Source organism: Plectropomus leopardus, chromosome 7 (assembly GCF_008729295.1).
Source record: "Plectropomus leopardus isolate mb chromosome 7, YSFRI_Pleo_2.0, whole genome shotgun sequence".
Taxonomy (NCBI): Eukaryota; Metazoa; Chordata; class Actinopteri; order Perciformes; family Serranidae; genus Plectropomus; species Plectropomus leopardus.
The window spans coordinates 20,273,369-20,384,233 of NC_056469.1; the positions used below are offsets into that span (position 1 = coordinate 20,273,369).

Below are 110,865 nucleotides of genomic sequence, written 5' to 3' on the forward strand. Positions count from 1 at the left end.
ATAGGAAAATAGTGCCCCATGCCTTATCTCACCCGCTAAAATCTAAATGGTCAACAGTTTCTTCACCAACGGCCATCAATTAGAACAAGACAATGCTACTTGAATCCCTAAACAAATCTAATGAGTGATGACTCAGAGGGAGGAACCAGGCTACTGTCTAATAAAAGCTTCATTTAGCATCATTTATCTGTTCCTGTCATACCACTGAAGTGATGCTGCATATAAATTGGCTCTTGGAACACTGATGACAGGAAATGTAAAGTTTATGAGCATCCATCGGACAACTTCATTGTACTTTTCCACTTTGACGTGACATAAGTGAATCACGTCAAACAGCCTCTTTCCTGCCATCCCCACTGAAAAGACACCTACCTCTCTCCCAGACCAAATCACTTGATGAATTGAAGTCTGTATGTAATTGGATGCAATCACATCGCCCCCTCCCTCTCCCCTCTTGCATTCTAATGAGGTCTTAATGGGTCCTTGATTAGAAAAAGGCATGAAAACAGCTGTCAAGGCTGGCCAGGAAATGATGGATCATCCACGAGACTTTGGTGTCCATTAAGGTCTATTCTGGGCCCAATCACAGGTAGGTGAGAAGATGAAACTAAAGTTTTGTAATATTAGTTTCCATCGAGACAATTCCCAGTGGAACTATGATCACCTCAGTCTTGAAACTGACAGATGGCTGATAAAAACTGAGAAGAGGGTCCAGTCTGGGCATGCCAATATTTTGTGGATATCTCACTTTATTTTTGGTAAACCAAAAAAGACATACTGCATAAAAACGCAGCATATCTGGACAATTTATGACTTTCATATCTGCCAATTTATTTGCTCAAATGCACAACAGGTGAGGGCAATGTCAAAAGAATTCAAAGCTGCCATGAGTATCTGAAGGAGGATATGCTTAATAGAAATGGCAGATTCATTATATCAAAAAATAGTGATATTATTATAGCATGGCTTGTCAAAACACAAAGAAGAACCCCACATCAAAGAAAGCCATGCCATGTCTACAATATTAAAACGACTGATACCCCTCTACATCCTGGCCTCTGGCACATGTCATGCCACATTTACTGTAAACATGAGCTGCAAACTGAGGAAAAAGAAAAAAAAACATTAACACTAGCCTCCAAGTCATTATTACAAATGGGATGTGGGGATTTTCTGTGCAGTGAGAGCTCAGACTTTATATCAATTTTCACTCATCAAGCTGACAGTTTTGGCTGTCAATATTAAAGCTGTTAGTAGCGTTTAAAAATCATTTATAGATTTTCATACCCACACCAAATAGCCAACAGTTTTCAAGGCTGGTTAAGGAATGCATGCTCAAAAGAAGAGCCAACATTTCTGGTCAAAAGGAGAAACACACCTGCTTTTAAACATTGTAACACTGCATAAATATCTCAACACCAACCTTTTCAAAAAGGTGGTTGAAAGAATAAAAGAGGGATGCTGTGTTTGCAAGATCCAAAAAGTTGGCCACCAGTAGGAACCTTTTTTTAAAATCCTATTTTTAAAAAAAGCAAAGTAACAAGTGGCTCCAGCCAATCCACTTTTACATAATTTGGCATGATAAAAAACATATTAGGGCACGCTAATTAGAGTATGCATAGCTGCATGTAGATGGGAGTATCAGTGGAAATATTCACTCAAATATTTCAACAAACATGTTTTAGTGTATTCTTTAGCTGTAAAATGAGAAAGTTCAGTGCTTGGGGTTTTTTTTGGTCACAGACTTCTTATTTTACAGCTAAACAGCACAAAAAAAAATATTTCTGAAAACATTTGTGGCAAGTAATGCAATCTTGATCTTAATCTTGATTCATATTTGCTGAGGTCTGCCTAGTTTAACCACACAAGAGCAGCAACTGACAGGATTCACATCTGCGTTCTGAGACCCGTCGGGTCTGACTGCTTACTTTTGGTGCACCACAGTAGATTCTTGCGAATGCCACGGGAAGCAGTAGGAAGAGGAGAAACAGGCTTTTTTTCAGAGATTATCTGACTCATGCTTTTTCAGAATAAAGTGACAATTTCATTAAATATGACAGTTATTTTCATAAAAGTTACCAGCTGTAGCTTTAAACTGAGAGAAATCAGCGGTTCAAAGTAATAAAAATCTTAATCAAATTTAAATTAAACCATAAAATGATACAGTTCTTTCTGGGGGTTTTTTCAACCATTAATAAATTATATCAGATTTCATGTCAACCCCTCCATGCTGTTCCACCATCCTCCACTGCTTTCACTTGTTTTCCTCAAAGTGACCTGTCAGGCTGGCATATCACAGCCTGTTCTCTCCATAGTGACCCATACATTAAGGGTATGATATCCTTGCATCCATGATGTGCAGATAAAATGCAAGAAAATCCAACAGGGAATAAATGTTTGCCACATAGTCCCTCTGACTCAGGCTTTTATTTATAATTTATGCAAGTAAAAGCACAGAGCTCGCATGAATTGTGAATAAGCATTAATGATTAATAAAACACGATAAGTAGTTCTGAGTTTGCAGCAAATATTTATTCCTTGTTGGCTTGCCATACATGTCTCACCTGGTACATGTACAAATTCATTACATATTTTCTGCCTCAGGTGCACTGGGAAAGTGCAACCAAATTGATTTGCATTAAGCGTTCTAAATAAATCAGGCACTAAGCAGGCAGAAGCTGCACTGGTTGAGTTTTAAAGCATGACAGTACTTCAGAAACTTCTGAGTGAAAGTGTTTAAAATGTTCTAATGTCTGAGAGCTTTCAATAAAACAGCAGCACCCTCACTTTCTACTATAAGCACTGTAAGAAGTAGAAGACAACACTGACATGAGATGCTCCTGGTGGACCTGCAAGCTGAGGAGTCTTACAAAAGAACTAATGAACGGTGGCCCTCAGCTGCTTTATCCCTATAGTTATTCTTAGTCTCGCAGTCACTGATGCCCTATGATGAGAAGAGAAGGCCTGGCAACCGTGGCTTGTATTGTGTGCTGATATTTCAGAGGCAGGTGTAGCCTCTAAAAGCTTATAAATAACCCCCCATCCTTCCATACAATGCTGTGTCCTTGAGTGAGGCCTTCTCTTCTTGTAGTCTCTTTGTGCTTTTAGTCTTTGTCAGTCAGTGCCGCTGGACACACAAATACACACAAAACCATACAACCATGACAACACAGATAATTCTTATAAAAAGGGGGCTTCCTTCAAATTATTTCTAGAGACAAAACAAAATTAAAAAAGACTTTTCAGTACACACACACACAATCATACGGACAGAATGAAACTGATTTTTTTTTTTAAATAAAAAACTGGGCTTTATTCAAGTTCTTGTTATAGCAAATAAGAGAAAACTTTTTAGAGGCACTTAATATCATCCAAACACACACTGCTCTAATGAACTCTGCCAGACAAAGTACCCTGTTTAATGAGACAGAACAGTGGACAAGTTCCAGGATCTAATCAAAGATCATTGTAAATGGAGGCAAGGAGCAAGAACAAGAAGAATACAAAAGGGGGATAGTGCAAGGACCAGTTCGAATCTAATCACGTAGGACGAGAACAGCAACAACTACTAATAGAGATACTGGTCCTGTAAACAACTTGAGCCAATGTACAGTAATTAAGCAGTAATGTATGGCACGGTGAAGAAAAAATATATATTAGGGGTGTAACAATATAATAATCTGGATCAATTTATCAACTCAGTGGTCAACAATTCAATGTCATCTATGCCAAGTGGAAAAATTGAAATTGTCATCTTCAGGATACGCCTATATTTTGAAATTTCTGAAATGGTACATATCTGTAACCACTTCTGTCCAAGCACACCTCCTTCTTAAACATTCAAAGAGTGCTAGGGCCCTGGCACCGAGCAGACAACGGCAAGCTGCCAAAACAAAGACAAAGAGTATATTTACTAATCATATTATATTGTTTGTAGAGCCCCTGAATTGTTTCTAATCATATCACAGCAGACTTTGTGATATTTGCAGTTAGGTATTGCTTTCTGAGGAATCGATCTAATATTGTATTGCAATAAAAGTATTATATAGTATATATAATCTCTAAGCATTTGGTACTCAGTAGTGTTGTAATGGTACTAGAATTGATAACTTTGATACAATGCCTTGAAAAATATCAATATTACATATAATTTTCAATACCACAGGGAAAAATTGATATTGAGGACATAAAATACATTTCTTTCATTTAAAGATTAATATAACAATGCTATAACTTGATAATAATGAATTTTCGTATTTTTTGGTTAGTAGCAGAGAACAGCAGAATGGAAAAAAGTATTAACAATAAGAGAGAGCCAGAAAACTGGTACAAGTGTATCAAATATGAGTATTGTAGCTGTTTCAAATAGAATCTGTATCAATTTACTCAGTACTTCAAACAAAGCACAGCTGGAGCTGATGGGAATGTCATTACTTTAGTCATGCAGTATTGGACAAATTAAAATGATGACCGAATGATGGCACTTTATAAAAAGTCACAATGATCACAAAAGTAAGAAAAATGTATTCTCTGGGAACCACAAATATCTGTAATAGGGATGGACGATAATATCAGCACGTCATATTGGCAGATAACGGCTTAAAATGAAATACTGGCATTTCTGCCAGTGTGAATTGTCTTACTTTCATTGGTAAAAAAAGGTCAATTTTGCTTTGGTTTTGGCCATTGTCAGGGTTGTGTTAGGCAAAGCATCATCCAAGATCTGTTAAAGTAGGACGAATTCTACAGCTTTGTGTTAAAGGTTTTACATATGAATAAATATTTTACATGTAACCTAATAGTTTTATTGTTTTGCCCAAAGAATGTGTACATTTTGAAAAGCATTGTATTTTATGTCTGCATCTACCACCAGTGAGCCGTCATGATAAGAGTAGGTGTAATATGTTAATTCCACTAAAGGAGAGACTCAACGCTCTCAGTAATTAGGTGGAAAAACATATGTGCATATATCATTTTCAACATCAGCAATCGGCCAAAAGGAGTCCGAAAATAACGGCATATCAATATCACCAAAAATTCAATATCATGGATCCCTACTTGGCACCCAATTTCATGTAATCCATCCAATACATGCTGAAATAAAACTGCCATCCCTAGATATACTACAACAGCATCATTACATACAAGTTATATTCAAAATGTGTTCATACCAAAAAATGAGGGAACATTAAGAACAGATTATATGTAGGAGAAATACAAGAAAGATGGGAGGGGTAGCGGAGCAGTGAAGAGGAGTTAGAGTAATAAAGTAAAAGATAACAGCAGGATCAGGTGATAGTCTCAGGTGTTACCTCTACTATTATTAACCTCTTGCTTTTTACAGTCTGTGGTCAGATTTTTAATAAGGAGGAATCAAATGGTCCGAGTCTCCCTCTCAGACTCATCTCCTACTTAACAGCTGACTTGTTCCTTCCCTTTCATTTTTCATTCAGATTTTCCTCTCCTTTTCTCTCTGACTTCTTCCCTCTCTCCCCAAAGCCCTCAGTCCCTTCTCCTGTCACGCTTGTCATTTCCTAGCATTTAATTTTTTCATTCTTTGTGCCCAGGTGGGATGGTGCTGAGAGGGCTGACATAAATATATATTTCTTTTAGTGACATTTATTGAGCAGCGTAGTTTCACCGCAGCCTGTTGTTCTCCTGAGGCCGTTCCAGCTGTTCCTTTCAGCTGCTCGGGTCATTTGGTCCGGCCTCTCTTATTCTACAGTCTTAGCTGCTTGTCCTCTGAGCTGTCTGTAAATCGATCTGGCGAATGGAAATGATCTGCGTCTGTGTGTGTGCGCCAGTGGTGGGTTTGTGTGTCCTTTTAGGACTGAGTGCGGTGTGTGTTTGAGTGTGTGTGTACACATGGGAGGTGTCATCGGTCTATATTTACCAACTTAAAAATGAGAGAGCATTGTGCTGTCCACATTCTTGGCACTGAAGGACACTTTTTGTCCAGGGTCACACTCACCACTTCATCATAGAGACAGAAGTAAGGTAGAGGCAGACAGATACACAGGGAGAGGTGAGACAGAAAGACTGAAGAAGCTTTTAAAGGAGAGAGACAGACAGGCCGACAGAAAAGGAAGTGGGATATATCCGTCCTACACATCTTTGTCACCCAGAGGACTTCACCTGTTCCTTTAAAGAAAGCGTGAGTGAGATTCCCTTTTACTCAGCCTTCATCTAGATCTAACCCAAATGACATACAGCTTTTTTTTGCCTTTCATCGGTTCAGACAGGTTGCTGACGCATTAGTGTGTGATAACCCCCACTGACATTAAAAAAATCACAACACATAGCCTGAATAAAACGCACACACTGTGCCTCCACAGTACGTCTGCATAATGCTGTTAATTATTATTCTTTATTTGAATTGTCAAAAAGGCTTCTTTTCTCTTGTTGTTTCTCCAGCTAGTTTAACTTCTTAATGGTCTTGTCTTTTGATGGCCTCAGTGGATGTATCTTTTAATTGCTCACTGGGGATGGCATAAAGCAAGCTCCTGACATGTTCAGACAACGGTTTCCCCTTCAACGAATAGAATAGTAAATCATTTGTCTCCTTGTTCCTCTGTTGATACAGTTTGGGGTTTTGTCCGTTATTATCACAAACCTGGAAACCGAGCTCTCAATTCACTCCGAAAACTGCACTGTGTAGAAAAGAGCACAGCTTTGCTTTGGTCCCTCCAGGGGCCCGGGTTCCAGACCTACCCATGGAGACTGATCAATTTTAATGTGCCAGAGGTCGACCTTCCATTAACAGCGTTCAAACAAACCTCTCTCCTTGCAATACAGTGAACTGCAACAAAAGAAACAGGGGAATCAGTTGGCCCACTAGCCTATTAGCCTGTAAGCTAACATTCTGCTGTTTTCCACAATGTAATTGAAGGAGATGAGAAGAAATCACAAATCGCACTTGTTCATAGTGCTAAAACAGGTGGTTGCTATTGGGATTGGGTGAATGAAGCTATCGCTCAGGCGCGACCCAATTCTGTTTGTTGTGCACATTCTGCATTCACTTCCCCAGAGCAGCCGCGTGATTAATGATGGTCAGGGTGAGGGCAGCAGCAAGGCGGACCTCAACTGATGAATTATTAGTGGCTCAACAGCCCACAAAGGGGTGATTCATGTGACGTGGGACGAAAACACACCTTTTCTTTACACCTACAACTAAAACCACACTGGACTCAAATGAAAAAAAAAACAAAAAAACTGCACCGTGTTTGGTACATAATGACTAACTGAGTAAAGGCAGATAATACAACAGCTAGAATAGTCCTGTGAGTTTGGAAAATGACTTCACTTTACTGTAATGCAGCCATTAAAATAAAAAATACAACACTTGAGATGTTACACAAGCCAAAATCAAAGACAATATCTAGTCTCATGTTGTGTCTCTAAAGCTTTTGTCTGCAGCTTGCAAGCCATCTTGCCTAGGTGTCAAGTAGAGCTGGGTGATAAATAACAAAACGGCAAGAACAGTCTGGTAAGTTCAGAAAATTAAATCACTTAACTGAAAAGCAGCCTTAAAAACCAAGAAAAGACAACACTTACAATATTACAATATCCAAAATCCGAGACAATTTCTGGTCTCATATCATGATATTGATATAATATCGATATACTGTCAAGGCCTGAATAGCATGTCTGTTGACATTATAGGCCATCACATTATGGGTTATTTTAAAGCTGAGCTGGTAGGTCAATTCATCCCCCCAAAAAACATAAAAATGCCAATATATTACTGATGCACCTTCTCAGATGTGAATCAGGGTTGGAAATTAGCACCAGCCACCAGCCAAATACTGGTAATATTTGCAACTGACTGCTAGATTTGCTTCACTCAGCAGCCAACCAAAACAATGGTAATCTTTTGAGTGGCTGATAGATTTTAGGATCCACCTGTCACAGTGGCAGATGGCCAAAAATTCTCATTTCCAACCCTGATGTGAATATTCAACTCAATCACCAGAATAAATATTGGCATTGTATATTTCTGCAAATAAAGGATATATGACATTTGTACTTTATTACTCAGTGCATATGTTGAAACTTACATTACTTTTCAACAACACTGTGGTTAACTTGTACTGTAGTTAGGTTTACACACAGAAACACACCGTCTTGGTGGCACAATTACAGCAGCAAATGCTGCCAATGTATCCCTAAACAGCCGGTTTTGTGGCCTGTAGTGGTCTGCAGCTTGTCAGCCGTCTCACCCAAGGTGTCACACCAGCCATCTAACACCTGGTGACAAACTCAGCTCATCTATATGTAATCAGAACTACATTACTTTTGATACCTTGATATGATACATATGAAACATGCAAACGTAACCTATCAATGGTTTGGAGAGACATACAATGCCAACATTTTCTTCTGGCGACTGGACTGTAATATTTGCTGTTTTCTGTGGTCTTCTTGAAAGGGTTGTTGTTGTTGTTGTTGTTGTTGTTGTTGTTGTCTTTGAGTTTTGGACTGCAGTTTGGACAAAAAGGCATGGAAAACAGGTCTGCATTTTTCTGAGATTTATGCACCAACCCATTTATCGAGGATATAATCTTCAGAATAACTAATTATGAAAATAATCATAAATTGAAGCCCTAGTTATTTAAAAGTTCAGTATTTTTCTAAAATGTTTCGAAAAATAACTACATATCCAAAGAATGGGTCTGTTTTTTCTATTTGAGTATTGAATATCAGACACCAATTTTCCTTTTCAAAGTGCATTAATGATCGAAACCCACTTATGGTGAGTGTGTTTGGCGCTCCTTTGCAAATGAGAGTCAGGAGGCTGACATGAGTTTGATGAATGATTCTGTTGATCCAAGATGTAATTGCAGCAGATATTGATTCAGAAGCATTATGTTATTAGCGGCACCCTGCTCTGTCTTTGGGTTGCTCGTCCCAAAACATTTCAAGATATCAGACGACTTGCACTTGTTTTGATAGCACTAATCTGTCAGGGGGATAAATAGTGCAGTATGAGGTCCCATCTGAATACAAAGCACAATATAAATAGTTGTGTCTCTTGCCATGGTTGAAGTGTCTACAGTGTAAAGTGGTCATTAATTTGGCAGCTCAGTTGCACTCAATATGAAGCATACAGCTTTGAGCTGGCTACAACGCCTTTAGTGTCTGATTTGACTCCCATTGACTCTGTATCACACTGCCTCCTACACATCTCTGCATCCTCACTCCAAGCCTCCCCTCTCTCCACAGGTGCCAGTTGAGAGGTTACCATGGAAACCAGGACAGTGATGCAGCGAGAGCAGGAGGAGCAGTCGTCCCAGATGTCTCACAGCATGCAACTGTCCTCCCAGATCAAAAAGAAGACCTTCTCTTCCAGGTGCAAACATGCTCTACTGACATCAGTGGTGGAAGAGGTTTTCAGATCATTTAGTTTAAGCTACAGTCTGTAACTTTTATGAAAACAACATTTTGTCATATTTGATGAAACTGTCACTATATCCAGAAAGTGCTGCATAGTCTGTTAAAAAGAAGTCTGTTAAAAAAAAAAAAGGTTCTTCCTCCTCCTCCTGCCTCTAAAGGTGTTTGCAACAACCTATCAGAGCTAAGGAGTCTTTGAAGTAGCTGTCAATCTATCATGTCAATCACTGCTTGAGTATTGCAGTGACATTTGACAGCGCAGATTAAATATGAATCAAGATTCTGTTACTACATTGTGTTTTTCTCCCCTAAAAATGTTTTCAGAAACAAGTTTTAGTGTACTGTTTAGCTGTAAATTAGAATGTTTGCTCCAGTCTCTTAATGTTTCTGAAACAAAAATGTTTCTGTAACAACTGCGTTGTGGTCAAACTGTTAAATGCACTACAAGGAGGCAGAGGAACACCTTTTTTTAAAACTGGTTTTCTGTCCCATTCTCCACTGTGTGGATATAGTTACATTAATAGCAAATCTGACAAAAAGTTATTTTGATAAAGGTTAGGTTATAAAGGCTAGTACAGCTTTAAATTCAAGTATCAGTAGAACAAAGTACTTCACAACCACATACTACACCACACCACCTCACAGTAAAAGCCCTGTAAATGTTTGTTTATAAAGATTTACATCTTCAAGGAACAAATGGGCTTGGAGCTCAGTGTCACAGATAACTCGGAAAGTATTAAGGGACAGACAAGTGCATTACTGGTTTTGGCCATTTCATGAGATTTGTTACCAATAACTGAAATGTAAAAGATCTCCAACCTAATCCTTTAAGTAACACTCTGCATAACTTTAATAAAGTAATTAAGGATAAAATCTCTGAGTTTCCAACTACAACAGTTTAGGGGAGTGACTGTAAATGGATTTACAGCGACCAAGGCTACATTCACAAAGTGACAGATGTTTGATGATTGTACTTCTGTCCTGAAACATCTCACACTGCAACCAATAACATCACACACAGAACAACAACAAAAAACACTGCATCTGCACTACAGGCATTTGGGGTAGTTGGTAGGTCAGATTGCCTCATTCTGCATATTAATTAGCCATGTGCTTCTTTTTGGGAGTGTGTATTGTATTTTCAGAAAAATACTGAGAAATTTGTTTTCAGGATAACAGGCTGCTGTACAAAAGGGGTCTCAGTCCACTAGCTCTATAAGCAGCTACTGCTGGTAGTTCCTGTGGAGAGAGAGCTGTGACTTTGACCAGGAGAGGAGTCAGGAGAGGTGGGCTGCGATGTGAAGGGTTTCACTGAGGAACATTTCCTCCAAACTTAAGTAAGGGCGACATTCCAATATCTCTGTCTGCGCCTCACGACAATACTGTCTCACATGTATCCAAGCTGTCACAATCAGAAAGTGTCTGGCAATTGGGCTTTGTTGGCCAGTGACTAGGCCTGTATTTGAGGCCAGCACAGATCGTGACGTATGACATGGAAAAAGCATGGATGTATGGGAAAAACACACATAAATTCTGATATGACCGCACAAAGGTCACATGGTGATCAGCTATGTAAAAAAAAAATGGAAATCTGTATTCACACTGCTTTGCATTTGTTTGTAATGAAAACATACCCTAAGCACAATAGTCAATGATGCATAAAAGGTGGCTGTTGGGGGAGGACAAGAAACATTTGGCTCATTTATTTTTACCACCTGTATCATAGTTTTCTTGGTCTGCAAAACTGATCTGCATTCCCCTCACCTTTGGGACAACACTGCTCCTGTATTTCCTGCCTGAAAGGAAGCTGTATAATTGCGGGTATTATTCAGTAGTGGCTTGAAAAGTTCATCTTGTAACACTTCAACACTGAAAAACATAATGTTTATCTTTAAAACTCATCAAGTCTCATGTTCAGTCCTTAACCCTGAATGTAATTAAAACAAGAGGAAAATTCTGCCAACAAGTTAAGATAATTCAGTTTTATTTCCAGTGTAGCATCTCTTGTTTCAGGCATTTTTCAGAAATTACTTAAATATCGGATAAATGGCACTTGAGGCTACAAAATTCGTGAAAAAAAGCTATTAATACCAAAACCAAGTGAATTATCTCACCCTCACAAGCTAATTTATTCATTTGTTTAAAAAACTTATGCTGGATTAATGGATTAAGTTGCATATTAAGACTAAGATTGTTTTGCAATAAACCTACATCTCACCAATAGCAGAGAACATTTCCAGTATCAGAAAAAAAGATTGTTCTGTGATGTTTAAAGTTTCTGCCTTAAATGTTTGTTTTTAGAAACACTAAAGTAGTTCATTTGATTTGTGTTGTGTTGTATAAACTGTCATGGTTGATCACACAGTTGGAGGATGGCAAAGTATTTATTAAACAGAAACATATGGCAGGCTGGTTATTCTGAGCTCAGTGAGACATTACATCCACCCAAGTATACCCTGCGGGCCACTGGTGGTAGCTGCTTGCACAACACATTCACATACAGTATTCACAAACAGTCTGTGTCTGGTATTAAGATGCCTCTGGTTGGAGATGAATTCACTGCCTCAAGATTACACTTCAACACAGTGTTTCTAAATATGTTAATAATGTTATATTTCAGTGTTTTTCTGCAAAACCTTAATCTGATGGTATTACAGGAGTTTTCAGCATGCTTCAGTAGTGAAGATACACACACACACACACAGTATCACTGCAGCATCAAGTGTCAAGCCTAGAAAAAGGGACGTGTTCCAGTCAACCAGTGGCTTGAAAGACAAACACAAACAGCAGCAGATGGGATTGCAATAATGCAAACAATTTGAGACAGAACAGCCCTCAAAATAAGCAGTGAAACAGTGACCCGTCAGATTAAAAAAGGAAACAGGCAGCAGCTTACTTTTAATGTCAGTGTGATACATGAACTGTCTCCACTTTTTCCTGGAGGGAGGTCTGAGATATGATGGTATGGTCAAAGTTAATCCCTGACCTTGGAAACAGCAGCTGACAAAACAATCCAAGATCAAGATTAAACTTTGAACTTCAACTTTTACGCAAACACAGACAAGAAAAATATTAAAGGGAATTCTTCAGCCTGGCTGCTATTTCCTCGTTTTGTTTTACTCAGCAACTAGTGATAACAATGATTTTTGAAACTGGTCTAGTATTGAGGAAGAGCTGCAGCTGTGAAGCAGGCTGCAATGTGATCCATCATGGCAATAGTGCACCATCAATGTCCACTAAAAATGCTTGTTTTTGCCACTGACAGGCATGAAATGTTTCTCTTTAACTTCAGCTTGACGTGTTCTGTTTGGTATTGTGTCTTACCAAGTCTTGCTCAAGGAGAAGTCTCATGAGAGTTGACTTGTAGCAGGAGGACAGTAACAAACAGACTACAAAAATGTTTTATTTCTCTGTAGGGTCCTTGTCAGACACTGATAACAAGTTGAACCTGTCAGAGGCAAATACTAGCACTTTTAGATAAAGTGCAAAGTGCATGATTGCCCTGAAGGATTACAATGCAAACTGTTTCACAGTTGTTGACTGCAATGCTCTTGCTCAATACTACATCAGTGTTTAAAAGTGTTGTACCCATTAGTCACTGAGGGCATTTTCATTTTCGGTACGACTCATTCGTTCCACACCCCTCTTGCTCAGCTGTCACATGAGTTATGTTGTTTCATACCTGGGTACACTTGTGTCATCATTTAAAGTGAAAAGGGCACCACAGACAGACATTGAAACCGTTTAGACTGTCATCAGTGAGGATCACCTTTTCAAGTGGATTCAGGCAAGGATCATTGTACTGTACCACAGTACTGTACTCAGTGTTCACATTAATCAAATAAACTAGACTTTGGGGTCAAGCGTACCAGATCCGGGCCCAGGTTACTGATGTGACAGTGCCCTTAGACACAACAACATTGGAAAATAGGGTTTAGGTGAAAGAAACACCAAAGTCTTCTTATAGGTGCTCAGAAAAAAATGGAAATCTGAGCTTCTAAAATTCCATGACAGCTGGGCTGTTGATGAAGATTACGTGGCATGAATAAAAGCTACAGGAAAGCTACTCTGTGGAGTGTGAGATAAGTTTCACCCAACACATATTCTGTTTCTTGTGATGTTACATTCTTGCTTAAAATGTTTCTGTAAGTCAGCCTATTTGCTGCTGTTCAAGCCACTGACTTTATAGCTTAAGATGATTTGGTACTATTACTCAAATACAATATCAGCAATGTAACAGCCTCTTCCATCATCAAGGAGGATAGTGGTGTCTCTTTCTACACCTGCACACACTGAGTCACTGTAGCAGAAGACATGTAGAAAAAGAAGAAAGAAAAATCACACGGCAAGCACACCAGTGTTCCCAGATGGTTCCAGTGAAATCTAATAGAAATCAATTCTAGACCTGCCCTAATAGTCTCAAGTCAAATTTGCCTCCATTTTCACAGCCCCCTGCTGCAGTGCATTATTAAATTAGGCTTACATGGGGGTCTGCAATCTCTATTGCAGTATAAAGGGAATTGGACCCATTTTTCTCCTTAGGGTTGATGGAGATAAGCAATTATTCTATCAGGGATAGTTCAGTCCAACTTAAGGTTCATCTCGCTCTTTGTTAGAAACAAACGAGAAAGAGAGGGCGGGTGCATTGTGAAATTTATACTTAGAGCATCCTCAGTGGGAGGACACTCAAATTTATCTTCATGTTAGACTCAACAAAGTGGTCCCTGGGTTTGTTTAGCAAAGAAATCACCAAAAAAGAACAGTACTGTTCATAGAGCTGAGTTTTAGGTATTGAACTATTCTAGTACTAGTACTAGTTGTTGACACACACACAACACTGAGGGCAGACCATCCAGTGCATCTTAGTTTACATCAAGTTAATATTTTGAGGAAGCATGTTTTTTATGAACACATAAATGCTCAACTTCCATTCTCCAGCACACCGCAGCAGTTTCAGCACCCTCATTAGTGTCTGTTTGCTTTTGTGGGTGCACGTGTGCATGTTCCTGTTTATATGCATGTTGTGAGTGTTTGAGTCCCTGTGTGTATATATCTGTGGGCTGTATTTGAGCGATACTGGCCAGCCGTAGGCTCTGCACTGCATTATTCAACGGCCCGAGCCTCTCAACACACACTCAAAGGGAACCTAAACAAAGGAAAAGAGAAAAATAAGACGGCAAAAGCAGAAGTTGTCCTCTGAATGGGGAAATTTCCCAGCTTAGAAAACAAAAGAAAATGAGAAGTCATGTCAATTTGCATTGTTATTTGTCATGTGGCATGTTGAAAGCAATGCCTGAGGCTGGATGTTAGCGGCAACGGTAGTTGGGGGTGGTGTAGTACACACCTGGGTAAATAAACAGTTCTGGCACACAAACTATGAATCTTCTGTTGCATTTATCCGTTTCAAAAGATCTGTGCTGTACTTTAATATACTTTACTTTAACGTCAGGCAAAGCATGCTAAAAATATAAATTACACATGAAAAACAAGGGAAGCATTCAAGTTAAAATATCCTCTGACTGTGTTTGTAATTACTCTTGTTAAAAGGGCAACAGTCATCTCTGGATTAAGGAGGAGCAAAAATTAATGCATCTCTTATTACAAAAATGCCTTTCATTCCCTCAAGTGACCTTGTTGCTAACAACAAATGCCCCTCTCCTGTTTATGGGGGTGCACATAGATAAGGTCAGCTCAGTTTATAGTTGGTGCTTTAAATTGAGAGCTTGTGCTTTAGTGTAGACTTACTCGTGTGTGCCTGTTGTCTGTATGTGTGTCTGCATGACTATGATGAAGAGACTAATTTAAAAGGTCCTGCAGAAAGAGACAGCAGCTGTCAGCGCTTGTGATTTAGAATCACTTTACCGTATGTGTCCAGTGACTGCTTTGTATGTTAAGTTCATCATGTTCAGTTTGTGTTCCAGTTCATCAACTGGAACACACACAGCCAACAGTTGACACAGACACATTGTGCATTAAAAACTAAACACTGCAGATAATTACATGCTATGATGCCACAACAATAACAATTGCCACTGTACCATGAACAACCTATTGGTTCAGATCCAAAACCCTTTGGCTCATAAACACCCCACTGTCATTGTTTGCTTACACCCGCACGTCAGCAGCCCCTGTTCCTCCTGATTATATAAGCTCCCTGTAGACAATAGCATGTGTATTTGTACACCAGTGAGTAAAAGGGGAACACTGACAGAGCAGAAGCAGCTGATGAAGGTCATAACATTTCTCAAACTTAAAGAGAACAGGTCACACACTAGGTTGGTGGTGGAGGAGGTATTTTTTTTTACTCAAGTAAACATACAAATACCACAAAGTAAAATAAAGTATCAAAAGTAGAAAAACATACCCTGTGACTGGTATACTATAACTGACCATTGGGTTATTATCACCGACTCATTAATGTAAAAGTCGTTGTAGATGGTTGAGTAGGAGCTCATATTAACTAATTATATTTTATCATCTATTTTATCTGCTGATTATTTACTTCATTGATGAATCATTTATTTATTTGTAAAAATTGTGAAAAGAGTCAGTCAAATGAAGTCAGAATTAAAGACATGAAATGTTTTTACGTAAAAAAATTATACACTCATTCTGAGTTTGATGCCTACAACACATTGCAAAATATTGGGACAGGGGCAACAAAACAATGAAAAAGTTGTGGATTGCCCAAAAACACCTGTTTGAAACACGAATAGTGCAAGGTTCACCACTTTGTGAAAAACTGCATGGGCAAGTAGTCCAACAGCAGAAAAACAATGTTTCTCACAGCACAATTGCAAGGGATTTAGGGATTTCACCATTTACAATCCATAATATCATCAAAGGATTCAGAGAATCCAGAGAAATTACTGCAAATAAGGGGTAAAGCTGGAAATCAACACTGAATGCGCATGACCTTTGATTCCTCAGGCTGCACTAAAAACCGACATGATTGTAATAAAGGATATTACTACAAGTGCTCAAGAAAACTATAGGAAAACATTGTTGGTAAACACAGTTCATCACTACAAATGCAAATTAAGACTCTATCTTGCTAAGTGAAAGCCATTTATGAACAACATTCAGAAACGACAACGGTTTCTCTGGACCCAAGCTCATCTGAGATGAACCTGTACAAAGTGGAAAAGTGTACTGTGATCTGATGAATCCACATTTTACATTGTTTTTGGAAATCATGGACGTTGCACTGCTTATTTCAGCAAGATGATGCCAAACCACATTCTGCACGAGTTACAACAGCATGGTTTCACAATATGAGTGCAGGTATTAGATTATGATTAGTGTCCAGACTGTCTCCCATTGCATATGTGTGGTACATTATGAAATGCAAATCACGACAAAGGAGACCCAGACTGTTGAGCAACTGAAGTTGTATATCAAGGAAGAGTGGGAAAGAATTTCACTTTCAAAACCTCAACAATCCATTTCCTCATTTCCCAAATGCTCACTGAGTGTTGTTAAAAGAGAATTTGGTATAACACAGTGGTAAACATGCCCCTGTCCCAACTTTTTTGGAACTAGTTGCAGGCATCCAACTCAGAATGAGTGTGTATTTACAAAAAACAATAAAGTTTATTAGTTAAATACAGCAAAGAACAAATACATGAAATATCTTGTTGAAAAGGATTTGCAAATCGTTGCATTCTGTTTTTGTTTATGTTTTACGCAGCGTCTCATTTTTGGGGGAGTTGGGGGTTGTACTGAATTGCAGTACTTGAGTAATTGTTCGTGGTGACATTCCACCACCGAGTTAGGCTTTTTACCACACGCATGAGAGGTAACTAGTAGACAGATCAGATAAAATACCTTAAAAACATTGCCCCATGGGTTCCTGTTAGAAAACAAACTGAAGAGAGTACACATACAGTTTATGCCCAACAGCAGCTGTGCAACACAAAACCGCAGCCAGCACTGACAGTGCTACCATTGTAGATGACTTAACTCTCATCTCTTGCTTGTCAAGAAAAGATGGTTGAAATTACAATACATTCACATCTGAATCTGCAAATCCCATTGTTATACTTCAGAAAACACTGTAGTGCATGTTTATACTGTGCAGTGACAAATCTGCTGTGCCACACAATGAACCACATTTTGTGGCTTACCCTGAGCTGCACAGATTGACAGAGGGTATTAGTGTGATACTGAAAGCGTATTTTAAAGAGGATCTGTCTTTCACGGAATCTCTCCTCTTTGTGGTTTATGTTGTTCTGTTTGATTTTGGTTTGTCAATGTTTACCTTGCTAGTTCTTCACAACAGAAAGAGAGCAGATACAAAATATCCATTAAAGTTGTTCTCAGTCTGGGGATAAGAGTTGTCAGTTTTAAACAGAATCCCTGGAGTGCTTGAATAAATGAAACCTCATGCATATAATGTTTGCCCACATTAACCGGAGCGCTCTCTGATGTATGGCCACTTCTGCTGTTCAGACAGAGAATGGGAGAACCACTGCTGCTTTCTAGTGGCAGAGGAGAGTACTGGTCTGATGAACTTGAGATTGGTAATGTGCCAAGGACCATGACAAAACAAATAGGCATGCTAATGTGAACACTCAATCCTTCCATCAACAAATAAATAACTGTGAAGGATGACAAGGAAAAATGTCTATTTTTCAATCTTTCACCTGTGTCATCTGATTATATGCAAGCTATCTTGTGTTAATCAGGCTTTGTTTTATTTTCCAACCTTCTCTGATTGTGATAGTGATGAGGAAGCCTCCTACTCTGATTACTATCCCATCATCCCTGCTGACCTGATGTCTGTCAAGGAGATCCTGGACATGGAGAACTTCCCCCGTCACAGGACATGGTGAGTTATAAGATCTGGCAAAATATGGCAGATGTTTGTGAGGGGTGTATTACATGGAGACAAGCCTCTACTGGGGTGTACATAAATATTACAATATTAATATATATAGATTTTCCAAGAAAATCATTTAAAAATCGTTTATGGGCAAAATAATCAGACCCAGATATGTCTGTGTTTCACATCACATTCATTCACAAATCAAATGTTATATCGCCATAATGCATTGCCCTACATTGCCCACAATGGCCTCATATACCATGAGGAGTTAAAGGGATACGGCAAAAATCTCTTACAGGCTGACAAAAATATACACACACACACACACACACACACACACACACACACTGTTCGGTTATTTAAAGCACACTTGTGGCTACCACCACACATACACATACACGGTCATCCCATGGAAAACGATGGGATATATTGGCAAAAATGGTATATAATATTCATGTGAGTGATTTCTTTAGGGTAGAATCACTTGCAAGTAAGAATCATGTTTTCATAACCTTAGAATGAGACATCTACTTATGGAATGGCTCCTCTTGCATTGAGTTCACTATGTATTAATCAAGAACGGACAAATCACACACTGGCTTTAGGTCGGGCCATTCGCATTTCTGCATTTTTCACGTAGGCAGTTCAGATTAATTGATAATCATTAGTTGCAGCCCTACTTTTAATAGCCTCCATCTGCAGCTCTCAGTTACAGCACATTATGCCTTTACTCATTTTGGATTTGAATCTTTAAAGTGTACAAAATGGGCAACACCTGCAGATGAGCCTTTTCGACTCATGCTAAAGTAAAGGACAGTTAGCGAGCCTCCACTTTTTTCCAGAGGACTTCCTTCTTGGATGATGCATGCTTGTCATGAAACTCTGCCTCTACATCAGAAGTCACCACCACATCCTCTCTCTCCACCTTCTCAAATAAAGCAGAGTGGGTCAAGTTTCACTGGTGCTTTGCCCTGCAAGCAATTGACAGCACATGAGCTCTTATGCCAACAGAGAGTCTCAATAAACATCGGAAATCAGAGCTATTTCTTTGCTCTCATCTGTCTGTAAAAGGCCAGCTGGGGACTTGTCCCATCATTTGCTGTCTTACGGATGTCTTGAAGTCAATAAGCCATAACCATTCAACTGAGCTATGCAGTGGGATCCTTTGTGTTTGTATTGAAGGGGAAGAGGAAAGAGACTTACATCCTATTGGAATTAAGCAGAGCTAAAACGATTACTCAATTAATTGATAGAGAAAAAGAAGCCACACATTTTCTTCACGTTCCTTCTACTTTCTCAAATGTAAGACTCTTTTCACAGATTTTTTTTGTAATATATTACAGTAAACTGAATATCTTTGGGTCTTGGACTGCTGGTCACACAAAAACAGTTTTTTACAGTACAATAACGGTTTCAGAAAATATCACGGTTTCACAATAACACATTATTAAAGAATATTATTAATATTTGTTACAATGACCTTAAATGAGTGAAAACAAGGATTTTTTTTTTGTTTTGGTTTAACAAACATTTTACCGCTATAACTGAAACTAGAAACCATTTTTTAAAATGAAAGTACAAATCGAATAAAAAAAAAAAAGAGTGTAAACAGACTCCCTTTTGAAAATGGCTGAAATAACGGTGAAATTCTCTGTCTGTCTGAGTTGATGTTTTTTAATGCAGTAGATAAGTAAATGTACATGGTATGATAACCCTCAATTTTCATACCACGGTATAACTTAAAACCAGGACACTGCTGCAAACCTAGGCTCCAATTAATTGTGATAGTTTTTCATTCAAGAAAATGATTGGCAGATTAATCATCAATGAAATAATAATTGGTTGCAGAGTCTTAGACGGAAGTTGTAGAGACCAGATAACATATAACAGTAAGTTATTATCCACATGAGTAACAGGTCAACTACATAATTTAAAAAGAAGTCAGCATGCGGCTGGAGGCTTAATTTCCTTCCACAACAGAATGTATTTAAGTTATTAGTGAATCAGAATCTGAGAGGATTTTGTTGATGACATGTATGAGCCATCTTTTACTTTTTAAGTGTCTTATGATCATGTTGCGAGGACAGGATTACTGCTCAGCTGTCATGGAGAGGATGTAACAAATCTAAAAATAAGTCCCAAAATAGGGAGGTTTAGGTCACCAGGAACAGGAAGTGAGGGAATTGTTGCCTCTTGTCACAGGATTTGCTTTACCGAAATCCCTTTTCTACTGTAGGGGCACCTTGTCCTGTCTGGGTCATGCAGTCTGTGTTGGGGCTCAACAGCACTTTTACAGTCGAAGGCTTAGTGGCAGCCTCTCTAATCCGTCCAGAAATTGATTAGACTCTTGTGTCAGAAAAGGATTTGACATCTCTAATGTATGTAGACTTCTTCATCAGTACTAAAAATAACTTTGAAAAGAAGCATTGGCTACAACAGCAAATAGATGGATGGACAGAGGTCACTATGAGTACTGAAGGAGAAGATGGGTAATACTAGAAGATAGAGTTGCCAAGGAGGGAGAGTGAAAATGGGGGAAGTCATTGAGGGTGCAATCACATCCTCTTGAAAGATAAAACACATCTGACAGCGAGGAGCTGCAGTGATGTGGCCCTGCCAACTTGGCATCTTCTGAAATGCTCTCTCCCATGCCACGACCAGAGTCTCAATCCATTCTGCTAACATGCTTAGTAGGGCTGGGCCATATGGCTAAAAATGTTACCACGACACAAAATATTCATATTGGTCGATATCAATAATAATATCTACCAAAAAATTCAAATACTCTCTCTTTGAAGTTTAAAGGCTGATTTTTACTCCTGAGTGAAAGTTGAAGAAATTATTTTGTTAATTACTGTCTTCACTGTCATTTATTGTCAGAGCACGACAAACAGTTGCCTAACAGCAGAACATTTCACAAATCTGAGGTAGATTCAAAACAATAATTGATGAAGAGATGTTAATTCTGGTTAGCAGCATGTCAAAAGCATTTAAAACATTCTGTAAGTGTTTTAGTGACATTGGAAACTGAGTAAACAGACAAAACAAAGATCTCAACTGTGGTTACACCCACAATTTATAATTTCTGCTGTTTCTTTTTAGATTGTTTTTAGGGCATTTCCCCTTTATTTGAGAGGACAGATATTAGCGTGAAAGGGGCAGAGATAGGGGATGACATGCAGCAAAGGGTTGAGGCTGGAATTGAACTCATGGCCGCTGTGGCAAGGACGGAGCCTCTGCACATCGGGCGCCTGCTCTACCAACTGAGCTACTGGGCACCATATGATTTCAGCTGTTAAACAAAACACTAACAAAAGACAGACGACGATGTTGTGAAGTAGTGATGAAAGCCTATCTGACAAGACAGAGGCATGAAACATCAGGTTAGTCAGTCATGTTAACTTGCTCATATACCATTAGCATTAGATGAATAGTCTTTACACCTACTGTAGCCAAAATTATGTGGCAAATTCAATAACGCTGCAACATTATCCATGGTCAAAACAATCATTTTAAAAATGTCTTTATGCTCATTTAATGTAGTTCAGTCTTCTTCTCCTGATTAATGGTGGGTGGTATCTGATGTTAGGTGCATTACCACCTCCCTCAGCTCGCATATGGCTGGTTTAATTATATGAACGATTTATCAAACATTTATTATATCACTATCGAGGAAAATTATACTGAGATAATTATCATTTTAAAGGTGTAACAATACATCCTTTTATTAGTGCACTGATTTATATTCCTGGGATCATACTACATTGTTAGGTAAAGAGAAAGTCGTCCTTCTAGTGTGACGTGTATCGATCTAAAATCATTTTTCAAGGCATTAGGCACTAAGAATTTGTGCCTTGTATTTAGCATGTCAAATGTTATGAATGTGAATGTATTTTTTATACTTACAATGGTAAATAATTGTAAACATAACTCTGTTTCACGTATCGTAACACGCATCGTGTTAATGTTAAAACATATCGTTACATCCCTATATCATTTTATCGCCCAGCCCTAACGCTTAGTTCTAATTCAACGGTGCTGATCACTTTCAGATTTTTCCACCTATTAAAGCTTTCTACCTTTTCATCTAGCGAGTTTGATTACCTCCTGCAATTTTTACATCGAACCTTGATTCTTCGTAAATCTTATTGCCCTGAGAAGCACTGAGACGAACCCGGTATGGATTGATATTTTGAGGTGGAGGCTGGAAATCTAGCAACGCTGAAGATGACTGACTCCTCCCAGGATGAGAGTGAGGAAGGAAGGATGAAGTTGAAAGCTCTCAAGGATTGGCACACTATTTCTGGAAAGGCCTGAGTGCTGCAGGATGCCAGAGCATGACATTTGTTTTGATTTGTGTGGAAATGAATGCACTCCATCTTTGTGCGTTGGCAAGTGTGGCTGCAATTGCGCATTACTATGTGACTCACATAATGGTTTCTCAACTATCTCCTCCCCATGCTAAGAAGGTAACATGTAAGTTGTTCAGCTGACTCATGTATGCCTGGCTTGTCTTGGCAGAAGGGGCTCGCTGTTGTTTGCGCCAATGAGCAATATTAAAATTTCCATTTAGAGCAATAATTAAGCCATAAACCCCCTCATACCCACTGACTTGATGTGTTCCAGTGGTTCATTCCCTCAAGGCTTAAAATCTCTGAGCCTACAGAGATTAAAAATACTGACAGACACACACTTTACTAAACGAGCCCGTGGCAGAAAAGTAAAAATCATGTTTCTGAGTGCCTGGGAGTCTGAGTGTATGTGGGTACGCATTTGTCTGCACATGCATCTACACATGCATGTATTTATTTGCATATTTATCCGTGCTGTTTGTGAATTTCACAAAATTACCACAAGCATTTGTAGGGCCATTCATGTTCTAGTGTCTATCAAAGCTCAGAGAAGTGTTTGTGAATATTTAAGATTCTGTCTTTCTGATTGTTGTGGCTGTGTGTGTATGTGTGTGTGTGTGTGTTTGAGTGAATTTGTGTTCAAATAATTAAGCCTTGGGGACTGTCAATCAACTGATGGTTCAGGATACACACCCCTCTGGCGAAGAGAGAGAGGAGTATTAAAACACATTCATAAGGAAGGCAAAATTCATGATTGTGTGCGTTGGAGTGCATATACCTCCATGCATATGGATGAACTGCATTTACACAAGAGAATGTACAATGTCATGTACTTTGATATATTCACAGCTACAGCATAGCGTGCGTGTATATATAATAGACTACCAGAGGGCCTTCTGGTTTTGTGTACAGCCTTTATAATGCACTCAGAGTGCAAGTACAGCAGCCATAGAGCTGGCGGAGGTTCACTGTGTTGCAAAACGACCTCCAACAAGGACGTATATCATGAACTCACTGAACCCATTACGACCATTGCGCTACTTGCTATGAATCATGCTGCCTTGACAAAGAAAGATAAAAATTGGTTTCTTCTGAGAGAAAAGACGATCACAACCACCTGCCTTCTCCATGACAACCAACTTGATGACAGGGAATTCAAGGATGTCACACAGCAACAATTTGAACTGTCAACACCTGAAGGAGTCTTGGAGAGGCGCATATCATCATGTGAGAGTGTACCGGCAGCACCGCATCTCTTCACAGTGATGTGAATCAGCAGTGGCAGCGGGGCTTGATATTCCACTCATAAAAACACCAACTTCTACAAAACCTTTGAACGTGTGTGACAATGGTGCTCATGTGAAATGACACGTAGGTTTAAATGGAGCGGCAAACCGCCCTACCTCATCACTGAGCCTTTTAAACGACAAACTGCCAAATATCATTAAAGTAGCAATTGTCTGCAAATGGACTGGGACCGAAAGAAACGTTTATGTGCCGAAAGAAATCAATGTAAAATTGTTGTTTTGTTTCACTCAGAGGTCGACCAGTGCTGTTACAGCCGTATTCAAACCTTTGTCTGAATTGCTGTATCTACTTGTAACCTCCTCTGATTAAGGTCTGAATTGTTCTGAGAGCCTACTCAAAATATTAAAATAAAGCACAGTACTTCCTGTCTACTCTTGGTTGGAAATAAAATAAACACTTCAAATGTGTGTTTACTACAGCTTATAACAGTATCACAAATGGTGCATGGTGAATAAATTGGTAATTTGGTCATTACTGTGTTGGTATTAAGTTTTGTAACATATTCGCTAACTAATTACACAAATAACAGTAAAAGCAATCATTCAAAATATATCAATCATGTTGCGCTGTGTCCCACCAGGGAAATCCTGAGGGAAACTCTGGCTGCTGAGGGAGAGTATCACAGAGACAAGTGGACCCTGTTTGGGAACGAGGCTGAGAAGGTGGAGCTGGATGTGATCAGGAACCAGCGTATTCTACGCACACGAGTTGACAAAATGACTCTTCGCAAGCAGGTAAAATTCAGTTTTGGTCTTGGGAATGATCTAGGACTAACTTGTGGTCAGCTTCGTCAACACAATACTACTACTCATATTCCCAACCATATTCATCATGTTCTTAACTAGAGATACTCTGATATCATTTTTTCCTTCTCAATACCTTTTCCGATAGCTGAACTTGCATATCAGCCAAAACCAAGAATTGTCTCGATACAAATTAAAAAAAAAACAAAACACTTTTGTATATTACTAACTCTGTATGGATTTGAAATGATTGCTTTTATTGTTGTATGGCATGGCTAAGATTAAACCCTTGTAAAACACAAACTAGTATACAAAAAAAGAATGCCATAACTGCTAAACTGCAGACATTTTGCTAAGAACTAATGTTACACTGTTCACCAGGTATCAGTTCTTCTTCACCGCTATACAAAAATAGTTGCCACTGGCTGCACTACGCAAACTGCTGTGTAGGCTACTGTTTTAGAGCAACAGACAAGAACTGATTTATGGGAAAACAGTTGTTTTACCGTATATGAGACTAGTTGGAGGTTTGTTAATAAGTTATGTGGGATATAAATAATTGCAAAACCTTAAAACCTAGTGATATGCAGTTGAGAACCACTGATTTAGAGCAACAGACAACATGCTGTTTCAGTATAAGAACTTAAGACCAGACTCTTACAGTGTTATGTCATGCCCTACCCACTAAACTACTCATGATGTCCATACAATCAAATTATATTGGTTTTGTTTTGCCTAATTATTGTGTCTGGTTTATCATATTTGAGCTAACCAGCACTTTATGGTAAATACCATCCTGTTTTAAAGACTTGCTTGCAAACATGTGATGAGGACTTGGCTTGAATTCACATCTTCCACGTTTGTTTTTTCCTATCTTAAATAAACTAGAAAACAATGCTGTTATATTTCCCCTGCACTGAATGAAATACAAGCAAAGCAAATGTCTGCAATGTCTTTAAGATGGGCTGCAGAGTGGATGTTAAAGACAAAAAAAACAGCACTGTGCAAAACAAGGTCACATCAATGACCTAGTTTAATCAACTTTGATATACCAGAGATAAAAATATCAATGTTTTTAGTGGTTAGTTGCTAAATTTATGCATTTTTTCTTTTCTTGTTTGCGAAGATGTTTCTCCAGCGCACAACCACCATCACTATTCACAGTTCCATTTTTGTATTTCCTTAGTTCATCTGTTTCTCTCATTCAGTTTAAATGACTTGTGAAGCACTTGGATGCTTGCTGTAGGAAAAAAAGTTTACTTAAGAGAGACTAAGAATATATTTATCATAACATTGCTTTTTCATTTATCTGCAAAATCTATTTATTCTACATTTTCATTTTCTTGGATCTGTCTGAGCTACAGGCTGAAAAAAGGGCATCTGCCCACATGAAGTACCTGGAGCGTCTGAGTCAGAAGGCCCCTGACTTTCCAATCCCCCTGAGAGCTCACACTGTCTGGGAGGGCATGACGGTCACACTCTGCTGTACCGTCCAGGGCTGTCCACCCCCAAAGGTCACATGGTAAGAACTTCCATTTCTGCTGCACTCAATTCTGTTGGCCTCCACTGGCCTATGGTGATTTGTTCTCCAGCAGTTTCTGTTAAAGTCTTGGGTCATACTGCAAACTGATGTCATTCTAATTTAGTTTCTCGCTTGGTTAGAGCAGAAAAAGTGTCATGGCCCAAAGTTCCAACTTTCACAGAACAACTACATAATGTGTACAAAGATGTGCACTCCTGATATCTTACTTCAGGCATTTCCAAAGTCCATAGCCCCTGAGCACAAAAACCATAGCCCCTAAACTCAGTTTAAATGGCCCTGATAGTACACCTGGCTTGCCACACAATATTGGTTTATCAAGCAAGATCATTTTGCATTTCTCCTTTCACCTCATAATGGCAGTACTATTATATAATGTGTAGACATGCATCAAGTACAAACTAATGTGTTTCCCTAATCAGACGATAAACAACAAGGCCACGGCAAAGAAGCGTCAGCAGTAAGAACTTTTAGGAGCAGTGAAAAGTTGAAGACGAAACAGTTGAGTTTGTAAGGGAAAAAAAAGTAATAACCCATTTGATGCTACAATCAGCTGTCTCCCAGGTGTTTTCACATTAATGTGGCCCCTACTACAAAGGTTTAGACACCCAGTCTTACTTTAACTGAGCTGAAACTATCGGTCGATTAATCAACTGGTCAATAAGCAAAAATCTATCTGACAACAAATATGATAAATAACCATTTATGTCAGTTATTTTTTTATTTTGGCTGTTTTCTTCTGTTTTCAGACGACTGTTTTCAGAGGATTTTCAGACAAATAAAACAAACAGCTGAAAGATGCCACTATTTCACTGACTATTGAAAAAAGTACGAAAGAAGAGTGATGAAAATAGTCCTTACACCTGGGCCACACTGCCTGTTTGAGCAGCATGTGCATGCTGCAGAACCTGTTTTTTTTATTTTGGCACCCCTGTTAAGCCAGAATGCCTGTATGAGCAGCACATCTGGAGATTCTGAGTCTCACAGTTTTTTTTTTTTTACATGTGAGCCTCTAAAAATGTAGGGCTGCAATCAATGCTGGACTGCACAGCATTGTTACTGCAGTGCTGTTGCAGAGCACCCTGCTGCTAAAACTACTATATTTCCACAACTAAAAGCTACTACTCCACTATTTTATGGTTTTAATTGTGACATATTTGCACTTGTGTTTCATCTAAATGAAAAAGGACTTTTGATACTAATACTGATTTCACATTATACAACTTTACACTACAGATTCAATGTCTATTGGTCACAGAAGGAATATGAATATATCTGTTTTACTCAACCTGTCCTGTTTCAATTTCAAAATAAAATCCCTCTGACAATGTTTCAGTCACCAGAATCCTCTCAGTTGTTAACACAAGACTTTTTATTGTGACATATTTGCATTACCATGTTGTTGACAATGCAGTGGCTTGCACGGCTCCTTAAAGTAGTGGAGTATTAGTTTTTAATTGTTGAAATATAGTAGTTTTAGCAGCAGGCAGCTCTGCAACAGCACTGCAGCGACAATGCTGTCTGCGTGGACACCGCAAGTGTGTGAGCCACAGCAATCCAGGTAGTTGTCACATGCTGCTCACGCATGAAGTGTGGCCCTTGCGTTGGTTGCAGCCCTACATTCTATCATTAATTTATGGCTCATCCATAATACAGTGAAATACTGTTGAATTTGTCATGAGATCATTAGAAGTATATCATTAGAGGTGTGAGAGGTAAGGTGCTAGGTTAGGTGATACACCTGTACATGCAAATGATTGAATACAGAGATGAGACTATTAGTCCATGAGTTGCTTGCAAGAAAAAAACAAAAGTCATGACACTACAGTTCTGAACCCTGACTTGAATATCGTCATCTGAATTAATATGAAATTACCTGAGTTAATTCAGGCAACGTGCCAAACTGTCGGCCTTGATACTTAAGCTGCTGTGAGAGCAGCTGATGGATAGCCTGATGGTACTCAGTATTCATGAACATAAGCCGTGATCCAGAATAACTTGAAGCTCATGGGCTTCACCATCCCATATGGGACCCATCGAGCCCAATGAGCTGCAAAAGGCTGCCCTCAACAGTGCCCAGCACAAGAAGGAATGAGAGATCAAAGTGCCCCTCTGGTTGTTATAGATTCAGCCAAACTAACATTTGAATAGTGAAAGACGAGCATAAGTAATAAGCAGGCAGGATCATGAACCATAAGTGAAGCCCATTGTTCACTTTTCTTTTGATATTCAAAAAAGCCTTAACTTTTGCATACTCTGATCTATTTCTAACTTCCTGCCGCAGGTATAAGGACGGTGTGCGTCTGAGAATGTCTGACCAACCATGGAATTACCATCTTGAACAAAAATTTGGTCTTAACACACTGGAGATCAGAAGGTAGGTCATTTGCCCAAATCCCTAATTAAGGCAGAAAATCTCTGTGCAGAAAACTGTTTGAGTATGAGGCAGGGGAAAGTAGGATGGGGCATGTGTGGATAGCACGACCTTGCCGTCGATTAATTTAGAATAAAATCAATTATTTAAGAAACTTTGGGGTAACGTAGGAAATTGTGGTGTCATGAGATAAAATGTGGCTTTCCACCTTTGAAATAAATGCTGATGCTGTTTTGTAAGTCTGCTCCATTACCTAAGTTCAAAGAATGAAGAAAGTCAACTAAGTTGAGTGGTCTGACGGTACAGCACCACATATCCTTCTTTCTTTATGTTGTACTAGGGATTAATTTAACAGCAAGAACAACAGAGTAAAGTATGTTACCAGTAAAAAAGTGCAATAAAAGCAGATATTTGTCTCACTACTGCTGCATAAAATTTCTTTAGGTGCTCTCCTGATGATGCGGGCGAGTATAAAGTGGTAGCCAAGAGTCCCCCGGGTGAAGCTACGACCTTTGCAACACTTGTGGTGAACTGTGAGTAGTTTCTTGTTTCATATCAGATCCACCTTGCTGGAAAACTATTATGGATAGCACAAAGATGGGTAATAATACAATGACTGAAATACATAAGTTCTATTACGGCCGTAAACTGATTATGGCTTACTGAGACACTAACAAAAGCTGTAAGATTTAAGGCCATACAAGCAGTCCAAAGATCATTGAAAGTGCAGGATTTAAACTATACAAATGCTTTTAAAACCTGTGCACACATTTACCCCTGCATAGCATCAGCAACTGTATTTGGCACATGTGATCCATTTAAACTACGCAGACACTGCACAGAATCTGCTCAAAGTAAATCAGTGACAATGCTCCTCAGTGTATTTGGCTTAATAAACATTCAAACACAAACAGACAACAAAGCTTACTTTTTCATTTTGTACACAATTAATAATATAAATAATAAGATTCTGTTGTATTTGAAGCAATACAAATCTTCCTACTCATAAAATCATTCATCTTAGATTTTTAAGACTTTTAAAGACTTTTTTAAAGCCACTTGGACAAAATTTAGGACACATTTTAAAGAAGACAAAATTGGCATCAATTACTTAAGGTTAGAGGGGAATTTACTTTATTTTTTAAATATTTATTGTAACATAAAACATAACTCTTTGGTGATGTTAATACAAGAGGCGTTCCATAAATTATTATCTGTTTTTAAGTTCCATATTATTTCGAGTGTTTGAAATGCAATGCCACAAAAAAAATGTTCATAAAATGTTGAAGTATTTTAAGACATTTCAAAGATTGAGTTAAGATATTTCAATGCCAAACCAGGCCTTATTTTTTCAAAGATAGATTCAATGCCTTTAAGACTTTTTAAGGATCCACAAGAACCCTGGGGAAGCAAAACCTGATTTACTCTCAACTATAAGGTGTTAGCTGTAGATTGAATTTTATAGACAATGCAGCCTTTGGGACGAGTAATAGCCATATTTTATATGTGTATAATGGTCATCTTTTAGGGTCTAACGCACCTGAATCACACAGAATAGTGCAGCTTGCATATAAGTGGACACTGTTCCTCAATATCAACACTTACTGATATTTTGTAGATCTGAAGAAAATAATCTAGAAATCGTGTTTAAGTGGTGTCTTGCACTGCCTTAAATATGATAAATATCAGTGAGAAGTCTGTGGAGTCACAGTGATAAGGATAAAAGGAGGATAAAAAAGACATAAAAGAACTGCAAGATCAACAAGGTTTACACACAAGCTCAAAGGCTGCTGGACATGAAGAAATAACCCAACAGCAAGATGATCAAGAGTACTGACCAAAGCAGACACCAAATCACTGAATTCACAATAACAAGCCCAGTAACATCACAGCACAGAGCAAAACACACGTCTCGTGTCTGTAGCCACCACTGTCATCCACATTTCAACACCACCGACAGCAAAGATGAGAGATGCATGTTACAAACAGCAGAGTGTTAAACAAATAAAACTACTCACCATTTGCTGAAGTCAGCCAGTGTTAAAGCGTCTCGGGATGTCCGTCCATCATTTGGGATCTTGCAGGTAGCAGCTGGTCGGGCCAACTGTTTGTGAAGCGTGGTTCTTGATGTTCAGTCAAAACATCGAAACAATGCACCGCATGTCTTGGTATAGTCAGTATTTTTCCTTATACCACCACAAGTGAGCTGTTTCAAGTGTTTAAACAGTCTGAAAAATAATTTAAAAAAATATCCACTCGGCTTAAACGGAGGGTTGGAGTCACGCGCAGCACCTGTACAACATTAGCTGGTTAGCCGCTAACGTGTTAGCATCAGTGAGGAGCGACTCCACTGATTTTCCTCGCTGTTTCCGCTCCACACTGGCCAAAATGCTCCCACAGGTTTTTCAACACCCGACCACCGTACTTTAATACTTTGAGTAAGAGCAAAATGTATTTTAATTAAATTTGAAGCTAGTTATTTAGCCACCTCTACTCAATTAGCCGTGTGACGCAGCTCTATGACCCACATAACGGAAGCCCCGCCCCCTGGTTTGACGTTTGAGCAGTGGTTTAGCTGTTGCTAGGCAACTGATAGACGCCGGATGTCGCCCACGTGGCCTTGCTTGATCCCTTTACAAAATCAGAGAACGATTTTTAGTTTTCTGTGTTTCAGTAACATGAACAAAAAAAAGGTTAGACCGTCTTTTTTTTAGGCACATTACAGCTCCTGATCTCCGAATCATAGCCGGTGAATATTCATCATTCTTTTTAAAAAAGCTGAATAACCTCACTTACATCATAGAAATAATTTGACCTAACAAATAGATAATAAGTTGATTGTGATATTGATTTTTGTTTTGTATATTGGCCAGTGAGTAACAAGAAATTGCAGTAGGCTACACATAAAGGTCAAGCGTATAGCCTACAATACATGGGGATACAATTGCAGTAATTTAATACAATATTAATAACTGTGTTTTCATCCGAATATAAACACCTGAAACTACGAACTGTTGTGTTTTCTTTACAGGAGTAAATAAAACAATGGATATTTTTACCTTCGGCAAGATATGACACTGCAGTCAACCTATATTTGATAGAAAACTGTTCGCTTTTTTTGCCAGTACAAGTTGTTAAGTTAAGCTTGGTAAACTTGGTACTTTCTTTTGTCTTTTGATGGCTGTTTTGAAATATAATCTATTTTTCTGGGATAGTCTAGATGGACATCAAGTTTGATTACAGTGTAATATCTTGCCTACAGTAAAAATGAAACCACAGTTATATTGTTCAGTGTTTTATCTCCACTTTAAAGAGCAAGTCGTCTTCCACAGAGTCCGCCTTATTGTTTCCACAGTAGAATGGTCTAACCAAACATCTACTGTCATTGCTCTTCATGCTTGGCAAACAAGAGACGTTTCTTTAGGTTACAGTCTTCAGTCTTACCACTAGATGTCACTAAATTCTACACTCTAGACCTTTTATACAATATGAGGTCATTTATAAATGGTGTTGGCATTAGTTTGTCCACCTCAAGAAACCTCAGCTTCACTGCCATATCTCACAGTCAAATATAATTATCAAGAATGTTTGATGTTATGCATTTGAGTTTGAAACTAGGATATCAGCTGATATATTGTTATCAGACTTTTTAACTTTCAACTATTACTACTAAATTGTTTTGGTCTCAGGAATCCAATATCAGTCTGGCTATAAAATGAGCATTTCAGTTTTTCATTTATTTTGCAGGGGCACAGACATTCATTGATCCCCCCAGGGCACTGACACTGTTGTGGCCAAATTCTACCACATATCCATATTTCTATCCTCCTAATACCTCCAATCTTGTCACTGCTCAAGTCAGATATATTTTCTTATTTTTTAATAAAGCCCAAAGGGAATGATTTCTACTTTGCTACTTTGCTTTGTGATGCTATTCTCACTTGCAGTGTTTTCCATCCCTGTTATCCAAGTTTCTATATAAATTTTATATTTGGATGAAAATCCGCACCAGATTAAAACAGATCTCATTGCAGCGCTCTTGCATTTTCAATTATAATGAGGACAGCGATGACTAATAGGCAAACATCCTCAGTGAGCACCATGGCCTTATATCACTGTGACAGAAACCTTCATAATAAAGATGTTGTTTTTTTTCTTTGCACCTTTTATATGACCCACCCTGTCTTTAAAGGGCTCTGTGCCCAGCAGTAAAGTTCCCTAATGTTGTAGATTAATTAGATGGTCACGGATTTTAATGATGCACTTCAAGGCTTCTCCCTCTCATTTAAATTTCACATGCTTTCTTCGGTTGTTAAAAATAGGTTAAAGGGAATATTAGATGTGACTTGCATAAATGTGGCATTGCCAGGTTTGATTTGTCTGTCGTGCCTCTCTATCTCACGCTTGTTCAGTTTCACAACATCTGCCTCTGTTTCTGTCTCCATCTCTGACCCTCGCTGCCTTTCTCCAATCTGTCCTGCTCTGCTGCTCTGCCATCCTGCAATTCAGCATATCAAGGAGCCGTGGCTGGTTCAGAGCACTCGAAGACCCCCGGTAAGTTTCACACCAGGGTCTAATGAAAAGTGTCCCCTTTCATTTTCTGTGCTGCCCTTTGAAGTTCTTCCCCTCCACCAGCGAACGAGGGAGGGCTGAGTTAGCTTTGAAGACTGTGACACGACACTCGGCTCTGCTGTCCGTGCTGCACCTCATAAAGAAAGATATGGATGCACTGAAAGCGAGCAGTACATTGATGGTGTTTGTTTATCATGGTAGTTAATGTTTCTATGTGGGTGGGTGTGCGTGTCCGTGGGTGTAAGTAAGACTATTTGTGGGGTAGTTGCTGTGGGGATAGAAATACTCGCTTCCAATTGAGTAAAACCGAGAGTCATGTATATTTCATTCCAGGGACAGCGGGGGATTTATTCCATTTTGCTCCAAGCTGTGGAGCATCTCATATCGGCTGTGGCACTCTTTGGCCTAGATTAGGCTCCACCATGTATGGAGATCATGACATTTTCAGCCTCTACCCACATGTATGCTCAGAATCTGATCAGGCTAGCTGTACATGAGAGATATGATGGTATTTTGCCTTGAATGGATAGACTATCACCTGGAAAACAACAGCCTTAGCCTAAAATTTCAAAAATGAGCCTGCTCAAACTAACCTAAAAGAGACCCTTTTGTTGTAAAAGAAGCTACACCACAATGGCATGATTATGTTTTTGTGTCAACCTCATTCTTAAAGTCAATTATTAACCCAAAATCCCAAATTACCATCTTTACCTAACCACAGTAAGGACCTCAAATTAACATCACCTTACTAGTGCAGTAGTAGATAAGAAAATAGACTTATGAATCAGTTTAGTAAATGTCATATCCATTTTTGGAAGGTATTAAGTGATGTTGCCTGCTGAAACTGCCTATATGCATTGTTTTTGAAAGCAATGTTGAATGACACAATGGAGGACGAGCCTGGTCTCGTAGAAATATGTGAAATGGATACAAAGTCTTACCAACACATTACATTTGTTAAAAATGGGGATCTTTTTGTCTCGTTGGACACACATTTTAAGTAAATATCAACATTTAATGAAACTGAGGGGACTGTATGTGTCATGTGTGGGACTAAAAGTCAAGTGCTTAACGTAACTACGCAAAACATCTTTGACTAAATTACATCCTGTATATAGTTATTTCTACAAAGCCATATTTTTTTACTAATCTTAACCAAGCATTTTTTTCCTTCTAAACCTAGCTTTGAAACTGTTTCACAACAAACCTGCAGCCATTTGTATTCAACTTTGCATTGACATTATTTTCATGGTGCCAGTGCGTAATTTTAAGAAGCTTTGTGAGGTTGTATCCATTCCACATATTTCTGTGAAATTTTGTTATGAGGGCTTGTTGAGAATAAGACACAGTTCTTATAATTACCTTTCCACTCCCGTCATACTATACACATCTGTGAGACTTTCCAGGTCCTGAGAAAGCAATACAAATAAACAAATCCTGTCAGTTACAATTATAATTTTGAAAATTGTACAAAAACTGAATTTCTCGGATGTGGGGAAGCAGAGACCCAGTTAGAGACTTTAAAACTTTGGAAAAAAACACAAGCAATCAGATAATATTTTAAAGTTCACTGTTGAGCCATTTAAACTACTCATTATGTGGAAGTAAAATAAAGTTATAGTCTAATCTTGCATAGATTTATTCTGGTTCATTTTGGATCTTAAACTCTTAACTGTCAGCCTGGCTATGCAAACATGCAGCTTTACAGGGAAATAAACATTTTTTAATGGGCATTTTGGATGCATCGTCCCATTTTCACATCCAGTTGTGGGTTACATAACTAGATTAAAGTAGGGATATGTTTAACTGTTGTCTGCTTCTTTGAGTGCTTGTGTTGCTCGCCCTTCTGGAGTTAGTTATAAGGCTGTGTCGTCCAGTGTCACATTTAAATCCCCACATCTTTGCAGTGACAGTAAATCTCCTAAAAGACCCAAGAAACTGACATCAAAGAACTAGATATGAGAGAGTACATCATTACATAACGTACACCTGTATCTGTGTCTGTATCTGTTCAATGAAATGAAATGTATCCTTGTCTGTGCTTGGAATGGGTGGAGGAAGTGGGTGGGACTTAAACTGGAAATGGGTGGGGCTTATTTCTAGTATGAGATAGGAATCAGCAATTAAAAATATTGAAACATTTTACCTGGATAATATTTGTGGTATCTCTACCACATACTTCTGGATCACCCAAGTACTCAGCTCAACCCTACAAAAAACTAGCAGCAACCAAGGCTGCGTTGCCCTAGGTCACCTGCATTTCTGCCAAAAAGTTGCACTTGAACACACCACAAAGACTATAGCTAGCGGACAAACTAGTACATACATGCTGCACCTGCATGAAAGGAGGTGGTGGTATTTACTGTGCACTAGCACGCAATAACACAACCAATTACAAAATGTTTTGAAGAGCTCAAGGGCTAAATTATTTTTAATTTTTTACCTAATATTATTTATATTACCAGTTTTCCTTTAAAATAAAGTTGATACTCTTAGATTTGGCCGTAAGTCACAAGTAGATTGTAAAATGCTTTTTAAAATGTAAATCATGGACTGATTTAAGAGTACGAGAATGACTGTATGTACCGTTTTTTATTTTACTTTATTTCTAAATTATTTTAAAGAAGCGTCAAAACTACCAAAGTAAAGTCAAATTACACACATCTAATTCAGCCATCTTACAAACACACTGTTGCTTCAGCAGAGGTAACATGTGCTGTAGGTGCAATACGATGCAATACATTCTCCACACACTCAGAAATAAAGTGGCAATCATTTTGAATGAAGCTTCATCAGCGTGTAATGGCTGTGGGGCCTGTTTGCTGCATGAATATGCTGAAGAATTGCATGCTGCTGTTTTTATGTAACTGATACTTGATTATCTCATACAGAGCAGATCATATTTTCCATCTTGAATCACTCAAGACACAAAAGCGAAACTGCGGTGAATTTATCATAATCATCATTGCCGCTGAGGGAAGGTTTGAATGATGGGAAACAAAGATCCAAGCGTTGTGTTTTTAATGAAGCTAGACACACGTTCCTGTGGTTGCCTGGACTGCTAAGCAGAACAAGATCATTATAAGAAACATGTCACAGGCTCTCGCATTCATCCCTGAGAATAGGCTTTGACAAGACCTTGTGGCACATATATATCTCACACTTCCAGATTGTATTGCTTCGATGCTTTGACAAGTGAGAGAATGGCAGCTGAAGGAATAACTTGTCAGGAAATTGTTCACTTTAAAAAAAAAGTGTCACATCTTCAGCCTTTTCTGCTGTCTTCTGTTGTTTCCTCCAGGGGACACCTCTTCTGGCTATCCTTTGTCTCTTTGCACTCTTGGATTAAGCAGAGGGTCTTTGTCTATTGTGACGATGCAAGACAGCATAAGATGGTCATTTTAGTTAATTAAGACCCTCCGGGTTGCTTTGTTCAATTCATTCCCTGCCACTGGTGAGAGACATGGAGGACAGAAGAGCTTGTTACTGCTGGCTTTGCAGAGGAAAAACTGATGTCATAGCACAAACCTGATGGTATAGAGACATCAGAGCTTTTTTTGACCAGGTTTGGTGACACAGCTGGGGAGATGAGCGCTCATTTCTTATCAGGAATCAGCATACTTCTCTGTGTCTGCCACTTATGCTCTGCACATCCTCTTCTTCCTTATTCCTCTCCTCTTTACCCGTCATGCTTTTCTACTTTGTAGCAATCCAAAGGTCCACCCAAATTATTAGTCTAGAATTTTTTTTCTACACTAATGCCACATCTGTAGTGGACTACCTTTAATTATCAATTTTATCTTTGCCCTGCACCAGTGAGGAAAAGCAAATGAAAAATTCTTCTCTCCTTTTCATTTTTATCCCTCAATGCCGCCGATAACCATGGCCTGAGGCATTATGTTCTCAGGTCGTCCATTTGTCCGTCTGTCGCACACAATATCTCAAGAAAGCTTTGAGGGAATTTCTTCAAATGTCCACTTGGCCTCAGTGATGACCTGATTAGAATTTGGTGGGCAAAGTTCAAGGTCACTGCAACCTTGAATCCACCTCATTCTCGTTGATGTAATATCTCAAGACTTTTAGGGAATTACTTTAAATTTGGCACAAACATTGACTTGGCCTCAATGATGAACCAATTAGAATTTGGCTGTCAGAGGTCAAGGTCAATGTGACCTTGCATCCATCTCATTCTCATAATTATCTCAAGAAGACCTTGAAGGAGCACTCAGTAGCTCTACCTGGTACAGCAGGCACCCTGACAGACGCAAATCTCATATCTGCAAAAAACACACAGAAATTTGAGAACCATTTAAATGACACCCAAAATGTACAAATTATAATACAAATGTTAAAAAAAAAAAAAAGTTTGACATCAAAATTTACGAGAAAACAGTCCTCGTCACAGTGGCAACACTTTCACTCTGAAGCTGTCCTATTTAATAAAGGCAAAGAGCCAAAAATTATCTTAAAAACGAAGAGGGTCTTTAGGAAGTTTCCTAAAAAAAACTGGTACAAGTGTTTAATTGGACTCAAGGTTGAAGTGATTAGATTTTGGTGGTCAAAGTTTAAGGTCACTGTGACCTTGTGGCCGACTCAATCTTGTGACTGCAATATCTCAAGTAGATCTTGAGGGATTTTCCCCAAATTTGGCACAACTGTCTGTCTTGACTCTAGACTGAGCCAATTTTAATTTGGTGGTCAAAGGTCACTGTGACCTCACAAAACAACATTTTTAAATTCATGCACTATGACAAAATTTCACGGTGGGTGAAGCTATGTCTTTTCACAGACATAGATGTCAAATGTCACTTGAGTGGTTTGCAGGTATACAACTGTGAGACAGTAATTATAGATATTTTTTTACCCTTATTTTCACTTTACTTATGTCTTACTGATTCAACGGGTTTCCTCCTCTTTACCTCTCTCCCTTATCCTTTATCTCTCACCTACCCTTTTACCGCATCACCTCCTTCACCATCTTTGCCCACCCCCTCTCCCCTACAGGCTGGGGGCAAGAAGTCCAGTTTGATACCATGTTCCCCCCAACATGGGTAAAGGAGGGTGACAGCCTCACCCTGCAATGTACCTTCACCTCAGCTCTGCTGCCACAGGACGTCAGCTGGTTCAGAGACGGTGAGTGCTGTTAAGATAAGCCAGACGTTTGACAGTTAAGATATGTGCTTGAGGTTTGTGAGTTGTCATTGTCTAGGTGTCCAGCTGCATCCCTCTAATAATGTGGACATTAAGACGGCTGACAATAAGGCCGCCATCACTCTAAAGGCTGCACACAAGGAGCATGAAGGCATTTACACTGCTCAGCTGAGGACCTGGGACGACATCAAGGAACACAGTGCTTTTGTCTACGTCACAGGTGAGGGGAAACATAAAGGTTTTGATGTGAATGCTGCACTTATGTTTGGTCCTTACTAATTATGTTATATTTTCAAAACGTGTAGTTATTTAACTGTTTCTCATAGTTTAACAGAGTTAGCACCACCACCTTCCCTGCATTGGAGCAAGACATTGACTTTGGTTTTGCCTCTTATTTTGTTGCTTCGCATGTCTTTGAAATTATATTGCATCTTTTTGTGGGTTTCTGTCTCTATGTAAATTTTGTGTCTCTTTTTAGTCATTTTGTATATTTTTTGCCTTTTTAGTTTTTTTTTGCAGTTCCTGGGCATCTTTGTGGTCTTTCTTTAATCTCTTCCTGGTCTGTATGTAGATAGATAGATAGATAGATAGATAGATATACTTTATTGATCTCAAAACTGAGAAATTGGGGTGTAGCAGCGCCATACAGTAAGAACAAAGAGAATAAAGAGCAAACAACATTAATAGAATATAAAAGGAATACGCTTAAAAAACTAAAAACTAAGAGACGATACATATATACATATATACACAAGTGTAAAGTGCGGAACAGTATCTGAATAAATAAAAATAAAGTCAGCAGTGTAGAGTGACCTGGAGACATGTGTTACTATGAATTACATTTTGCAGGTTAAAGCCACCCTGGCGCTTTGGGCTCATTCAGTAATCTATCTATGCTTATATGTGTAATAGTTTGTGCCCCAGAGGAAGAAGAATTAAATTAATAAAAACTTCTAAACAGTTAATGTCCCCTCAGTGCTGCATAAAAAAGGAAGAATATTGTTGTGATCACTGTTTTATCCCAAAATACCTTCTGATTTTGAATTTGTTTTCCAGTCCAGACAATTGTAAATGACCCTCGAGCATTATTGAACCACAAAGGTAAAGTCAGGCGCTAAATATTTTGGGATATTTTTTTTTTCTCTCTGGGCCCTCTGCAGACTACTCAGTGTTTAGATTGAACATATTTAAACTGATTTCTTAGTCCATAATATGTTCATCTGATATTCCCTGATCCAGTTCCATCAGTGCTGTAACGGGGTGTGGTAGGACCCAATTGCAGCACAACAGAGCAGATGAGCAGTTAGTAATGACCTTTATTTAATCTATTTGGCAGGCTGAATGGAGCAAAGATGAGCATAATCAGGTTGCAGGTAAGCAGGGACAGTTATCAGTTCTGGGGTGGAGCAGAGTTCCTGGGTTGATCACAGTTCGTACAGAGACTGGGGTGAGCTCACGTTCACAGGTGATAACTCACAGTTCGAGTGGGGAAATTGTGAACATGGAGCGGACTGGCAGGTGAATGTATCAGGTAAGTTGCATATATACTTACAGCAGGGAGCTTTCGGGATAAGCGGGTACTCCTGAGAAGGGCGGGCAGGACTTGTGGTCAAGGAGGAGGCAGACTTGGCAACAGGTAGGCAGGTAGCGGAACAGACGAATCCAGTAGGAGCAGGAAACGGGATCAACGAGGACAGGTGGTGAATCGATGTACCATCAGAACAATAAACCCCAGTGGCACTCACACGGAGGAGATGTTTCGCTCGGCAGGAGGCTCTGAAGATGGACGGAAGAATGGCAATCTCTTTGGATGGAGCCGAAGCAGTAGAACACCTCACAACCACAAGCAGATGAGAATCAGGAATTGCAAAACTCGTGGTCGGAGACAGAAGGCTACTGAGGCAGATACGAGAAGAGGTGTTCAGAGGCAAGCTGAGTCGAAACCAGGAAAACAGTCCGAGTGTAAGTGCTAGAAGGTCAGGCATGGAAGTGAAGACAATCTGAAAAACAGTGAGTGAGGCTGCTTTAATACTAGCTTGATTGGAGATGAAGAGTAGCAGGGAGCACCAGGTGGAGGTGATGAGGCTGATGAGGGGTAGTGGCCGGGTGGAGAGGTGGGGGTGGAGTAAGTGGAAAAAAATCCCACAGCAGCAGGAGATAGGCAGAGCAGACTGTGACAAGTGCTAACCCGAGACTAACCTATTAGTCTGCACATTTAAACAGTTTTGCTAAAGCAACATTTCTTGTCAGTTCCAGCTTATTGTGCATTTGACACTGAAATAAGAACCTGTTTATATTAAATATGCACACATTTTGATGCTAACCTTCTCTTTCCATTTCTGATGATTGGTGGTTTCTTCTATTCTTACTGAACTGATGCTCAGAGGTCTCTCTGTCTCTCTGAATCGCTGTACAGCATTTTGTTCTCCACATACAAAACAAAACCTTCATACGAAATAACATATATTTGTAAAGAGGACTTTCAACAACTATGGATGGATTACTGAATGGGCTTACCAGGCAAGACTGAGAGGCTTTAAGTGTCAGGGACTCTTGTGGCCTACCCTCGCAATATCTCACCAGAAAGAGTCTCAAAATTACCAAAGAGGTACAAAGGAACTGCAATGAGACATAAAATAACTACAAAAATGAGCAAAAGTACCAGAGAGAGGGAGAAAATGACCAAAAAGACACAAAATAACCTCAAAGAAACACAAAACCAGAAAAGATGCACAGTGACAACAGACACGAAACAACCATGAGAAACAAAATGACTACAGAAACAAAACATCCAAGAAAGAAAATGACCTCAAAGAGACACAAAACCATAAAAAGATGCACAAGGACTACAAAGAGATGCAAAACAACAGCAACAGCAAAAAAGGTCAAACCATCTCAAACTCTGTGTGTCTTGCTCCTGTGTAGGGGGGTCTTTTGCAAATCTCTGCCCAGGGCATCACTGTCTCATAATCTGCTTATGTCTACAACCTAAATGCATGAAAGATCATTCAAAAATGTGAAGTTTTTCTCTTCAGCATCTGATTAAATCTTTTGAGGCAGGTGACTTTAAACAGTGGAATTATAGTGTATCTAATGTTTTTATGTGATTATTCTTGACCCAACACTTTGACCGTCTAGAGAGATGTCATTCCAGACTTCCCAAAATGTCAAATTACTCCATTTAAGATGTTCTTTTTAAAGTCTACATCTGCTCTGGGGCACTATGGCAGGCATGTAAATAGCTGTCACATCAGAAAATCCTTCGGATACTGAATGGTGTCTCTAAACAGTCTGCATTTCAAATGATATGCTTCATTCTGATATGATCCATTTAGCATGAAAAACACCTGAAAAATGGTTCGCAGTGACCTCGAGAACTTTGCATACAAAAATACCCACGTTTTTTGGACAGTGGAATCATCATTTGTTGTCCCAAGCTGGATAAATGGTGTTTTGACTGAAACCTTCACTCAAAACATTATTTGTATTCACTAGATTTTGGTGCTACTTTCATTTCCTGTCAGCAAACTAGCCTGATTCATATGAGGAAATTGCACCATCAATCAAGCTGTTCTGCCGTAGAGGGCTTGTTAACTTTGCTCAATGAAACTCTACATCCTTCACAGACTGCTATTTTCTCTCCTACATTGTTTGCCATATGCATATAAACCAGAGAACACCTCCCACTTGACTCATCAAACATTTGAAATGTGTCCCGGCAGCTCTAGTGAGGAGCCTCGGCATCTTTCAATATAATACCAGTGCTTACTCATGTATGTGTTGCACTTTAACTGCCACAGTCACAGTATAACGTGCACTGAATCATTCATGAACCTGGTGGTGTGCACATGCATCAAAGATTAACACGTACTGGTCCAAATGCATACACATATGCAAAGACTTTAATGCAAGATTAATCTGCCCACAAAGTTCCCCTTTAAAATCTTGGCTCGGGTCTTTCTCTCCTATTGAGGATCTTTTTTTATTTTTTACCAGAGCTGGAGGTACTAATTAATGAATCAGTGAACTTGCCTGCTTGTGGGTTTTCTCCTTCATTCAGCTGTCATATTTGCATTACAAATACAGGAGAACAAAAACAATTGAGAGAGGAGGAGGAAGAGGGAGGGAGAGGATGCAAATTTAAAACAGGAAAGAGGTGTGCTTGATGTTGGCTTGAGTCTAATGTTGAAAAAAAAACAAAACAAACATATTCTGAGCCTGAAGAAAAGGTTTGGGAATGCGTCCGATCACTTCAATCCGCTTAGCATAATTTCCTCATTTCTTATCCTCCCTTCTCTCTGTCTCAACACATCTAGTGGTTATATTACTGCATGTTGAGAAGCATGTGTTAATATGTCCTCCAGTCATCACTGTTCACTCTGTGGCCCAAATAATATGTGGAAGCCATGAGCTAGAATACCTTAACTTCTTCCACAGAGACATTTTCCTCAAATCATCCGCTCTCGTTTTTCTATCCCATCTTCTTCCCTTCCATGTTTCTCATCGTTTTTCTCTCTGACACTATTTCTTTTTGTTCCCCATCAATCCAGTTCTTCGGCCTGCTGATTATGTCCAGTTCTATTTCCTGTTAAAAAACAAATAGTAAGGATCATATACAGCTTTAAACTTTCTTAATCTTAATGAAAACAAGACAGATTGGTATGTGTGGACAACCAGACCAATTAGATGCCTCTGCTGGTTCTCTTGGCCCGTTAGTATCACAGTCGAACTTTCATTAAAAACCTTGATGTCATTTTTGACAACTCTTTCCAATTTGACAATTCAGTCAACAAACAAATAATTAAGACTCTTAGCCTATGTTAATCCCTCCAAAAACATCTCAATAGAATAATTCATGCTTTTGTAGACTGCTCCAGGGCTGACGTTTTACTGTAGGCCAATCTGGGAGCTAATGTTGGCCTGATTTCCTCCTCAAAAAGCCTGAGGGATTTTTCCATTGGATTTTAGATCATTTCAGAAAATACGCTCTGTGGTAAACTAATGTTTATGTTACATACGTGTTTATTTCAGCAAGATAATCTTCACAATTAAAGACCACTTTTAGGATTTTTGAAGCCTAAAATATCTGCTCCAGTCTCTACAATTCCTTCCTCAGCATTTTCTCCTCTAACTGATTCTCTTCTTCATGCTGTTGTAGATGGATCAGCTGCAGTGGTGGGAGGCCCCGCCTCTCCTCTGGCTGTCCAGGTATCTGACGTCAACAAGGACTACGTCTTCCTGACCTGGCAGCCACCCAGTGCTGATGGAGCTTCACCTGTGGAGGGTTATTACATAGAAAAGTGAGAAGTGACCTGAATCACCACACACAAATATTCAAATTCAATTCAAATATTTCATTAAATTCAAGTGAATGGAGTGAAACAAAGTGGCAGTGAGAACAGAAACAATCTCACCACAGGGTCATTTTAGTAGCTGTTAGATTATCAAATTCGTTGAGGATAAGAGTATATATCAAATTCCATTATATCCACAAGTGTGAATACAGACTTTCAATTACATTAAACGTCTTTTATCCAATGACGGCTTCTGTAGCGTCTGGATAATGTTTGACAGGAGTTTAGATGAGCAGCAGAATTATTATTTAAAAAGAGGCAGAAAAACAGGAATGCTCAAAGTTTTGAGGACTGAGTGCTAGTTTAGGGCGCCAGCGTATGACTGAAGGCAGCACAGGAGGAGTGCAGGTGTGAGTTGTCCACCGAAATTACTACCTTTAGCAAACAGTACTAGCACTGATGACAAGTAATCCCTGCAGCTATCCTGAGGTGCCACCAGATGTAATTCAACCAGTAACCTTTGACCAGTTCTTATAACCCGTTGATGTACTATAGTAGTTACCCATCGCATACAAAAATGCAACGACCTGGAGTGTCTCATACCGCTGATAAAGAGTGCCTTGCTGCATAGGTGTCTGACCCTGATGGCCAATGACCAACTTTGGGTATTTGTTGAGTTGGGAGTGAGGCTGTGTCGGTGCTCGTTAAGGGGGCACTGTTTGATGTAATCGCCCAGTAGTGTATTTAATGTTAGCTGTTAAAAGTAAAAGTATTGAAAAAGACAGCAAATGATTAAAATATAATGCATGTACTCTATGTCAAGTTAATTTCTAATGCACCAATTTGTACATTTTGTTCATTAATTTTTGGTTCTGCTATTTTCAAGTTCTATTGAGGGACACTTGTCCACTGTGTCTCCCCCTTGAAATCTATGCCTACACATATGGCTTATTGAAGTGTTTTGAGGTGATGAACCAGGGGTTTTAAATGTATCTAGAATTTGTGCTTCAGTGAATATTTAGAGGTCAGTTACGTAGAATAAGAGTATTGATGAAAAGTTATTTGACTGCATTTTATTTCCCATTGCAAGGAATACCGAGATCTCTTTAACTGAACTCACAGTGATTAAAATTCTATTAAAAGTCTTATTTTTAGACTGTCTTTACAGCCATCACCTGTGTTGCAAGTAAACAATAGACCTACAGTAAGGCTATACAGCTGAACCTCATCTTGCTCCGCATGCTGCTGGTGAGGAAATTGGATTGTAGCAGATAAAGATGGCGGTGGTGACGGCCAGCAGTGGTGTTGTTGTACCCATTTGGCAGAGTTCACATGAGATGGATGGTATACATGGTAATTATCAGCCCTCGACACAGAGTCAAAGACTCCTGCAGGAGAACAGGTGCTGCACTTATCACCTACACCAATCAATCAGGATCGTCCATGTGTGTGCACACGTGTGCTTGTGCGTTTAGAGAGAGAAAGAGAGACCCCGTTCATTAGAGCATTTTTGTGCGCATCCTGTGTGTGCTTTTGTTAAATTGAATTAATGTACTTTTGTGTTTCTGTTCTTGCTAACCTTCTTTATTCATTGTAAAAGAAGCATCTCCTAAATGTTATTGGTTTTTTGTGAGAAGGGGAAAATGTAAGATACCTCCTAGTTCCCTAGCAACCTCCTTATTGTTAGAAAACTGCACTATTTTCTCACTTTGTTTATTGCAAGTGGCAGCAGTTTGTTATCGATGTTGTATAATCTGAGCTTGTGTTCGACTTTAAAATCTGTTTTTACTGTGTGTGGAGACCCATTATTTTCACATGATGGTCTCTGGTCACAATTATGGGTCTTGGTGGGATATTTACTGACTGATTTACTGGCTAAAATGCTTTAAAATATTTTTTTTTATATAATGATACACCATGCAGACTGCACATAAAGTTGTTGACACATTATGCATTTTGTTCTTTGTTTACCTCTTATTCACATATTTTCCTCTATTTCTTTCTCTCCTCACTCTCAGATATGACCTTAGCCAGGGTGAGTGGGTACGCTGCAATGTGCACATTCAGAAAATGTGCTATTACCCGGTGTTTGGGCTAAAGGAAGGAGCTCTCTACCAGTTCAGAGTTCGTGCTGTTAACCAGGCTGGAGCAGGACGCCCCTCCAAAGCTACTAAGCCCATCCGCACTGCAGACCCCCTGGAACCCACCAGGAATATGGGTAACACATCAAACACCCTGACAGTCGAATAGCCACATAAAAAGCTGTGAAATGTTACATCACCACAGAGGGGGAAACACAAATGGGTGACAAATTTGAGTTGAGATAAAATGAAAAATGCCCATTTTAAGGCTTTTAGATCAAATCCCAGCCATATTGTGCACCCATTTAACAAAATATGCCAAAAAAACAGACAAAAATTTTCTATGTATTCTTATCTCAACATCCAATCATGTTTTCTTTCACTAAATCAAAATATGATGTGTGCTTATGTAAGCTAGTCCTAGCCAATTTCAAGCAATATGACATCCACTCATTAATCAATCTGAAACTTTTCGCCACACAAAGCTATAATTCATTGTACTCGGAAGGTGGAAAAAAGCAACCTGTAACCAGTTGGAATTTCAAGTTGGAAACTCGGTCAAGATCCATCGAGCCTGAGTTTGCAAACATGAACACAGCAACAAGGCAGTGCACTGCACAATTATATTTTAATTATTTCTTTTACTTTACTTTTAAATGTCATAAGCATGTTTTTCATACGTAAAAATTGGACAAGATTTCTCCATTGTAACTTAATTTAGGATTCAAAAGCAAACAGACAAACCACAGCAGTAAGTGACTAATATGTGATTTTAACGTGAGGTCAGAAACTAAACCACTTTTAAATCAATACGCCAATCATGAACTTTTGAGAAATGTTTGTAAAACAGCATCTAGTAAGCTCTTCATTCAGAGAAGCTATTACAAACAGGGTTGTGCTGAGCTTTTGGCCCACACTGTGTACTCTACCACAGCGGTTACTGCTGGGTCGCAGGTCCATTCTAGATGGACCGTAAGGGACTCTTGACCGTGTCAAGTTTGCAAAAAACAAAAAGTTCTAGTGAAAAAAAGTTCAGTAATTTTATCAGCATCCATTTCTATTTGTTTTTGCAATATGTTTTATTTCTTTGTGTTCTAAAGCCGATGCGTTTTTCACATTATGTGAAATCAAATTAAATATTTCGTCATTTATGATGTGTGGACCTTAAACTAATGACTAAAGAGAAATACTGACCCCGTGAGTAGACCAGTTGGGAAACACTGCTCTACCAGTTCCTTAATAATAAAAAAAAAGTAAGTGAAATAAGTAGCGGTCACACAACTATCCCAGATGTACATTAACACGCCTCTTTTTTGTCGTACTTCTACCTGTACACGATTCTCATCATTTTCACACTCTTTAAATCATTCAGTGACCCCTGGTGCCCTTCGTGAAGCATCTGCAGTCGTTATGTTTCTCATATATTCAGGTTTTTCCTTTAGCTTGTCACCCATTAGCATCTGCTACTCCAAAGAGCATCAGCAATGTGTCAGCGACTCATTTGTGCTGTTAATTCACCTCATCTGCCTCGGCTGCTGTGTTTAACACCTGCAAAGATATCAGCGCTACCAGAGAAAACAGATGTGTGTATATGTGGTGTCTCATTTTAGGAAGCCGGAAGGTTCTTGCAGCCATTAACTGCGACAGCACCTTAATAGCATCCATTTTGTTTCTTAAAAGATTACTTCTAAGGTGTTTAAGGTTTTGTTAAATACTTTATACAGAGGATGGGTGAGAACAATCGAATGAGAAGACTTAACGTGGGTCGTTGAGTGTGTATGTGTTTGTGTGTGACTGTGTGTGTGCGTTACAGGGAGGACAGATGGGCTCTGGTCAGATGCTGTGGATCATTAAACACAGATGAAGGACAGACAGGACTTGCCTCCAGCCTGCTCTCCATACCTCCATGTCGCTCTCTCGCTCACCTCTTTGTGTCTCTCAGTCTCTGGCGCACTTATCAGTGGATGCTCCTCTAACATTAACACTAATAGTGTTATCATGAGCGCCCATATAACTTCATTACCCTGGTATGACTTCCCTCTTTATTCCCTCTGCCGTCAACCAATAACTCTCTCTGTGTCTCCATGTTTCTCAGTGGTCAAAGTACACAGGGGGAGGACAATCACCATTACAAAAGATGAACTCGAAGGTGAGAATGCCGCATTTTTGTTCCACCATGTATAATTTTGTCATAAAATGATGTCATTTAAACATTTTCACCCCTGATTTCAAACAGCATCTATGTTTTACGGGCACACGGGGTGCCGCCTCCTCGCCTCTGGGCTGCCGCAGGCTCATGGCTTAATGCATCTTCATATTATATTTAACAACGAGCTGCAGTAATTGTATGGCTGAGGCAACGAGCATTTCTCCCATTTGCAGAAGTGAAAAGAATGAACAGTCCCCCGGTGGTGTCCTGGCAAATGCACATAATGGCCGGAGGTAGTGTGGATGCCTGAGAGGGGGGCTGATAACCTTGGCAATGTAACTCACAGGCAGAGATGAAGGGGGAGGAGGAGGAAGATGCGTTTAAGGAGACAACCAGAAAAGACTTCATACCCCCTTTATCCTTTTCCTTAATAGAGCAAAAAGTGTGTCTCTGTACGTGGGAAGAAAGCATGCATGCGTGTTTGTGTGCAGGCTTTTTTTTAAGTTACATTCAAGCAAACTGATGCTGCAGTATACTGAAGTGCAAAAACATATTTCAACACTTTAGTCATCAAAGATTCAGATTTTTATAGCGGTAATGTATGTGCTTCTTTGTCATTGTCACAGCTGAGGTAGAGCTACATTTTGCTGTCTTTCAGGTCTGTTTAAAGGCTGATCGCTGTCTATATAAAAGGCACACATACACCCACACTGTCCTCACATACACTGTGGTCGGAAATTAAGATGACAGTGACACGTTTGTTCATTATTTTACTGTGTACTCAGCACATTGGATTTGAAATTAAACAAAGACTATGACTGCTACCATTAATCTGAGATGTTTACATGAACATTAGACCAACAGGGAAAAAAATGTGGTACTTTTTGTAAATAAACCCCCAATTACAGGAAATATATGTAATTAGCATATTTAGAGAACCATAATTTATAAGACAAATTACAATACGTTTAAACAATGCCATATATTTCATATATGCTTGAAAATTGTTTGCCCTCAATTACATCTACGACTCATAAACATCAGCAGACACTTGTTGTTTTCTCTGGTTATGCTATGCTTGTTTATTTGTTTACTGTCTTAAAGGGACAGTTTCCCCAAAAATGTAAAATTACATATTTTGACTCAAATCAATCTAGATTAAATTGGTGTGAGTTGTCCAGTGTTAACGCCTATCCTGGCTCCATTTTAAGTTAAAAAATATGCCCACCTGAAGCTAACACTTTGTTTATCTTGTTTCCGTTAATATATTAACAGGAATGCAAATATACCAAGTTATGGTTTTATGGGGAATTAGTTGCTGGAATCGTTTATTTATGTAAAGCTAAGCTAATCGACCCCAGAGTCCATCTAATGTACAAACATGTATTTCCCAAATATGTCATAACATTATCGAAAAATATGACTTTAAGTGGTCAAAAAGAAACATTAGCTTGAAGCAATGTGTCAATATTATTTGCTTCAAGGATTTATATTTACCTCCTGCATGTTTCAAAAACATTTTTAGTCTTTTATTTCAGGTATTTTGTCCTCACTCTCTTCAGCATGTGAAAGACATGGTGTGTTTAATTGAGATCAGGCAACTAACTTGACCTTTCATGAAAAATTGCCCCTCTTTGAACCTAAATCCCTCCTTGGTTTGGTGTCTTCAGCTGCATGTTTAGGATCACTGTCCTGCTGGCTATGAGTCCTCCGCTGTGCACCCAACCAACTCACCCTTAAAATGAAGCATCTAACCTCACAGTCATGCTTTCATTTCAACTCCAATGTGCTTGGATGCAGAGCTAATACAATGAAAAAATACTTACAGACTGCACTGTATATATATATATATACCTGAACCCAGAGGCAGGGAGCCGCTCAGCTTCTATGTGGAGCGGGTCAGTATCTTTACGCACACACGCACACACACACACACACACACACACACACACACACACACACACACACACACACACACACACACAGGCTTGCTCGTTCTTACCAGATCAGCATCTCGCTCTGGAGCTCCTCTCTGATCCACACTGCAGCTCTGCGACTCTACAAACAAAGAGACAAGACTTACACAAGACTTTTGACGAAATCTCAACACTCCCATCGTCCTTGAGTGACTTGGAGAGTCACTGAAAGTGTGCTGACTCAAGCCATTTCAATGTATGATATCAAGTATGCTTATGAATTAGGAAAGGAGGTGAAATTTGGGGCAGCGAGGTAAATCTTATCCATTGTGTGAGTGACTCAAATCTGCCAGACAAAGCATTAAATTTCCTGATGCAAATATTTTAACAAAAGGATAGTAAAGAAAAGCTTCAGCAAGCACTTTTTGGACTCGACATTGCCATTTTTACTGACCTTGTTCTAACTTTTTTCTTCTTGCTCCTCCTCCTCCTCCTCCTCCTCTTCCTCCTCTTCTTCCTCTCTTTGCTCTGCAGGTGAGGTGAAAGCTCCTTTCCCTCCCACAAATGTCCACGCCTGCGAGGTGAGCGACACCTTCGTAGTGCTAAGCTGGACCGAGCCTGAACCCAGAGGCAGGGAGCCGCTCAGCTTCTACGTGGAGCGGGTCAGTATCTTTACGCACACACGCACACACAAATGTCCATATTGCATTGTCACTAATCTTGTTGCCCATTTACCTAAACAGAACCTCTTTCCTCTTAAAGGACAACTTGCAAAAACTTGGAACTTGCTTAGGTAATCCAGTTTTTGGATCAAACTTTATTATATTATTATTTTGTAAAGGTAATAAAGTTTGGGACTGCATATGAGGTTTTGAAAATCATTGTATTCAAGGAAGCACAGCAATGACTCTGTAATGACAACCGGTTTTGTTGTCTGTTGGTCTCAGTAGTTGGCCGCTATTCTGTCTCATCTAGGTGACACACCATCCACCATCTCCTCCAACAAAGTCCACTCATACATCACGTTACTTTAGAAACGCTGAAATGATACTTATAAAAAATGTGTGAATGTAGCATAGGGAAGAATTTAGCTGCTTAAGGACCACATATTGCCCTCGGAGTGGGTGGATAGAAAAAAAGAGCTAAAAGGAGAGTGAATATTGGACTATATACTAGATTGCTGGATGACAAATAACAGTATGCCCCTAGTAGTCCTTTAAGGAAATAATGAGCAAGAACTGGAGGAGCAGCACTGTGGAGCTTCTTCATTAGCTTAAAAATCAAGAAAACATACAACCACATACACATGCCTACAAGGAAGTATTCACTACTACTCTCACACACAAATACACTTAAACACAAGTATAAATATATTAAAACACTGAGCCTTGTTGTAATAAGTAATACCTTCACATCCACTGAACTCCAGGAGCAATGTTTTTGCATCATCAGTTCCTCCAGTCGCTCGCTGGGTTCGGGCAGTCAGGTGTTGGAGTTTGAGCCAAATTAACAGCCGGCTCCTGACCACAGCACTAATTAAGGAGACAGAGGAGGAAACACACACACACACACTTCCTACACTGTGGTATAAGTTTAAGTGGGAATTTGTGGACTCATTAAAAGTGAACAGACCTTGATGTTGCTCTTTTGTGCCGGGCGCTTCGGCTTTGGGGTTTGATTTTCTTGCTTGCATACCTGAGTTTTTTATTTTTTAACTGGTGATTCAAAGCCACCTGGATGTAAGATAGAATGGTTTTGTTTGATTTAAGACAAGTCAAAAGTTAATTCTAGTTTTAATAACTTATGAAGCAGTGTTTTAATGATACACCCAGGGTAATAGAAAAGAAAATTCAGGTTTGAGCTTCTTTCTCCAGCAGATGATTCAAAGGATTCCAAAATAACATTTTCCTCCAACACATCAGAGTGAGGAGACTGACCTGTTCTTCACAACAATAAAGGGCCCTCAGCTCTCCAATATCAACTTAGACGCCCAACAGCTTCTGGCTCCAATAATCAGAAAACTGCCGCAGGAAATAGATTTTCATTGGACTTTTATAAGTTGCCGGGGTAATAAAACTGTCAAATCTGTCAGAGGCATTTGAAATTACTAAAGTCTGCAGCCTCACTTCCGCTTATATAATGAAGGGAACATTCAAATATCCCTTTTGCCCTTAAGCAATCACTTTATAATCACAGGTCTCCAATTTTCTTTTGTTAGGTTTTCCTTCTCAAACAGGGGAAATAGAGATAATTCAGAGGAGAAGAATAGAAATTTAAACGTAGACATACCATAGAGAAAGCTCTGCATTAGTAGCCAAACAATGAACTGATAAAGATGAAGAAAATATTTAGGGCTGCATGATTATACCCAGAAAGGTTACCTACAAATATTTTAATCGATGCTGTTTTCATGATTATTTTTTCTTAATTATTAATTGATTTTTGGGGCAAAAAAGTCTTTTTTTGTAGTATCGCTACTAAACAGAGCACTACTATTTCCATGTTGTGCTACATTCCTGCTAATCCTTGCATCAAAATACAACTGGTCCTTATTCAAATTGCATGTCCTTGAAACAAAAGTAAATAAAAGTTTTAACTTAAAATTATCTGTGGACTGCAAGCACAACATTAAGGAAAGTCTTTGACACGCTGCCGCTGCAGGAGGGGCATGAAAGCTGCCATGGCTTTTAGTTTGGAATTGCTTTATTTGATATGCAGTGCAGTTCTCTATGAGCAGAACACACCCTTTAAATATCAGTATTACAGTCAATCATGTTTATTTGATTGTAGGAAGCCATGATTAATATTCACAATATATAAGACTGTCAAGTTGAGTCACTGGTTGTTTACCTGCATATTCACCTGTCTTTCTCTCTACCTGCACATTTTTTGCCTCAATCTGAAAATGTATTTTTACTTCTGTCTGGAAGTTTCTTTCCCTTTCACATTAAAGTACCAATCTTTATTCCTCGTTGCCTTTGTCTTCATGTTAAGTGATTTGCTCCAAAACTCTACAACTGCCAGCTCAACTACAGGGTGATTGTACAAAATTTGAAAGTGTTGTGGGACTTTTTAAAAAGTATTTGGCAGTCTTGGCACGCTAAATCCGCCATCCTGCATATTTGAAGGATACTGAATAATGAACATGTCCTTGAGATAGATGTAGACAGATGCTTTTAAAATTAGCTGTGTGTGTGTGTGTGTGTGTGTGTGTGTGTGTGTGTGTGTGTGTGTTCTCAGTCTCTGGCAGGGACGAGCAGCTGGGAGATGGCCAGTCTGGACATGGAGGTAAACTCTCCCAGGTTCCCCGTGTTTGACCTGGTGAAGGGTAAGCAGTACTGCTTCAGAGTGCGCTCTGTCAACAAGTATGGTGTTAGCGACCCTTCCGAGCCGAGCGAACCGATCTCCTTAGGAAAGCCACAAGGTGAGAAATGTGCTACCTACTGTACTGTAACTATTCATTACTCTGCCTGTTGTAAAGGTCAGCTGAATTTTTTAGAGTTGTGCCTGCCGCTGTTGTGCACACATAGATGATCAGAGCAGGTAATGTTGAGCTTGATCTTCTGGAAATGTATTTACATGCTACAATATCATCTGTTTGCTTGTGCTGCGGCACACTGCATTACATTTGTACAGTTACACATCAAGGACAAAAAGAGTAGATATCTGTGCAGTGATAAGAAGACCTGTGGTATGTTTAATGTATGTTTCATTGCCTGGTACTCAGCTGAGGCAGGAAGAAAGATTAAAATACTGTATTTAATTGAAAGAAGCAACACGACAGTGTTCGGATACTCCTTTACCGGTTAAATCCCGCATCATTTTAGTGAAGTCCAAGAACATAAGTATTAACATTAGAAGTATGAAAAGAAAAAGTGCTCAATATGGTGCATGGCAGCATTTTAAAGTGTTGCATTTTTATATATTATATTATAATGACTGACTTACTAACTTGTTAGTGGCATTTTTATTTTGCAGCCTTTTAGGTGGAGTAATTTTATTGATAATAATGTATCATTTTTTGTTTGTGGATTATATGTTTGTATGTAGAAGAGAGATTTCAGCCTAAAATCTAAATTATATATTTTTCTGTTTACCAGTAGTACTATTTTTTTTAGTTTTTCAACTTTTTTCAATTTTTTTTTGCACTTTGAGCACCACAGTTTGAGTGCCATCTAGTTCCGTTATATTAGAAATAAGTCATACATCTCTACCGCTGATATGTCCAACACTTGGCAACTCTGTAACTACTATATAGCTGTCAGATAAATGTAGACTGGATGCAGAGCAATATTCATCTCTAAAATTTAGTGGAGTATAAAGTAGCTTACTGTAAAATGAAAATAGTCAAGTAAAGTCAATTGTATTCATAAAGCCCATATTCACAAAACAGGGTTTGCCTCAGAGGGCTTTAGAGCGTATAACATCCCTCTGCCCTTAGACCCTCGCATCACCTAAGAACTCCCGAAAAAGAACCCTAGTAACGGGGGGAAAAAAGGAAGAAACCTGAGGAAGAGCGGCAAAGGATGATGAGAGATCCCACTTTCAGGACAGACAGACGAGCAATAGATGTTGTAAATAACAGTTGAAATACAATCATCACGATCTTGACAAACAGGAACGAGAAAGAGAGAGGGGAAGAGAGTGGGGGAGAAGCACAGCAGTAATGGAAACAGATGCAAGTCATATTACATTAACAATAGGTGTGAAATTACTAAAAGCACTCTATGATAATATTGTGGGTGTTGATATGAGTCTCATGCGTGTATTGATAGTGGAGGCGTGGCTCATAATAAAGGCAGTAGAGGGCTGCGTCAAGCACGATTATGACATCCGCACAACCAGGACCCACAGCAGTATAAGCACCTCAAAGTTAAGTGCCGTACTTGAGTAAATTTCCAAGGCTGGCTCTTTTCCAAACTTAAAAGAAGAGATGATTGAATTCTATCTTATAGTTAATTTCCATCTGATGATTTAAGCTAAAGTTTCACTAAATGGCTTTACATCTGATTGCTATCAGTGGTGCCAGCTCCACCTCACTCAGTCATGGCCACCAGAGACACAGACACTTCAGTGCTGCTCCAGTGGCATGAGCCCAAAGACAAAGAAGACATCCTTGGCTACTACCTGTACTGCTGCGAAAAGGGAAAACAAGACTGGAAGACCATCAACAACAAGCCTGTTACCAAAAACAGGTAAGGGGGGAGAACAACATTAATAAAATAGTTTTAGCTAAAAAAACACCTCTGTTAATACAGCCACACTAAGCTGAAGATGGAGTAGTTAACCTGGAATCAACTCACAGTCACTCTGCCTGAACTTCTTCTCTCCTCCTCAGATTTACAGTCCATGGCCTCAAGAATCGAAAGGAATATGTGTTCAGGGTGAAGTCCGTGAGCCGAGCAGGAAACAGCAACTACTCAGATGAATCTCCCCCCATCCTCGTCAAAGCGGCCATTTGTAAGTGCACCCATGAGCCAGGTCCTAAAATTAATGGACACAAGATTTCTTTCAGGACCAAACTCTAGGACCCTCTGAGTGCTTTCTGATGCTTTAATCAAGAAACTCTTGCAGAGGTTGTTTTTCAAGCAGGAAATATTAATTAGTACATTTTAAAAGTGTTTTGTTATCCTTTGTGCTACCCAACATTAACACAGCAAAGAATACAGACTGATGTCTTTTACATCAGTCATTTTCTGGTAATTAGATTTAGACCAAAACACATCTTTTCTTGGCTTGCGAGATCAGATACTTTTGCTTGTGTGCACTGAATGCCTTGGCCAATATCTGAGCCATCTGTATTGACTGGATCTTATCTTATAAGTATAATTTATAATAACTCTCTGAAGAGACTTTTCCTGTTTGTAGTTTTCTTTTCAAAACCTCGGGAGCTTTTTCTGAGAAAGTATGTTTATTCTCTGAAGTTGGAAAATACATTATATTAATATACTTTTAGCATTCAACCTTTGCCATAGTTTGTCCTTCGCATGTTTGCAGCTTTTCAGGCAACAGAGAAGCTCTAAAGAATGTTTTTCTTTGCAAAGTATTTCTCTCTAGGAAAGGTTGTTTTTTTTTTTTAATACAACTGAGCTGTCTGTGCAGTAGAAAGATGCAAATACTTTGTAGCTATATAGCCAGAGAAAACAGAGGGAAAGGATGGTGGCATTCTCTTTTGCTCAAGAGGTAGAAAACCTAAAACTACCAGAATGCACTGCACCACACTGGACCAAAAAAAGGGACATTTGGCCAAAGTGACATTCTGATTGAAGCCTGCACAACATGGGATCTACAAACTGAGGCCACTATAGGTCCAGGACAAACAGAAGCAGTATTCAACCAATATGAATTAGTTGAATTCTGCTAGAACATAACTTTTAGTGACTAAAATTGAGGCAAAGTGTAGCAATAGTCAACTTTATCCATTTGCTTTATTCATTGTATATGAGGACGTGATTTCCGTTATGAGTATAGAGATGTGACCCTTACACTGTATCCGAACTATGAGCGACACAGCAACAGGCTACAAGTATTTTCAATGGAAGCCGGTGAAGCAAAGCTACAAACCAACGCCAGAAATTGTCCGTTGTTGACGTGCTTAACGCACCACAAATCAAAGTTGAGCTGACTAACTTTCAGCACTCTAATGATACGTGGAAGCATCAGCCAGTCATCTGTTGTTGTTTCCAGCTGTGGTACTTGGTTACTTAGCAGGTTATCTGATGCTATGCCATCTTTATGCCTGTTGCAATGCAATGGGGCAGCAAATTGTGATGTTAAAATTGGGCCCAGACATTGGCAAGCAAATGGGAATGATCATGTAGGTATGCTGGTCATGTAGCTGCTTGCACCAGAGCCATACCAACACACCAAAAAATGCTCCTTCTGGTGGGTGATGTAATGGGAGATTGTTTTTTACAGGAAACAAAATGTAGACCAGCTGGTATCAAACAATCTCAAATTACAGTTTAACGGTAAGCTAAAATATGTTTCTGAAAACATTTAAGGTGAGAGATAGACAATACAGTAGCAGGATATTGTTTTTTATTTGATCAGCGTTGCTTAGTTTGATTGTTTGATCTGTCTTTGAGAGAGAGAGAGGGGATGGGTTTTTCTCCCGATCTGCTTCGATACTCTTTGTGTCCGTGGTGGCAAGCATACGAAAATGCTGAAGTGCAATGTGTAGCTCAAGCAAAAGCCCCAGATCCAGCAAATATCCGCTGGAAGACATGTCTTGAGTTTACCACTGTTCATACACACATAGAGTACTACCCACATTGTTATGATACAACGCTGGTTGAAATCATAAAAAAAAAATCATATTCATCTGTGCTCCTTCAACATATCAGTCTTTGCATGTTTTGTTCTGTAGCCTTCGTCTGATAACTGTACATCAAATGAATGCTTTCTCTTATTGTGGCTGGTTTATAGCTGTGTGGAGATGCACCTGTTGAAGAGCCCGACCCTTCATACTTCCTGTGTTGCAGCCTCAGATGATGTGCTCTCTGCAGCCTGCACTACATTACAATGATGACTCATTTTGCTTGCCACTCACTCACCAGAATATTCTCACATCTACTCTGCCACTCAGCCATTACCTGAGGATAAATGGCTGCAGCCCAATTCTTTGTGAGGAATACATTTTTATCAGAGTATGAGCTGAATATTTCTTTCATTCTCATTCAGGATTCCTCAATATAGAGTTATGAATTTGCAACTCTAGCCCAGGGAGTTATTGGCATTTCTCGGTCTATTTAGCAAAAACAGTTTCCTGCTATGATTCTCTCCTCTCTCACCTATATTTTTTTCCTGTTTTTAATTCCTTCTGGTTCCTCCAGCTGTTCCCTCTGCTCCCTCTGCCATCGCCCTGCTGCTGTGCACTGAATCAGAGATGGTGGTAGGCTGGAGGGCCCCCGCCAAGAACGGGGGAGACCCTGTACGTGGATACTACCTGGACCAGAGGGAAAAGGACATGGAGACATGGAGAGAGGTCAATGTCAAGCCTGTCGAAGAGAGGCAGCTTAAGGTCAGTAATGCTCCAGCATGATGCAATTATGATGTGAAGTGATGTCAGCGGCATGCACGTCAGTCAGTCCACCACTTTGGTCCAAACTGGAATATCCCAACAACTGTTGGGTGGATTGCTGTGAAATTTTGATTTATCATACTGACCGTAAAAATCCTCTCACTTTTTCCTCTAGTTTCATCAACAGCTTGATATTTTGGGCTTTGTTATGAGATATGTAGATGGGCTGGCCCAAATTTTGTTCACACAGTCATAGTTCCCAGGTGATGTTTTGTTTGTAATGTAATTATGTATATGTTGTTATTTTACTTTTGTACAGTGTCTTTGAGTTCCTTTAAAAGTGCTTAATAAATAAAATGTATTATTATTGTCATTATAATTATGTATCTAGATGAATGTAGTGATCTGCTCAGACCACATCAAAAGTTTGATTTGTCCAATAATTATTACACCTGCAAAACTACTGACAGTCCCATCAGCCTCATCTGTACTTTGTTTTTTGCACCAAATAGCAAATGCTACTGCAGTATGCACACATGCTAAACTAAGACTGTGAACAGGACAAAACCTGGTGCATGTCACCATACTGACTTAAAAGGTCCAGTGTGTAGGACTTAGGGTGATATATAACAACAGAAATTGAATATAATGTAAAAAGTATGTTTTCTTTAGAGTATTATCATCTTAAAATTAGAATCGTGTTTTCGTTAACTTACAACGAACTGTTTATATCTACACAGGAAGTGGGTCATTGTCTATACAGATCATTGCATCTCCTTAAAAGACAAACCAAACACTGGCTCTAAATAGGGCCATTAAAACTTTCACGATGGCAATCATAGTTTCTGCAATCCTTACAACTTAATCCACCCAAATATTCCTTTAAATAATAAAAAATAAAAAATACATTAAAACAAAGACAAACAGACAAAAACTATAAGTAGTTAATAAAATATATACGTGAAAGTGGAAAATAGACCAATAGGAAAAATAATTTTTTTAAAATTAGTTTTAAAAAAAAGGAAGATTGACATTAATTAAAGGTTAAATTAATATGTTTTCTGCAGTCATTTTATAGTAATAATAATAATAAGCAACAAGTAATAACTTGGTGAAACAAGGTGATGAAATCAAATAGATATACATTAATATGTATAAATATAAACATGCATCTACGTTCACGTTTCAAAGAATTTTTTCTAACTTTTGATGAGAACAAGGAGAAAAGAGTCATTAAAAGTTCCTTAGTAAGCACAAAAAAGAGATATCTATTCACTAGCACCCATAAGGGCTTACTTTTAATAATTTACCTCTCCATTTAGCCTCAAAATAACTGAAATATTGGCTAAAGCTCCCTCATCCACATTGGCTGTGTCACTAGGCAACAAGCAGTGTCCATGGAGACCTGGAGGAAAGTTAAATCTTTAACCTGTCTCAGGGAGATTACAGGTGCTTCCTAATTAGCCATTGTGCAAGGGCGTTATATATGAGTGGTTGTTTTTAGCTCTCGGGAGAAAAGAAGACAAAGCAAATAAGAGAGAAAATGAGCGTATACGAAGATTAGCCCGACACGTTGTGAAGTGCAGAGTATCGAGAACCAAAGAAGTCCTTCTCAGGAGGAACCCTCTGATGAAAACATGCAGCTCCCCAATTTGGGGTAAATGAGCAAATCCAATAACCTCAAGCCGCATAAAGTCCAATCTCCTTACATAGAGCTGCTTTATGATGTTATTCAAATCAGGTTTGTGACTGTCTGGATGTAAAGTAGGGTAATTTGAAGATTGATTTTTGTGCTGCTTTTCTTTAACAAGTTGGAGTTGTGAAGAAAATGTTGTGAATCTTCCACAACTTCAGCTGTAAGGATGTCACTGATTCTGCTTTCTTAGAACAAAAATAAAAGCGAACCTCTTGTATTTTTCCTTGGATTAAAATTCTATCATTTTAGTAAAGTAAAAATAACATTATAATACTGACATGAATACTGAATACTGATAATACTTATAACAAATCCAAGTGAAAGATCTCCATATAAAATCCTACTTAAAGCACAGAAGTATTATAAGCAAAATAACCCAATATCAGATTTTCACTGCAATTTTCATGGCCAAAATAGCTCACTACAATAACATTATTGCGATTGCTATTAAATAATTTGAAAATAATATAAATGATAATAATGCTAAATTCATCTTTAACTTTATTTATTGTGTATTTTATCTTTTTATTTTTTGCAAATGAAACACACTCAAAATATGAGTGTAATGAGATGAGGTTTGTAGCCAGAATAAACCATAATCACAAAATCATATAAAAAGAGCAATTACCTTAAACAGATCTTGAAAAGGCAACTAGAATGGCATTGGGGGAGGAGACACAGTGAGAGAGAAAGTAAGAAAGAAAGAAAGAAAAGAAACAAAGACACAAAGAAAAAGAAAGAAATACAATTGGTTTACAAGGTGTCTATTGACACGATTACACAGATTTTCTATTCACAATTATCATCAGTACCAGTAACACCTGGATATAAAAAGTATAAACTAGTCATTCAACAGAAAATAAAAATAAATAATAAAATATTATTTATCACAATGTTCATCATATCATATTGTTAATACGAATGCATTGATGTGTAAGCAGCATTTCACATACCTGTAAGGTCCAGTTTGTCCCCTCTGAAGGCGACTCACAAATTAAGTTTTATGAGGAAGAAAAACAAAAAACTAAGTCCTGCTACACAAATTAATATTAACTTTTTGACTTTTGTTTAATCTTTGCTTTTTTGTGAAACATTGGATTATTGGCCTCTTTAAGCCTTGAACATTTATTTAAATCAAGGAAATACATTAGAAGAGAAATATGTCTTTGTTAGGACTGCTACCAACTCATCCCAAACATAAAAATGGACCTAACTACAAGCCAAAAAAAGCTGGGAACCACAGCATTTGCCTCTGAAATGTGTTGACATAGAAGTAATAAGAAGCATTTAGTGGTCGAACTCAAGTAGAGTTAAAACCATACCTAAGACAGTACTTGGGTAAATCTATGCAGTTATTTTCCATCACTGCTAAAAGTACATATAATTGGGATATTCAGATTGTGAGTGAGTTTATCAAGATGAAGCAGACAACTAAATAAATGTTGATTTCCCACTGCTGGATGAAAAATATGAGCAAATTTAATTAATGCAGCCTGTTTGCCATCTAGTGGATGAAAGCTGTACTTTTATTTTGGTAGACAACCTTTGCATTTCTCAGGCTGGACTGTATATCGATCTGATAAGAAGGTTGTCGTTCTGTCTAAATGTGGTTAGAGCAGGATCTATAGATAATGAAGAGGGAGGTAGGTGGGGGGAAATTGGTTTTTAGATAGCAACTGCTATTGCTGTGAAATAAGCTCCCTCTGGTTGTGTCAATTAGTTGCCGGGAGAGAGGCGAGAGCTGCAGCACAAGTTCACAACTGTTCACGGAGGCGATAAGGGCCTTAAAGTCTAAGTGGCTGTGAATAGGGAGATCAATGAACAGATCAATGAGGCCGAATCCCTCCTCTTCCCAAAGCCAGAGTGTCCCTGGGGCTCAGCAAAAAAATGCTGTGGTAGCAGCAGCAGCTGAGCTAACACCTTGTAAAACGCCTGCTTGGGTCTTGTGGGGTGTAACTGTATAACCAGTCCTGTATGACGATTGATCTGTGTTTTCCTTCAAAATGTTTTATGCCGCATATGGATTTTTAAAAACGATGCTACAAAAAAGAAATAATTTAAGTAAGATGTTTATACAACAAATTCGCAAATCACTGTTAACAGACTGTATTATACTGGAGAACTCACAATAATTACAAATTAGATTTTCCATCTGGCCTCCTGGCTTTTGAGTTCAACTCAAATGGACACTTCACTCCAAAGCAAAAATGCACATTTTCCTCTCACCTGTAGTGCTATTTGTTAATCATGATTGTTTTAGTGGGAGGTGCTGAGTGTTGGAGATATCAGCCATACAGATGTCTGACTTCTCTTTCATATAATGGAACAAAGATGGCACTCCGCTTGTGGAGCTCAAAGCGCCAAAAAAATACATTTGAAAGACTCAACAGCAATGTCTCTCTCCAGAAATCATGATTTGCTTACTCAAAATAATCCACAGACCTTGTTGTGAGCAGTTTCATATGGGAACTATTTACTTTATCCCGCACTACACCCACCAACTGTATGACTGCACAGAAGAAAGCGTGCATCTACTGCAAGCTCACCTAGCATCGCTGAGCCAGCGAATGTTACAGCTCAGCCGAGGAGGACGCCATTATTTACGTCTCACACTGTCACAAGCCTCTCATGCATGCGAGGTGATACCACTGACGGGTGTTTGGCAGACAGAAAATAGTTCCTACGAGAAACTGCTCACAACAGGGTCTGTGGACTATGTTCAGTAACTATGTTCAGTTTCCAGATTTCTGGAAAGAGACATTTCTGTTAAATTGTTCAAATATATTTTTTTGTCACTTTGAGCACCACAAGTGGAGTGCCATCTAGTTCCATTATACTGGAGAGAAGTCAGACATCTCTCTGGCTGAAATCTCCAACAATTTGCAACTCCGACCAAAACAATCTAGATTAATAAATAGCAATACAGGTAAGAGGAAAAATATGTATTTTTGATTTGGGGCTGAACTGTTCCTAAAAATGCCTGAATACTTCAGTGATTCATCAAACCATTTCATGGAAAATTGGCATTCTTCAATCATACAATCTGTTTTCCTCCAGAATATTTTTGAATCTTCAGATCTCAGTGGCCAGAGCAAAAAAAAATAGTTCTAAGCTGTGATTCAGGACCAAACTTCTTTTTGATGTTTGATATTCGCACGTCTTTATCGTGGTTTAGACAACATATTTTTGTCATATTTTTAAAAAAAGTGCAAAATAAGTTTCTATTCTGTAATCTTCATCTGTTTATCTTCAGCTTGACTGGTGATCACTGCCTAAATTTCACCAGCTATTCTATGTCTGACGTATTTTCACAGGTTGGCAACCTGACTAATGGAAACTTCTACCAATTCCGTGTGTTTGCTGCCAATATGGCCGGCGTCGGGAAGCCCTCAGAGCCGAGTGAAGCTTTCCTTTGTGAGAAGTGGACAATGCCAGAGCCAGGTGAGGTGGAAATGTCAGTTTACTTTAAAATCAGTTCATACAGAAAGTGCCACAGGTTTAACTTCAGAAATCGCCGAAAAGATTTCTCTGCACACTGAAATGTGTGACAGGTGCATCGGAGGGAATACAAGTGAAAACATTCCTGCACACTATCTTCTTTACTAATGCTGGCATGATTATTTAAGTAGTCCCTCGAAACATGTTATGGGACAAATACATTTCTTTGCTTTGAATTATAACTTATTATAATCTGCTACTGCCTCATTAAAAAAAAGTCTATGAACATGCAAATATTTTTGGTTTTAAAAGTTTGAGGCTATGTTACGCAATTATTCACAGATGTAACTCGTGACGTTTTTCAGTGACGTTACGTTACAAATGTAACCAAAAAATGATCTTTTCTTCTAAACTTAACCATGCCCATTCACAACATTAACCAATGTTACAGTTGTTTGAGCTGTATGGCCTGTGTGTTGTCACTTGCATATAGCTGCTTTAAAGTCCCCCTAAACTGACACGTCTCGACATTGCTCCACTTCACTGTTTGCACATTCGTCTCTTGACAGTGGAAAGTTTCTCTGTGCTCACCTTAAATTTCAGTTCAACACATGTACATGTAGGAGACATCTTGTATCCAGTACTTAAAACAACATTGATTTTTGGTTTCACACAGGACACAAGCTTTAATCTCCTGAATGAATCCTGATTTTGTGTCACCCTTCCACTTTCCCTCACTGCCTACACATACTCTGTCGCTCTTTCAATTGTTCTCAGCATGACGTATTGCTGCGAATGAGTTTATACTGGAGATGGTTGATCACCTGGTGCGTCTCACAAAGACACCAAAGGATGCTTCAGCAGCAATTTCACACACTGAGGGGTGTGACAAACGGCAATAGTGCTGACAGAGCTGACAGTGTTCCAGGGGGAAATGGAGGATGGCCACTACACTTCCACTATGATGTTGTCCTGATATCAGCTGTAACTGCAATATGAACACAGTGCAAAGCATCAGTGATGAGCGAGCCAATAAGAGACACACATGCACTAATATGCATGTGGTGCCACACCAGCTTATTACCGCAACAAACCACAGAGAAGCTCAGATAACAACACACATTGAGGTAGCCTGACTTAATTCTCTACTCAGGATGCCGTTACTCCACTATATCTTCACATAGCAAATAGTGGTATTCTGCTACGTTAATGCTCTGGATGTCACAGAACCTGAACTGAATAAATTAATCATTTCCAAATTCTCCAGATATTTCAGATCATTGAGATTTTAATATTAGCTATGCACCCTGACCTGCAGTTTCTTCTTAAGGCTGTGAGTTCACAACACTAAAAGTTTATTGACCCCGGCATGGACAGGGAGGAGAGACGGATACAAAGACCATCCATCACCCTGATGACCCACTACCACCCACTAACATTTTCTTTTCATTCAAAATTACACCATTAAAAGTTAATACGGTCATTTCACAACAAAATAGATCAGGTCAAAATGAAGCACCTGAAAAGAAACTGGGTATTTGCATTTATGCCATTAAATTGCAGAATGGAGGCAAAGGTCAGCGGTGAAGTGCGTAATACATCTGAGAAATAAAAGATAAAATGATGGCCACCTTGGGTTAGAGGTATGAGTGGAATACATTATTTGTTGCATATGTATGACTTGTCCTTTAGTGTCACCCTGGCTGGTGGCGATCTGTCTATGCTGCTGTAGTGCCCTTGTGCAAGACACTAAATCCATTATCATCTGTCACCATGTGTGAGAGTGCTCTGAAAGGTGGTGAATGACAAAGATTTTAAGTCTGGTCAATTACATTTATAAAGCACAATTTCACAAATCACAAATTTTCCTCAGAGGGCTTTAAAATCTGATGGCAACCTCTGTTCTTTCCTACACTCGCTTACTGAGGATAAGGATAAACTCCAAAAAGAAAACTTAAATGGAAAAAAAGGGATGAGCAACTAAGGAACGAATCCCTCTCCCAGGACGGACAGACAATATAGACAATCCATGTCACAAAATAATACATATAATGTGACTATATATGAAATGATGGATCCAGGAGACAGTCTCGGGCATAGACAAGTAGCTTGCGCAGAAGAGTTTTAAATAATTAGGTTTCAGTGAAAATGCACGTTTGGGGAGTACTGAGCATACAGCTGGATTAATGAGACATGGATTATGCTGCACGAGTTGTGTCAGAGTTTGAAAAAGGATGTTTTGATATGATTTTGCTGTTGTTAAGCCTGGCCCCTTTTTTCAAATCAGCAAGAATTTCTTAAATTTTTGGGATTCTTCATTCATTGTGGAGGCATGCAGGAAAAACAAAGTTTTCTTCCAGATTTCAATGTAACACAGGTGTGTAATTTATACAAAAATGGTCATGTTAATGGCAGCGTAGCAAAAACAATGAGATAAAACAGAAGCTCTGCGCTAACCACTGCTGTGTTGTTCATGCAATAATAATACTTAAAATCATGTTTAATTTCTTTGAAAAAAATTCCTTAACAATAAGAAACTCTGTCTTTCGCTGTTTCTATTTGTATTGTGTCTGTATAGGAGAATATTAACTTTAAAAACATAGATTGTGCAAAAATTATTTGAAAAATAAGGAGATGAAGGCTACTCAGATGGAAATATCATCATTTTATCAGCTTTTCTCTTTTCTCATTTGGACTGTGCTGGCTAGAGGCTAAGAAAACTTAAAAACCTGAGAGTATAGAAGTTGAGAGGCATAAATAGGATTTTGAAAAGTGACAGGGGCATGCGACCCCCATTCCCCAGTGGAAATCTTCTACACACTTGCATTATTATTACAAACACACTCACAGACTCACCCACAAAGTCACTCCGGTACTTTCAGCAGAGGGCCAGGCAGTTCTGGCAAAGCTCCTATCAGCTTCTTGTGACATTAATATTGAAAATGGAGAGAGGCTCTCTCACACATGCCACTTTTAAAGCGCAGCTCATTAATCTCAGCAAATGGGCTTTCCTCTGTGCCGTTAATAATTTAAAAGTGACCGAAAATCATTAAGCAAATTAACTACCAAGTGCAGGCATAGAGTCAATGGGGTAGATTAAGGAAAGTCACTGTACTCATTTTCACTTTACTGTTTGTTTGGTTTGTTTTTGTTGTAACTTCCCATTGTGACAAAGAGGTTTAGTTTGGTTGTATCTGATATTTTCCATAAGGGACTATATCCAGACAAATATCTTTCCCTTTTTTTCCTTTTACTTTTCCTCTATTTCAGTTTGGACTTTTAGTTTTTTGGCAACACAAACACTTTGTTCCCCTGCACAAAAACCATTGACCCTGATAAACAGCATGTCTTGTTCGTCTTTCTCAGGTCCTCCCTATGACGCTGAGGTCAGGGAGGTGAGAAATGACTCTCTGGTGCTGCTGTGGGCAGCTCCGTTGTACGAAGGACGGGGCCCCGTCACTGGCTATTTGCTGGAAGTCAGCCAGGGTGACCAATCGGACGACTGGACTGCTTTAAATGACAAGCCGATCTCTGACACACATTACAAGGTGAGTGAAGCTGTAAAAATATTTACAAGTTTCAATTCAGCATAACAGAAATTAAAATCGGGATTTGTCCATTACCTGATAAAGTATGAGTGTATTTAATAACTGTAAGTGCCAGTAAATTATTATTACCCTGTTTCAGTATTTCATTCCTTTGCGTTTCTGTGGGTACAAACATTTAAATAATCATGATGAATTATGACAATAATGTGTAAATATTTGATGTATTTCATATGACATCCAGGTGTCAGGTCTACAGACGGGTCAGACATATCGTTTCCGTGTGTTGGCTGTCAATGAGGCTGGAGTGGGCTGTCCTTCTCTGCCCACTGAGCCGGTCACAGCTCAGACCCGACCAGGTCAGCCATCACAGCTCCAGAAATATTGTACAAAAAAATTATCTCCAAGGCTTGTTGGAGGTGCTGGACTTAAGACATGATATAGCACAAAAGGAAAAGCAACCACACAATCAAGTCTGTGTAACTGTTATCTATTTCCTTCTTTAACAATCCTAAATATATATATATATTTTAAAAAAAAAGACATAACTTTAAAAAAGTAGTTATATGCTTATTTCTGAGAGACAACTGTCTGTCAAAAATGAAGCTGGAGCCAAGAGACACACTAACTGACTCTTTCATCTTCAGGCTCCAAAGACATTGAGATTGGAGTGGACGATGATGGTTTCATATATCTGAGCTACGAGACTGATAAGATGGACGATGAGAGCAAGTTCCTATGGAACAAAAACTACACAGAGCCCATCGATGCCAAGAGAGCTCAGGCAGAAAACAAGAAGAAAGGGTATGTGTTATTCCTACAAGAAATCTGTGGCAGTTTGCTTTACCAAGAGGTGATATTTAGAAGAATGCAATCTTCTTCATCACATCTCTGTTTTTCACACTTGGGACAGTTCATCCCGAAATCAAACTCATATTTTGCCTCTTACCTGTAGTGCTATTACTAATCTTGATTGTTTTGGTGTGAGTTGCAGAATGTTGGTAGATACCAGTCATAAGGATGTCTGCCTTCTCTCCAGTATAATGGACTAGATTGCACTCAGCTTGTGAAGCTCAAAGCAACAAAAAATAAATTTGAAAAACTCAATAGAAATGTCTCTTTCCAGAAATCCTGAACCTGTCACTAAAGATAATCTACAGACCTTGTTCTGAGCAGTCTCACATAGGAACTATTTTCTTTCTACAACCCCCAATATTACCATGAAGAAGGAAACGTGCATCTACTCATAACGGTTATGAGATGGGCCCCTGACACAGGCACAGAGACTTTGTGAGGGGTTGTGTCTTTTTTGGTCAATTTGTAGTCATTTTATGTCTCATTTTGTTTTGGACTGTTTGAAATAATTTTGTGTCTTTTTGAGGTAATTTTTGTATTATTTTTTGGCTGTTCATGTCTCCTTGTATTCTTTCTGTGTCACCTTGTGATTGTTTCTGTCTCTTTGTGGGGTTTTTTTGCCCATTTTTTAAAATTGTTTTGTGTTTCTACACTTGCCCAGTAGTCCTGTTCAGTTATCTACCTTTGCATCTACTCAGAACCAAAGGCTCATGTTCATGACAGCACAAGATGTAAATATTAATGGCGTCCTCTTTGGCCAAGCTATAAAATTAGCTATCTAAGTGGTGCTAGGCAAGCTAGTATTGTTGAAAGCCAAGTGCCACCCAGTTCTATTAGTTCCAACTCACACCTAATGAATCTAAATTGGTGAATAGCGCTACAGGTAAGAGGAAAAATACGTCTTGTTTGATTTTGGGGTGAACTGTCCCTTTAAGAGCCATTTGGACACCCACTGTGACTGAGAATGATTGGAATATCATAAGGTGAGTTACTTTTGTTAAATATTTTAAGGAACAGAATTTTAATACAGAGATTATATTAACATTAGATGTGTTTTTTGGAGTATTTCTCTGTGGGATTCCCAATAAGGCTGGTCTCTTTTAATTATCCCTTCTCTTAGCTTTAGGGAAGTCTGCCTGCCAGCTCTCACACACATTGATATCATATAAAACAGTAATTTAATTTTAAGTTCAGCTGGCTGAAAGGCATTAACACTATTGGGACAGAAAGCACTGTGGAGTCTGACAGCACAAAACAGTACTTACATCACTCAGCGCTGCAGGATGTACAGATAAACAAGAAGCCCAAGATGGATCTGTATGTTTTTCAATTTGTCCATCAGGTCAGTCCTCACCTTCACAGACCCTTCTGAGGAGGATCTGGGTCTCTACACGGTGGAGATGAGCGATGACCCAGACGAGTCGTCCAGCTACGACTTCACCGCTGAAGGTAAAATGAAATAGAGCAGAAGGTTAGCAAACTGTCTTGTCTAATTCACAAGCTCATGTCAGGCACAAAAACACTGTTCAACATCAGTTGTCTTTTGTGTTATTGAAAAAGCTAGAGGCAGCATGAGCAGCAGGACTTTTTCATTTTAAGGGTTATCAAGCTTTTCTTTCAAGCAAATAATTAAGCCTCGCACAACCACTTCCACAAGGTCACTCAGTCAACTAAGCATATACTCTCAATCAACTTTCAGTTTAAAAATAGAGCCGTTGTTCATTGACAATATGCTGGTATTAAGAAATGTGGGTCCTGTTCAAAGATTAATTAACCTTCTGCTACTTGTTTCACTTCTTTGTAGACCTTGAAAGACTCAAAGAACTCAGCTGGCAAGTCAGAAATCCATGTATGTACCAAAGACTTTGTACCCTATCATGGAAAAAAGGTGATTCACTGACATTTAAGAGGAAACACACATGTCCTGCAATGTTTTTTGCAGTGATAGCGCTAAAGTCGGGCTGGCAAGTGGAGGTTTCTGAGAAAGGTGAAGTACGTCTTTGGCTGCAGACTGAGAGTCTGAGTGACTCTGCTGAGCTCCGTCTCATCTTCAATGACCGAGAAATCTCCAGCACTCCGGTAAGAACAGCCGCACAGGTCATCCTGAGATACTGCAGCTCAGAGAGTTCGAGCATGCCACTAACCTCGGAGGTGTGAGAGGATTTGAAATCCACAGTTGCAAGAAACCTTTGTGCTGTAAGGTATTTTGGATAAAATGAATAACCCATCTCGCTTTTATATTTTAGAAAGCATACTGTTGCTGTAGTCTGAAGAGCACATGGTAGAGTCCTTTAACCTTGTCAGTCTGCCACTCGTGAGGTTGCCAGCTCAGGATATGATGCTATGGTGAGGATATGACATTTAAAAAGACAGAAGAAAGAAAGATTTGTGGAGCCCATCGTATCTAGCCAAACCATTAGATATGCAGATAATTTCACCACTGCACGCCATGATGAAGTGTGTGTGAAATACTATTCTACATTTTGAATAGTCACCAATCAAATGACGTTAGTTTTGGTCATTTAGGTTAAAGGCAGTTCAGTGGAACTAACATATGCAGCATATATCGTATGCTCAAAAGATTCTTCATACGTCCATTACACTATTAACAAAAAATACACTGTTATTGACTTTAGGGGTGTTGAGTTTTACCACTTTTCACAATAACTGTGATATAACTGTGATCTCACAACTTATCAGATTTATCTTGTGGTCCCCTGCCTGGGGCCATCAACCCAGCCCGAGAAACCACCAGACTAAAAAAAAAGAAAGCTACTTGGATCTGAGTACTTTCTCCACCACTGGCTATAGCTGCTTCCATATTGTCAGAAAAGATGACAATAGGACAGATATAACACTCACTGATAATGGTAACAAAGCAAAATACCTCCTCTCCTGACAGTAAATCAGCTAACATAAGCACATTGTCTGGCTGAATGAATAAAGTGAACTGAAATGACAACTGAGTGTGATTATTAGGCCTATTTAAAATATGCAATATCGAATCAAATATTTTGAGCAAGTGCAAAAAATGTAGCTCTAAAAGTAAGAAACATCTCAGATGTTATGAAACTCTACAAGACTTATATAACATTAGTGTGTAGGCACATGCAGCTGTGATTATGACAAGTCACTGTGAATCGAAAACAGTAATTAGTGTTTTAATAAACATCCTGGAAGGCAGCAAAGTGAGGCTGCCAACAACGGTGAAGAGCAGGTGTTCAAGGCAGCAGAGAGGTCTGGGAACTGAGATAATTTCACAAAGTCTGGGAGACAGGAGGATAAACTGAGCTTAAGGTGGAGAAGCAGCCCACATCTGGTGAATGTGTCAGTTTTGGTTGGATGCCAAAGAAAAGTAAAGGTGCAATGAAGAGACAAGTTAGACAGTTTTCTTCATTTTTCAGGGTAATAAATCATCAGTATGTCATTAGCTTAAAGTGGGTCTCTAGCTGAGGGTGAAATGGCTCTTTGAAAGTGAAAACTGTAGACATGTGAGACATGATATGTAGAATATATTAAGACATTAATAATAACAATATAGTATGTCACTGCTTTTTAGTATATGCCCAATGCCAATCTTTTGTACAGATAATTTGTATATTTCAACTTAAAGGAACAGTGTTTTACATTTAGGGGAATTTGGTGACATCTAGTGGTGGGATATCAGATTGCAAGCAGCTGAAACTTCTGGTCAGTATTCCTTCAGTGTCACGAGATTTTCAGATGAAGGGTGGTGGCTGACACAAAAATGCAAATAGTCCTATCTAAACCCACTGCTGACGTTACAGGGTGGCATGTAAATGTACACCTGTTACATACATTGTGTCTTTTCTACTATAAAATTAGATGCATACTACCTTTTTCAAAAGAAACTTGCAACAGCAGTAAAACATCTCATATTTCCAAATATTTCCTCATGCTCAACATTCATACAGAAAGCTCACAGGTGAAAGTCAGGGGTTTGATGGACCCATCCATTGCCCCTCCCACCCAGCCTATAGCGGCTTTCCATCTCCTTATATCGATGTTACCGGCAGCAATTCAAACAGACACTGTCCTGCGGCGAATTAGACCATTGCAAACTGACGGTGTATCATACCAGCACAAAAGGTAGCTTTTGTCATCGGTGTCTGATACAGAAATCACTGACCAAAGTTTTGAGAGTTTGAAATGAGAACGAGCTGACTTGGCAGAATCCATGGAAAAGGACCCCCTTTCTATGTAAATATAAACTGCTCATTTAAGGTAACAAAAACACAACGACTCCATGCTTAATTATGATTTAATTAAATTCCATTTCTGACAGTATATCTCCCCTAAATCCTACACACTGGCTCTTGTACTGTGTTTCACGTATCTCAAAAGTGACCTCCAAATTGATTTTCTCTTACTTAGAGTCATAGCTATTTACAACAAACTCTATAAAATAATCAACATTATTTTTGACAAAATAATTTAGGGTTAATAGTACAGCAAGAAAATATCAGCACAGTGATTTCACTGGCCATTCTAAGGTGCAATTGAAACTCAGATGACCTAAAACAAAACAGTATAATCACCATGAAACACTAACTAAATGTGAACAAACCCTCTCAGCACCGATATGTGTTGTGACACCAAGTTAAAAATAATCAGCGCTGCCGTCGGGGCTATTGAACTGTGTGCTGATGTGTCCACAGAGGGGGAAAGCAAATACAACACAGTGTATTTATTGTGCTTTCACGACTCTGTCAGATATATTTTTGTGTGTCTGTGTTTGCTCGGCTGCTTTATATTCAGCCGCTTTCATTCATCGCCTCTATTTCATTTTCATTTATTCCATTATTTCTCAATATCAGAGCTCCATCTGAACAGTACTGATTACACGTTATTTCTAAATGATCACAGCTGAGGTTTGTGAATTCAAAAGCCATTTAGCTGATTAGGGCCCTCAGGCTCGCCATACATCACAAATCACATCCACCGCTGAGGCCTATCAACATGCAGGGCATACACTTATCTCGATGAACATAAAAGTCATGAAAATGAGCTTGAAGGCTGTTTCCTGTTTGTTTGTGTTTCTGTGTGTGCGTGTTAGGAAAAAAAAGAGTATTTCATCTACAGTGTGTGTTTTGTTATTTCAGACCCTTTTCACGCTCTGATTCACATTTTATTCTCTCTGTATGAATAACCATCTATACGGTAGATTGCAAGTGGCGTGTCTACCTGCCATCTGGGATCATCTGTCTGCACATGAGCTGATGTTTACCGTACTGTATGTGTGTGTGTGTGTGTGTGTGCTTGTTTGCTCTTCTGCAGCACCGTAAGATCAACTTTGACAGGGCCAAAGGTCTGGTGGAGATACTGTTTGACCGACTCACTCGCGAGGACGAGGGGTCATACACGGCTCAGCTGAAGGACGGCCGCGCCAAGAACCAGTGCACCTTGGTCTTTGTGGATGAAAGTAAGTCGTTCACTCACTTCACAGTGAGTTGTCCTGTTGGTTTTTGTATTGAGGTACTTGTACCTTACTTGAGTATTTTCAATTCATGCTACTCTATACTTCTAATCGATGACAATTGGAGGTAAATTTACTCCATTACATTTACAGGACAACTCTGGTTCCTTGCAAACTCAGATTTATAATAAAAAATAAATCAGTTAAAAAAAAAGATACAGTACATCGTTATAGATGAAGACACCAGCTGCATATACAGTAGTCGGAATTAACCTCACCATTATCAGCTGCAACTTTAAAGTGATGAAAACATTAATGCATCAATAGCGTTAATCTTGATCTCACTCCCAACTTGTCAAATACTGACACTGGGTCAATGGCCTTCTGCGTCAGATACTGAGGCATCAAGGCTCCCTTTAGCTGCAGTATGAGATGGCAGGGGCAAGTTTTGACACTCCATACAACTGCTGTAATATCAGAAACAAGAGAGTCAGCACTGAATGTGTGAGAGTGGAGGTGAATGTGTCAAACTATTTGCTGACTTTCACCTGAGAGACAGCTGTTTGTGTCCTAAGTGAAACCAAAAGTCAATTAAGTTATTTTAGTGTGCTAGTATGTGTAGCATACTACGCTACTGACGCATGTTGTGACATTACATTATGTTCATTATAGACGTCCTTATTTTAAGCTAGACCACTGAGGTTTTTCTCTAAGCCTGACAATGTACTTTTGTCGTCTAAACCTTAGGAAGTACACCTAAAAGTTTTTTACCAGCGTTTATTTTGTAAACAGACTGTATGCATTTAACAAGCGGATACTGTACATTTCCGGAGAAAATTGCAGTTTATTTGACATGCAGTGAGTGTCAAAAACTGATGCTGGAAGGGTACTTGGAGCATTATAGTTGGACATGTATAGCCACTGACCAAGAGTCAGTGTTTGACAAGTTGGGGATGATATATATATATTTTTTTAAACAGGCCATTCTGCCCTAATTATTGCTTTTACTTTTGGTGCTTAAAGTATAGTTTGATGTGAATACTTTTTTACTTTTGTTTTGAATGTAGTACTTTTACATGTAACAGAGCATTTTACACGGTGTACTATTTTTACTTAAGTAAAATATCTGAGCACTGGAAAGATCAGCACAAATGTAGATGGGAATCGGTGTGAATGTGACGTCACACTGCCTTAATTTACACTGGCACACTGATGAAATGGTACCATAACTTCCTGAGAGCGGCACTCTTTTCCTTTGAAACAAGGTGTTTAGTTGAGATTTGGGCTGTAGCTTCAGTGAGGTCCTGTCCTCTGTCCATGTCTTCTGGAGGGGTAGAAACTTTAACAATGATGCTGCAAATACTTAACTAACTCTACAACTTAGAGTCAATCTATTTAGATGTGATTACTTTAGTTGAATAAATAAATATTTCAGAATTTCTCCACCACATATTTATTCCTAGCAGAGTGGAGAAGCCTTTGAATGTTTAGGTCTTCGTGTTGGGAAATAAAATGAACAAAAACCAGAATTAAATAAAATATGAAAAAAACAAGACAATAATAGAGTCCTTTTTTGTGTGTCTATTTTTAAAATCCAAGTTTCGACCCTGGGAGAGACATGAAAAGGGTTCATTATTTTAGGAAGACGGGGAAAAATTTGTTTTTATCAGTGTTTTTTATAAACATTAATTAAATGATTGAAAAAAAAAAATCCAATATCTTGGTGAAAATGTTTATTTATTTTTTTAAAAATATGCAATGCAAATGCTCAGACATACAACCATGTTTGTTTGTTTTTTTTAAGCTATCCCAGAGGGAGCAGCTCATTTGCATTTTGTCTACGGATTTTCTGAGCTGTTTTAGTCAGAAGAAAACCTTGATTACTTTAAACTGTGGCTGTTGGTTGGTGTCTTTTTGCAGAGGACAAATGCAGCAGTTTTCGTGCGTGCCACTTTTTAAGCTGATCTGCTCCTGGTGTGGGTGTTTTTTGAGTGAAGATAAGTAAAAACAGATAATGATCCACTTTACTCAGTAAAAAAAAAGGAAAAAGAAAATGATGAGCTTTACTCAGGGCTAGTAATTTTGTAATTACATGTCAGGCTTCTTAATAATTTGACCACCAGGACCCACAAAGAACAGATAATTCTTAATCTTAAATCAAATGAATATCAGTTAGGGAGGAAAATTATGTTCTTTTGATAAGGAAGGTAGTTTCACAAGCGTTAGAAAAATGTGCGATTGATTTCAGTTGTCACTTACACTTAGATGAGCTGCATGAGGTCAGATTAAAGATAATGTTTTCAGGAAGTCTGTATTCGTGATGCAGTTATTTGTAAGTTATATAAGATCTTCTTAACTGCCTTCTTCTTTAACAATTAGAGGACCTGAACTGTTTGATTTGTGACTTTAGCGAAGAAGATTTTCCTCCTGGATCAATGAATTATCCTATTGCTATTTATCTTGTCTTGTCCTGCTGTAAATGTTGCTGTGCGGCACATCAACAACCTCTTCTCAGTTCATTAGAGGATTAGTCTATCTTTTTTAATTTATCTCAGTTTGGTTTTTTTGTAGTTTTTCAAAGGTCCATTTTCCTTGCCATACATGCACCCCTCCTATGATCCACCCTGAAGTTAAAAACATTAAGATTATTTTGGAAATAAGAGCATTTTAAAGCAGCAGGTTGCCATCACTTCTCCCCATATGACCTGTGTGATTTTACTGTTTTTGCTCTCTGTTTGTGTCTCTGTCAGAGTTTCGTCAGACGCTGGCCCTGGCTGAGAAAAACAGGCGTGACCATCAAAGAAAGTCTGGTGAGAAGGCCCCAAACATCAGAAACATATACTCCTTAGCAAAAAAAAAAAACCCAATTATATCTAATCAGTGCAATAGCTATTTATTGACTTTCATGTGTGGTAACATGCTGCTTTGTCCCGTCCAAACCTCTCTAACTAAATAGTCACATGAAGAAAGAACAGAAGCTTCCTGTGCTACTGCACTCAGTGTATTCATTACCTGAACGCTCTTATGTGATAAGCTATACAACTCTTTTGTGTGTAGAGGCCAATGTCCCAGTGTCCCCTTCTGTAAACAGACCATCTCACTCCATGTCCACTATTCAAACATCAGACTCAAAATCCACGTAACACATTTTACCTTTTTCCTGCAGAGTTACTAAAGAATAAAATAACAGTTTCCTACTTGCATGTTTTTGGTCCCACCACTCTTTCAGGCAGCTGTCACTGTCAGTTCTCTGTTTTGTATACAGACATAACTTTCCATAATTGCTACAATTTGCCATATAACGATGTATTAGTGTTTCACTGGTTCCTCTGAATAAATTATTGTCTGATGGTTGTTGTTTCTAGAAGAATAATTATTTGTTCTGTTTTCCCAAGGAGCGTATTTCGAGGAATACCTGTCGTGGAGTGTGAATGAGGATTGTGATGTGATAATAAAGTGCAAGGTAAGTTTACATTTGCCAGTATAAATTTGCAGATTACAATAAGAGAACTAACCCAACATCATATTAGGAGCCCAGAAGTGTTTCATGTTTCATTATTTATTAAGACAATGTTTTGCTTTTATTATTACTAATTAAGGGAATAATTTGACATTTGAGCGAGTCGTTTTTGCACTTTTGTGGTTTTGTACAAGTTAAACAAAGAAGAAATAACATGTTGATTATGAGCTTTAGAGATGGTGGTAGGGGGCTTTTGTTACCTTTTAAGTTAACCTCTCAGTTTCACATAGGTGGACCTATCTCCTCGGTGCAACTTGTGTTAGCGCTGAACTTGTTTTGATGGAACATTTCCACAGGTGTAAGTCGTCATTGTGATTTAACTTTAACTGATAAAACATAAACTTTTTCAGCGTGTAGATGGTGAGCTTGGCGGTTGTCATTGTTGTTGCCCATAACGAAGGGGATTTTGAAATCAATATCACTCATATTGCAGAAGGGGTTGGGGGGGGGGGGGGGGGTACTTGCCTAAATAGTCAGCAAATGGCAGGTTTAAAGCCACAGTCTTTATCCAGTGATACAGACTATTGTTGGACAGAGCCAGGCTCTGTTTCTAGTCTTTATGCAAAGCTAAGCTAACTGGCTATTTGCTCCAGCTTCATATTAAGTGGACAAACTTGACAGTGTTATCAATCCTCCCATCTAACTTTTTCCAAAAAAGCAAGAAAGTGCATTCTCCAAAATGTAGAACTTTTCCTTTTAATGATTTCTGTAACTTATCTAAACCAGTTATCACAGCAGCTCTTTCAATAGGTAAGCAGAGTTTTTGGTGACATAAATTAGTTTATAAATCAATCAGTTTAAGAGGATAGTTATTACACTTTCATTTCAGGTTGGTTATATTTCCCCTTCCACAGGTGACAAATACAAATAAGGACACGACACTCAAGTGGTTTAAAGAAGGTGCAACTGTGACCAAAGTTGTATATGACCAGTCATCAGGGGTCAGCATGCTCACCATCCCACAGGTATATCCAAAAATTTTCTGCTCTATTTTCAGTCTACTGGAGGTGGACGGGGAGTTATCCGAATCAGTGTTTATAAATGACGAGAGAAAACAGGATTAACAGTTGATGTTTAAAGGATTTCTGAGTCTGAGGATTTCTTATTCTGTGTTATTCTGAAACGCTCCCAGGTTCACCTTGGAGACTATTTTAAGTTTAAATAAAAGTTAAATTAAAGTATTTGGTTGTTCTCCAGAGTTATCAATATTTCATTTGAGAAGCTATGAATATATTTAATTTTAATACGGTGGATGGTTTCCCCCACAGATTACAAAGAAAGATGCAGGTTTATACAAAGCGGTGGTGTCAGATGGGAGAGGAGAGGATGTCAGCACCTTAAAGTTACTGGATGACGGTGAGACGCGACCTTGTCACCAGCGAACAAGTCCCCACGAACAATAGTCCCAATTTGTTCCTGTGTGCATTTCAGTTGGAACATTTCCATCAATGTAATGGAAGTGAGGCGATTAATGTCTTTTATTTTTCCCCTTCTTATCTTGTTATGTGTCCTCAGTATTCAGCTACCTACCTCTAATCTTGCCTTTAGTATTTATTGAGTTCCAAAAGCAATATAAAACACTGCCTGAATGCTTAATTGTCATTTTTTATTTACAGAGTATGACAAGCTTCTCCAGCAGCTGAGTAAACAGTGCGGTGAGTTATTCACAGTTAGAGGCTCTATCTTTGTGAAATGTGCCAATGACTTGTTTTTTACAGCAGGTGTGCTGTATTGGGATGAGGATAACACAACTGAAAGCCATGTTAATTAATTGTGTTGTGTTTTGTTTCAGAATATTAATGCGTTAAAATTTAAAACAAGGAAATGTATAGAAACTAACCGAGGGCTCTGCCTTCTCTCTCTCTTTCTGCCTCTGCAGCATTGTCAGCCAGCCCACTGAAGATTCAGAGCACTGCTGAGGGTTTCAAGCTCTACTGCTCACTCAAATACTATATAAGCCACCTGAAGACAACCTGGCACTTCAAGTGAGTCCACATGCAGAGCACCTCTCTGACCTATAACACCCTGTGTACAGCTGCTGCCGAGGAGCAAGTATTCCAAACTTAACTCAAATTCTGACTAACTTTAAGTAAGGCCTGAATAAAAATATATTTAAATAATATGACACCTGCACAGGAAAGCAACTGAAAGGTACCTTAAATACCCCCCTTCACTCAAAACTGTGTTTTTAATATCCTCTTTAAAAAATATATAAAATTTAAGAGGTGTTTTCACATTTTCTACTAAAGGAGGGGAAGCCTGTGCATTTCCCTAAAATCTGGAATTTGAACATGCACAGGGCAAGCTAGTTTAGGTACATCACCAATATAAAAGTCAATAGCTGTCTGATACAGGAAACATATCAATGGGGGAACAGACTTTGACAAAATACCGGCAAAGAAACCTGAGTTTGCATTAGCACAGTGAAAGTTTTGACAGGAAACTTGGAAAGGTGTGCAGTTTTTGGATGTAAACTGACCATTGTGAATACACTGTAATATTGTAGCAGATATTATGTTATAATTTACAACCACAAATGCTGTGTCAGCCACTTAAGCAATACCACAGGAGGAGGAGTACTGTTTTTGGCACTGTATATTTGCTGCGATTGGGTCTTAGGCACGAGACCATAGGCCAGATGATAATCAGAGCCGTGATGATATACTACAAACTGATATTTGTCTTAACTCCATGATTAAACTTACAGGGGATCTCATACCCAACATAGTTGATTTTGTAATTTCTATGATCATGTATTTACAAAGATACACTTAGATTTTTGCTCCTTGGACTGCTGGCATGATGGAGGGGTCTGTGTATTCTGATACTGGTGTAGTGTCTGGCATCATGCTCAGCCCAAACACAGCAGACTGTCAGTTTCCATATATACAAGTGAGATCAAATGTAGGCTACAAATTATATGGAAAAAAGTATTTAAAATCAAAAAGGTTATTATTCAATACTGTTATCATATTGTTTGCCAATGTACCTTTGCTGTAGAGAGTCCTCTATAAGCTACTTTTACCATGTTAACAGGCCAGAATCACTCTCAACTTTAATACACTCGACTGTAAATTGAACATGGATTGATAAAGTGAGATTTACTTTAAGTTGGTGACAAACTCACATTGGGGTTTTATGATTTAACATTATGGTTAATCAATTTAACGTAAATGCTACCAAGCCTTTGTTTCCAAATGAAACCTGTCAGTGTAAAATTAGCTCCTTAACAGTTGGATAATGTTAGCTCGACAGTCATTCTCATCCAACATTTCCATGGCACTGGATATGAAACACCTATTAGCACATTCTAATGTCAGCACGACTGGATAGTGAAAATTAAAAGTTGTAACCTAAATTACTTGTACTAATGTAACTTAACTTTCCCTCCATAATGGAAACCTCACGAGCATGCCGTGCACTCAAAGCACTAGTTGAGCAGGGCTGAGCATCTTTATATACATGGAGCTCGCCGATGCGTGCACTGCTACGTCCTGCAAAACCACGCAAATGCGGGTGACACACCACTTTTTAGAGAGTCTCCTGCGCCAACACAAATAGTTCTGCAACGGTGGAAGTGACAGCTGTTGCGTAGCAACACAAAACTTTTTCCTGCAAGTTAGCTTGCTACACTGTGTTAGTTAGGTCTACTTGTTGTGCGCAGGGCAGCTGCTTGGTACATGTACAACTGTCAGTGTGTTTCCAGCTCTATAAAGTTGTATATCTCGAGTAGGAAGAATCCTTACCGGCTCACGACTGCGGTCTCCGCCGCCTACCGCGCTCGCTACAGCTGGGGAAACTCTGGCTCCTGTCGCCAGCGAAGGGTAAGGACAGGCCAACCCTAGAGTCCCTGCTGGGCGAGCTTCTGTCAAACATCCCGTGCGGGGTTGAAAAGGCTCCTCGTCTCCGCGCCACATTTTCGTAACATAGTTGTGCACAGTCGTGAAGCACCCCGCGGGGTTAGCTAGCTAGCTAAACGGAGGCAGCTAAGCTAAAAACAACAGTACGGCTAACGGCTACACAATCACAGAAAAAGCCCTCACAGCGACCCCTTGAAGAATATTACTGCATCCGATGTAACCAAGCGTCCTGGGCTCCCCTAACCGGATAACTAATAAAACAATAAGCAGGACGGGACAACTCCAACTGAACAGTCTGTCACTATTTACGGTAATGTTAGATAATGACCGACCGTTGAGGCCGGCCTAAATAAAGTTATGGAAAAGTCGTGAGGCGGAGTGATACATGCAAAAGTCCTGTTGTGTAGCTAGAGCCAGTTAGCCTACAAGCTAACAAACAACATAGACAAACACAGACATATGCAAATTACACTACCTGTCCTCACAGTTACTATGATAAATAACAAATTAGTGACTCACAAATTAAGTTGTCACATTACCTATGCTTATGTTGAATGATGCACCTGCACACAATACTTTGCATACACATAGCAGCTGTCTTTATGGCTGGTTACATACTTCATCAGAATCAGAAATAAGAATCAGAAAAAGATTTGCTGCCAAGTAGGTTTTCTCTGACAGGGAATTTTGCTTTATTTTTTGGTGCAAACATTAAACATGCAAAATATATATTACAGGCACTAATGACAATGATGATGATGATGAAAATAATAATAAGGCAAAGTACTGCAACACTGAAGAACTTAAGTACAGAACAGAAAAAAATACAATAGAAATGTGGTAGAGATACTTGAAACAGTACTGTAAATACGCAGAAGAACACTGTACAGTGTTCACAGCAGAGCGAATATGCAATGTTCAAAGATAGATGTTCCCCTATGCAGTAAGGAAGAAACTGTTTTTGTGCTGTGAGGTTCTGGTTCTGATGGATCGCAGCCTCCTGCCAGAGGGGAGTGTAACATAGACTTTGTGTCCGGGTTGGGAGAATCGGCCACAATCTTTCCTGCATGCCTCAGGGTTCTGGAGGTGTACAGGGTCTGGAGGGACGGTAGATTGCAGCCAAACACCTTCTGCAGGCAAATAACACAATCATAACTACAGATCATAGACCATAGACCATAAAAAGAAGCCACACACACCAGCTGTTGCATGTGGACACACACTAAACCCAACAGAGATAGGTGGTATATTAATTTACTGTGACATTTCTTTTCATGGTGGTGACGTCTGTTTGCTGTTTGCTAAAGTTCAGCTACTAAAAAGCTTATTAGAGATCAGCTACCGACAGTTTAAAAAGTTCACGATCTAACTGTGAAAGTACAAGTGGACCTTGATGTCTGTATGCACATTTTGTTACGGGGCAGCTGGGGACACATCTGGACACTGAACCACCTGGTTCATTTACGTATCTGTTGTGATAAACACTGCTTATAACTCTATGCAGCCAAATATAGGTGAAATCCACAGAACATTATTTAACATTTTAGAGGAAGCTTCAGTTTTTCAATGAAACCAGATATATTGGTTTGAATTATGGATGAATGCGTATAAAATGGTGAACAAGACATAAAATAACAAAGAACAAGAGAGAAAGCTACACAAACTGGACAGAAAAGCAAACATGCAAACATGCATTTCATCACATTGGAAGTTCCCTGATATTGTATTTAATTAATATGCAATTATGTAAAGGAGCTACTGTATATTTTCTAAAACATAATACATGTTTTAGAGTGGAAGTGGTTTCTTTAGTAAGGCTACTACCACCACCTGCTGGGGGCTTCAAAGATTGCATTAATGAAAGAGTGGAGAAAATCTGAATGATGGCAGACTCATAAATATTTTTAATATTCTTTTCCACTCTCTCCAAGATTTTAAACCTTTGCCCTTGATCATGGGTGGGTCATGAGACCATGGGACAGAGACACGCAGAGGACCCCGCCACATCTCCTTCATAGGAGATGGATAGGACAGAATTTATAGCCGTTTAGTCTCCTTTGGTTGTTGTTGTTGTTTTGTCTCTTTGTAGTCATTACACAATTCTCTGTGGTTCTGTGTCTCTTTGCAGTCAGTTGTTTTTGTCTGGTTGAATTTGGGATTCATTTGAATCTCAGGTCAGCTCAACTTTATTTGTTTGGCACCTTTCATAAAAACATGCAGCACAAAGGGCTTCACATAGCAAAACTGAACTATCACAGCCACCATTTAAGGAATGACATAAACAGCACTGTACATAAAGTATGGAAAGACTAGAAAATTGTGACAATCATTAGACAGTAAGGTTAAATATTATATCTTTGTGGATGTTTTGCCCATTTTTGTAGATATTTTGAGTGTCTTTGTGTCTCTTTGCAACTTTTTTGCATCTCTTTGAAGTTGTTTTGCCTCTTTATGTTCTTTTTGTTTGTCTTTGTAGTTGTTTTATGTTATTTTTTGTGTTCATTTAGGTTTTTTTCCTGGCCATCACATTAGAATTTTACTCATTAATCTGTCCTTGTCCTTGATTACTATCCTCTGACTAAAAAAGGTGAGGTTTTGATGATTAAGAAGAAAGAGGTGTGCTTTAAATGCCAACTACATTTTTTACACATTACTTGGTATTTATCTTTACATTTAATTAATTATGATGACCAAATGACCAACTCAAGATCTGAGACCAGTACTTTGGTCAAGGGGAAAAGCAGGGGTGTGTCTTTAACATGTATGTTTTTGGTATAGGTCTGGGTTTTGAAAGTCCATCCAAAGCATATGTTGCAGTAGCAAAAAATAAATATATGCTTCGCTCCGCATAGGGATAAGAGGATTGACCAGGACGCCAGGACAAAGCCTGGTAGCAGTATGCAGGAAGTCTGGATTACAATCTGTAACCCTACAGAGAATGATAAAGGCAAATACACTTTGGAGATGTACGATGGCAAAGAGACACACAAGCGTTCTCTTGACCTATCTGGACAAAGTGGGTGGATATTTGATTTTAAACACAATTTTAGATTAAGGGAAGATTTTAGAGCATATATGATGACACCTTCATTATTCTCAACAGTGTTTGCTGATGCCTTGCTGGAGTACCAGAGGTTGAAGTAAGTGCTGACCTACATGCAGTAGATGATGTGTATAGCATGGCGTGCCGTGACACTAACAGAAAACACTGTGCAGTCAAAGGTAACAGAGTTGAGAACTTCACACTGAAAACAGCTCAGATTATTGCTGTCTGACACTTTGCAATGTCATATTGATGTGACCCTTTTTTTCTTCCCTCAGGCAAGCGGCTATTGCTGACAAAAGTGAGTCACAGGTTATGTGTTAATCCTGAGATATTCTGTCCACAACTTGGGTGAAAACTGTCTACAGTGGATGTCAGCAGCAAGTTTTTGTTGCTTGTTTTGTTTCAGATCGGGCCAAGGTGACAAAGGGTCTTCCTGATGTGGTAGCCATCATGGAGGGCAAGGTATAGCACTGTCAGGAAAACATTACAGACACTACACTTCAGGAGATCATGCACAATCATTCATACTATGATATTTTCTCCTTCCTATGGCCTATAATGTTTCATTTTATTTGGCTGCTCCTCATCTTGTCTTCAGACTTTGTGTCTGACGTGTTTCATCGAGGGCCAACCACATCCAGAGATCACCTGGCTTCGGAACGACAAGGAGATTGTTGACCAGACCCAGTTTACCATCACTAAGGAGCCCACGTGCAGCACCATCACCATCCACAATGTCCACATGGAAGATTCTGGAAAATACAGCATTGTTGTGCGCAACCAGTATGGATCTGAAACGGTTGATGTGACCGTGAGCGTTTATAAGCTCGGGGAGAAGCCCCCAGCACATGCTGTGCATATGGGTTAAAGCTACAAAATGAGTCATAAATGGAGTGTTTTATGCTTCAGATTGAGATTTTTCTGCAAAGAGAGAAAAAGGAAAATGAAAGTGATAAATAGATGATGCTGAATAGATGATGCTAGATGATGAATGGAGTGATGCTGGATTGTTCATTAGGGACTTCTATTGATTGTGTGGAGACATTATTGAGCTTTTGACTATCCACTGAAGTTTAATCAAAAATGCAATCTCCTATAGTCTTCAAATTTAATATTAATTTACTAGACAATGTATGTGATAAAAATGTCATATTCATGCTGCTCCTGTGATGCAAAGTCCTGTTAGTCAAAATGATTGAACTGACTTCATGGATATTCAATATAAAGGTTGTTTCTTTATTGAAGAGAGATTTTGGAAAAAGAAATTGCATCATTTCCCTCCGACATATAACAAGCTGACTCCATAAGCAGTAAAATGCTAAGTTAATCAACTTAATATAATCTGTGGATTTGTTGCTACAGAGTAAGCATACTTGGTTTAGTACACACGTGTAGTGCTGCAGGGATTACTTTTTTTTTGGGCCAAAGAGAAGTTAATGTTGCCCTGGTTCCCGTGACAATAGGCCATTAGGATTTTTCCATTGAATTTTGGACTACTTGCTCAGTTGCAAACAAACATACGTATTTTGTTCAGCAAGATAATTTTTGGCCGTCAGTGCACTTGCCGGAAGCAAAAGGCTTATTTAAGGCTATTAACCAATAGTCTCCCTCAACATCGCCACCACACAGAAGGTGCAAAGCTGTGTATATTGTGATGATGTTTTCATTGAGCCACTTGTTACCAACTGCCTTTTTTAAGGCACATAAAAGATTCAAAATTCAAGAGTGGGGTATTTACTGACATATTTTATGTCGTAGAGCCAAATGTAAACATGTCTTAGGCTTGTGTTAACTACAGACTTTGCTTCAGGCATCCAACCAAAAACCCACTGACCATCCCATTGACTTTGAGATGAGGGAACCAAAAGTGCAGAAATGATAACTCAGTTGTGTTTTAGGACAAGGCTACAATCCAGTAGCTTGGGGTCATCCCTATGTTCCCAGTGTCATCAGCTTACTACAACTAGAACTCTTCCCTGTTTGTGCCACATTGCATTTTATTAATCATCCTTATTGGATATTTGTCTCATTTAAAGTGTTAAATAAAAATAACAAAAACTGCAAAACCTTTAGTTACTGGGCTGGACAGCTTTTAGTGAATCAGAGATGTTGTTTGTGTGTTGTGAATAAAGCAAATTCAGGTGACTTTCATTAGTGTTTTGTTTCTTTGAGCACTTAGAAACACTCCATTTTATATTCATACCATTATCCAGTAAACTTTTACTTTGTTCAATTTATGACTGAGTGTTAGTATGGTCTGTGGCTTTTTTTTGGCAGGACTTTGCAAGCAGAGATTACATTTTACACTTTAAGCAAACAGTCCGTAGTGTCAATAACCCTACTACTGGGCCTCAGTCACATCGGCAAGTTCAACGACACAGTGAGGTTGCAGACATGCATGAAGCTCATTAATGTTCAATGAATGAGTTCTGAAATAAAGTGCATGTAGAAATACCTAGTAATGTATTAAATTAATTATTTTCTCATCGTGATCTGCAGGTTACAACCCTAAAACTCCTCTCGAAGCTCTGGGAACTTTAAAGATCATGTAGTCTGTATAATACCAGTCACTACAGAGAGCGTCTGTGAGGCTACTGTTTTCACCAAGTGTGTGTGCACGTGTGTGGCAAAGTAAAACTCGTCCTTGCGACATTGTGGCGTGAACCACCTTGGATGCGATTTTGAGTACTAGGCCTGGCATTTGTCTTTCTGTCTGTGTGCAGATTTTGTCAGAATGTTAGCGTCACAACCCTGCAAGATGCAGTCACACAACTTCACAGGCGTGGAGATGAGATCAAAACGAAGGCAGAGTTTGAAAATAGGTGTAGCCAGAGCAAGAGCACCTGAAGTAGGGAAGGGGCCATTGGACAGACAAAGCACCTGCATGGCATGGTGCATATTTAAAATTAGCATATATTTTCCATCAGTGAAGCTCATGAACACACGACAAAAAGTCTAAATTCATCTTTGGGGGAAGCTGAGGTTAGGCCAGGAGTAAGTGAACTCCAGGTTGTTCAAACAGCAGTGATTTCCTCAGAGGGGTTTGTTACTCATTAGACACAGTACTGGGACCTCTTCGTGCTTTCCCTATAAGAAGGTGCAGCATCACAGTCACATCCTCCACATTGTGTTGAGCTTCACACAGCTGTCACAGCCTCCAGCCCCTCTCAGTAAAGGAGAACCCAGATCCTCTAGAAAACATGGACTTCAATGGAACATGGCAGGTCTACTCTCAGGAGAACTACGAGGAGTTCCTTAAGGCCATGGGTGAGAAAACAAACCAGGGACTCTGGTTGACATATAAAAATATGAATGTACATATGAACATAAACTACTCAGCTTTGTAGTTAAGAATCATCAGTCTTAACTTGGTTATACTGTGTAGAAATTGACAAAAACACACCTGCTTTGTTTACCAGAACTCCCTGAGGATGTCATCAAGATGGCTAAGGACATCAAGCCCATTACTGAGATCAAGCAGAAAGGCAATGACTTTGTTGTCACCTCCAAGACCCCTGGGAAATCTGTGACCAACTCCTTTACCCTCGGCAAGGAGGCTGATATCACCACCATGGACGGCAAGAAGCTCAAGGTTTGTCATTGTCATTTACTACCTTTCTTTTTTTTCATTAAATGTATCTGTGTGTTATTATATGATTTCTTATCTAATGTAGTACATTATGAATATGTGTAGAGCAGAAGTCTGTGTCATTTTTTAGTGAAATGTTGAAGTATATTTTAAGTAATAAGCCTGCAAGTGTACGGTGTCTCTCATGTTTGTTTTAGAGCTATCTGTGATATGTATTGTCTCCTCCTCTGATCCCCAGTGCATCGTCAATCTGGAGGGTGGCAAACTGGTCTGCAAAACTGGCAAGTTCTGCCACATCCAGGAGCTCAAGGGAGGAGAGATGGTTGAGGTGTGGTATATCTAACCAGAGCTCACTCTTTCTGGTTCACCTTAGTATTTAATGTGACCATATACTTATGTTTTTCCCTTTATCCCTTTTCAGACTTTGACCATGGGCTCAACAACTCTTGTCAGGAGGAGCAAGAAGATGTAAACTTGGGAGTGAAGAAACCAATGTCTATTTAAATAAACAAAAATATTGCTTCATAAGTTTGGTTTGCATCATCCTTTCATCCTGTAGATCGGTGGTTCCTAACTGGTGAGTCGTGGTCCAAAAGTGGTGTGCAGGTCAATTCTGAATGAACCGCAAGTAACTTTTGACCATGTCAAATTTGTTAAGAACTTTATTATGAATAACAGACCTTCAGATTTTTGTTAAGGGGCTTAATTATAACTCCTATTTTTTCAGTGGAGCAACAATTTTATTGCCATGTTTCTAGTGTTATTGGGCCTTTTTACATGCTGTGCCTTTGCAGCATCACCAGTTTTGAAGCAGTCATGTACATTTTTTGTTGCAGTTTTATTTATTTACTAAGTTTTAAGTAATTACACTTCATTCTTGCAGAATGTTTTATTTCAATGTGCTCCAAGTCTGTATGCTGTTTACATTTTGTGTGTACATTTAAGATACATGTATGTATCTTAAGATACATACATGTATGTATCTTAAATACATGTAATACATGTATGTATCTTAAATGTGGACCTTGAACAAATGACAAAGAAGAAATCTGGACCCAATGGCTGGACCAGATGGAAACCGCTGCTTTAGTATACCCGATAGACAGACAATGACTAAGCAATATACAAGAAAACAATTTATTCGTGTCAAACTAAATAATAGAGTAGATGAGGGGTTAGGTCATATGTGTGCACGCCTGTGCCTTCGTGGCTTTGCATGTCTGCGCGTGCGCAGTGTGGATAAAGCACTGACCACCTAGCTGAGTAGTCAGTTGCAGTTCAGTATCAGGGCTTTAAAAACAGCTATAGTAGCCACATTCACGGCCGTCAAATCAGAGCATCGGGACTTTTAAAAATGGCGAGATACTTGAGGCCGCCTAATACATCTCTCTTCGTTAGAAACATCGCCGACGAGTCCAGGTATGTTGTCATTTTAACCCTGTTGCCTGGCGTGCATGGTCAAGCTAACGTGATGCTAGTTAGTTAGCTTCGTCATTACCAAAATAGCTAACTGACGTCAACGGCACGAGTTATCGCAATCAGGGATGGACAAACATGGTATGGTAAATTATCGATTAGATTACTGCTACAGATACCTGCTTACATCGTTTCATTCAACAAATTTCCCTGCAAAAGCATTGCAAGCTAGCACTTATGTTAGCAAGCAAGAAGCTAAAAGACGGTGTTGTTGCTGCTGACGTCACGTCACGCCCCCTAAAAACAAGACGCATTTATGGGCATAAATTGATAACAGCGTGGCTGCACTAATAGTATGTTTTGTGTGAAGTATGTTACGTGTATGTTGAATAGCAAGTCTCATTTTCGCCAGTCTATTTTTATTTTAGACCCTGAGACACTCTACAAACGTCACGCCCCCAGTGTAGTCACCTATGGACGTTACCTAACAGTAGCAGAAAATAGACAAGCGCCGGATACTATTGCAGAGAAACATTCAAGCTGAGGTCATCGTCCATTTAAATGTGGGACACATGATAAAAGGAAGGCAAAATGCTTAATTAAACCAGGCATATTTGTAGTTTTGTTATTCCATATTTTACTGGAGCTGTCATCACTGTTCATAGATGTAAATTAAAAGAAATACATAATTTTGTCCATTAAGGGACTGTTCTTTATTTGTTAGAAGCAGGGGAGGGCTGGGATGTGACTGTGTTGTTTTGTTTTTGTTTTATAACTCTAAGTGAAGGTACATATATATACATATATATATATATATATATATATATGTTAGGCTCCCTGGGTGACTGGCGGAAAATGTATGACTTTAATAAAATAGTAGATTTTAAAAGCTTAAAATGTAATAAAAAAAAAAAAAGATGAATTGTAAGAGAGAAAAGAGATGCAAAAAAAACTATTTTCCAGAGAAGAAATAGCTCCCACTGGAATGGCTAATTATTAAGTATAGTTGGCAGACCAAAGAACACTGCAGAAACAAATGTTTGAAATGTCTCTGTAATAAATTAAGCCAAACAGTGGTTATTTTCAGGTACGTAACTAACACCCGTGACTTTGCCCCCTCTGTCAATAAAATGCATGCCATTTCTAGCTGTACTGGCTGCTATGAATGTGTGAAGTTGGCTGGCTCGGTTTTTATTTATAAGTGAGCAGTCTTGTTTGAAGCAGGACAGTAATTGGATATGTCTGAAAATAAGTTATGTCATATGCTGTGCTGGCACCAGCTCTTGTGTATACCTTGAACACTGGGGTCCAGCTAAATTCATATGACAGCCAGCGGAGTAAATGTTTTATTTCATGACACTTTAGGCCAGAGGATTTACGACGTGAGTTTGGTCGTTATGGGCCTATTGTAGATGTCTACATTCCACTTGACTTCTATACACGGCGGGCAAGAGGATTTGCTTACATTCAATATCCTTTATTCTTTTCATTTTAATTTGGAAATGGTGTTTACACAGAGGGACTGTAAGGCATTAAATCTATCTTTGGTTGCAGTTGGTTTAATGTCACCTGACCTGACAATGTGTTTTTTGTATGTTTCTTTTTTTTTAAATTTTTATCTGGTATATTGTATTCAGATTTAAACTTACTCCTAACCAATATTTCTTCTGTTGTTGTTGCCTTAGAGTGATAAAGATACAGTTCTGGAGACCCCACACCAAAGAAAAGTTGAAAGGCGGTTGTAGAGTAGATTCAAGCCAAAGACACCCAGGCGACAAGCAGTAGTGGAATTGGGAAAATAAAGAGAGAGCAAAAGCATGAAGATACAAAGAGGAGAAAGAGAGCACCCAGGCTTCCATTTGTCTACCAAAGGGAGGAAAAGCAAAGTGTTTATTGGGCAAAGACAAGCAGGAAACCTCAAGTTCTTCTGCCAAGCGAATAAAGATCAAGCTGAAGTTCAAAGGTCAAGCATGTTAAAGGTAACAAGTCAAACATTTTGTATCCTGCCGAATCTGATCATCAGTATTTGTCTTGTCTTCACAATTTGAAATCACAAGTGGGCCCAATGAGCCAGTTTTATGTTGTTAAATTGCAGACTGAAGACAATAAAATTTCATTAATGACACGTGTAAGTTACCTGAAATAACTGATTTTTCACCGCACTGATCTAAGTCCAGTAGCTGTGTTTCATAGACTGGAGCTGTCAACCTGTGTTGCAGCCTTTTTCTTTTTTTTTTTGCAAATTTTGTGCATGTGTGTAGCCTTTTCTGTCCCAACTCCCCAAATATTAAAAATAAAAGGCCTTAACAAACCAGCACGTTTGAAGATGTCCGGGATGCCGAGGACGCTCTTCATAACCTGGACCGTAAATGGGTTTGTGGACGTCAAATCGAGATCCAATTCGCCCAGGGGGACAGAAAGAGTATGAACAATTTGCATTCCTAAGCAATGTACATTTAATTTATGCAAATCAGCTTTCCACATTGTCCTGAAAATATTGAGTCCAAAACTGTCTTATGTTCTGATCTTCATCAAGCCCCGAACCAGATGAAGTCCAAAGAGCGCCACTCCCCTCGCAGCTTCTCCCGCTACGACGATGATAGGGATAGCCGCCGAAGACGGTCCCGAAGCCGCAGCTATGATCGACGCAGGTCTCGGAGCCCCTCCTATGAGCGCCGTCCTCGGAGGTCTGAGAGCCCTAGAGAGTGAGTTGTTGGCAACTTTGTTTTTTTACTATGTTATAGAGCCTGAGATTTCTGTTGTTGCAAAACTGAGTTTCATTACGTAGACAATCAACACTCAGTCAATAACTGAGTTACAGAGTGACCGTAATAATTAGAGCTGGTGATCAAATCTAAACACTTCATAAATATAGACGTGAATGTGTCTGGAGCAGGTAGAAGACATCAAAATGTAGGAAATTCAAACAAAGAAAAAATTACAAGTTAGAGCTTAATCAGGAAACTATTTAAACTTCATACTATAGTTCATACTATGTTCTAATGTTGATGCATAATCATGAGTGTACATTTCTTTATTCTCCAAATTAAAGCAGTGTGAAAAGTATTACTTCAGTATCCGTACTGAAACGACATTATGGGTATCTAACATTTTATTTAAAACAAACATCTAGTTTTCAAACACTGTATGATTAAAACATCATAATGTCATATTTTATAAGTCGCATCAGTGTCAGCCTGCACGCTTCCAGTTTGGAGAAACAGGCCAAGCAATGTACTGCTGTGGAGAGGTCAGCAACAAAATGTATTTTTAGCCATGTTAAAAGATCGGTATCAGTTTAAGTGTACGCTATATTGAGGACACTTTTTCACTGCTTTACCTCACCATCAGAGCGTGATTTCTGATGATCAAAGCAGACTCCACTGAGAAAAACAGTGATTTGACATCATTGAACACAGGAGCTGCTGGTCTTCTGCTGCATTTTACTTTGTGTTATTGTGTTTAAAAGAGCTGATTCAGATTCATCAAAGTCTCACAATAACAGAAACTGTAACACTAAAATGGCTTTTTTTGTCAATGGAGTCTGGTGGCTTTGAAGAGAGCATAGATGGATGTTTTTTTTGCCCCTGATCAATAATTTGATACTGAGTATCTGCCAATAGCGAGTCCCGATCCGTTACTTTGTATTTACCTGTACAATGTACACTCAAGTTTTTCAAAACAATCCAGTGTATATGCTTGTCAGTTAAACAGGTCTTAAAGGGAATACAAGAAAAAAATATCTTCATCCAAACCGTTCCTAACGTTTTTTATTTTATTTTTACAAAAAAAAGTAAACAAACTAAAAATATTTTTACATGGCTCTTATCGTAGTCTGATGCTAAAAACATTTACTGGAGGTAATATACTGGCTAAAGATAAATACCTCATACGACCTCACTTCAAAAGACCCGAACTATCCTGTTAAGCAACTTACTCTATTTTAGCCACTCTGGAGCTGGTATAAACCAGTTGGATCGTTAAAAAAGCAATTGCGTTAATTAACATAAGTCATTGTTCTCTTAACCTGGATATAAGGTCGTGCAACAAGTCTTTAGTAGTATCTAAATTGCACCCTAAAAAACTGGTTTGTGCTTTCGTTCTCTACAGATCTCGGTCGTACAGTCGACACAGACGGAGCAAAAGCCGTGAAAATGACAAGTAAGCTAATTTGTCATCTCATAGTATGTGACATACGCAAGGGCTGCTGAACGATTTTATAAGTATTAAGTAATGTTCATCCCACCAGGTACAGAGGTCCTCCTCGTGACCACCACAGGACTCATCATGAACCATCACGTAGCCACTCCCACTCCCCTTCACCCTCCAGAGCCATGGTCAAAGGTAAAAAGAGTCAGTCCAGGTCCCACAGCCCGGCTGAAGACTTCCACCCAACCTCCAGCTCCCAGAAACAGCCTGTGGGACGATCTCCATCCCGCTCCTACTCTAGATCCATGTCCCGGTCACGCTCCCGCTCCCGCTCCAGGTCCTGGGCTGGACGCAAGTCTGGAGGCCACTAACTGCCTGTTTACCCAAAGCCGAGTTAATCCGTCTCTGAGGACGTTTCTGCTAAGCTCTGACAACCACAAAGTGTTTGAATTTGTTTTTCATCACATTATGGTGTCTGATGCCAAAGGGTTGAGAGCAGCAGATTTTTTGTTTTTGTTCTGAAGTGATCTTTGAAAGCACAGATCATCCCTGGTGAGGCTTTTCTTTTTGTAATGAGCGTTGTCAGAGCTGGAAAAAAATGTAAGTTTGGCATTGCCAATGATATTTTTGTACTTTGAGTTAGCAATATTTACATCATATAGTATGATGCCTATCTCCGTTTGGCTTTATGGTTTGTGTATTATAAGAACATGAATAAATAAATAAAAAAATTAGGCCCTGACAAACCAGTATTTACTATCTATGCTGTTCTTGGATGCCTGGTTTTAGAGGCACTATTATTCTGCTGAACACTAGAAGTAATCAGTGTTGTTATGGACAGTGTATGGAATGACAGTTATAAGCAATCCAATATTGTATGTGACATGTTTTATGTGTTTAAGACAACTGCGTTCATTTCTCTGGTACATTGTACAGTGACTGAAACACAGTCACTTGAATATGTGTTCCTTAGTACTGTTATCCTACTTTACTTGGTATGCTTTGTCAATAAAGATTGGATCTCTATTTGGTCTTTTTTTTTTTAAATCAAACTATAACAAGCACTGCAAGGAACCTCCGCAGGGCTATAAAAAGTCAGATCAGCGTAATTGCGTCTTTAAAGTCATGAAATGCTGTTAAATTTGATCAATTTATTTTTTGTCACTAATCTTAAAACCCAATACTGCATTTTTGCACATACCTGTTAACCGTCTATCGATTGACTTTAATACATAAATCCTACCCTGCACTTAACTACATAGAAACTGTCAACCGTTTAACTTGCCTGCAATGCTTAGGACATATGTCCTAAAATCAGTACTTAAATTGGGTTTAAAAAAAATCCTTGAAATTGCCTTAAAAACAGTAAGTAAGTGTCTGATAACTAAGCTATGTGTTTTACTGGATATGGTGACAAATGTCTATGGTCTATAATACACTTTGTCAGAAGATATTCAGGCACAGGCAAAAAATAGGGGGGAGGGAAAGGGATTTATTTGTTTTTTTGGTTATTTTTTTTTGTCAATTCAGATTGCATTCTTTTACATTCAATTTTTTAAAAACACTAATTGATACCAATCTTTAACAGGGCATTTTCTTTTCATCTTAAGTGACATTTCATGAGGGGGACAAATTAACAGCCAATTAGTTACAAGTTTCAAATTTTGAATAAAGGAGACTGCCATGCACGACTCAATCAGGGCAAGAAAGAAAGTGTTAACATGAAACCATTTTACATACAACTTAAACAGCATGGGGCCAAGTTCAGTTGTCAGCTGGCGGAAGAACAGCTGAGAACTGACCGTGGTTCAGATATTTAAAAAAAAAAAAAAAACATTTGGTCAATTTGTGGCATTGCCACCTAATGAAAATATTCAGTTTCAGCATGGATTTCAACTTAGGCACAAACAGGTCAACTCAAGATTAAAAGCATCACGCTTACAGACTGTAAGCACATTCAGAACTCGAATTCATACATGGGCAAGTCTCCTCCGGGATCCAATTGATATTTTAGCAGTTTTACCTAATTTGCACTAAGCATATTTCACCCTACACTGCATAATACAAAACAATAAAAAACATGTGCAAGATCTCTGGAAAGGTAACAGTGCAGGGGTACTTGAGAAATGCTATAGGCAGTTTTTTTTTTAACAAAAATATTCTTCAGTATTGAAGTCAAGACATGTCCTTAGCATGTCTTATACATTCAGTGTTATTACTAAAAATACTTTTGTCATACAGGCCTCAAACTTGGCCTGCAAATGTACATATGCTACAAGTACTTTATACATTTCATTATTTACATGGCTCTTGAACACATTAACAAGCTCTCATACTTTGTTTTGTCATCTTTAGGCTGGCTAAACACCTCCAATTCTGCAAGGGGAAAGCAAAAGAGCCTCAAAGGAGGATTGAATCACAAAAATAGAGAATCCATAGGGAGATAGTCAATTACGCCTCCATCATTTCAATAGCATCCTGGTCTGTAACTTATTAAAAACTAGTCTGATTGCAGTGCAAGAGGGTAAACAAGAGGCAGAGGCAAGAGGCAGAGAGTGTCTGTTGGTTATGGGATGGTCGATCACCAAGACCTACTTTGTAAACATAAACACCAGCCTTCTGCCTCATGTTAAGTCCCTGGGGCCACTCCTATTCAAAAACCTCACTCAACTCAGCCTTACCTTGCTTACATGTGCATGCAGCCAACAGGACCAAATCACATGACTTAGAATGAAACTCGACTGTCCCACAACTAAGCCAGGCCCTCTTCCGCATGTTAAAGCTGCAGCACTGTCCTGAAAAGGCTGAGACTGAGGAGCAATAACAGTACTGATTGAAACAGATGAACAGTTTAAAGTGACCTTCGGGAACTCTGACCCATTCACCACTCGGGCTGGCAAGGTTAAAGTGGCAATGGCAATGCCAACCACACAGAGGATGTTCCAAAAAAAAAATTGAAAAGGAAAAAAAAATACAGCGAAAACATTGCTTTGGTTACAAACAGCACTTCATACATCTTTCAACCACAACAATAAAGGACTTGTACAAAATAATGCTATGATAGAGTGTTAAAGGCCTCAGACCAGTTCAACTCCTATAGTGCATGTGCGCACAGCGCAATAAAAAAGGTACAGGAGTTGACAGTCCAAGGCCCGTGTGCCATGGTCTCTTTTTACCCTTCAGTTTGAGGTTGTACTTTTAACCTCCAGTAAGATAGCTTTTTTTCCCTGCAGAATTGCAGTTGAGTGTCTTTTCCATCCCAAACAAGGATTGTGATCCATAAAAGAAAAGGTGGGCCCTAGTCAAAAAAATATGCTACAAATGTAATTTTGCTTTAGCACCTGAAGCTTTAGAGGTGACCCTAAAGGCTCATAATAAGACCTATGTAAATGAAAAAGCATGTCTGTCCACAGAAATGGACCGTAAAAGTGATGGGAATTTACCTGACCTATACTATAACCCTTGTTTGTGGTGAAAAGGCACACTCATCTGCTTTGACAGCCAACATTAAAAATAACAAAACAAAACAGAAGTAGAAAGGGTATCCAGTTCGTCATTAGTCACAGAAACGGACTCCACTGCAAACGTTACCGACCAGCAAGACTTCAAGGCTGTAATATCTTGACATATTGTTTAAAAATTGAGTGTTGAATAAACATTCATAGCAAATATTACTGTAAATGCCCCTCTACACCAAAAGAGGTCGATCTAAAAACAGCTAAAAGTATTACAGCACTGAGGTGTTCCTGGTGGGTGAGTGCCCTCAAAAGAGTCCCAGTTCATAAATTGGCTTTTCAATCGAGTTTGGGTATCCCTCTCAGGCCTGCACCTTGAGGAGGCTCTTGAGCTGGAAGGCCATCATCTCCCTGTTGTCACAGGAGCCCATTGGGAAAGACACCCAGTGGCTGGGGGGTTTGGGCAACACGCTGGGTGAGGGCGGCTCACTGAACTTAGGCCCTGCGTAGCTTGGACTTCCCTGTGTGGCCAGGAGCGTGTTGAGGTGAGACACTGCACCCTCCCAGTTCTGATCATAGTTGGTGGCAAAGCGGACAGAAGCATTCTTCTCTGCAGACGCGGCCTGCCGCGCCTCTGGAGACCTGTGGTAGGCTGCGCCTTTGTCGCTCCGGCGGTGGCCGTGATGGTGAAGGCCGCCAGCCCCTCCTGCAGATGCTGCCACTCCGTTCTGGTCACGGCTTCTCTGCTTAGCCCGGCCAAGTTGATGGTTCTTCTTGGGCAAAGGGCGCTCAGGGTGGGAAACTGGAATGTTATATCTCTCTCCACCTCCCATACTGCTTCTGATCTACGTGTCACCTACACAATGAGAGACCAGTATTAGTGCATTAAAAACCTGGGACTGTATTGTAATAAACTCAAAAATTACATTCTCAGTACTGTGAAAAATTCTTGGGCCACCTTAAACTTTGTTATTTTAGCAAGGTTATAATGATCACACATTTACATTTCTGAGTAGTCTCTTTACTAAAACACAACCAGATTCTGGAAATACGCAAATATTTCAAAATACTAATAATCTGGTGTTATTTTTGAAAACTTGGAGATGATCTGCCCACGAGATTTCAAGAGATGCCAAAGTGGAAGTCCTGCTAAATATTGACTTGAAAAGGCCATTTTGTTCTGACCTTTTTGGATATTTTAAAGCATTAACGAACGTTTGTACATATAGCAACTTGCACAGAACAACAAATCTATGGATCCATGGTGGCCTTAGACTTGCACAGTAGTGTATTGTCAGGATAAAACGTGATAACACCTAATCCGTCCACACTGCACGCACACACTCGCAGCAGGCTCAATGAAAACAAGCAGAGGGCTACGTGCAGAAACACCAGACAGACGAGCCTGCGCCGCCCCTCCCCCACTCACAACCGAGAGCAAAACAGCCCCAGCTCACCTCTTTGTTGTCAGAAAGTTGACGAAGCAGAGATCTCTCTTCAATCTTTCACCTCCAACCGGCCCCCAGGTCCTCGAAGTAGATCTCTGTCTACTTCTCGCTGCACTTCTGTGTCCAGCAAGGTCCGAAGTTTTCATGTGCCAATGAGCGTTGTTTACCCGTGGAGCCGAGCTGAACATAGATTCACCTCGGCACACGATGCTCCAAGAAGCCGAAGACTGGAGGCAAGTAAACATCAATTAGAACTGCTAAATGGACTTCATCTGGCATACATTCAAGGTTATAATTCGGCATTTCAATGTGGTGTTAATGTTTCCTGCAGGACACAGCGTGTATTTTATAGTGCGTCATTGTATCCATCACTGACTAAAATCAATAAACGTCAAAATAAAAGCTGACAATCCGTCCATTACAATATCATCGTTATGTAAAAAATGTAAATGATAGTGACTATCAGAACATAATGTTACATAAGCAAACTGCGACATGTCTATCCAACTCTTGTTTGTGCGCCTCTGGCTTAATGCGGTCGCTTTGTCCTGCCAAGAGGCTCTTGTGTGAGAGATTTTCGATGAAAAAAAGCTGTTAGTAATGCTCAAATCGATTGACGTACCTTTTAGTTAATACATCCAACTTTAGGCTAAGCAAATACAGCTTTTACAATCTCGGGCATACGGCTTTGGCACCAAACCAAAACAAAGAAACGCTGAACTCAATATGGCGACGATGCAAAAAAACCAGCTTCTCTTACCGACTTCCTCAGGCTTGGTTGTCGAAGCCCTTCGTCCAAGAATATATGTGATTCAGAACTTCCTTCGGTGAGCTTTGTAAGAAAACACAGCAAGCTATATTTCCTTCAAATCCGTCACCGTCGAAGCTCAAATGGTGTTGAAAGTGGCCGTAGGACGCCACTTCTTTCTCACTCTCTCTCCCGACTCCGTCTGAATTGCAACAAAATGGAATCTACAGCAGAGATATGTAGCTCGTTGTAACCCTGATCTGACCAATCACGCACCGAGTTTCAACCGAACGACCAATCAGCGAGGAGACACACAGACGCATTCACGCCTGTTGCCAGACCGGTGACGTCAATCGCTGACCCTCCTCTCCTTTCCTTTGTTGGAGCTCCTGGGAGAAGTGAGAAAACAACCACTATAAAAACACAAAAAGCAGTCTATTTAACCTAAAAAACAACTGTATGCCAACACACAACATCACACGAAGATTTGCTTTAATAATATTATGTAGTTTAGTGTAATGTAATGTCAACCATTTGTTCAAATAACAATGCATACATGTCCAAGATTTAAAGATATTGACATACTTAATGCATTTTCTGCCACACAAAAAGGATTTGTTGTTCCACACTTCCTGTTTGCATAGGTTAAACCTGTTGTGCTGCTCAGAAACAGCTGCAACAGGCTGTAATAGTACAGCCCCTGTCTGTGAGCTTCCCATCCCCCACCAGTTCTGGTAAAACCAAAACCAACAGATCACTTAGCCTAGGAGGAAAAGAAATGTTGGACTTTTTCAAGTCTTTTGATCTCTATCCATGTTCAAATATTGTTTTGTAGGCTGTTTCACTGGAGTTGTAGCTGTAGGAGGTTGAATTTTGTGAATACACAGAGAAGGTCTACAGTTCAAAGTTCCCTTTGTGCCATAATCCAGTGAGCTCAGATGCAAATTCCCAATTCAGAGTCAAAATACCATGCAAATGAGTGGCCTGCCATATAAATGTCATGATGTCATATACAAGTAGCAACATGTTGTTGGGGGTTATTGAGTGCTAACACTCCTCCTCTTGAAGTTTTGTTTCAGACACCACACCTCAAATGGTTCACTATGGACTCCAGTTTGGTTGAGAGCAGCAATTGCGGGGGGGGGGCTACAAAAGAGTGATAAATATTACAGGGCTACAAGACCAGGCCTGTTTACCCAACCAGATTTTAAAAGTTGAGACTATTTTGAGCATTTCCTGATGTGATGAGTTAACTCTTGAAAATGTTTTTAATGTTATGTAGTTTCAGGTTTTGCTTTTCTTATAAAACACAAACATTGAGAATGGGAAGAAGTAGCCTACCTGCCAAAAAGGCTATTTTTTTAAATCCTCTGTCCTTTTGTTAAGGTATTATGGCCTATTATTCAGGCAGATAAACCAAATACGATATGTAAACTAAGTGATTTTTTTGGGTAATGTTTTTCCGTTCTTTATATGAGCTTGGGGTTATTTACCTATTCTGGTTGTTCACCTTTGTATTGCTGTCTTTGTTTAGTGTAAGTACATACCATGATTTGTGGTCCAGAGTAAAGAAATATGGAATTTGAATCCGTAATTGACTTTTGTGTTATTTTGATTAGAGTATTTTTTATTTTGTTTTGTTTTATTGGAACATTTTTTTTCTCTTCTATTACTATTCAGCTTCTAGCCTTCATATTTTTACTGTAAGTGTTTCTTTCACCACTTACTTTATTGTTGCTTTTGAATACTGCATAACTGGTGCTCCTCCTATCTTTATAAGCACATGGGTCATGGCTGATACTATCACATGTGGTTTTATGGTAGTCTGGAGGTCCAAGTCTAAAGAATACAAAACAACGAGCATGATAGATAAACTCAGCCTATAAGTCCACGGTCAAAGTCACTCTCCCTTCTACGTTGTTTAAAGCGTCAAAGGAGTTGTGCAACACGTTTCTGTGTCAGGCAGAGCTCACAGCTGCGGGCCATGGAAGGACACTCCCCACTGCAAAGCAATCTTTGGAAGGGGGCTGTTCCCACCAAGAGTCAACTATGTATGGAAAGTAGGTCACTGAGAGGCTTCTGCAGGTCGTACAGTACATAGGAGCTGGACATATCTCCATATTTGACTGGTCGTAAAAGCTTCTTTAAAGAAACCAATGGTTATAAAGGGTTAACATTCCACAGTCGGCCATCCTGGAAAGTGGAATAGAAAATTACTTTCAAAACAGCAGTGTACAAAGACTGTTGTTTTTTTCTCACACAGCTCGTAGATACGCGGCATACAGACACGTATATTCTCTCAGTCTCTTTGTCCCTGTCTCAGGTCGTCACACTTGTAATTGGGTTTAATAGGCTTCACATGAATTTCAATAGTCTGAAAGTTCTTGTGAAACACGCCCACACAAAGAGAAGTGGGAAAGAACAGAGGCGGAAACAGTTTCACACCTCTCAGCAAAAAGTCTGACCCGTCAAAGATCTTTTGTAATACCAGAAAACATATTCAACGTAAAGTCACATCTAGTTCAGTGGGGGCACAGTGACATAAAGGGGACTGAGTGTACCTTACAAGGAATTTACACTCCCATTATTGACTGACTGCTGATGGTATGGTAAAAGAGTCACATCTCTGTCTTTAGATTTTCCTATGGTTGCTCAAAAGAAATAATAACTTAATGAGCAAATAATATATGAAATAAAAATGTAGTGTATTGTAAAGTTATTATCATATCATACATAACATATTATGGTTTTACTTTCTTAAAATGTGTTTTATGCTTTTAATTGCGCTTTTATAATTTTACTCTTCTTGTTTAATATATCTTTTATATTTCTACATTTTATTTCTTTTATTTATATCTCACCTCTGACCTGCAACTCAGTGCAAGAGCAATGGTATACATGTGTTGTATAATGATTTTTGTATTTGTGTGTTTGTATGAGATTATATATGTATTTATATACACGTTTCTAATGAATTGTTAGGTTTTAAATCCTGTATGTAAAGCACTTTGAGCTGCATTTTATGTATGAAAGGTGCTATACAAATAACGCCTTTTATTATTATGTATTTCAAACATGGAAAATATCTTATTCACTATATCGTCTTCCTCCAAGTCGGCCATCCAGCTTTGAAGAATCAAGATTTTACATAACCACAGCACACTGATACATTTGTTGGCTCATTCGCTCACATTTTTTAGATGCTGAGATGTCTGGCCTTCAGATGTCTTTTCAATGTATAATGCCTCGAAAGTAAAACTCCAAATGCACTGAAAGGCTTTACTTAATACTTTCAATGAAATATCCTTGAAATGGCTGCTCCATTTAAAGCCTCACTGTGTAGGATTGAGAGATAAAATGGAATATTATTCATAGCTATGTTTTTTAAAGTGTGTAATCACCTGAAAAAATGAACAGCAGCACTTTCTTAACAATAACAGTGGCGTAACATGTTTCTTTGAGCTAGCCGTTAAATGCTAGTAGCTGCCTTTTAAATCTCCTGCAGAGGGTTCCATGCATAACACACTGCTAAAACATCACACCCGTCCTGCCCACAGTCCCATCCTGCTGGCTGTAATGTTTATACAGATGGTATTTTGGTGCTGTTACTCCCCCCCCCAGGGAAGCTTAAAGGCGAGACCACTCTGTCCCCCAATCGACCAGCATTGGCCTCTTGTGTGAAGCTATTTACAAGCAAACACTTGCTGAATGCGCTGAATGATACCACCGTTGTTTGGTTCGGTGTAACAATGCAAAGGTGGTATAAAGAAAAGACTCTATAGCGACTCTATAGCATGATCTCTGAGTAAAAAGGGCTAGTGTATAAGGGCCTGCTGGCTCTAATCCAAACACCTTTTCACGTCAGCCACCAATGTGCTTGGCCCACAAAATACTACACAAAATCTATAATAAAAATGAAAAATCCAAATAATTGAATAACTCCATGACACTTGGACTCTTGACCTCAGAGTACAACTCAACTTTTCAATCCTACTTTTAATTCATTAATTCGTAATTCAAGCATTGTGCAATTGCATTACATTATTCTAAGAACCAAAGTTAAAAAACAAAACAAAACAAGAGTATCATTAAAGCATTTACAGCAAAGTAATTTGATTTTTGTGTGATCTTTTTTTTTCTTCTTTTTTCTTCTGATCCTGCTGTCAGAGGGTCTGGAAATCTGGAAATGAGGAGCGGAAATCTGATTAATGGATTCATCCGGAATCAGCAAAGAAACAGCAGAGTGAGCCCAGATGGTTGTGTTCAGGATGTTCTTTTTATTATTTTTTTTAAACTAAAAACCAAAAAAATTGTTGTGTAGCAGGATTCAACTGATAATTGAACATTTTCGACTTTATTCTGTCCTATGGTCTGTGCTCTTGTGCTGCACCTGGACCAGACGGTGACTAAGAAGAAACCTTATTGAAGCTGTGCTGTCTGCTCCTATAATCAAATTTCCTGCCTTCTGGCTTGCTGCATCTATCAGCTGAGAGGAGGAGGAGGAGAGGACACAGTGCACCAGATATCGACATGCTATTACAAAACCTTTCTTTTTTTCTATCCAAATGACAATTTACTTGAATGCCTAACTACAAACTTCACAAAACATCCTCCTGACCTACTTTTTTCTCTTGTCATTTGACATATTTGTTGGTCCCAGTTTCTGTTTCATTTAGCATACTTCTCTCTAAAATAGGATGCAGATTCATTTCAGAATGCCTCCGGTATGTGATTTCATGACCTGATTGGATTGTTATCGAACTACTAATGTACTTTATTTTTGCCAGAGGGACATAAGATAAATTAAATGACCCTAATTGCTGAGGAAAGTGATTGTTGACCTTAAATTTTGTATCTATGAGGGACAATACAGATTTAAAGACAGAGCAACCTTCTATTGCCAGGTTACTTATGATTGTCCACTAGTTCATGGTTACTTAGCATTGCCCCCTGTTGTACTGCAAGCAGTATGACATTCAGACCCACCCACTAACTGCGGCTCCAGTGGGTATTAGTTAGTAATGTAATGATAAGCAAACATCTACATTATTGTGAATTTAAAATGAAGGCTGGTTTACACACCTTAATAATTACTGTGGATTTGATGTAAACAAGAGATGTTTGCAAAAGAGCTCTTTATTGTGACTCTAAGAGCAAACAATTGTCTGTTCTAATGCACTGATTTATAATCTTTAAATTAACAAAGCCAACATAATTTAATCTCATTTTTAATCATCTTGCCAGTGCTTTCCACCCACAGAGGGTGAGCAATTAAGATATTCATGTAATCCTTCAAGCAATATGGTGTAAAAATAGCATGTGATGAAGTGTATCTGCGATACTGTCTCTCAAATGAAGACAAGTGGAAAGTAATTAGCAAAAGAGGTGGAGGGAAAAAATGTTGCTGCATAAACAGGAGGAATTCAGTGGCAAGACGTCTTTTATTTTATTTTAATTTTTTCTGTGATTCACTGTTGTTGAACTTTTATGTATTCATATGCAATTTTATGTTGTTTTATTGCTGTTGTTTTTTGTAAGGTGACCTTGAGTGGCCTGAAAAGCACCCATGTACCGGAGCGATATTATTATTATTATTATTATTATTATTATTATTATTATTATTATTATTATTATTTATATTATTATTATTATTATTATATAGCCGCTTTGACAAGGTAAAACAAATGAGGGTATTCGTTTGACCGTAAAAGGTTATTAATCAGCCTTGGATGATAGCAGTTAGGCAAGATAACTTTATAGCATTGTTATTATTATTATTATTATTATTATTATTATTATTATTATTATATTATTATTATTATTATTATTATTATTATTATTATGGGTCAGGTTTGGAGTAATGGATTCACAGCCAAAGCTAATTTTTAAAGGTCACTTTACGCATATTTTTTTAAAATAAAGGTCATATGGGGTGTTTTTTTCCCCGTCTTTATCGACGTGTTTTTTCGCACCTGCTTAAGTGCTCTCCCCCCTGAGCCCTTCCTGACCCTGTCTGCTGGAGAGACAAGAAGTGTGTGATCAATACTGTTGGCCTCTATTACTGTGTAAATGTTTTATCTCGTCCATTTCACCTCTTGCTATTACAAATAATAAAACACATAAAAATTGGACTGCAAGCTCTAGTTGTAATACATCAGTTGGGCTCTTTCATCTCTATATATCTGTTTCTCTCAGTGTGTGTGTGTGTGTGTGTGTGTGTGTGTGTGTGTGTGTCTCTCTCTCTCTCACTCTCCCTCCCTCGCTCCCTCATGTCATCACAGCCACCCTCCTTTTCTTCTCCCCTCACTCATGCACTTTGCCACCAGTCAGGTCTGTGGGTCTGTGTGGTCATGTTGTGGCTGCTCTGCTGCTGAGAGACTTGTTTCAGATGCCCTAAAACAGGAAAAAAAAACCAAGAAAGCCAAGCACAAGAGAGATCAAACAGTAAGTAATTTATTATGGGTTTTAAATTGAGTAAGCAGTTACCAATAACTTCCTTATTTGTGTTTACATAGGCATGATATATATGGGAAAAAATGTGTTTTACATTCTGGAATATTTAATATTTATGCACTAAATAAATATGAATAAATATAAATAATTTGACCTATTTTATAACGCTTTTATTTTCTCCTGCAACTAGAAAATGACATTTTTCATTCTTGTGCTAGAAGAGCTTGTGATATTTTGAAACAATGTGGCGCGGTGCAACAGTGACTCAAGGGGTTGTTGCCACATTGTATTTCAGTGTGCATGTTGCTAAACTAAAAATGGATGCCTGTATGTTTTTTATTATAAATGAAGTTTCCCACAGCTGCTGCTGCTTTCTTAAAGAGGCAATCATTTTTTATAAGACTGACTGGTTCTTAAGAGTCAAAGCACAGCACTCTCTGTCACTCAAGGGACCACAAGGGAGAAAAGAGCCTGAGGTGGTGTAATATCCACAACGCTTGCACCCATATGGCCCATATTGGGAAATATGTCCCTCTAGCCAATAAAGGGCTTTCTGAAAAGTAATTTACTTCTACTACTTCTGCCCACATATATATTATCTATACTTTCATAGGGCAGTGTCATATTTATGATAAAAAAAACTGAAATTATAGTCACTGAAAAATAGAGTAAACGGAAAATGAGGGACTGAAGGGCACAGTGACCTGATTGGATGAAAGTGTTCCCTTTAGTCTATAATCACTTAAACTGCATCACTACTTCCCTCAATCTATAATAATGTTTTTTTATGCCATTTACTCATCATTTTCTTCAAGATTACCGTGATATACATTTATTTTGGGGTCATGCATTTTACTGTAAAATATATTCTGTTTAACCCACTCTCTGCAAGCAATTATTGGTGGCCACTCTCTGTTTATCACGGCATTATTTACTTCTATCAAATCCTCTCACATCGGCTTCCAATTCTCACTTTAATTTATTGATTGCATACAGGTGATGCACTCTGCAGGGGATTGTTCTTCTCTGTGGTGACCTTCACCCACCGCTTTACTGTTTTGTTATAATACAATCCCCTCTTATTCCAAAGGGGGGCAGTCTTCATCCTGTTAAATGTGATAATAGGCCAACAAGGCTGCTATTATGTTCATCTCTGCAGATAACATAATGCATTTCCAATGAAATCCCTGCCAAAGTGATTGTGGAAATATGGATTAAATATTAATTATTCAGACCAGCTCAGTTTAAAAAAAAACTCTTAAAGTACAGAGGATGTCTTACAGAGAGAGATTTTTAAAGGTTACATTGGACATATGATACAAAGACAACATCATCATAATATGAGCTGCAGGCTGTTTCTTGAGATGCTTAAACACGCATGATAATGTGCATTTAAACATACACGGCACTCACATTCAAAAGCACCTCAAAGAAAATTAGGCTTAAGCTACAGCTGGTGGTTTACATGGGGCTGGAAATGATCACACGGAACATATCTTGATCACACCTATTGAATTAAATGTTAAAGTGTATTAAGGACAGAGAGGGAGCCTTTATTTTTTTATATTTAAAAAAAAATGTGCTTGCTGTTGATTGAGGTAGGTGGTTTGTGTCTGGCTTTAAACCACAGCTCCCTGCACCTATCTCCCTCACATCAGCGCCAGCAGATACTGTAATGATCATTGTCTGTTTGCCCTGACCTCTAAATGACTTTCTGTCTTGACTCACAAATGTTAATGTTTCCTGTAAGCACCAAGTTCAATATTGACAAAGAGAAAAAAAAGAAACACTCACATTTTCTACTTTGTTTCTCCACAGAAAGCTGCCTGTCTCAACCACTTGTATGTACAACTTCATACATTGTATCTACAAAATAAAACATGCAAATTATAAAATAATGACACAATAACCACAAGGAGTTTTTTTCTTATTTTATTTTGTCCTGTACATTTTTTTATCTTGCTGTATTTGTTTGTCTTGTCTTATGCATTTACTTCAGTTATCTTACTGTATTCTATTGTTTTTTTCTTTTTTTTTAACATGGAATTGTATTTATGTGCTTAAGAAGTCAAGGTAAAACTGGAAAAGTAAAATTCTTAGTAAGTCTTGCTTTTTTCGTTGTTCATTATTTGTATTAATGCACACAGAATAATATATTTAAATAAATTACTTTATTTCCAAATTATAATCCAGCACTGGCCTGTACAGTAACGGTTAAAATGGAGGGATGGGAGGTTCCCACTTCTTTGGGGCCCTCAGAAGCCAAAGAGAACAGCTCATCATCAATAGGTATACAGCTAATGTGATACTTACAGGAACAGTGTGTAAGATTTAGTGGCCTCAAGTAGTGTGGACTGCAAATTGCAACCAGCTAAATATCTCCTGGTTAGAATTCTTGCAGTGTTCATTGTTTAGGAAGTTTTTACAAGGAGCTGAATTATCCGCTTAGAAATGAGCATGAAAAAAATGTGGCATGTGTACGACCCCTTAAGCAGTTTCACCCTAAAAAATTAGTGTTTTTCCATTGCTCTCGTCACAGAGGGGCTACCAACTTCTGTGGTTGAACCGAAAACGCATATCTAGAGTCAGTGTTTTGTTTGTTCATTCAAACAAAAACACATCGACTCTTATATTCAGGTGATTGATTCTGTCAATATATCCCTCTAAATCCTCCACACTGGACCTTTAAATGTACATATATACTTTCAGTTTTAGTTTCAGTGCACTGTTTATACCTGTTTTTCTCACAGTTAACAGGTCTTGTGAGAATCTGGAATGCTACATGGTCCTCATCAAGGCGGAGAAGACAGCCATTGGCTCCATCTGTTTCCTGGCAGGTCCCATCACACTGCTGGAAAATGCTCTTGTGTTGGGAGTGATCGCTGCCACAGCCACCTTGCGTCAGCGGCCCTCATATCTGTTCATTGCCAGCCTTGCTCTGGCTGACGTCTTCGCCAGTTGCTTCTTCACCACCAGCTTCTTGGACTTTCACCTCTTTCGGCGCAGTGACGGCCCCACAGCCTACCTCTTCAAATTAGGTGGTGTCACCATGGCTTTCACCAGCTCAGTGGGGAGTTTACTGCTGACCGCTCTGGACCGCTACCTGTGCATCCAGCAGGCCTCCAGCTATAAGGTGCTTCTGACCCGCCGGCGAGCTGTGCTGAGCCTGCTGATCCTCTGGAGCGCCACCATCCTCATCTCCTTCTTGCCTCTGATGGGCTGGAGGTGTCCCACAGGGCTGAATCCACCCTGTTCACGCCTGTTTCCCTACATTAACCAGGGCTACCTGGCCTGCTGGACCAGCTTCACACTGGTGCTTCTGGCTCTCATTTTGGGAGCTTACGCTCTCATCCTGTGGAAGGCTCACCGCCATGAGTCTGCCATGACCAGCCTCCAGGGAGCAGCGGGGACAGGCCAAGCCCGCATGAGAATGGATATCCGGCTAGCACGCACCTTTGGCCTGATCCTGCTCATACTAGTGAGCTGCTGGCTTCCTGCACTCTCCTTCATGTTGGCTGATGTCTCTGTGCTCCTGACCCACACCCAACAGAGGGCCTTCGCCTTTTGTAGCACCCTCTGCCTGGTTAACTCTGCAGTCAACCCACTGCTGTATGCACTGCGCTGTCGAGAGCTAAGAGTTGCTTTACAGCAGTTGGTACAAAGGCTGTGTGAGATTGGGAAGTGTAAAAAATCACCAGAGGATTTAGCCCCAGGATTACCCAACACAGAAGACAACAACTGTACTGCTGTCATGGAGGATGAGATGTCCAGGTGCAGAAACACACGATTTAACTCAATCTCAGAAATGGTGAACAATCAGAGGCAGGAACTCTGAGAATGAGTTGAAATGAGAGAGTAATTGTAAAGATTGAGATTTGTCTGAGTTTGAGGCAGCGTGCTAAACAGATATCACTGAGAACTTCACTCTAGATTATGAATCAAACCTTCACATATCAAATCAACACATATGAGCAGATTTCATTCCCATCAAATTACTGTGGGAATTAGTGCTGGCATATACTCCAGCTTGCCTTTTTGATCCTTTTTAATGTGGTAAAGGCTGTTAGATAATAACAGCTGAACACTGTTAGTAAAAAAGATCAAACAGTCCATAAAATGTGCTACATATTTAGTTTTACTTGCAGTTACAAGATACATCAGAAAAATGGCTTATAGGAGAAAACATTGAGCTTGGCAAATATTTTGTCATCATTAAATATGACTTAAATAATAACGATAAGAATACTTAACATGGTAGATTTCCAAATATAGTAAGGACCATACACTAGTAAGAGATTCCAGTGGCTTCTTGTCTGTATGCATTGGTTTAGAACAGACAAAAGATTAAGTGTATGTTGGACTGGAAGCGAGATGATGTCATGTGGAAATCTAACCCAAAGGCGTTAATTTTAGGGGAGACACAAAGGACATATCCCCTTCAATATTTAGATTGCATTTATTTTAGATGTGCATTTGCCTCCTTCAGTAAAAACCTGAAAGAAGAAGAGGACTTTTGTTTTGAGAGAATTACAATATTTACACCATAAACTGATGCAGATAACAGTGCATCAAAGTTCCAGGCTGTTCTCACAAACTGTACATTTTCCTACATAGGATATAATATGAACCATTCTATAAGGATACATTGGCAATTTTACAGGAATGCAGCGAATTACGGATTTGATACTCAAAAATTTCTGGTGGAAGCCCCCCCAGACTCCTTGGTTCATATGTTTCCCTCAAGCGGCAACCTCCGAGGCTGAGAAATAAAGACAATGCAGAACAGGCCAAAACAGTAATTCATCGCCACCTGAGGCTGACTCCAATGCCCATTATTTATTATATATTTATTATAGTTTACGGTGTGTCCCCCTACCCAGTGTTGGAGCGAAACCTACGCCCTTGATCTAACCTATAACCTTTGCCCTGTTTGCCCCCATGTTGGTGCTTCAAAGCTCTAACTCCTTTGACTTACACTGTGTCCTCATGAACTGAAGTGCTGATTTAACTTTTGGGTTTGCCACATGGTAGAAAGGTGGATTTTTTTGCTCGTATGCTTGTTTATGTTTGAGTATTTGTCCCTGAGCATGCAGGAACAGAGGACCCGTTGGGTTATCCCATCTGCACATGAATGCCAGGACTCAACAAAAGCCCCAAGCACGGGAGGATTTCACACAATGTTCACCACATGAGTCCCAGCAGTGTGTCGAGGTAAATGGGGCACATGCTATGAAGAGAACGAGCACAGACACTAGAACACTCTTTGCAATAGTTACAATTGGCAGCTTCAGTAGAGCACTTATTGACATTCACTTAAAGTCACTGAACACGTTTTAACCACCATATCAACTGATTAAAGATGATACTTAATCACACTTGATTTAGACTCGTTATATGTTCCTCTTCAAGAAAATTTAAGTAGTTAACCTTACTCATCTGTTGTCAATGTCAAGTGGCAAAACGAACAGCGACAAGTGACATGATGAATGGTACAATTCTGCTATGCCAGAAAATAAGCCATAATGCAAATATACATAATTTTGAATGACCAAGAGATGCAGCATATTTTTAAAAACTGTTTCCAAAAAACAAAAGTGTAAAGGATGATCACAGGTTATATATACTCAGTTAACAGTTTATTATTAAGTCTAATAAAGGGTTATCATTTTCAGATTTTTAATTTTTGTTGTTGTTGTTGTTGTTTTAGAGAGATCTAATACACTGTAAGTTGGCATTTGTGTTATTTTGTATATTGTATTTAAATGAATAAGGGTAGATTAAATATTATGATATTATGAACACCTCTCTGTATAACGCAATATTCTTCAACACCTGCAAAATGATCATAAAGTTGCCAGTGGGTAGATTTTATTTTTCAAAATCCTATACATAATAACAATACATAATACAATAGATGAGGAAAAATATAAATGTATGTCCTATTCAATGGAAAATCAAGAATAACGCTTCTGCAGATTTTTACAAGGAGATAGCTGCTGTATGTCATATTGCTGAATACTTTACGGCAGTATACGCTACTCTAGATGCAAGCTACAATAAATACTGAATAACAGTGTCCTGGCTGCGTGTTTAGTTCTTCTCATGGGTTGTTAGATACTCTGTCACTGTTGGGAGAGACCTCAGTTCATGCACTTCACTGACACACCAGAGAATTATACAGTAACACTTAACTGGGCCTCATAATCTCTCTCTGTGTCTCTATCCACAAATAGTTGCGTACCCCTGCCCCCTGTAAGAAAGAGACCTATACATATAGGCCTAACACTAGGCCTATATGCTAATTTTAACACAGTTTTTTTGATACATTTTTTGTTCATTTTGTACATTTTATTTTTATCTTAATGTGACCTCTGAATTTAACACTGATTAAAAATCATTTTAATTTCATATCCTTGTATTCATTCATCTGCGGTGTAGAGTAATATGGGGGCCAATTTTTGATACACAAGAAAATCTCCCTCTTTTTCAC

General features: G+C 39.0%; 5 protein-coding genes across 5 annotated transcripts; 4 read left to right on the forward strand and 1 right to left on the reverse strand.

The window, feature by feature from the left end:
- The first annotated feature begins 6,020 nt into the window (after nt 1–6,020).
- On the forward strand, nt 6,021–85,268 carry myom3 (myomesin 3). The gene is made up of 37 exons (XM_042490301.1): nt 6,021–6,154; nt 9,223–9,349; nt 18,116–18,220; nt 24,458–24,611; nt 25,985–26,142; nt 28,445–28,537; nt 28,979–29,067; nt 33,044–33,088; nt 38,111–38,239; nt 38,316–38,477; nt 43,416–43,557; nt 45,570–45,769; nt 47,728–47,781; nt 50,232–50,359; nt 52,938–53,121; nt 54,718–54,892; nt 55,036–55,157; nt 57,533–57,720; nt 62,731–62,857; nt 66,221–66,402; nt 66,644–66,758; nt 67,047–67,203; nt 68,597–68,703; nt 69,059–69,103; nt 69,197–69,333; nt 72,553–72,697; nt 75,442–75,501; nt 76,087–76,154; nt 77,066–77,176; nt 77,480–77,567; nt 77,828–77,866; nt 78,091–78,196; nt 82,924–83,087; nt 83,175–83,211; nt 83,393–83,415; nt 83,524–83,579; nt 83,716–85,268. The coding sequence occupies exons 2-37, from the start codon at nt 9,243–9,245 to the stop codon at nt 83,983–83,985; spliced, it is 4,272 nt and encodes a 1,423-aa protein (XP_042346235.1). The 5' UTR covers nt 6,021–6,154; nt 9,223–9,242; the 3' UTR covers nt 83,986–85,268.
- A 957-nt stretch (nt 85,269–86,225) lies between these two features.
- Nucleotides 86,226–87,234, forward strand: fabp10a (fatty acid binding protein 10a, liver basic). The gene is made up of 4 exons (XM_042490304.1): nt 86,226–86,384; nt 86,537–86,709; nt 86,945–87,034; nt 87,128–87,234. The coding sequence occupies exons 1-4, from the start codon at nt 86,318–86,320 to the stop codon at nt 87,176–87,178; spliced, it is 381 nt and encodes a 126-aa protein (XP_042346238.1). The 5' UTR covers nt 86,226–86,317; the 3' UTR covers nt 87,179–87,234.
- A 719-nt stretch (nt 87,235–87,953) lies between these two features.
- On the forward strand, nt 87,954–95,400 carry srsf10a (serine and arginine rich splicing factor 10a). Its single transcript, XM_042490302.1, has 6 exons — nt 87,954–88,125; nt 89,488–89,592; nt 90,441–90,544; nt 90,659–90,827; nt 92,233–92,283; nt 92,372–95,400. Exons 1-6 carry the CDS (start codon nt 88,061–88,063, stop codon nt 92,640–92,642), a joined length of 765 nt encoding a protein of 254 aa, XP_042346236.1. The 5' UTR covers nt 87,954–88,060; the 3' UTR covers nt 92,643–95,400.
- pnrc2 (proline-rich nuclear receptor coactivator 2) lies at nt 93,927–98,130 on the reverse strand. The gene is made up of 3 exons (XM_042490303.1): nt 97,935–98,130; nt 97,184–97,401; nt 93,927–96,582 (listed from the first exon to the last, which is right to left on the reverse strand). Exon 3 carries the CDS (start codon nt 96,557–96,559, stop codon nt 96,089–96,091), a length of 471 nt encoding a protein of 156 aa, XP_042346237.1. The 5' UTR covers nt 96,560–96,582; nt 97,184–97,401; nt 97,935–98,130; the 3' UTR covers nt 93,927–96,088.
- An 8,464-nt stretch (nt 98,131–106,594) lies between these two features.
- cnr2 (cannabinoid receptor 2) lies at nt 106,595–109,304 on the forward strand. The gene is made up of 2 exons (XM_042490710.1): nt 106,595–106,664; nt 107,126–109,304. The coding sequence occupies exons 1-2, from the start codon at nt 106,595–106,597 to the stop codon at nt 108,208–108,210; spliced, it is 1,155 nt and encodes a 384-aa protein (XP_042346644.1). The 3' UTR covers nt 108,211–109,304.
- The last annotated feature ends 1,561 nt before the right edge of the window (nt 109,305–110,865 follow it).

Excerpts from the sequence above, each read along its gene's own strand:
- myom3 (XM_042490301.1), top strand. The coding sequence starts at position 9,243 with ATGGAAACCAGGACAGTGATGCAGCGAGAGCAGGAGGAGCAGTCGTCC. Across the intron at positions 68,704-69,058 it reads CTACGACTTCACCGCTGAAG|ACCTTGAAAGACTCAAAGAA; the intron begins GTAAAATGAAAT and ends ACTTCTTTGTAG. Across the intron at positions 75,502-76,086 it reads TGACCATCAAAGAAAGTCTG|GAGCGTATTTCGAGGAATAC; the intron begins GTGAGAAGGCCC and ends TGTTTTCCCAAG.
- fabp10a (XM_042490304.1), top strand. The coding sequence starts at position 86,318 with ATGGACTTCAATGGAACATGGCAGGTCTACTCTCAGGAGAACTACGAG. Across the intron at positions 86,385-86,536 it reads GGAGTTCCTTAAGGCCATGG|AACTCCCTGAGGATGTCATC; the intron begins GTGAGAAAACAA and ends TTTGTTTACCAG. Across the intron at positions 86,710-86,944 it reads TGGACGGCAAGAAGCTCAAG|TGCATCGTCAATCTGGAGGG; the intron begins GTTTGTCATTGT and ends TCTGATCCCCAG.
- srsf10a (XM_042490302.1), top strand. The coding sequence starts at position 88,061 with ATGGCGAGATACTTGAGGCCGCCTAATACATCTCTCTTCGTTAGAAAC. Across the intron at positions 89,593-90,440 it reads AGAGGATTTGCTTACATTCA|GTTTGAAGATGTCCGGGATG; the intron begins ATATCCTTTATT and ends ACAAACCAGCAC. Across the intron at positions 90,828-92,232 it reads AGGTCTGAGAGCCCTAGAGA|ATCTCGGTCGTACAGTCGAC; the intron begins GTGAGTTGTTGG and ends CGTTCTCTACAG.
- pnrc2 (XM_042490303.1), bottom strand. The coding sequence starts at position 96,559 with ATGGGAGGTGGAGAGAGATATAACATTCCAGTTTCCCACCCTGAGCGC.
- cnr2 (XM_042490710.1), top strand. The coding sequence starts at position 106,595 with ATGGAGGGATGGGAGGTTCCCACTTCTTTGGGGCCCTCAGAAGCCAAA. Across the intron at positions 106,665-107,125 it reads GAACAGCTCATCATCAATAG|TTAACAGGTCTTGTGAGAAT; the intron begins GTATACAGCTAA and ends TTTTTCTCACAG.